Source organism: Odocoileus virginianus, chromosome 18, assembly GCF_023699985.2.
Source record: "Odocoileus virginianus isolate 20LAN1187 ecotype Illinois chromosome 18, Ovbor_1.2, whole genome shotgun sequence".
NCBI lineage: Eukaryota > Metazoa > Chordata > Mammalia > Artiodactyla > Cervidae > Odocoileus > Odocoileus virginianus.
Genome location: NC_069691.1, coordinates 47,570,230 through 47,691,325, shown reverse-complemented (window position 1 = coordinate 47,691,325; position 121,096 = coordinate 47,570,230). Strand labels below are relative to the sequence as shown.

General features: G+C 47.3%; 3 protein-coding genes and 3 long non-coding RNA genes across 18 annotated transcripts; 2 read left to right on the top strand and 4 right to left on the bottom strand.

Moving 5' to 3' along the window:
- Positions 1 to 14,025: 14,025 nt before the first annotated feature.
- LOC110127111 (uncharacterized) lies at positions 14,026 to 51,322 on the bottom strand. Of its 10 annotated transcripts, XR_011492852.1 has the most exons (6): positions 51,101 to 51,322; positions 49,396 to 50,161; positions 44,882 to 47,356; positions 34,647 to 34,727; positions 14,369 to 16,169; positions 14,026 to 14,267 (listed from the first exon to the last, which is right to left on the bottom strand). It is a non-coding gene; the product is annotated as an uncharacterized lncRNA (long non-coding RNA). The 10 variants fall into 10 exon arrangements; XR_011492853.1 differs by lacking the exon at positions 14,026 to 14,267 and having other exon boundaries at positions 16,087 to 16,169; positions 44,886 to 47,356; XR_011492854.1 differs by lacking the exons at positions 14,026 to 14,267; positions 14,369 to 16,169; positions 34,647 to 34,727 and adding an exon at positions 39,694 to 40,658 and having other exon boundaries at positions 44,886 to 47,356.
- Positions 51,323 to 51,400: 78 nt separating this feature from the next.
- On the top strand, positions 51,401 to 72,365 carry CTSB (cathepsin B). 2 transcript variants are annotated; one of them, XM_020877178.2, is made up of 10 exons: positions 51,401 to 51,505; positions 63,725 to 63,875; positions 64,516 to 64,601; positions 65,510 to 65,624; positions 67,428 to 67,546; positions 68,361 to 68,446; positions 68,744 to 68,887; positions 69,277 to 69,393; positions 70,503 to 70,631; positions 71,244 to 72,365. In XM_020877178.2, exons 2-10 carry the CDS (start codon positions 63,750 to 63,752, stop codon positions 71,327 to 71,329), a joined length of 1,008 nt encoding a protein of 335 aa, XP_020732837.1. In that variant the 5' UTR covers positions 51,401 to 51,505; positions 63,725 to 63,749; the 3' UTR covers positions 71,330 to 72,365. The 2 variants fall into 2 exon arrangements, with proteins under 2 accessions (XP_020732837.1, XP_020732838.1); XM_020877179.2 differs by lacking the exons at positions 51,401 to 51,505; positions 63,725 to 63,875; positions 64,516 to 64,601; positions 67,428 to 67,546 and having other exon boundaries at positions 65,551 to 65,624.
- Positions 72,366 to 76,690: 4,325 nt separating this feature from the next.
- Positions 76,691 to 100,013, bottom strand: FDFT1 (farnesyl-diphosphate farnesyltransferase 1). 2 transcript variants are annotated; one of them, XM_020877177.2, is made up of 8 exons: positions 99,757 to 100,013; positions 90,225 to 90,322; positions 89,030 to 89,213; positions 85,231 to 85,359; positions 84,279 to 84,470; positions 82,262 to 82,438; positions 80,804 to 80,956; positions 76,691 to 77,593 (listed from the first exon to the last, which is right to left on the bottom strand). In XM_020877177.2, exons 1-8 carry the CDS (start codon positions 99,853 to 99,855, stop codon positions 77,372 to 77,374), a joined length of 1,254 nt encoding a protein of 417 aa, XP_020732836.1. In that variant the 5' UTR covers positions 99,856 to 100,013; the 3' UTR covers positions 76,691 to 77,371. The 2 variants fall into 2 exon arrangements, with proteins under 2 accessions (XP_020732836.1, XP_020732835.1); XM_020877176.2 differs by lacking the exon at positions 99,757 to 100,013 and having other exon boundaries at positions 90,225 to 90,604.
- LOC139039525 (uncharacterized) lies at positions 95,138 to 99,750 on the bottom strand. Its single transcript, XR_011492847.1, has 2 exons — positions 98,682 to 99,750; positions 95,138 to 98,061 (listed from the first exon to the last, which is right to left on the bottom strand). It is a non-coding gene; the product is annotated as an uncharacterized lncRNA (long non-coding RNA).
- Positions 100,014 to 100,057: 44 nt separating the features above from the next.
- LOC139039524 (uncharacterized) lies at positions 100,058 to 103,683 on the top strand. The gene is made up of 2 exons (XR_011492846.1): positions 100,058 to 100,580; positions 102,496 to 103,683. It is a non-coding gene; the product is annotated as an uncharacterized lncRNA (long non-coding RNA).
- Positions 103,684 to 108,007: 4,324 nt separating this feature from the next.
- Positions 108,008 to 118,024, bottom strand: NEIL2 (nei like DNA glycosylase 2). Of its 2 annotated transcripts, none has more exons than XM_020877198.2 (5): positions 117,838 to 118,024; positions 115,586 to 115,725; positions 113,093 to 113,430; positions 110,751 to 110,950; positions 108,008 to 109,064 (listed from the first exon to the last, which is right to left on the bottom strand). In XM_020877198.2, the coding sequence occupies exons 2-5, from the start codon at positions 115,721 to 115,723 to the stop codon at positions 108,751 to 108,753; spliced, it is 990 nt and encodes a 329-aa protein (XP_020732857.1). In that variant the 5' UTR covers positions 115,724 to 115,725; positions 117,838 to 118,024; the 3' UTR covers positions 108,008 to 108,750. The 2 variants fall into 2 exon arrangements, with proteins under 2 accessions (XP_020732857.1, XP_020732856.1); XM_020877197.2 differs by having other exon boundaries at positions 117,886 to 118,024.
- Positions 118,025 to 121,096: the final 3,072 nt, after the last annotated feature.

Genomic DNA, 121,096 nt, shown 5'->3' with positions numbered 1-121,096 from the left:
GCAGTCCATGGGGTCGCTAAGAGTCAGACACGACTGAGCGACTTCACTTTCACTTTTCACTTTCACACATTGGAGAAGGAAATGGCAACCCACTCCAGTGTTCTTACCTGGAGAATCCCAGGGACGGGGGAGCCTGGTGGGCTGCCATCTGTGGGGTCACATGGAGTCAGACATGATTGAAGTGACTTAGCAGCAGCAACATGCCTTCACTTAACAGAAGTAAAGACTCAAAATGAGTATCACGAGCTGCTAGCTCAGTGGCATCAAGACCGTGAACATCAAACACAGCAGTGAGGCGCGTGGGACGGGGAAACGTGGTCGAGGATGATAATATGGTTGTAGTACCAGCGGGATCATTTCCAGGCCAGGAGGTCCTTGAGGGCTGAAGTGGGTCCTTACTGTGTTTCATATCCTTTAGGATGGGCAGAGTCCCTGGCACTCACCTGTGGTAGAAGCCAGGGAATAAAGGCCAAGAGGTGTGGGAAAGGAAGGAACATTGAACGGTGATGGTGGAGGGAGTCTTTTTTTTTTTTTAATTTATTTTTTAATTGGAGGAAAATTGCTTTACAATGTGGTGTTGGTTTCTGACATACGAGAGTGTGAATCAGCTCTATGTATACATAAATCCCTTCCCTCCTGAGACTCCCTGCCCACCCACCCCCCGACACCCACCGCTCTAGGTCATCACAGAGCCTATGGAGCCGAGTTCCACGTGCTGTAGAGTGACTTCCCGCTAGCTCTCTCGGTTACACATGGCAGTGTGTATATGTCAGTGCGACGTTCTCAGTTCATCCCAGCTCTCCTTCCCCCGCTGTGTCCACAACTGACAAAGGATTAATCGCCAAAATATTTAATCAGCTCACACAGCTCAATACCAGAAAAACAACCCAATTTAAAAAAATGGACAGAAGACCTAAACAGACATTTCTCCAAAGAAGACATACAGATGGCCAATAAACACATGGAAAGATGCTCACATCGCTCATTATTCAGTTCAGTCGTTCAGTCGTGTCCAACTCTTTTCGACCCCATGGACTGCAGCACACCAGGCTTCCCTGTCCATCACCAACTCCCGGAGTCTACTCAAACTCATGTCCATCTATCTCATCCTCTGTCGTCCCCTTCTCCTCCTGCCTTCAATCTTTCCCAGCATCAGAGTCAGTTCTTCGCATCAGGTGGCCAAAGTATTGGAGTTTCAGCTTCAGCATGAGTCCTCCCAATGAACACCCAGGACTGATCTCCTTTAGGATGGATTGGCTGGATCTCCTTGCAGTCCAAGGGACTCTCAAGAGTCTTCTCCAACACCACAGTTCAAAAGCATCAATTCTTTGGCGCTCAGCTTTCCTCATAGTCCAACTCTCACATCCATACATGACCACTGGAAAAACCATAGCTTTGACTAGACGGACCTTTGTTGGCAAAGTAACCTCTCCACTTTTGAATATACTGTCTAAGTTGGTCATAGTTTTTCTTCCAAGGAGCAAGCGTCTTTTATTTATTTTTTTTTTTTAATTTTTTTTTTTAAATTTTTATTAGTTGGAGGCTAATTACTTTACATCATTACAGTAGTTTTTGTTATACATTGATATGAATTAGCCATGGATTTACATGTACTCCCCATCCCAGTCCCCCCTCCCACCTCCCTCTCCACCCGATCCCTCTGGGTCTTCCCAGTGCACCAGGCCCGAGCACTTGTCTCATGTACCCAACCTGAGCTGGTTATCCGTTTCACCCTAGATAATATACATGTTTCAATGCTGTTCTCCTGAAACATCCCACCCTCGCCTTCTCCCAGAGTCCACAAGTCTGTTCCATACATCTGAGTCTCTTTTTCTGTTTTGCATATAGGGTTATTGTTACCATCTTTCTAAAGTCCATATATATGTGTTAGTATACTGTAATGGTCTTTATCTTTCTGGCTTACTTCACTCTGTATAATGGGCTCCAGTTTCATCCATCTCATTAGAACTGATTCAAATGAATTCTTTTTAATGGCTGAGTAATATTCCATGGTGTATATGTACCACAGCTTCCTCATCCATTCGTCTGCTGATGGGCATCTGGGTTGCTTCCATGTCCTGGCTATTATAAACAGTGCTGCGATGAACATTGGGGTGCATGTGTCTCTTTCAGATCTGGTTTCCTTGGTGTGTATGCCCAGAAGTGGGATTGCTGGTTCATACGGCAGTTCTATTTCCAGCTTTTTAAGAAATCTCCACACTGTTTTCCATAGTGGCTGTACTAATTTGCATTCCCACCAACAGTGTAAGAGGGTTCCCTTTTCTCCACACCCTCTCCAGCATTTATTGCTTGTAGACTTTTGGATAGCAGCCATCCTGACTGGCGTATAATGGTACCTCATTGTGGTTTTGATTTGCATTTCTCTGATAATGAGTGATGTTGAGCATCTTTTCATGTGTTTGTTAGCCATCTGTATGTCTTCCTTGGAGAAATGTCTGTTGAGTTCTTTGGCCCATTTTTTGATTGGGTCATTTATTTTTCTGGAGTTGAGCTGGAGGAGTTGCTTGTATATTTTTGAGATTAATCCTTTGTCTGTTGCTTCGTTTGCTATTATTTTCTCCCAATCTGAGGGCTGTCTTTTCACCTTGCTTATAGTTTCCTTTGTTTTGCAAAAGCTTTTAAGTTTCATTAGGTCCCATTTGTTTATTTTTGCTTTTATTTCTGAAATTCTGGGATGTGGGTCATAGAGGATCCTGCTGTGATTTATGTCGGAGAGTGTTTTGCCTATGTTCTCCTCTAGGAGTTTGATAGTTTCTGGTCTTACATTTAGATCTTTAATCCATTTTGAGTTTATTTTTGTGTATGGTGTTAGAAAGTGTTCTAGTTTCATTCTTTTACAGGTGGTTGACCAGTTTTCCCAGCACCACTTGTTAAAGAGGTTATCTTTTTTCCATTGTATATCCTTGCCTCCTTTGTCGAAGATAAGGTGACCATAGGTTCGTGGACTTATCTCTGGGCTTTCTATTCTGTTCCATTGATCTATATTTCTGTCTTTGTGCCAGTACCATACTGTCTTGATGACTGTGGCTTTGTAGTAGAGTCTGAAGTCAGGCAGATTGATTCCTCCAGTTCCATTCTTCTTTCTCAGGATTACTTTGGCTATTCGAGGTTTTTTGTATTTCCATACAAATTGTGAAATTATTTGTTCTAGTTCTGTGAAAAATACCGTTGGTAGTTTGATAGGGATTGCATTGAATCTATAGATTACTTTGGGTAGTATAGCCATTTTGACAATATTGATTCTTCCAATCCATGAACACGGTATATTTCTCCATCTGCTTGTGTCCTCTTTGATTTCTTTCATCAGTGTTTTATAGTTTTCTATGTATAGGTCTTTTGTTTCTTTAGGTAGGTATACTCCTAAGTATTTTATTCTTTTTGTTGCAATGGTGAATGGTATTGTTTCCTTAATTTCTCTTTCTGTTTTCTCATTGTTAGCGTATAGGAATGCAAGAGATTTCTGTGTGTTAATTTTATATCCTGCAACTTGACTGTATTCGTTGATTAGCTCTAGTAATTTTCTGGTAGAGTCTTTAGGGTTTTCTATGTAGAGGATCATGTCATCTGCAAACAGCGAGAGTTTCACTTCTTCATTTCCTATCTGGATTCCTTTTACTTCTTTTTCTGCCCTGATTGCTGTGGCCAACACTTCCAAAACTATGTTGAATAGTAGTGGTGAGAGTGGGCACCCTTGTCTTGTTCCTGATTTCAGGGGAAAGAGCAAGCGTCTTTTAAATTTCACGGCTGCAGTCACCATCTGCAGTGATTCATTATTAGAGAAAGGCAAATCGAAACTATAATGGGGCAACACCTCACACAGGTCAGAGGGAGTTGTTTTATCAAGACTGCCCTGCCCAGAGTACCTGGGGATGGTAGACGGAGCAAAGGGAAGTTTACGCACCTGTTAGACATGCCCCCTCAAGCTTGGCCACTTTGCACCCTCACTTCCTGGCCACAGTGATGATCTGGGCCCCCCAGTGGCTCCGATCCTTACTCTGATTGGCTGCCCCCATTCCCAGGTGAGGCCGGCACCCGCACATCAGCGGCCACGCCCGTCACGGCTGTGGTCCCTCCTCCTGGGTCCTGCTCGCCGTCTGCGGTCCACCGGCTCAGAGCTGCTGGCCTGACCCCGCCCCGGCACAGCCGTGACCATGGTGACTTCTGGGGAGGTGGGGGAGGCGGAGGGCGGCGAAGCTGTCAGTCAGCGTGTTATTGTCCAGATCTGGGAGGCCGCTTATCTGGGACGCCCACACGGGGAAATGAGATAGTTTGGCAGCACTTTTCCCACCAATGTCTTATCTTAGCTGGAAAGAAGACAGTTTGTGTGTGAAGACGTGTGTGTGTGCGCGTGCGTGTGTGTGCGCGCCTGCGCGCAATTTTACAAACTCCGTGGATGGCTGTTTGAGTGAGGTTCACTGCATGACTTCTGACCATATGGATTATGTCCGTGTGATTTTATGACTTGAGTACGAAGTGTGAGTCTCTGAAGTGTCTGTGTGTGGTGTGTCAGAAAAGAACTTGATGGCACAAAGGAAGAGAAGGGGGAGATTGGTGAGACACAGCACTGGAGGAAACAGTAAAAAGATGAAAACAGGGTTTTCGTTGGTGGTACAGTGATTAAGAATCTGCCTTTCAGTTCAGGGGACCCAGGTTCAATCCCTGGTCGGGGAACTAAGATCCTGCATGCCTCTGAGCAAGGAGTCCTCAACTCTTGAGCCCACGAGCTCTGAATCCTGTAGACCACAACTAAAGAGTCGATGGGTCTCAGTGAAAAATCATGCATGACACAAGGAAGACGCCACGTGCTGCAACTAAGACCCAAGGAGGCCAAATAATGTTTTTCAAAGAAAGAGGAAAACAACCAGTTTTGGTGAAAGGAGGAAGAAATAGGCACTGTTATCATTTTAAAAATTGATATATAGTTGATACACAGTAAAATGTTGGTTTTGATATTTACATACATCCTCAAATGATCACCATGAGTCTGGTAAGCCTCTATCCTTGTACAAAGTTATTACAGTATTATTGCCCATATTCCTTATGCTGGATGTTAGCATCCCCATGACTTATTTATTATGTCATGTAAGATTTGTATCTCTTATTCCCCTACACCTATGTCACACACACCCCACCACCCTCTCTGCTGGCAACCACGTGTTTACTTTCTGTGTCTATAAGTCTTTTCATTCTGTTGCTTTTTGTGTTTTTTAGATTCTATATGTAAGTGAAATAGTGTGGTATTTGCTCTTCTCTGCCTGATTTACTTCACTGAGCATCCTACCTTCTGGATTCATCCATGTTGTTACAAATGGCAAGATTTCATTTTTTATGACTTGAGTGTGTGTGTGTACATTTATGATTCCACTGTGTGGGTGTGTGTACATTGTTCTTTCTGTGTTATTCTCTATCATTGTAGGCAGTTTTCCTATGTTTTGTAACTTATTACTATGAAACTATTTTCAGTGAAAATTCACCCTAGCCCACCCACTGTCTCTTACTCTATTGGGGGAACCAATACACTCTAGGAAGAGGATTGTTTTCTCCAAGGGGTATTTTATTTGATTCTGCCAAACCCTCCAGGGATGCCATAAACTTGGGACCAATTTTTTCATTGTGGTGAAATATACATAAAATTTATCATTTAACCATTTTTGAGTGTACAGTGTCGTGGCAGTAAGTACATTCCCTTTGTTATGCAACCACCACCACCATCCATTCCTAGAACTTTTTCATCATCCCAAATTGAAGCTCTGTCGCCGTTCAACACCGACTCCCTACTCCCCGTTCCCCCTTGCCCCAGGCAGACACCTTTCCGTTAGTGTGACTCTGTTTCTCTGAACTTGACTGCTCTGGGTACCTCGTATTAGTGGGATGACACAGTATCTGTCTTTTTGTGACTGGCTTTTTTCACTCAATGTAGTGTCTTCAAGGTTTATCCACGTTGTATCATGTGTCAGAATTTCATTCCTTGTAGAGGAATTATTAGGGATTTAGGAATTTTTAGATATCACTCTAAAATTAATACAATGTTATATGTTATTATATCTCCATTTTTTAAATAAAGATAATTTCATTTCTTTTTAAGGCTGGCTAATATTCCACTGTATGTATACACCTCATTTTGTTTATCCATTCATCCATGGATGGACATTTGAGTTGTTTGGGGCTGATTTTTAAGTGAACTTCTCAGCTGGGGTTAGGGTTATCCTGGGAGATGTTTTCCCACTGGAGGCCCCAGACACACAAAGTCTCCCCGACCAGCGGGTAGGGGGTTTCTAGTCCCCACCTTCCCTGAACAGGGGTCTCAGGTGCAGCTTCCCCTTTTCACAGGCCTGGCCCTGTGAGGGACAAGCATCTAACCAGTCAGATCCATTTCCTGATTAGAATCCACCCAGTCAGACCCCAGGCCCACGACCTCAGCTTTCACACCAACTCTGTGGCTTTCAATTCCCTCGTCACCCGCAAAACTCAAGGTTTCCCTTTCTTGCTTTGGAGAAGTGGTTTTCAACCTTGGCTTACATGAGAATCAACTGGGGACATTTTTAAAATCCCAGCACACAACCTAAACCAATCACATTCAAATCTCTGGTAGTCAAAAGTGAGTTTACTTAAAATTGTGCTATGTAAATAAACTACAAGAAGTACCTGACTATGCAAAAAATTATGGAGGTGAACCCAAATTATCAAATTATGGTGACCCCTGCTGTAGTCCTGATGGCTTTGTTAGGCAGCTTTTGAGTTATAGTCCCAACTGTGAGAAGCTGTGGTCTGTGATCATACCTAGGCTGTAACATTCTTCTGGAGAGAATATTGACTATGGATTTAAACTACCCACCTTCAGCCTCCTACATGAGATTAACACTTTGTGGTTCCACACCACTTCTTCCTATGGGGAAGGGACCATTTTTCAACAAAACAAATGAGTCTGTCCAGTGTCAAACTATTAATAGCAAATGTATGTATCATCTTCATCTTGTCACTTCTACTGAAGAGTGCTGCTTCTTTTTAGCCTGTGCATGACTCTTTGCTTACTATTCAATTATTTGCAGCAACTCCAGTAAACCTATTAATCATAACAATAGCAGCCAGCCAATATTAACACCTTGCCACTTAAGCTGCACTGCTGCCATCAGGGCCCAAAACCTGGACCCCAAATTTTACATTCTTATTTTGTATTGTGTTTACATATATGTAACTTACATCATGAATATATAACTCATACCATATAATACAGTACAATAAATATATATAACATAGATACATATTGAACTATATACAATATTTATTATATATTTATTGCACTATATTTTATAGTTTATTTTGTAGTATGTATTTTAAATATATACATTTATATACTAAAATATATAAATATAATAATCATTACTATTATTAAAAACTCTTAAACAAAGAGATAAGTGCAGAAAAAGGCTCCAAATATTACCACCTCCAGGATTTAATAGATGGACCTTGTCATATTGGCTTCAGATTTCTTTAATGGAAAAAAAAAATTCTATATCTCTCCCCTCCCCAGAGGTAACTTCTATCTTGAAGCTATGTTTGTCATTTGCGAGCATATTTTGTACTTTTCTGCATGTACTTATATTCGTAAACACATGTGAATTGCATGCGTTTAAATTTTTAACACGGTAAAATGTGTTAGACTCGAAGGATGATTCGTTGTCCGGGGCGCCTGCAGTTCCTAGATTGGCCGCTAGATGTCGCTAGGACTCCACTCGTGCAGATCCGGTTTCTCTCTCCTTGACCTGCTTGGGATTTCTGTCTGTGCAAGTTTTAACTTAAGTTTTAACTGCAAGTTTGCAGTTCGAGGCTGTCTACAGGCAAGATACCGGAGTGGCAGCACCGTAAGCAGTGATGCCTCCGATGATTTATTTGAGTTCTTTCCCTAGAGGAAAGACCTGTGAGCCCTGGGGTACAGAGGATGCGTTCAGCTGCGCCAACCTGGGCAGGCAGGTTTCGATCCCGGTCCTGGGTGTCCGGTCCTCTCACTCCAACCCAAGCTTTCCCCCAAGAGAATCACAGGTAGCAAATCGCTGCATCTCATGGAGGCACTCTGGTCCTTTGATGGCAGCTCCCTGGAAGCTACTCTGGGCAGAGAAAGGAAAGCTTCCCTAAATCCACAAGGACAGAGGGGAACCCATGCAGCCTGATGTTTGCCATCCCCGGAGGAGACCGAGCTCCGGGGTCCTCCCGGCTCTAATCCACCTCCCACACTCCCCAGGTGCTGTAGAGCAGCCCCCGGAGACTCGCAGGCCTGGGCTATGACTATCTCCCATCGTAGTTACACAGGTGTCATTCTATCATTGAAGCAATTGTGGCTTAAGTCCCAGGATAGCTTGGCTGAGATGAAGCCTCCTCAGGTGGCCGATTTAGGGTCAGAGCACAGAGGCTGATCAAACCAGTCAATCCTAAAGGAGATCAGTCCTGGGTGTTCATTGGAAGGACTGATGCTAAGGCTGAAGCTCCAATACTTTGGCCATCTGATGTGAAGAGTTGACTCATTGGAAAAGACCCTGATGCTGGGAAAGACCGAGGGCAGGAAAAGAAGGGGACGACAGAGGATGAGATGGTTGGATGGCATCACCGACTCGATGGACATGAGTTTGAGCAAGCTCTGGGAGATGGTGAAGGACAGGGAAGACTGACATGCTACAGTCCATGGGGTCACAGAGAGTCGGACACGACTGAGTGGCTGAACAACAGGGACTGAGAAACTGTTTGAACCATGGTCAGATCTTGGCTTTCCCTGAAACCACGGCGCCGATTAACCCCGTGTCCTCCCCACCCTCCGCCCCATCCACAGCAGGGCCCCAAATGCACTAGTTTACTTCCCCACACACTAAAGCCTGCCAACAGACACAGCGAATGGTGATGAAACAAGAAAAAGTCCAGGGAAGAGAGTGCTGCCAGTTTGACATCTTTCCAGGAGTTATGTGGCCAGTGGTCTTCCCAGCAGACATCCGTTTTTCCTAACAACGATTTGGCCTAGAGACAGGGTCATGGACCAAGGGTAGGGCTCTAAGCCCCAAGAGGCCTGGGCCCCGGTGGCATTGCCCAGGTCTCAGGCTCCATCTGGCTGGCCCCTCCCAGACCTGCCCCCTCTCTGGCCCCAGGGGCCCTGGGGGAAGCCTGTCCAGGCCGTGGGAGTTTGGCTACCATTATCTGGCCCTTATCTGGGCCCACTTAGTTCAATGACTAGGAGCCGACCTGAGGGTCACGCCTGTCTCCAGAGAGTCCGTGCTATCTCAGTGACCTGCCGAAACCCTGGCATGAGCTCATGTTTTCTGACGACAGAGAGGACCCTGCCGTATCGTGGCCCTGCACCCCCGCCCCCAGCGTCTGGCCAGAGCCTGGTGGAGGCTCCATGGCTACTCACTGAAATAGCAACGCTGATAACTGGGGCAGACAGAAACGCATTGATGAATTTCCATTGAGAAAAGTGCCCCCTCCCCCCTGCCCTCCCCTCTGTGCTCACGTGGTCCCACTTTGAGGAACATTCAGGTCACAGGCTGGGCCTTTCTCAGACACGGCCTCAAACCTGTCCCCACCCCATGACTGATCCATGTTGATATATGGCAGAAACCAACACAATGTTGTAATTACTCTTCAATTAAAAATAAGTAAATTTTAAAAACTGTCTCCACCCCTGGGAAGTCTTGCTGTGACTACAAACCCCTAGAAAAAGAATGCATCCAAGAATTTGTCCTAAAACATAGTTGCTCCTCATTGAGGAAAATACTGTAAGGGTAGAAACCTTGCTTTTTACTCTTCTGTATGTTCCAGAATCTGATGCCACCCAGCACACAGTGGGCTGCTCAGTAGAGAGGGACTGGGTTTGATTGGACTGGGGAGGGCTGGAAGAACACAGCCCACCCTCCACCTCCCCAACTTGCTGGGAACTTGGGCAGGTTAATTACCTCTCTCTGATTCACACAGAGTCACTTTACACAGTCTTAAACCTTTGTTAAAAAGAAACATTTTTACATCTAATGTGATTACTTCACATCCACGTTGACATCCGTCACCTCTTTTGTGATTCCCTTTTGTCTTGGTTCCTCTATGTTTGTTTTTCTCTCTCTTCTTGGCATCACTTGATCTTGATTAATTTTATCATCCCTTTTTTTTAATCCCTCTACCACCTTGGAAGTTATAAGCCCTATTTTTATCATGATTACCTTGGAGATCACAGCATGCATAATTAACTTTGTTTATCCCACTTTCAGGGAGTCTAACAACCTCTAACACTTCAATTCCACTTATCCCTCCAGCTGGGTTGCTACTGCTGTGTGTGTCTGTTTTTCCAGTTCTTCTTTCAAAGACCATGAATAATTATGGATATTGCTTTATACAGTGTATATTCATTCACATTTACTCACATATTCACTCACTTGCTTGGATCTCTGTCCTTTTTTTAAAAAAAAATTTGTTTATTTGGCTGCATTGGATCTTTAGTTGCAGCCTGAAAACTCAATTGTGACATATGGGTTCTAGTTCCCTGGAGAGGGATCGAACCTGGGTCCTCTGCATTGGGAGTGCAGAGTCAGCATCACTGAACCACCAGGGAAGCCCCTCTATTTATTCTTGTGTCTCAGTCATGCCCCAACTAACAGCCGGCACAGCCAAGTGAATGAGTACATTAAAAGAAAGAAAATTGGGACGAGACTTGAATTTGACTAGCAGTTTCCATGTAGTCCCAGGAGGGTTGTGCCTGCTGCCTGGGTTAGCAGGGAGGAGCTGGGGAACAGTGGGAAAGAACCCACCTGCCAATGCAGGAGATGTAAGGGACACAGGTTCTATTCCTGGGTGGGGAGATCCCCTGGAGGAGGGCACGGCAGCCCGCTGCAGTATTCTTATCTGGGAAATCCCGTGGACAGAGGAGCCTGGCAGGCTACAGTCCCTGGGGTCGCAAGAGACAGATATGATTGAGCAACTAACCAACAATAATAACTTATCTGTGTAAATACCCGCAACTGAGACGAGGTCAAGCAACCCCTGAGTCTTTCCTTCCTCGGCCCCAGCCTTCCCCGGCCCCGGCCACCCCTCTCTCAGCCCTGTGTCTGCAGCCACATCCGACACCGGGTGTCCCCAAGGATAGGCAGACATGTGGGGAGACCTTTGGGAGATCAAGGGCATGGGTGGGAGAGGAAAACAGGAAAGTGGGGTGATAAGGACAGAGTCTTGAGAGAACTAGGGGAAAACAAACAAACAAAAAACTTAAAAACAGCAGGTTTGGAGAAATCCTGGCCTGAAGAGTAGCTGTTGCTGGTAACCGACAGGGAGAGCAGAGCTGGCCCAGGAACTCTGGGCAGCGAAGGCAGACCCTAGCCCTTCACTTACTCAATATGACATTTATGGGGCATCCCTGGTGGTCCAGTGGTCAGGACTCTGTGCTCCCACTGAGAGGGTGTGGCTTCAATCCCTGGTCAGGGAACTAAGATCCCACATGCCATGCACCGTGGCAAAAAACAAAACAAAAAGAAAGACATTTATGCCTGTTACATTTTGCACAGACACAAAAGGGGCAGGTCCCCGTGGACTGAAGTGACTTTTTCCAAACATGCCAGGCACACACCTGCCACAGGGCCTCTGCACTTGCTTTTTCCTCTGTCTGGAATTCTCTCCACCTCTCATCATGCCTTCCCTTATCTTCCTCGGGTCTTCAGTAAAATGTCACCTTCTCCGTGATGCCTTCTGATCTAAAATTGCAGTGGTGCACTGCCACTCCCCCCCCACAAACACACCTAAAGGTCCTCTCCTTTCTTCTGGGCCTGCCCCTCACATCTGTAGAGTCTGAAAGTGAAGGTGTTAATTACTCAGTCGTGTCTGACTCTTTGTGACCCCGTGGACTGTAGCCCACCAGGCTCCTCTGTCGAGGGGATTCTCCAGGCAAGAATACTGGAGTAGGTAGCCATTCTCTCCTCCAGAGAGGAGAGATAGAACCCAGAGATGGAACCAGGGTCTCCTGCATTGCAGGCAGATTCTTTACCAACTGAGTCCCCAGGGAAGTTAGAACAGAGTAAAATGGTGGTCCCCAAAATATAGCCCCTTTTTTCTCCTCCCACACCCATTTCCACCCAGCCCCTCAAAAGCTTCACACACTCACGTGAGTATCCAACTGTGTCCCCAGCAAGTGGCCTCTGATCACACTGCAGGCTTAGGGGTACACACACCTGTCTTCCATTCTGCCTGCTAAGGTCAGACTTCAGGGAAATCCCTGCAAGTCCTGGACATGGACACTGCACCATTTGGGCAGGAACTTTTGAGGTTCTTGGTAACCAGAGTGTAGTCTGAAACTGGGGTTCAGGCTCCTAGAGGTGCATGCCCTTGGCCTGGCAAACTCCTCTGCCTGGAGGAGGCAGGGCTGGCCTCTAAGGTGTGGGGCTGAGGGCAAGGTCCCTTTTGCTCCTAGGGATGTGATTGTGTCTTCCTTGCTTAGTTTTCCTGTGTGGTATGACACAGTGCGGGCGCAGTCACTCAGCTCAGTTCAGTCCAGTCGCTCGGTCGTGTCCGACTCTTTGCGACCCCATGAACCGCAGCACGCCAGGCCTCCCTGTCCATCACCAACTCCCGGAGTCCACCCAAACCCATGTCCATCGAGTTGGTGATGCCATCCAACCATCTCATCCTCTGTTGTCCCCTTCTCCTCCTGCCCCCAATCCCTCCCAGCATCAAGGTCTTTTCCAATGAGTCAGTTCTTCACATGAGGTGGCCAAAGTATTGGAGTTTCAGCTTCAGCATCAGTCCTTCCAATGAACACCCAGGACTGATCTCCTTTAGGATGGACTGGTTGGATCTCCTTGCAGTCCAAGGGACTCTCAAGAGTCTTCTGCAACACCACAGTTCAAGAGCATTACTTCTTCTGCACTCAGCTTTCTTTATAGTCCAACTCTCACATCCATACATGACCACTGGAAAAACCATAGCCTTGACTAGATGGACCTTTGTTGACAAAGTAAATGTCTCTGCTTTTTAATATGCTGTCTAGGTTGCTCAGTCACTCAGTCATGTCCAACTCTTTGAGACCCCATGGACTGTAGCCCACCAGGGTCCTCTGTCCATGGGATTTCCCAGGTAAGAATACTGGATTGGGTTGCCATTTCCTCCTCCAGGGAATCTTCCTGACCCAGGTATCAAACCCGCATCTCCTGGGTTTGCAGGCAGATTCTTTACCACTTATCCACCAGGGAAGCCCCTAGATGTAGTATATATTTTACTTACTTATTTGGCATATTATTTGGTTCCCTTCAGTAAAGTGTGAACCCCAAAGAAGGCAGGGATCTGTTTTGATCAGTTATATTCTCTACTTTCAATGGTATCTGTCACATAGTAAGTGCTCAATAAATGTTTTTTGACTAAATAATGGATTTGGGGAATATGAGATATCAGAATAGAAGCCAGACTGGGGGTTCCTTGTCTTCATAAAGCTCCTCTGTTCTACAGAAGGCTTGCCAAACTCCTATTTTCAAGTTTACAGACTCTAGAGAGGAAATTATGAGTTTTGCTCTTTTAGAGGACAGCTTAAAAGATGCAGAGGCTTAATTATACGTATGCTATTGACTTCAATACATGCAAACTCAATGGATGTGTTTTGTGACCGAGACTCTCTCCTTGACCAAACTTTATAGTCAGGATCCTCTGAGCCCTCCTCCCAACTGGGTCTCCACCTTGACCCCCATCCTGTCCTCAGTTGAGCAAGAATCCCCCCATTTTTGATAATTGAGCACCCTGATATCTTATCACCACGAGTGTCTGATCAAGTTCCTCATGCCCCACCCTTGCTATCTAAGTCCCTGTCTATATTTTGCAAGAATCCTATTATGTCAGTTTAGCAAGAATCCCCCTAACCTTGATGTCTCCTCTTGGTCATTTTCCATTGATGACCCCCACCCTGCTCCTTGGGTAGAAATCCCCTTGTCCCTGTTGTCGTAGGAATTGAGCATCATCTCTCTCTCCTGCTGCCACCGTCATGGCCCCCTTTTGCAAGTCTTTTTTTAAATATAATTTATTTATTTTTGACTTTCCTGGGTCTTCATTGCTACACGGGCTTTTGTCTAGCTGAAGGCAGCAGGGGCAGCTCTCTGGTTGTAATGTGCTGGGTGCCGGCCTCTCTTTTCGTGGAGCACAGTCTTAGCTGTTCTGCAGTATGCGGATCTTCTGAAACCAGGGATGGAACATATGTTTCCTGCATTAACAGGCGGATTCTTTACCACTGAGCCACCAGGGAAGCCCTGCAATAGTTTTGAATAAAGTGTTTCATACCATATTTTTCATTTTCGTTTTTTAAAATTGAAGTATAGTTGATTTACAATGTTGGGTTAGTTTTTCTTACCTCATTTTCAAAAATTAAAGTCAAGACAGCAGAAGCAGTGGAGGTGGCTCTAGCTGGCTTGTGTGTCGCCCTCAGACCTCCATGTGGGGAGGCCCCCCCGGCCAGCCTGGGGTGGTTTGCCACCTGATCCATCCGATCCGGACCCAAGCGGGGCGCTCCCAGCCTCTCCACACCCAGAACATCCTTCCCTTTCTCCAGGTAGTGGCGACTGTTCCCAGGGGGGCCGCTGGGTGGCGCCGTCGGCATTAATGGAGGGCGCCTTTCCAAAGGCTGGAAAGGAGGCTTGGGGCTGGGCGAGAATCCTGGAGCGACGCATGTTTTCATTATTTCGATTAATGTACCGGTTTTCATGGTGCATATTCATAAGTAAAAATTTATCAGAGTGTATACCTTAAAAACATGCAGTTTATAGTGTGCCAATTATAGCTCGATAAAAGAAGTTGTTTAACTTTTTAAAAAGAGCAAAGTATGGATACACATAATAACACGGGTAATTTTCAAAATCATTATGTTGAATGAAAGCAGCCAGACATAAAAGAGAATGCACTGTATGGCGCTTAAAAATGGAAACTAATTCTCAGTAACAGCACATCAGTGTTTAACTGGGGACAAGTGTGAAAGCAAAGATGAATTACAAGGGGGCATAAGGAAACGTTTGGGGGAATGGAGGTATTCACTGGAAGGACTGATGCTGAAGCTGAAGCTCCAGTACTCTGGCCACCTAATGGAAATAACCGACTCACTGGAAAAGACCCTGATGCTGGGAAAGATTGAGGGCAGGAGAAGGGGTCGACAGAGGATAAGATGGTTGGATGGCATCACTGACTCATTGGACATGAGTTTGAGCAAGCTCTGGGAAATAGTGAAGCCTGAAGTTCTGCAGTCCATGGGGTCACAAAGAGACACTACTGAGAGGTGAGGAAGCTGCCAAAGAAAAGCGAAGCTAGCAGAAGTTGGTTCATAAGGCTCAAGGAAAGAAGATAAATTTTTACCCATGAATATGCACCATGAAAATCGGTACATTAATCAAAATAATGAAAACATGTGTCGCTCCAGGACTCTCGTCCAGCCCCAAGCCGCCTTTCCAGCCGCTGGAAAGTGCAAAGTGAAGCAGCCCATGCTGATGTGGAAGCTGCAGCAAGTCACCCAGGAGATCCAGTTAAGATCATTCATGAAGATGGCTTCATATCAATAATAAGGAAGAACGTTGCTTTTCTGTTACAAGTTAATCACTGAAGGAATGCTGCCTATAAGCTTAAATGATACATAATGGACCATCTCTGAAACCCTGCCTCCCAGACAGTGAGTATTAAGCTAAATAACCTTGTTTGGCTCACAGAAGCACCCTGATCAGGCATACCCATGGATGCCTACAGGAAGGAAGAAATTAACCCATCCCCTCTGAAGGCTGGCTGGAACCAGGGCTTTACCCCTTCCCCTTTGAGTACAGAGGAAGTCTGAACTCTAGCTTTCGGAAGATGGCTCCTTAGGGCACAAGTCGCTCACCTTCTGAAACCAACCAGGAGTCTTGCTGCTCGTGGCCAGAGGCCCCCAGACTGGGGAATTGTCCAGCAAGCCCTGAGCAACTGCTGGGACCACGTGTCCTCAGAATCTTCCCTTCAGAATTCCCTGAAGCAGCACTGGCTGCAGCTTGGCAATTAGAGCAAGGAACTGACATCTGGGAGCCAGCCGACAGGCTCAATAAAGTCAGTCTAGTGTACAGCCAGAAACTTTATTTCCCCTCTGTTTGGGGCTTTTTCTCCAGAATAAGCCAGTTTGCTTTGTATTTGTGTGGGCTATCCTGTTGGAGAGAAGAATGAGTTATTGGCATTTTGCTTGATTTGTGAACCAGTTCATTGTTTCTTTGCATGATGGCATGCATGATTATATCTATGAACCCATGACGGAGATGAAGATATTTTATTCTAACAATATGTGGCCACAGTACCTGTTAGGATCTCTGCAAGGGGTTTAGGCAGGGTTATCTTGGGACCCAGTGCACTGTGTACTGGCATCCCTTCTGTGTTAATTACATCGTTTGCATCTACTATGTCATTGACCTGGCCAAGGACTCACATTGCATGGGGGCTGAGTGGATGGTTCTTGGGGTAGATAGAACCCCAAGACCAAACTTGAGGGTTTACTTAGGGCTTCCTGTTTGTTCTTTGGGTTTCTCATTTCATTTTTTTTAATTAAAGATTTCTTTCCTGTGGACCATTTTTAAAGTTATTGAATTTGTTACAACACTGCCTCTGTTTTATATTTTGGTTTTTCGGCTGCAAGGCATGTGGGATCTTACCTCCTTGAACAGGGATAGAACCCACATCCCCTGCATGGGAAGGCTAAGTTATAACCACTGGACCAGCAGGGAAGTCCCTCTTTCATTCTGTTTCAGTACCATTTCTCCGTTTACAGACTGATGTCAAATGGAAGAAAGGAAGAAAACAAACAAACAAACAAAAAACCTTGTCTGCTCCTGTCCTAAAGTGGAGCATTTCCTGGGAGAAGAGAACGCTTCCACTTGGTTCCTAAAATCACCAAAAGCCCATCACAGAATCCAGCCCAGTTGGTTGATGCCAAGGCAAAAAGGCATCCTTTTATTGGTTAGATATAATCAGTTGCTATTGATCATTTTATGGTGGTCTTTGAATGGCTCTATAGCTATTCTGTGAAGAAGGATGAAAAATGATGCAATCCTCTATATGAAAGCATTTGTGCCATTACATCAGGGTGGGGAGAAGTTTGACAGCTGTCACCTTATGCTACAAAGAAACCTGAGGGAAAATCTGTGACGTAGGCAGACAGAGGAACAAGGGTGAGAATACGTTGCTCCAACTTCTGGCCAAGCTAGCTGTCCCAGCTGCTCCAGCCATCATGCCGGAACACCCACTCCTCCACCCCTCCAGTTACCATCTGGCCTCAGTTCCCAGACACCGGGGCTCGGGAAGCTTTGGACCGGCTCGCCCTCCTTACATGAATCAGTTAGAAAGTCCTGTGTTAGTTCCCAGGATAGAAGGACCTGGTCTCGTATCACCATCTAAGACAGGCCCAGTCTGCGCCAGGAGCCACTACTGTGTGTGCATGCTAAGTCTCTGGAGTCGTGTCCGACTCTCTGACCCCATGGACTGTAGCCCGCCAGGCTTCTCTGTCCGCGGGATTCTCCAGGCAAGAACACTGGAGTGGGCTGCCATGCCCTCCTCTAGGCATCTTCCTGACCCAGGGATCCAACCTATGTCTCTCATGTCTCCTGCACTAGCAGGCAGATTCTTTTCCACTGTGCCACCCGGGAAGCCCATACAGAAGTAGAATTTCTTTTTTATTTTATCTAACTTTTTAGTTTTAAATTGGAGTATAGTTGATTAACAATGTGATAGTTTCAGATGCACAGCTGAGCGACACAGCCACACATACATATGCATCCACTCTCCCACAAATTCCCTCCTATCCCAGCTGCCACATAACATTGAGCAGAGTTCCCCATGCTCTACAGTAGGACCTTGCTGTTTATCCATTTTAAATACAGCAGTGTGTACACCTTGATCCCAAACTCCCTAACGATCCCTTCCTCATACGCCCCCTCTCTGCCAGCTATCATAATTTCCTTCTTTAAGTTGGTGAGGCTGTTTCTGTTTTGTATATAAGTTCGTTTGTATAATTTCTTTTTAGATTCACATATAAGGGATGCCATACAACATTAGCCTTTATCTGTCTGACTTGCTTCACTCAGGATGGCAATCTAGTTTATGTGAAGGGTCAGGCATGTACAAAGCACCAGTGCAGGGTGAGACCCAGGGAAGAGACTTTTAAAAAATGCCAGCATCTTCTCTAACCACATTTTCCCCCACCCTATTGTCCCACTTAGCAATGGACCATCCTCTCCACCAAATGCACTTGAAGGGTCTTCCCCTAGGGTTGCTGCAGAAGTCAGATGGGAGTGTATCTGGAGAGGCTTTGTCAGCTAAGGCATCACGTGGGTGCTGTCCTAGCGGGTCAGGGCCCATCTCGGGACAATGTGCAGTGTGGCTTCCTGTAGGGAGGGTCAAATCGGGGCGCCCTAGGACTCAACCCACTCACATGGACAGATGGCGAGCAGCTGAAAGCCTTGTCCCCACTGCTGACGTCACCCCTGCCTTACCTATTGCCAAAGCTAAGGATTTTAAAAAGCTCAAACTTCAAAGAAGAGAAAAGCATGTGATTCCACAGTCAGGAGATGCTGAGGTCATTTCATGGGCCAAAGATGCAGAGAGGAAGCAAAAATGCCACACACACAAAAAATCCTTCCTGACCACTTCTGAAGAAAACAGTGGCATTTCACTAGGCTAGGTTCTATTCCCTGCCTGGAGTGATCCAGGGGCTCTGCCCTCCACCCCCATCCTGCCCTCGGGTCCTGCTGAAATGGCCTGGGGGGCTCGGGGATGGTAAACAAGCAACCCTCTTAAATCACATTCCAGCAGCAGACAAGGAAATGCATGAACCAGAGAGGGAAAGAGGAAAGAAAATAACCATGATTTGGCCAAATCATACCACAAGTCTTATTTTTAAAAATTTAACTCTCTGAAAATTTTGCCTCAAAATCTGAATTTCCTCCCCCCACCCCCATTCCTGTATTCCAAAATACCTGGACAAAGCCCTGAATGAACGCATTTTAAAAGCAAGGCTACCATCAGCGATGGGCTTTCCCGGTGGCTCAGTCGATAATCTGCCTGCAGTGTGGGAGACCTGGGTTCGATCCCTGGGTTGGGAAGATCCCCTGGAGAAAGGCATGGCAACACACTCCAGGATTCTTGCCTGGAGAAGCCCATGGACAGAGGAGCCTGGTGGCCTACAGTCCATGGGATCGCAAAGAGTCGGACACAACTGAGCAGCTAAGCCCAATATCCATCAAAGAAACTGAATGAAGGACAGCTATAGAAACGAATATCGATGAATGTTAGCTGTGTGATATTGAATCAAAAAAGCATGTCACAAAACTAGTATGTACAACCACTCTAATAAACCTCATAATAAGTAGAACCAAATAATCACCATTTATTGATTTGTAATTCACAGTACTATTTTTTTTAAAGGCCAAATACTGATACATGTTCAATTCTTTAAAGATTTCCTTTGATGTGATCCCTGGTGGCTCAGAGGTTAAAGCGTCTGCCTGAAATGCGGGAGACCCAGGTCCGATCCCTGGGTTGGGAATATCCCCTGGAGAGGAAATGGCAACCCACTCCAGTATTCTTGCCTGGAGAATCCCATGGAGGGAGGAGACTGGTGGGCTACAATCCACGGGGTTGAAAAGAGTCGGACACAACTGAGCTACTTCACTTTTCACTTTTGATGTGGGCCATTTTTATAGTCTTTATTGAATTTGTTACCATATTGCTTCTATTTGATGTTTTGGGTTTTTGGCCACAAGGCATGTGGGATCTTGGCTCCCTGACCAGGGATGGAACGTGTATCCACTGCATTGGAAGGGGAAGTCTTAACCACTGGACCATCAGGGAAGTCCTAATATAAGTTTTCTGTTGAGTGTTTATTCCCTCTGGGAGGTAGGAGATAGAGAAAAAAGTATACGGGTGATGCACGCACATTCATGCCAACAGTGTTGTTACTGACATGGGTAGTGGTGTCACAAATTCATTTCACTAGTATGTTTCACAGTCTCTCTTAAAATCTGAATTCCTTTTATGCAGTCTCCTATAATATTTTTCATAGAAGTGAGTATAAACACATCAAAGAATTCTGAGAAATTAAAAGGGAGAAAATCCGCTGCAGTCCTGCCATTTATTTGTATTTCAGCTTTCCGTCTACAGTGGGTCTTTTTCTACTAAATCACAGTCACACTCTACATACGTCTGCTTTCTGTTCTTAATCTAGAAAACTGTTTATGACATTATCTAAAATCTTCAAAGTCATCCTTCTTCATGGCTGCATAGTGACATATTTATACTTCATGGGAATCCAAGAATCGCAATGACTTCTGTATAATATTTGCTTGTTGTTCAGTCGTGTCTGACTCTTTGCATCCCCACAGACTGCAGCACCCCAGGCTCCCGTCCTTCACGATCTCCTGGAGGTTGCTCAGATTCTTGTGGGTTGAGTCAGTGATGCTCTCTAACCATCTCATCCTCTGCTGTGCCCTTCTCCTTTTGCCTTCAGTCTCTCCCAGCATCGGGATCTTTTCCAGCGAGTCAGCTCTTCACATCAGGTGGTTAAAGTATTGGAGCTTCAGCATCAAGCCTTCCAATGAATATCTGAGGTTCTAGATGGACATGAATTTGGGGAGACAGTATTTGACACTCTGGCTGCTGTCTGCAAAATTCTGAACTCAAACACTGCTTTAAAAAAAAAAAAAACTTTTTTTTAATTCATTTATTTTTAGCTGTGCTGGGTCTTCACTGCTCTTCGGGCGTTTCCCTAGTTGTGATGAGCAGGCTTCTCATTGCTGTGACTTTTGTTGCACAGCACAGGCTCCAGGGCACTCGGGCTTCAGTAGCTGCAGTTCGTGGGCTCAATAGTTTGGATTCCCCAGCTCCAGAGCAGACTCAGCCACTGTGATGCACGGGTTTAGTTGCTCCTTGGCACATGGGATCTTCCCAGACCAGGGATCTAACCCGTGTCTCCCGCATTGGCAAGTGGATTCTCTACCACTGAACCACCTGGGAAGCGCCTCAAACACTGCTTTTTAAATGAAGCATCAGTGGGCTGCCGTAAGCCAGCCAACCCAGGTGTGCTGGCTGTGAGCTCTTAATCGTGTTATAGAAAGTTGGCACCAAAAGAGACCTTGGAGATCTGTCCAAACTTCTCAGCTCATTAGTGGGGAGTTTGAGAGTAGGTGAGGATGTGATTCATCCAAGGAGCCTCAAGTTTTCCAGGTACAGTTGAGGAGTCTGCCTCAGGCCAGTGCTGACTGGGCCAAGGATTAGCTCTGGTCTCCACCTCAAAGAGCTTTTTTCAGGACTGAACTAATTATTTACTGCTGAGTAACATTAGCACACAGCACTTTGAAACACCTCTATCATCAGTCAGCTTCTGTGAGCCAGGAATCTGGATACAACTTTGCTATCCTCTGCTCAGGGTCTCTCACAAGGCTGTACTCAGCCAAGGCAAAGGTCTTATCGGAAGGCTCAGTTCAGGGAGGGTCCACTTCCAAAGTCAATCACGGGATTGTCAGCAGGATTCAGTTCCTGTGGAGCTGCTAGACTGAGGGCCTAGTTCCTAGCTAGCTTTTGGCTGGAAGCCACCCTCAGTTTCTTTCCATGTGGGCCTCCCCACACACTGGGTGACTTGGACAACAGAAATTCATTTTAGACAATAGAAATTAATTTTCTCACAATTCTGGACCCTAGAAGTCTGAGATCAAGGTGTCAGAAACCTTGGTCTTTTTGAGACCTCTCTCCTTGGCTTACAGATGGTTACTAAATTAGGTTTCTGAACCCAGTTTTAATGGGGGCTGGGTATTCCCCCACGCCAACAGATAATCCTCAGACACCAGCAAGGTACCTTACAATTCAACTCTGTTCTGACACTGTCTACCCAGAGAGGGCACACACAGGGTAAGGGTAAGGGTAAGGGTAAGGGTAAGGGTTTGGTCCTACAAAACTGTCCCTCCTTGCCACTCCAGATGCTGTCGGTTTGCTAGGGCAGCTCTCAGAATTCAGAGAAACATTTTACTTACTAGATGACTGGTTTACTACAAAAGGATGTAACGCAAGTAACAGTCAGGTGGAGGAGACGCACAGGGCAAAGAAGGTGCCCTCTTTAAGCATACTGCTCTCCCTGAATTTCCACGTGATCACAAACCTGGAAGCTTTCCAAACGCCACCCTTTTGGGTTTGGGGGGTGTCTCATTATATAGGTATGACTGACCAAATCATTGGCTGATAGAACTTGATCCCACCTCCAGCCCAGAGGCCTGGGGTGGGACTGAAAACTTCCAAACCTCCAGTCCCTTGGTTGGTCTCCAAGGCAACCAGTCCCCATCCAAAAGTCACCACATTAACGTTTGTCACTCTCACTTAGGAAATTCCAAGGCTTTGGGGAGCTTTTAGCCAGGAACTGTGGACAGAGACCAACTATACATGAGGGGCTTCCCAGGTGGCACAGTGGTGAAGAATCTGCCTGCCAGCGCAGGAGATGCTAGAGACACAGGTTTGATTCCTGGGCTAGGAAGACCCCCTGGAGTAGGAAATGGTACCCCACTCCAGTATTCTTGCCTGGAAAATTCCATGGACAGAGGAGCCTGGCGGGCTACAGTCCACGGGGTGCAAAGAGTGAGACATGATATATATGAGATATATATTTTGGTCATCTGCATGAACAAATTTTTTTCTTATAAATCACGTTATCGCAGTCACCTTCTCACCACATCCTCATGTGCCTTCCACATGGTCTCTACAGTTCTTCTTTTATAAGGACACTGACCAGACTGGATGAAGGCCCACCCTAAAGCCCTCCACAATTAAAGCAGCACAAGGATCCTTTTAAAACCTATGAATAATCATGTCATCCTCCAGATGGCTTCCACCTTACTTAAAATAAAAATGCATGTCCTGAGACTTCCTAGGTGGTCCAGTGACTAAGACTCTGCACTCCCAATGCAGGGGGCCGGGGTTCAATCCCTGGTCAGGGAACTAGATCCCACATGCGGCAGCTAAGACTCAGCAGAGGAAAACTAATTAATTAATTTTTTTAAAAAAAGCTCAGTCACCTCTTTGAAGACCTTATCTCCAAATACAGTCACACTCTGAGATACTGGGGCTTCAACATATGAATCTAGAAAGGAACATGTGCATTCAAGCAAAGTTGCTTCAGTTGTGTCTGACTTTTTAGGACCCCATGGACAGTAGCCCGTGAGTCCCCTCCGTCCCTGGGATTCTCCAGGCAAGAATACTGGGGTGGGTTGCCATGCCCTCCTCCAGAGCATCTTCCTGACCCAGGGATCAAACCCACGTCTCCTGCACTGGCAGGCACAGTTTTTATTGTCCAAGCCACCTGGGAAGCCTGTACTTCAATAAAGTAGATTTTTAAAAGAAAAGAAACTATGGAGTCAAGGCAAGAAAGGTGGTACCATCTTAAGAGGAAAATCCTGCAGTTCCTGCCTGAAAGAGTGTCCCCATCACCTGAGGTATAGAACCTCTGACGACAGTTTTCTTTCTCTGTGAGGAAGGTGAAAATTACTCAGGCTTATGCCAAGGTTTATTCCAGAACTGAGTAGAAGTTATCCCTTTCTTTAAGGCTTACACGCTCTGTTTCTCCCTATTCCTCACCACCCTCTTCGTTTCTCTCCAACACAGAGGCCAAGTATTAATCACCACTGCTCATAATCCCTGAGCTGTTTTTTTCTTAAAATAGAGAAATGATTCTCTAATGGTTCTTCCCCAAAACGGGAAAAGAACCTCAGAGCCACCAACTCTAGGAAGTCTCTCATGGACTCCAATATGGCAAAGACAGGATATGAAATGCAGAAAGGGGCCCATGAGGCTATTGTGGACCTGTGTGCCATTCACCTCCTCATTTCTGCGAATGGTGCCCCCTGGGCTTGTGCTGTGAACAACCTGCACAACTGTTCAGTGCATTCTAAAGGCACAAGAAAGATCCAGATGCAGCAGGCAGACGACGGCCCCCAAATGGGACTGGGGAAGTGCACTAAGGCTGACAAAGGAGGTCTTTCAGCTGTTCGAGAAGAAAGAAGAGGAACAGGAGGGCTCGGGATCCCTTGTGATGGCAAAGCAGGAAACAAAGACTTTTAACTGCTTTCAGCTTTAGTCTACACCAAAGCACGTGACCCTCAGAGGGGTGGGAGCAAAGCAAACATCAGGAAGCCTCTGACATCCAAGATGAGCAATGTGCACCTTGCACTTGCCAGAGCAGTGGCTGGACTGGGGTCTCGGAGGGGAGACCTGCTATCCATGCCTGCTGTCACAGTGAGAGGCGCGAAGAGACAGAGGCCAAATGGTTTTGTGTTCCCTTCACTTCCTGACCTCCGGGCCCTCCCTGGGCCACAGGGTGAGGTGTGACGGGTGCCCGGGCCCTGTGGTCAAGCTCTGGGGCAGCCGCCAGAGAGTAGCCTGGACCTGCTCTGTCCTGCCCCGGGACAGGAAGGGGCCCCCTGAGATGCCCTGCATCGGTAATCATGGAGGGCAGGAGTCCTGGGTGTGAGCTGTCCAGCTGAAACAATCGACTGCCAGCATCTTTTGCAGACCCTGAGAGGCTTCCCCAAGAGTTCCCCCGCAGGAGGTGTGGCCTTCCCCTTCTCTGCCTGGCACATCTTCTGGGAAAGGGGAACACAGACCCTGGGTGGGGGGATTGGTCAGGACTCGACGAGGGTCACAGTTTAGCGCCATCTGTCCCCCAGAGAAGAGAAGCTGAGTGCACGGTGAGTGTTGAGGCCTCCTGGGGTCCTGGGGAGCAGCCAGGGACTCCCAGGGCAAGTCTATGGACTAATTCAGAGGAATGGCTGGGATGACCACCACGGCAGGGCCAGAAACAGGGTCTGAAAAAGGACAGAGGTGAGAAGGGCACCATCCCTCCCTTGGGGAGCTCCCAGGGCACTGATCATGAGTGACCACAAGGCATCAGCTCCAGCACTGGGGGCGGAGAGGGCAAGGTCTCTCCTGCCACAGGTCAATAAATGCTCAGGGAAGAGATGCATTTACTCTTAGCCTGGAGCTTAAGTGGAGATGAAGAGCTGGAGGGCTTGGGAAGCGGAGGGCACTGCAAAGACAAACCCCAAACTCCAAAGGCATGGCTGGCTGGCCGGGCTAGAGCCTTTGGGAGGCCTCGAAACTGAAGCCTCACTGGGTCTCCTGGTTACCCAGTCCTTCCTCTGCTCCCCCAGGGCAGAGGGAAGCCTCATTCCTGCCCTTGCCCAGAGGGATCTAGGGCCTCAGCTCCCCCGCCACCCCATGCTCCTCCTCCTACTGACTCTTTCTAAGTCTCATTCAGAGGTCTCTCTGGGTAAAGCCTTCCCAGGTTCTCCTAATCACAGTACGAGTTCTGTCCCTCTCCCCTTCTGTTCCAAAAGGCATGTGTGTGGGGGGTGGTGATGCTGGTGTGTGTTTGTGGTGTGCGTGGCATGTGAGTGTGGTATGTGTGGTGTGTGTGTGGTGTGTGTGTGGCATGTGATGTATGTACAGTGTATGTGTGTGTGTGGTATGTGTGTGTGGTGAGGATGTGTGTGGTTTGTGATATGTGTGTGTGTGTGTGTGTGGCGTGTGATGTATGTACAGTGTGTGTGTGTGTGGTGTGGATGTGTGTGTGTGTGGTTTGTGATGTGTGTGTGTGTGTGTGTGGCGTGTGATGTATGTACAGTGTGTGTGTGTGTGGTGTGGATGTGTGTGTGGTATGTGTGTGTGTGTGGTTTGTGATGTGTGTGTGTGTGTGGCGTGTGATGTATGTACAGTGTGTGTGTGTGTGTGGTATGTGTGTGTGGTGAGGATGTGTGTGTGGTATGTGTGTGTGTGGCGTGTGATGTATGTACAGTGTGTGTGTGTGTGTGGTATGTGTGTGTGGTGAGGATGTGTGTGTGGTATGTGTGTGTGTGGCGTGTGATGTATGTACAGTGTGTGTGTGTGTGGTATGTGTGTGTGTGTGTGCGTGTGATGTATGTACAGTGTGTATGTGTGTGTGGTATGTGTGTGTGTGGTTTGTGATGTGTGTGTGTGTGTGTGGCGTGTGATGTATGTACAGTGTGTGTGTGTGTGTGTGTGTGTGTGTGGCGTGTGATGTATGTACAGTGTGTGTGTGTGTGTGGTATGTGTGTGTGGTGAGGATGTGTGTGTGGTATGTGTGTGTGTGGTATGTGTGTGTGGTGAGGATGTGTGTGTGGTATGTGTGTGTGTGGCGTGTGATGTATGTACAGTGTGTGTGTGTGTGGTGAGGATGTGTGTGTGGTTTGTGATGTGTGTATGTGTGGCGTGTGATGTATGTACAGTGTATGTGTGTGTGTGGTATGTGTGTGTGGTGAGGATGTGTGCGTGGTATGTGTGGTGTGTGTCTGCTGTGTGTGTGGTTTGTGATGTGTGTATGTGGGGGGGTGTGTGTGGTATGTGGTTGTGTGTGGCGTGTATATGGGGGTGTGGCTGTGTGTGGAGTGTGTGTGTTGTGTATGACATGTGTGTTTGTGCTGTGTGTGTACACATATGTATTTGTGTGTGTTGCAATGCAGCTCATCCAGCTCCTCAGTAAAATACCAGCCCTGGTTGGCTAGGCCCTGGGGCTCCTCTGCTTTCTGCTGATTTCATTCTCCCAGCACCTGGCTCTAAGAGAATTCGGCTTTGGTCACTGCTCCTGACTGATTTGCTGAACTGCAGCCAGATGAGCTGAGTTCATGCCCCAGCTTCAGTGCTGACCAGCTGTGGGTCCCTGACAGATTACCTCACTACCCTACTTCAGTTTCCCCAGCTGTTAAAAGATCTTACAGGGTGGATGTAAAGACTGAATGATATTGTGCAATGAAAATGCATGGAACAAATATTATAGCTTTTTATTTTTTTTATTTTTGGCAAAGCCAAAAGGAATGAGGGACTTTATTTCCCATCTAGGGATTAAATCTGGGCCCTCAGCAGTGAAAGACTGAAGTCCTAAGCACTGGACCACCAGGGAATTCCTTTTTATTAATATTTGTATTTACTTGTTAAATATGTATAACATACATTTTTAAATCTGTCTTTGAGAATTCCAAAGTCCATTTCACTGGGATGCAGTGATAGGAATCTGCTTCAGTGACTGCAGTTGAGCAAAGGGCATTGGCCTGGGGCCCACAGCGACCTGGGGCTGTTCTGGAAAGATAAAGGCATTCCTGTCATCCTCTTTGCAGCTCAAACCACAGATCAGGCTTTTAGAACCCCATAAAATATTTAAGGCACACTTTGGTACACCAGACTTTCCATAGCTGGCCAACATTACTATAAATAAATGAATATTATCATAGATAACAACAAAAGGGGTGAGAGGCATGATTCCATTCTGTTGTCCTACCCCTGACCCCAAACTTAATGCAGCGCAGGGAGAAATCAAGTGGCTTCATGTACAGTCTGAACATTAGAAACCTGAGAAAAAAGACTCTTGCCTTTAGAAAAACCAGCCATGACCCACTGCTTCTGGAGGAAATGGCACTTGGGTCTCGGTGGGGAGGAATGTTCCCCACTGCCACCCCAGGCACTGCTCTGCTCTCCGTGGGGTCCTCTCCAGAGGCCATGCTTTCAGGAAGAGAGTGGCAGACAGGAAGAAGCCCAGCCAGGCAGGGGGAGGTCAGGTCTGGGAGCTGAACCCCAAGAGCATGAGCTGGTGGAATGCAGGCCTTCGGCCCAAATCGAGGGATGTGACAGCCTCATGTGGGCAGAAAGTGATATTTGAACCGTAGGCTGGGACAGGGAGCGCAGAGAGCTCACTCTGCATTCGGACGTCAGGGTGCCTGGTGCAGTGGCCAGTGGCCAGGAGCCCTCTCTCTAGGACTGCGGCCAGAGACCACGAGCCGGGGTTCCCATTACAGACACAAAGTGCTACTGTCTTGTCACCTTCGGCGGTGGGTGTTCGGGACACTGGAGAGGTTGGCCTCCTGGAGAGCAAAGAGCCTGGCAAGGCCTTCTCTGTGTCAACTAAAAAGCATGCACAACTTGACAGCTGTCAGTTAAGTTTTATGTGGGGCAGAACGAGGACTGCAGCCCAGGAAGACCTCACCAGTCAGCTCTGAGAGACGGCTCCTAGAATGGAGGAGGGCAGTCAGCTGTGTACAAGCGCACAACAGAGGGAGCAGGCAGTCTGAACGTCAAAGATCAGGTATCAATATTCGTGGTATGCGAAGATGCGAGACTCTGGACTCACTGAATTCATTCCTTTCATATGCACCTCAGTGATCTGCAGCCAATCCAGTTTCCTGGTTGACCTTAAGCAGTGGCAGAAGGCTGCTTCTTGCATTCCCCCAGTTCCTCTACAATCACCTTGGGCCGTGGCGGCATCTGCTAGATGGCAATCTGGGGAGGCCTCATTCACATTTGGAGGCCAGAAACCACTGATGGCTGTGACATTTCTTGTTTATTGATATGGCAGAAGACATTTTCATTTCACATCGGTATCCTCAACACCCAGAACAGCGCCCAGCCTTATAAGGCCCTCCATCATGTTTAGCTGCCTTTCAATTTTAAGATTACTTAGACTCTTTCAGCACTATAAAAAGAAATAATAATGCAAGACTTCCCTGGAGGTCCAGTGGTTAAGACTCTGAGCTTCCAAAGCAGGAGATGAGGGTTTGATCCCTGGTCAGGGAGCTAAGATGCCACATGCCAACATGAGCATGTGTGCGTGGTCTGACTCTTTGTGATCCTCGGGACCACAGCCCACCACGCTCTTCTGTCCGTGGGATTCTCTAGGCAAGACTACCGGAGTGGGTTGCTGGACTGGGTTGCTTCCTAACCCAGGGATTGAACCAGCATCTCTTACATCTCCTGCACTGGCAGGTGGGTCCTTTTACCACTAGCACCATCTGGGAAGCCCCCACATGCCAATAGGTGTGATCAAAAAACATGTTTTTTTAAATAATAATAATAAGATTCCTGAGAAAAAACTTCTCACCACAAAAGCTCCCCTAATATTGATATATAAATATCCACTCAACACCCTTTCTTCATTTATGCAGCAAACAACCCATCACAAAAGGCACAATAGGTGAGCTGTAATTATAGCATGTTTTTGACTTGCATCAGCAATGCATCTTCCACAGATTCAGAGCCAGCAGACTATGTCTCAGTAAGACTAGCCCAAGGGAAGTCCCTGAGGATAGACTGTTGGTAAAGCAATGCTGAGCAGGCTTTTCACTGTTTCCAGTCCATCCTAAAGGAGATCAATCCTGAATATTCACTGGAAGGACTGATGCTGAAGCTGAAGCTCCAATACTTCGGCCACCTGGTGCAAAGAGCTGACTCACAGGAAAAGACCCTAATGGTGGGAAAGATTGAAGGCAAAAGGAGAGGAAGTGGCAGAGGATGAAATGGTTAGATGGCATCACCTACTCAGTTCAGTTTAGTTCAGTTCAGTCGCTCAGCTGTGTCCAACTCTTTGCAACCCCACGGAGAGCAGCACACCAGGCCTTCCTGTCCATCACCAACTCCCAGAGTTTACTCAAACTCATGTCCACTGAGTCGGTGATGCCATCCAACCATCTCATCCTCTATTGTCCCCTTCTCCTTCCGCCTTCAATCTTTCCCAGCATCAGGGTCTTTTCCAATGAGTCGGTTCTTCACATCAAGTGGCCAAAGTATTTGAGTTTCAGCTTCAGCATCAGTCCTTCCAATGAATATTCAGGACTGATCTCCTTTAGGATGAACTGGTTGGATCTCCTTGCTGTCCAAGGGACTCTCAAGAGTCTTCTCCAACACCACAGTTCAAAAGCATTAATTCTTCAGCGCTCAGCTTTCTTTATAGTTCAACTCTCACATCCATACATGACTACTGGAAAAACCATAGCTTTGACTAGATGGACCTTTGTTGGCAAAGTAATGTCTCTGCTTTTTAATATGCTGTCTAGGTTGGTCATAGCTTTTCTTCCGAGAAGAAAGCATTTTTAATTTCATGGCTGCAGTCACCATCTGCAGTGATTCTGGAGCCCAAGAAAATAAAGTCTCTCACTGTTTCCATTCAGGTATGACCTAAGCCAAATCCCTCACAATTATGCAGTGGAAGTGACAAGTAGATTCAAGGGATTAGATCTGATCGACAGAATGCCTGAAGAACTATGGATGGAGGTTCGTGACATTGTACAGCAGGCAGTGATCAAGACCATCCCCAAGAAAAAGAAATGCAAAAAGGCTGAATGGTTGTCTGAGGAGGCCTTACAAATAGCTGTGAAAAGAAGAAAAGCTAAAGGCAAAGGAGAAAAGGAAAGATATACCCATTTGAATGCAGAGTTCCAAAGAATACCAAGAAGAGATAAGAAAGCCTTCCTCAGTGATCAATGCAAAGAAATAGAGGAAAACAATAGAATGAGAAAGACTAGAGATCTCTTCAAGAAAATTGGAGACACCAAGGGAACATTTCATGCAAAGATGGGCTCAATAAAGGACAGAAATGGTATGGACCTAATAGAAGCAGAAGATATTAAGAAGAGGTGCAAGAATATACAGAAGAGCTATACAAAAAAGATCTTCATGACCCAGATAACCATGATGGTGTGATCACTCACCTAGAGTCAGACATCCTGGAATGCGAAGTCAAGTGGGCCTTAGGAAGCAGCACTATGAACAAAGTTAGTGGAGGTGACGGAATTCCAGTTGAGCTATTTCAAATCCTCAAAGATAATGCTGTGAAAGTGCTGCACTCAATTTTCTCCCAAATTTGGAAAACTCCGCAGTGGCCACAGGACTGGAAAATGTGAGTTTTCATCCCAATCCCAAAGAAAGGCAATGTCAAAAAATGCTCAAACTACCTCACAATTGCACTCCTCTCACACACTAGCAAAAGTAATGCTCAAAATTCTCCAAGCCAGGCTTCAACAGTATGTGAACTGTGAACTTCCAGATTTTCAAGCTGGCTTTAGAAAAGGCAGAGGAACCAAAGATCAAATTGCCAACATTTACTGGATCATCAAAAGAGCAAGAGAGTTCCAGAAAAACATCTACTTCTGCTTTATTGATTATGCCAAAGCCTTTGACTCCGTGGATTACAACAAACTGTGGAAAATTCTTCAAGAGATGGGAATACTCAGACCACCTGACCTGTGAAACCTGTATGCAGGTCAGGAAGCAACAGTTAGAACTGGACATGGAACAACAGACTGGTTCCAAATAGGAAAAGGAGTACATCAAGGCTGTCTATTGTCACCCTGCTTATTTAACTTATATGCAGAGTACATCATGTGAAATGCTGGGCTGGATGAAGCACAAACTGGAATCAAGATTGCCAAGAGAAATATCAATAACCTCAGATATGCAAATGACACCACCCTTACGGCAGAAAGCAAAGAAGAACTAAAGAGCCTCTTGATGTAAGTGAAAGAAAAAAGTGAAAAAGTTGGCTTAAAACTCAATATTCAGAGAACTAAGATCATGGCATCCAGTCCCGTCACTTCATGGCAAATAGATGGGGAGATAATGGAATCACCCACTCAGTGGACATGAATTTGAGCAAACTCTGGGACATAGTGAAGGACAGGGAAGCCTGGCGTGCTGCAGTCATGGAAGTTGGACATGACTGAGTGACTGAACAACCTCTTGTCCTTCCATTAATTAGCTTTCACTATCAATTCTGTGAAAAATACTGCTATTATCCCAGCATAATTATCAGCTCCCAAACCAGGGAAACATTCTAGAATGAGGAGCAGGGAGAAAGAAGCGGGGGAAAGAAATGGCAGGGTTTCATAATAATGAGGGAGATTTCCCTGGTGGTCCAGTGGTTAAGACTCTGTGCTGCCAATGCAGGGTACATGGGTTCGACCCCTGGTTAGGGAACTAAGATCCCACACGCTCCCATGTGCCAAGTGGCCTGCCCAAAAATAAAGTGATGATATAGAATAATGAGGATCTATGGAGGCCACTACTTGGCTAGAAGTTTTACTTAGTGTCATGGGCTGAATGTGTGTGCATGCAAACTCAGTCGTGCCTGACTCTGTGACCTCATGAGTTATAGCCCGCCAGGTTTCTCTATCTATGGAATTTTCCAGGCAGGAATACTGGAGCAATATACTGCCATTTCTTGCTCCAGAGGATCTCCCCAACCCAGAGATCAATCCTTGTGTCTCCTGCACTGGCAGGGGGGTTCTTTACCAGCTGAGCTACCAGGAAAGCCCTATGGGCTGAATTTCCACCCCACCCCCACCCCCAACATTCATATGTCAAAACCCTAAGCCCCATGCCCTCTGAATGTGACTGTGTTTGGAGACAGAGCCTTTAAAGATGTGATGAAGTTAAAATGAAGTCAGGCCTCCAGAATGAGCCTTAATCCAATCTGACCTGTGTAAAGAAGGTGGAATTTGAACACAGAGAGACTGCAGTGGTGCCCAAGCAGAGAGGAGAAAGCATGTTGGGGCAGGGAGAGAGGGCAACCACCTGCAAGCCAAGGAGAGCAGTATCAGAAGAAATGAACCCTGCTGATGCCTTGAGTCAGACGTCCAGCAAATACCATCCCCATTATTCAGATGACACAGAGGATAAAACCAAGGCTCATCAAAGCCCAGTGACTTCACACACCGACTAAAGGCCAGGAGCAAATTCCAGCGCCCAAAGCCTAAGCCTGTCTTTCCTCTACATTGCCTGGCCTCAGCCCGAGGAAGGTCAAGGGCCACACAGGGACGTCTCTGCACCTCACAGAGCTGCTCCTGGGACCCCTGGGGAGACCCCTCACCCCAGAAGCCACTGAAGCACCTTCAGTGCAGGGACCACTACAAGAGCCAGAGACTCCAGGGGGGCCACCCCCATTACCCACCTGTTCACAATAGGTGCCCAGAGATGTCCCTTGTGGTCCAGTGGCTAAGACTCTGTGGTTCCAATGCAGGGGGCCCAGGTTCAAGACCTGATCAGGGAACTAGATCCCCCTTCAAACTAAGAGTTCACGTGCCACAACTAAAGATCCTGCATGCCCCCAACTAAGACCCCGCACAGCCAAGTAAATTTTTTAATTAGTCAATCAGTTTAAAAGGGGGGGACCAGCTGGGAAGAGACCAAAGGCAGCTTACAGATAGTTCATTCCTGCCCAGCTGTCTCCCCGGCTCCTAGCAAATTGTTTCTCTTAGCCCCACACTCCAACCTGAAGCCAGGGGCTTGGGGAAGCAGCCATCAGCACATTATCAGCTTGGCATTTGCTAACTCTGGCCCTGGAAACACCAGCGTGACGATGAGCCCCCTCAGGCGATGCCTGCATCACCTTTGTCGGCACCTGCAACAAGTGGTGATGTCAGTCCTGTGGGTCCCGGAGGGGCGGGCGTCACAGGCGGTGGGTCCAGGTCTGTGGTGCTTATGGAACTCAGGCTCCAATCAGCTCCAGTCCAGATGAGCTCACATCCGTGCTATTTCTCCTCACCCTCCTCTACTCCCCACTAATGGGTTCAGCCATATCATCTCTGAAGATCATTAAAGACCAGCATTTTGGATTCCATTTGCTGGATTTCATCTCTAGCCTGGAGTGAGTGTACAGCTCACATAATCACTGGGGTTCTCCGGAGAATAAACCAAGAGGTGTACATATGAACAGAGAGGGAGAGAGGAGGGGAGATTTATTCTAGGAACTGGCTCTCGTGGTAACAGAGGTCAGGAAGTCTCATAGTCTGATGTCTGCAAGCTAGAGAACTAGGAAACCCTGTGGTGTAATTTAGCTCAGGTCCAAAGCCCTAAAACCAGGAGCCTGCAGACTATCCAGCACCGCCAAAAAAAATAATAAAAAAAAAATGTAAAAAGAACTAAAGAAACCTTCAGGACAATCTTGGGAGGAGTGTCTAGGACATGTTTCCTGAGCTGGGAGGGCTTCTGCCGCACCAGCACCTCCACTGTGCCGAGGGCCAAGAAGCCGTCTCCACCTCCCACTAGCTGCAGGGCTCCCCAGGGGTGCACCCCCACTCTCCCCAGGTGCACCCAGAACTGGGAGGCCAGGATGATCCCACAGTGGTCCTCCTCTGACTCCCTTATATCAGCCGAGCAAGGTTGGGATTTCCAAATGGAACCTCTCTGGAGAAATGAAATTAAAAAGAGAAAGAATACAACTGAACCCAGAATTCCAACCAATACAGGAAGGATCTTGAGTTAGGTCAGGCTGGGGCATGTGAGACCTTGTGGGATGAATGAATGTCAGCAAGGACCCCAACATCAGAGCAGGGGGGAGGCTGCTGTCCTGCCACTGAAAGGGAAGGAGAGACAGGTGCGAAAGAGGAGGGAGAGGTCGGGGTCGACATGAAGTCCAGCATGGTGGGGTCGGCAAAGAACATCTTCTGGAAGAAGAAACCCTATGTTCTGGGTGAGTTTCTGCAAAGCAGAGCCCTCCTTCACCTTGTGGCTTCTCCACCAGCCTCACTGTCTATTCCTAAACCTGCAGGTGGGTTTACTAAACTCACCAGGTTTAGTGGGAGCTTCAAAAATCAACAAGGGTGGCAGGACTTCCCTGGTTGTCCAATGGTTAGGACTCTGTTCAACTGCAGGGGGTGCAGGTTCAATCCCTGGTCGGGGAACTGAGATCCCACATGCCATACAGTATGGCCAAATAAATAAATAAATAAATAAAAATAATAACAGTCAAGAAATCAAACAATGGCAGAGCTTTATGTCTTCAGAAAGCAAGCACAACCTTTTCCCCCAGCATCCTCCTTTACCTGGGAATTTGTAACATCTAGGGACACCTTTAACATCCAAAGATCGTCACAGTGGAAGGTTTCCATCCATTTTACCTGCATCTAAAGGGAAAAGAAGCCCCGATTGAAAATCTAAAGTGCAAAAGAATGACCAAGTATAAAAGGGACAAGTTAACAGAGCACAATATTTTTGCCTTGATTAACTCACACTTGTCTCAGACACAAGGACCCTGGTTCTTCTTCCACCCTGGCTTTTTTTTTTTTTTTTTTCAATTTTAGCTGTGCTGGGTCTTCGTTGCAGAGCTCAGGCTTCTCTAGTTGTGCTATACAGGCTTAGTTGCCCCATGGCATATGAGATCTTCGTTCCCCAACCAGGGATCAAACCTTCGTCCCCTGCATTGGAAGGTGAATTCTTAACCACTGGACCTCCAGGAAAGTCCCTGTCCCTGGTGTTGAGCTGATGTGCTGGTTCACAGTGACAGCAGGCCCCAGGCTTAAGCTCAACCCGTCCTCCTGCCCTCGATTTCCTGACCGACATCTGGCCCAATGCTATCAGCAGACTGATGGCAGCCAGAACCCTGCCTCCCACAGGTTCTGCTCCCTCTGTTGGCAGGAGGCACCACGCTTTCATGGGTTCAGGAGCCCACTACCCCAGCCAGTCTTCCATGAATCTCCTGCTCCTGGACTGAAAGCCACTCCTGGCTGTGCTTATGCGTGCTTAGTTGCTCGGTCACGTCCAAGTCTTTTGCAACCCCATGAAGTGTAGCTCTCCGGGCTTTTCTGTTCATGGGATTTCCCAGGCAACAATACTGGAGTGGACTGTTGTTTCTGATAGGGTCCACATGGGGTCTCACTGATAAGATGGCTCGTTATGTTGACCTCGCAAACAGAGAATAAATCACAGTGATCCTTGAGACTGACCAAATTGTCCAAATGGGATCCTGTTATCTCACTGGTGCCTATCTTCTCAAAGCTGAGAGACCACCAGATTCCAGACCTCCAGCGAATCCCTTCAGAGAATTTTTCATTGGTGGGGTATAAGAAGGACTCCATCAGAAAAGGAGGACACTGATTCTCTTTAAGAGCCAGTCACCCTCTCTTTTCCCCCTAATAAGTTTCCCTTTTCTTGTCTTACTGCGGGGCTTGCTATCTTTGGCTCTGCACTCGCCTTGCACTCTGGTGCCGAAACCCTGGAGAGAAGATCACCGCACCTGGGTGGGCTCCTCTCCCGAGCCCGCCTCCTGTGGTCCCCTCCCTGGGACCCTGCGACGGGTCCCTGAGACGAGATCCAGGACAGGACTCTCCACTTGCCTTGCTGGACTGACATCCACACCCCGGCCCACTTTTCATCCATCAGTTACAAGGATGAGTGAAATCCCATTCCCTCGGACACTCTCTCTCTCTCGCTTCCCAAGTCCTAGCGCTGGCGGGAGGATCCCCACGGCCCTCGGCCTTGTACCCTGTCTGACTTTGAAATAGGGGGACGCCCATTTCAAAGCAGACTATTATTACTCTCTGAGAAAGTCCTGAGAACAGGGATGCCTTTTCTCTCGGACCTTTCTCCTCACTTTCTCTTGCCCATGTCTAACCATCCTGCTGCTGCTGCTAAGTCGCTTCAATCGTGTCTGACTCTGTGCTACCCCATAGATGGCAGCCCACCAGGCTCCCTCGTCCCTGGGATTCTCCAGGCAAGAACACTGGAATGGTTTGCAATTTCCTTCTCCAATGCATGAAGGTGAAAGTGAAGTCGCTCAGTCGTGTCCGACTCTGACCTCCCTATTCGGCCACAAAGGGAAATACTCTATCCCAGCCCTCAAAATCTACTCTTCTAGGATGCCTTCTCCAAAACCTGAAAGCTTCAGACTTCCAAGGGGAGATAAGACCAAAATGACTTATTTACTATTCTAACACTGTCTGGTCACAATACAGACTTGGTAACAGGTTCCAATGGCTTCCAATGGCCAGAAAACAGAACTCTTGATTATACTACTCTACAGGACCTCGATAACTTCTGCCACCACAGTGGCAAGGGGTTAGAAATCCCTTATGTTCAGGTTTTCTTTGCTCTTCGCTCTCTGTGAATCCTGTTCTACTTCTTAAATACTCTTAGCCCTCTCTGGGCCACATCCTCCTAATACAATGTCTCCTGATCCCTGTTGAGACTTTTCTTCTTCCTTCCATCCTTCCGACCACAGCCCACCCCCTATCGCTCCCAATCCCCTTGCAGCTGCTCCAGATCCAGTTCCACAACCTCCGCCTTACATGCCCTCCCCCTTCCCTCCCTCCTTCTCAAGAGCAGGCCTCCCCCGCCCCAGCTCCCAAACCCCTTCCCCAACCTGTGCCTGAGATAAGCTCTGAGACCTCAGCCCCATCCTCTACCCCGACCTCCCTAGATCCCCTCGCCGAGGGTCCTAAACAAGTTTAAAACAGGAAACTTCACCGCAGGGCCCCGCCCCTGCCCCTGCCCCTCTCCTCCCTTCAGGGGAAGTAACTGGAGCAGAAGGCATTGTTCGGGTTCATGTCCCATTCTCCCTCACCGATCTGTCTGAGGCCAAAAAGCATCTTGGCTCCTTCTCCTCAGACCTTGATAACTATCTAAAAGAATTCAAGTATCTTACCCAGTCTTACGATTTACATCATCCTCTCCAAGACTCTTCTCCCGGAAGAGAAGGAACGAGTGTGGCAAGCCGCTCAGGCGCCTGCTGCTGAGATGCTCAGGACGGAGGACACGAAGGCGTAGGGGCCACGGTTGTCCCCAAGAGACCCCAGCTGGGGTGATCAGGCAGGGAGGCCTGGACGAGCAGCTGGTAATCACATGGTTGCTTGCCTCATTGTGGGCCGTCAAAAGGCAGGGCATAAAGCCATCAACACGATAAGCTCCAGGAAATAACCCAAAGACCAGATGAAAACCCAGCACAATTTCTAGCCAGGTTAACGGAAGCCCTACAAAAATATACGAAATTAGACCCCACTTCAGCAGAGGGCACCATTGTTCTTAACACCCATTTTATCTCCCAGTCATCCCCAGATATCCAAAAGAAACTAAAAAAGGCAGAAGAAAGCCCTCAAACCCCTCAACGAGACCTTTTCAAGTTAGCCTTTAAGATTTTCAATAACTGGGACTAACAGGCAAAACTAGAGAAGGCCCAGTGAGATCAAGCCAAGTACCACTTTTATCCACTGCCCTACATGGCTCCAAGCCTCCATCAGCCAACAAAGAAAGGAAGCCGCCTGGGCCCTGCTTCCTTCCAAAGAAGGCCCCTGGGCTGCTCATGCCTAAACCAAGGCCCCTCCAGGTCCGCGTCCCAGCTGTGGCAGAAAGGGACATTGGAAGGTCGACTGCCCAAAACCCCCTCCAGGGATCCGGACACCCCCTCCTGGTCCCCAGCAGGAGTCCTCCGACCCAGCTCTGCCCAGCCTCCTCAGACTCGCCGCTGAAGACTGAAGGTGCCCAGGGCCCCAGGCCCCGACTCATCACCGCTACAGAGCCCAGGGTAACTCTTACAGTGCCAAGTAAGCCGACCTCCTTTCTCATTGACACGGGGGCCACTTGCTCTGCTATGCCTGCCTACTCCAGAAAAACCAAGGTCTCCCAGGTCTCTGTTATGGGGGTTGACGGTTTAATATCTACATCACAAATAACCGAACCTCTACCTTGCACACTTCAAGACACTCCATTTTCCCATTCTTTTCTCATACTCCCAAAATGCCCCACTCCTATTCTTGGGAGAGACCTTCTCTCAAAATTCAAAGCTTCTATTACTATCCCAAGACCACCCTCCAAATCTAGCCTGGTTATTGCTCCCTAACACCCACCACTTCTGACGTTCGTCTACAACAACAGGCTTCTTTCTGTTTTTCCAGACAAAACTCCATCAACAATTCTTACCCCCAACTAGGAACTATACCGCCACACCTCTGTAATCACACTTCACATCTCTCCTTCCCTTCAGGCCGATCTGTCTATCATGTCTCAGGAACTTTATTAGTTGGAGGCTAATTACTTTACATCATTACAGTAGTTTTTGTCATACATTGAAATGAATTAGCCATGGATTTACATGCATTCCCCATCCCGGTCCCCCCTCCCACCTCCCTCTCCACCCGATCCCTCTGGGTCTTCCCAGTGCACCAGGCCCGAGCACTTGTCTCATGCACCCAACCTGGGCTGGTGATCTGTTTCACCCTAGATAATATACATGTTTCAATGCTGTTCTCTTGAAACATCCCACCCTCGCCTTCTCCCAGAGTCCACAAGTCTGTTCTATACATCTGAGTCTCTTTTTCTGTTTTGCATATAGGGTTATCATTACCATCTTTCTAAATTCCATATATATGTGTTAGTATACTGTATTGGTCTTTATCTTTCTGGCTTACTTCACTCTGTATAATGGGCTCCAGTTTCATCCATCTCATTAGAACTGATTCAAATCAATTCTTTTTAATAGCTGAGTAATATTCCATGGTGTATATGTACCGCAGCTTCCTCATCCATTCATCTGCTGATGGGCATCTGGGTTGCTTCCATGTCCTGGCTATTATAAACAGTGCTGCGATGAACATTGGGGTGCACGTGTCTCTTTCAGATCTGGTTTCCTTGGTGTGTATGCCCAGAAGTGGGATTGCTGGGTCATATGGCAGTTCTATTTCCAGCTTTTTAAGAAATCTCCACACTGTTTTCCATAGTGGCTGTACTACTTTGCATTCCCACCAGCAGTGTAAGAGGGTTCCCTTTTCTCCACACCCTCTCCAGCATTTATTGCTTGTAGACTTTTGGATAGCAGCCATCCTGACTGGCGTGTAATGGTACCTCATTGTGGTTTTGATTTGCATTTCTCTGATAATGAGTGATGTTGAGCATCTTTTCATGTGTTTGTTAGCCATCTGTATGTCTTCCTTGGAGAAATGTCTGTTTAGTTCTTTGGCCCATTTTTTGATTGGGTCATTTATTTTTCTGGAGTTGAGCTGGAGGAGTTGCTTGTATATTTTTGAGATTAATCCTTTGTCTGTTGCTTCGTTTGCTATTATTTTCTCCCAATCTGAGGGCTGTCTTTTCACCTTGCTTATAGTTTCCTTTGTTGTGCAAAAGCTTTTAAGTTTCATTAGGTCCCATTTGTTTATTTTTGCTTTTATTTCTAAAATTCTAGGATGTGGGTCATAGAGGATCCTGCTGTGATTTATGTCGGAGAGTGTTTTGCCTATGTTCTCCTCTAGGAGTTTTATAGTTTCTGGTCTTACATTTAGATCTTTAATCCATTTTGAGTTTATTTTTGTGTATGGTGTTAGAAAGTGTTCTAGTTTCATTCTTTTACAGGTGGTTGACCAGTTTTCCCAGCACCACTTGTTAAAGAGGTTATCTTTTTTCCATTGTATATCCTTGCCTCTTTTGTTGAAGATAAGGTGACCATAGGTTCATGGATTTATCTCTGGGCTTTCTATTCTGTTCCATTGATCTATATTTCTGTCTTTGTGCCAGTACCATACTGTCTTGATGACTGTGGCTTTGTAGTAGAGTCTGAAGTCAGGCAGGTTGATTCCTCCAGTTCCATTCTTCTTTCTCAGGATTACTTTGGCTATTCGAGGTTTTTTGTATTTCCATACAAATTGTGAAATTATTTGTTCTAGTTCTGTGAAAAATACCGTTGGTAGTTTGATAGGGATTGCATTGAATCTATAGATTGCTTTGGGTAGTATAGCCATTTTGACAATATTGATTCTTCCAATCCATGACCACGGTATATTTCTCCATCTGTTTGTGTCCTCTTTGATTTCTTTCATCAGTGTTTTATAGTTTTCTATGTATAGGTCTTTTGTTTCTTTAGGTAGATATACTCCTAAGTATTTTATTCTTTTTGTTGCAATGGTGAATGGTATTCTTTCCTTGTCTTTCTGTTTTCTCATTGTTAGTGTATAGGAATGCAAGAGATTTCTGTGTGTTAATTTTATATCCTGCAACTTTACTGTATTCATTGATTAGCTCTAGTAATTTTCTAGTAGAGTCTTTAGGGTTTTCTATGTAGAGGATCATGTCATCTGCAAACAGAGAAAGTTTCACTTCTTCTTTTCCTATCTGGATTCCTTTTACTTCTTTTTCTGTCCTGATTGCTGTGGCCAAAACTTCCACAACTATGTTGAATAGTAGTGGTGAGAGTGGGCACCCTTGTCTTGTTCCTGATTTCAGGGGAAATGCTTTCAATTTTTCACCAATACTCCTCTTGTAGGGGCTACACTGGTGACCTCACTGTCAGTTTCAGAGACTACTAACAAGTTCCCAGAAAGACTTCTATTTGCTTTTGATTTCAGCTGTTGCCTTCTTACTCCTGGAATATTTTTCTCATGTGGAACCACTACTTATTTATGTCTTCCCACTAACTGGGCAGGAACATGTGCCCTGGTATATCTGCTCCCAGATATTTATATTGCTCCTAACAGTCAGACCCTTCCTATCCACTAACTCATAACTGACCCAGATGGGCAATTCAATTCATCCCTCTATTAATCAGTTAGGAAGAGCTGCTGGGATTGGGACAAGGACCACAGGACTCACAACCTCTTTAAATTACTATAAAAGCCTTTCTAAAGACCTCAATGACAGTCTAGAAGAAATAGCTAATAGCCTTATCACTATCCTAAACCAGCTAGATTCCCTGGCAGCCGTGGTCCTCCAAAACTGAAGAGGATTAGACCTCCTCACAGCAGAAAAAGGAGGCCTATGCCTAGTTTTGGAGGAAGCCTGCTGTTTCTATGCCAATAAATCAGGCGTTCCAGAGGAAGCAGCAAGAAATCTGACAAACAGGGCCTCAAGAATACCCCACAACCTCGGTAATTCATGGGAAAACTGGTTAAGCAATTGGAATTCGATGCCCTGGGTCCTATCTTTTCTAGGCCCTCTCCTTCTACCTACCCTTATTCTAACTTTCAGTCCATGTTTAATGTGTCTTTTTTCAAAATTTCTTCAGGATCGCTTACAACCCTTCACCAACTGAACTATCCACAAGCTACTTCTAACTCACTCAGATTATCAAAAACTTTGACCCCACACAAACCCCCTTGACCCACATTCCAGTCTTTTCTTATCTCACCCCCATGATACCCCTGTTCCGCAGGAAGCAGTTACAGAAGATTGACCTTCAGCCTTTATCCTAAATCAAAAAGGCTGGAATGATAGGGTCCACATGGGGTCTCACTGATAAGATGGCTCATTATGTCGACCTTGCAAATAAAGAATAAATCACAGTGATCCTTGAGACTGACCAAATTGCCCAAATGGCATCCTGTTATCTCACTGGTGCCTATCTTCTCAAAGCTGCGAGACCACCAGATTTCAGACCTTCGGCTACGTGACCATCCCTTCAGAGAATCTTTCATTGGTGGGCTATAAAAAGGACTCCGTCAGAAATGGAGGGTGCCGGTCCTCTTTAAGAGCCAGTCACCCTCTCTTTTCCCTCTAATAAATTTCCCTTTTCTTGTCTGACTGCGCAGCTCGCTCTCTTTTTCTCTGCACTTGACTTACAGTTTCCTTCTCCAAGGGATCTTCCTGACCCAGGGATGGAATCCCATCTCCTGTGTCTCTTGCATTGCAAGTGGGTTCTTTACCCACTAAGCCATCAAGGAAGACTTGCTCCTGGCTGAATGGAAGGCAGAAAACTGAGAGGGGACTTGGGCTATATATCCTGCCCCCAACAAATGTTCAAGCCCTTCTCAGCTCTTGTTGCAAATTCACAAAATTTGCAAAATCCTCCCTGATGACTGATCACTATTTCCCTTCACACACACACACACAAATTAGATGATTAACAATCAAAAGATACTTTATTCATCCAGTCACACACACATATGCCAATTAGAGGAGGTTTTCTCACCTACACAGAAGCCAAGATAAACAGAAGTTGGAGAGCTCACACAGGTCAACATCTGGAGGAAACAAAGGACTATTTCTCGCCGTGGATTTCTAGTATCTGAAGACATTCTCAAGCAAAAGAATAATTCATGAGAAATTAAAGATCTTCATGGGGACTTCCCTGGTGGTCTAGTGGCTAAGATGCCATGCTCCCAATGCAGAGAGCTTGAGTTTGATCCCTGGTCAGGGAACTAGATCCCACATGTCATAACTGAAGATCCTGCATGCCACAACTAAGACCTGGTGCAGCCAAATGAACAAAATATTTTTTTTTTTTAAAGATCTTCTTGGAAGATTAGCTGATTTTTGAAAAGTACTTATTGGGCATCTACAGCAAGCAAGCCTTCTGTAATCCATAGAAAAATTAGACCATCCTCCATGGTGATCTCACTGGTCTCTAACACCAGCCAGGGCAATGACTCTGCATTTATATGGGAACAGTTTACTCTTTACTTCCTCTTAGCAAAAACAATCTCATACTCAGAAACGATTTCTGCTGGCGTATGGAAATAAAACTCTTCTCCCATTTGACCCAAATGATGGAGAACCCTAAACTTGGGTACTTCCCTGTGGTCACTCTTCTTGATGACTGCACTGACTATATGTTCCATATTGACTGCTGACGGCATGGTGTTGCTTTTTCACAGAGAGTGAAGTCAACTGATTTATCTCTAGGGGAAACTTAGTACCGAGGACAGAAACAGTCTGACGCAGTCCAGGAGACCCCCAAGTATGGGACCCCAAGCAGACTCGTCACTTCTAACTTAGACCTCTCTGTGAGCTTCTCAGCAGCCTTGGAGTGAGTCCAGGGGGCACACTGTACTAAAGGTGGTGCCGGTGACCTCAGAAAAAGAGACAGGAAACGCGTGGGCTGAGTCAGGAGGCTTAACTGCTTAAGTGCATGTGACTTTGGCAAATCGCCCAGCCTCTCCTTGGCTTTCTCATCTGGAAAAAGACTACTTCACAGGGTTGCTAAAAGGCCCCCAGTGGAAGAGTTTTGAGGGTGAGGATGTGCTGTGAACCGTAAGGAGTTGTCTGAGTACAAACACACGTGCGTTGTCAGCACTTTTGAATTCGATCATGTTTCTGGTGCTGGGTGCTTAGTGTCTTCCATGTACTAACTCCTGCCGTGGACTGAATCGTGTCACCCCAGATCTCACAAGCTGAAGCTCTAACCCCCAGTGGGATGGTATGTGGGATGGGATCCTTGGGAAGTAGTCCGGTTTAGATGAGGTCATGATGATGCCTTTATCATAAAAGAAACCAGGAGGCTTCCCTGCTGGTGCAGCGGATAAGAATTCACCTGCCAATGCAGGGTTCAACCCCTGGTCCAGGAAGATTTCACACGCCATGGAGCAACTAAGCCCAAGCACCTCAACTACGGAGCCCGAGGTCTAGAGCCTGTGGGTCGCAACTACTGAAGATTGTGTACCTAGAGCCTGTGATCCGCAACAAGAGAAGCCACAGCAATGAGAAGCCCGAGGACTGCAATGAAGAGAAGCCCCCCTCTCCACAACTAGAGAAAGCCCACACAAAACAGTTAAGACGAGCACAGCCAAATATAAAATACATTAATTTTTTAAAAATTTTTTAAAGAAGAGAAGCCAGAGAGCTTGCTTCCCCTCTCTCCACCTACCTGTGTGGAGGAGAGACCACAAGAGGACACAGAAAGAAGGGGCATATGCAACCCTGGTGGCTCAGCTGGTAAAGAAGCTGCCTGCAATGCCAGAGACCCCGGTTCGATTCCTGGGTCGGGAAGATCCCCTGGAGAAGGGATAGGCTGCCCACTCCAGTGTTCTTGGGCTTCCCTTGTAGCTCAGCTAGTAAAGAATCCGCCTGCAATGCAGGAGACCTGGGTTCTATCCCTGGGTTGGGAAGATCCCCTGAAGAAGGATAAGGCAACCCACTCCAGTATTCTGGCCTGGAGAATTCCATGGACAGTCCATGGAGTTGCAAAGAGTCAGACACGACTGAGCGACTTTCACTTCACTATTTGCAACCCAAGGAGAGCACTTCACCAGATGTCAGCCCCGCAGGCACCTTGAGTTTAGACTTCCAGCCTCCAGAACAGGGAGAAATAAAGTCATTTTATTTAAGCCTCCCTATCTATGGTATTGGGCTTTGCTGGTGGCTCAGTGGTAAACAATGCACCTGCCAGTGCAGGAGATGCCAGAGATGAGGGTTCCATCCCAGGGTTGGGAAGATCCCCTGAAGGATGAATAGCAACCCACCCCAATATTCTTGCCTGGAAAATCCTATGGACAGAGGAACCTGGCAGGCTACAGTCCATGGGGTCGCAAGGAGTCAGACACACTTAGCAACTAAACACACATATATAAATAAAATGTATTAATACCTACAATGATGAAGTGTACAAATGTGAAGTGTATATTCTTCAAGTGTTGAGAAGGCAGGTCGTAAGTAGATACATTAGGGGCTCCTGGAGAAAGAGAAACAGGAATGGCCTTTCTGACATAAGAGAACCCATTTTGGTCTAAGTCATTTTGTGATCTAAGCCTGGCCACAATGCTTGCTTTTGAACAGGTCTCAATAATTACTTCTAAGGGCAAAAAAGGAATCCAGGAACAGAGAAATGGCAGTCAAACAACAGTGCAAGGTAAAGCAGAGTCCTAGTTCCTCCTCAAAGGACACATAACAATACAATGTGTTAACTATAATCAGTAAGTATACATAGTGATATAGTATATGAATAATAAGCAATGCACAATAATAAATCTTTGAGTTCTACAGGAACTAAGGCCTCCACTAAGTAGGGGTGGAATGGTAATGTTGATCCTCCTCCTGACTTCAATCTGCTAAGACCTGGACTCTGTCAGCTTTGCTCTGATTCTACACTAATTTACCTGGGCTCAAGCCCCTTCATTAATATGCATGTACCAGTTTTGCTGCTCTGGGAGACACCACTTTGGGAAAGATCCCTTGTGTTCACCTTTGACTCAAGTAATAACACATCCTTCTCTTGATCTTTGGCTTGGTTGTATCTATTGGCTCAACATCCATCAGGAGGCGAACCTAGTTTTCATGTAACAAGATCTCTGTGCAGGAGACTATCGTCAACACTTCCCATCAGTCAGGGCCCTCTGGGAAGCTCAAAAGATTCTGGTTCGTGGTAGAATCCAGTGCTTCTGCACTGTAGGTTTGGATGAATTGGAAACAGGGCCTAAGTGGGGAAAAGAAATCCTCCTTCAAACCCTTCCTTCTACTTGCTAGAGGTTTCAGGAGATTAACCTTTCAGGCTCACAAAAGCCCTAGAGGAAGAACTTATCTGTGCTGTCAGCCTCCCAGGAAAGGGACCTCTGGAGCTAAGGATGCTGGTTGCAACACAAATTCCAATTACAGTTCTGCTTGGCTTAAATAATATGGGCTTTTTGACCCAGTGGGAGCTAATTTGCCCATTGGGAGCACCCAGATTTATTTGAGGGGTTGCATGGGGTTTGGGATGTAAATCCTAAGGGAATGAATGGAGCCCCACTCACCTAGTCCTCACAATTATATGCAGTAAATACAACCATCTTACTCGCCAAAGAGGAACCTGAAGAACAGAGGGTTTGAGTCAGTTAATCAAGTAAAACAATAAGGAAGAAGCTTTGTATTCTGTTATATTACAAGTTAATCACTAAAGGGATGTTGCCTATAAGCTTAAATTATAATAGCACTTCTCTGGAACCCTTCCTCCCAGGTAATGAGCATTAAGCTAAAAATAACTTTCTTTAGCTCCCAGGACACATCTTGACCAGACCCACCAGTGAACTGCTGCAGGAAGAAATTTAACACATTTAACGCATCCTCTCGGGAGGCCCTCCAGAACCAGGGCTTTACCATCTCCCCTTTTAGTATAAAAGAAACCTGATTTCCAACTCGCAGAGGATGGGTCTTTGGGACTCTAATCCACCATCTTCGGGGCCTGCAGGTTTTCTGGATAAAATTCCTATTTCTTGCCCCAATAACTCAGCTCTTGACTTGTTGAATTATTGGCTTGTTGTGCAAGTAGAACGAGCTTGGACTCGGCTGCACGTGACAGGCTCCACACTCTATCTCCTCCCAGTCAGAAACACTGACGCAGGGGCGCCATGATCACAGGCTCAGAGCGGCCATGCTGAGTGCTCTCCCACCCAGATGGGAGACCCTCACGCCAAGACAACTTTCTCAACAAGCCAACCTGAGCATCAACCATACCCACTCTGTGTCAAGTTGCCGCCTCTGAGACAAATGCCGAAGCTCTTGGATCTGAGAAAAGACAGAAACTTCCAAGCAGTCTGGGGAGGGATGAGAGCCTGAAGTAGAAGAGCTGTTCTGCAAAAGGACACTTGACAAACTTCAGAGCTACAGCAGACTGATAGGAATTGTCTGTGGCTTGGGCTACTTCTCCAGGTGGTCTATTTGCATTTTAACTGCAATCTCCTGAAGACAAAATGCCTTAAGCAGAAAAAAGCCACTCTTCCTTTCTAAAACCCCACCACAGATGTGAGTTACGGTGCCTCCTATTGCCTGAGGAAGGAGGAGGGACCAGGGCTTCAGGGTCACACTACTGTTGTCCTGTTAAAACTGCTGCTCGGCCCTTAATAAGCCAGGGTAACATAGGATGTATCAGGACTTCTCTGAGTTCCTTCTTTTTTTTTTTTTTTTCTGAGTTCCTTCTTCATGGAAGAAACTCTTCTGTATCACAAGGCTGTTGAGAATTTTCTTTAAAAGGTGTGTATTACATAATGGGTGATCCAGGGGTTTCTCTGGTGGCCCAGTGGTTAGGTCTCACCTTCCAATGCAGCAGTGTGGATTCCACCCCTGGTTGGGGAGTTAAGGTCCCACATGCCTGGAAGACAAAAAGCCAATATGTGTATATATATTTTTTAAAAAGCAATATTGTAACAATTTCGACAAAGACTTAATTTTTTTTAAATAGATGATTGATCATCCATTTTTTCGTTCCCCTTCCAACCTGAAAAAGGTGAAAGCTAGTTGCACAGTCGTGTCCAACTCTGCAATACCATGAATAATAGCCCTCCAGGCTCCCCTGTCCGTGGAATTCTCCAGGCAAGAATTCTTCAGGCAAGAGTGGGTTGCCATTCCCTTCTCCAGTCAGCTACTAAAGAACCCAGTAAATATCAACAGAACATCCATTAAAAATCTCTCCACCACCAGCCTAACCTTCTGGATTTAGAAGCTGGCAGAAAGACATCCGAGAAAAACAAAATTTACTACTGTTTACAAATAAAGGGGGGAAGATCAGGCATTTCTTTAGAAATGGGACTTTTTTTAAAGGATAGCCAAAAAAAGTAGGGGCAAAAAGGATTGGTCTTTTGCAGTACTTCCCTAATCAACCCTCTTTAAAATTTTTTTTGTAATAGGTTTATTGAGATATAACTGACATACCATAATATTTATCCATGTTAAGTGAACAATTTTTTTTTTTTCCCCTATGTGTAAAAGATACATAGAAATGTATCTTGGGGCTTCCCTGGTGGCTCAGCTGGTAAAGAATCTGCCCACAATACATGAGACCTGGGTTCTATCCCTGGGTTGGGAAGATCCCCTGGAGAAGAGAAAGGCTACCCACTCCAGTATTCTGGCCTGGAGAAGTCCATGGACTGTATAGTCCATGGGGTGGCAAAGAGTCTGACATGACTGAGCGACTTTCACTTTCTCAAGATACATTCCTGGAGAATCCCCATGGACAGAGCATCCTGGTGGGCTACAGGGGTCGCAAAGAATCAGACAGCACTGAGCAACTGTGTACAGCACAGCACACTATATATCCATCACCAGAGTCAATTTTATAGCACTTTTGTAACTCAAGAAATCTCATACTTTTTTTTAAAGATTTTTTTTTGGTGTGGACCATGTTTAAAGTCTTTATTGAATTTGTTACAATATTGCTTCTGTTTCATGTTTCAGTCTTTTGGCCTCCAAGCTTCTGGGCTCTTAGCTCCCACACCCCCTACATTGGAAGGTGAGGTCTTAACTCTTTGACCTCCAGGGAAGTCTTTTCCATATCTTTCGGCTACCACCTCCCAAATCTTCCATCTCCCTGTCTGTGCCCCCAAGCTAAGGCACTCACTAATCAACTTTCTATCTCTACAGACTTGCCTGTTCTGGACACTTCATGTAAGCGGGATCATGCAACATGTAGTACTCCTCACTGGCTTCTTTCACTTATCATAAATGTTTTCAAGATTTTTTCCATGCTGTAACATGCACTGGTATTTCATTCCTTTTTATAAACGAGTAACATGTACCAGTATTTTGTTCCTTTTTATAAACGAGTAACAGTTCATTGTATGGGCACATGGCCTATTGTGTATCAATCTGCCGCACTGGCTTTATGGACACTGGGTCATTCTATTTTTCGGTTATTGTGAATAATGCTTCAATGAACATCTGAATCTGAGCTTTTGTGAGGACATGTTTACATCTCTTCTGGTGTGACCCTAGCCTCTTTTCCAGAAACTCAGAAGTCAAATAGCTTCTGCACATACAGGCCAAGGCCCTCTCTAAGTTCTGAGGGCTCTACCCTGGACCCAGACCTGGCAAGTTAAGCCAAAATTCTCCTAATCCTTCTATTATTCATTCATTTACGAATTCACTCACTGAACACATGTATATCCTCTGTTACATGAGCTATGATGTATTACACAAGCACACTGCTATGTGCACAGGATGGTGAGGGAACAACACAGGCTAACTCCTTGTCCTCATGGAGCTTAACAGCCAGTGAGAGCAAAGAGCAAAGTAAAATAAATTCTGTGGTGTATTTCTCCAAGAAGCACTCTTGGATCTCCCAGGAAGGGTTCAAGTCTACTCTTGCAGCACTTGTTTATTTTTCTTTTGTTCTATTTCAAAAGGAATTTCTACCTCTTAATGAGAGAGATGTATCACCATCATGTGCGTGTCCTCCCTATTCATGCCTCCTCTTACGAGCACTTCTATGGAATTCAAGAAGGACTGATGTCATACGAATGTGATTTGGCAAAACACTGACTTGCAGTCTGGAGCCCAAGGCTGGAGCTTCCTCACCCCCCCTGTTGCCACTAAGTTCCTTGGATACTCCACGCACTTGCGGGTGTACCAACCATGGGTTCATTTCCGTTCAATCGCTCAGTCGTGTCTCTTTGCGACTCCATGAACCGCAGCATGCCAGGCCTCCCTGTCCATCACCAACTCCCGGAGTCTACCCAAACCCATGTCCATTGAGTCAGTGATGCCATCCAGCCATCTCATCCTCTGTTGTCCCCTTCTCCTCCTGCCCTCAATCTTTCCCAGCATCAGGGTCTTTTCAAATGAGTCAGTTCTTTACATCAGGTGGCCAAAGTATTGGAGTTTCAACTTCAACTTCAGTCCTTCCAATGAACACCCAGGACTGATCTCCTTTAGGATGGACTGGATCTCCTTGCAGTCCAAGAGTCTCTCAAGAGTCTTCTCCAACACCACAGTTCAAAAGCATCAATTCTTCGGCGCTCAGCTTTCTTTATAGTCCAACTCTCACATCCATAGATGAGTCTTTTCTCCTTCCCCTCTTATCCTTAACTGGGACCAAACAGATGAGAGCACATGTGTCCACAAAGCTGTCTGAAGGTCCCTGGAAGGCACAGGGACAGTGTCACAGCTTATGGCCAGGCATCTGCAAGACACAGCAGCCAGTCAAGGCCTCTTGGATTTGGTCAGACCTATAGCTCTCTTACTAAAGGAGCAGGAGGATAAAATGTCAGACTTTCCCGGAGTCCCTTGAACAAAACTGGGATGATACCAACCTGGCAAGGTTGTCATCCGCATTAGAAACATCTGTGGATTCATGGAGCAGGGTGGGACTTGACCCCTCCCCTCAAACGTCTCCATCAGCCTCTGCACGCACCCCCATCCGGAAGTAAACTCCAAATATAACATTGTGCTTGCTATGTACATCTTCTTCGGGACAGGCCACCTGGCACCCCTTTTTCAAAACAGATTTTTGCCTGTCATGCCTTTATAGAAATTCTGATGCAGCTCTTAAAATTAGTACTCGGTGGTAATAACTCAGGCTTCCCTGGTAAAGAATCCATCTGCAGTGCAGGAGACCCCAGCTGGATTCCTGAGTAAGATCCCCTGGAGAAGGGATATGCTACCCACTCCAGTATTCTTGGGCTTCTCTGGGGGCTCAGGCGGTAAACAAGAATCCACCTGTAATGTGAGACACCTGGGTTCGATCCCTGGGTTGGAAAGATCCCCTGGAGGAGGGCGTGGCAACCCACACCAGTGTTCTTGTTGGGCTTCCCTGAAGGCTCAGATGGTGAAGAACCCCAATGCGGGGCACATGGGTGTGATCCCAGGGTTGGGAAGATCCCCTGGAGAAGGGAACCAGCTACCCACTCCGATACTCTTGCCTGTAGAATTCCATGGACAGAGGACTACTTTAAAAAAAAATTCTTACATATCTGATAGGGACATTCTATTAAAACTAACAGCCTTTTAAGGCTCTTCTGGGAAGCCTGATGTTTCGATGCCCCCATCTCTGGCAGTGGTTTCTAGATCAATGAAATAAGGAAAACTATCCTCTCCCAAGTAGGGATCGAGGCTTTGATACCTGCGTCCCGTCCAGGGCGGCCCCGGGGAATTTCGCGAGGCGAGGTGAGGCCCTGAGGGCCGCCTGCAGCCCCCTTCTTCTCTGCAAGGGTCCCAGTGCGCCGGGGATAGGCAGGGGGTACTCAGAAACCCTGCTCCCGGGCCCTGCGATGAGCCGGTGCCTGCAGGGCGCCGGATCAAAGCAGAACCCCTGCGAAGCTGGGTGCTGGAGGCCACGTGACGCTCCAGGGCTGGGGGTGGGGGGGAGCGCGGGTGGTCACGTGGTGAGTCAGCCGGTCACGGGGCGGGGCCCGGCGCTGTACTTAGCGCAGGGGCGGCTGCGGGAAGCTACGGCGGCTGCCCGGACACTCAGGCTGCAGGCCCAGGCCCTCGGAGGCGGCGGCGGCGGCGGCGGCGGCGGAGCGTGGTGAGTGCGGGCGGGCGAGGGGATGAGGAACGTCCCAGGCCGTTGGAAGCGAGGACCCTCGGGGAGTCGCAGCCCGGCGAGCCGAGCGGCATCGCGCCCCCCCCGGACGTGCTTGTGATGAGAAAAGCAAGCTCTGCGCGCGGGCGGCCGGAATGCACTGCCAGTCTGGCCGGGAGGCCCGTGCCCCTTCTCGGGCGCTGTTCGGACCCCTGGCCGGGTCATCCGACCCCACTGTCCGCCGTCTCCAGAGCCGGAGGCGGGGAGTTTGCCGGCGCTCCCGAGGGAGGAGTCTGCGCGGAAGAGCTTGGCCTGGATCCCTGCTGGCTTTCGACCTCAGGCTCCCCAGCCCTTTGTGAGCTTCAGATCACTGAGTTGATAGTAAATACTATCAACATCTGTCTTACTTGTTTTCTTTTTGTCGATGATTTTCCTGGGCAACTTTCTGCACACCGCCATACAATTTCAGGGACCCCAGAAGACAGAAACTGGAAAACCGGAATCTGGAACTGGGTGGAGCAGGGTGGGACCCACAGGAAGAGTTAAATCCACAGAGGAGAAGCTAAGTAGAAGGGAGGACAGGGGACTTTAGGGCCCGGGGTGCCAGCCCATTCCCTGGGAGTGTGAGGGGAGTGGAATGCGGGCCCCAACCCTGCACTGCTGAGGAAGGGAGTCAGGCTTGGGCACAGGGTGCTGTGGGAGCGGAGAGGCAGGGCAGAGCCCCTGGGGCATCGCCTGCCCCTCAGCTGATGACTCTGGAGGTCTGGAAGAGGGAGCATTGTGGGGTGACTGTATTTGGGAGTCAGCCAGCCTGTTCTGGTAGATATGAATTGGATTTGCTTTCTTTATGGGCCTTGGTCAACCCCTTCCCCAGGCAGTGAGGAAGCCAGTAGGCAGGCACTGGGGAAGGAGAGGCTCCGTATCCTCTACCTGACTGAGACTCATACCAGTTGGAGGGGCATGGGGTTCAAAGGGAGACCGAGCACCTTTGGTTGCCTTGGAAAAACTGCCTGTCAGGCGTTTTCACTAGGGGCATATCTGCCAATGTACCTTCATCTAGTTGAATCTTTAGGTGATGCAAGGTGATAAGACAAAGAGCCTTAGTGGTGTGTCGGTTTGGTTGAAGGCTACTTTCCTTTTCTTCTTTCATAACATTGTTAACTTCATGGAAGATTGTTTCCTGTTGGCACTGGTAGTGGTGACCCGTAAGCTTTGTGGAGAAAGAGTTTGGGCCGCCCCACCCTGTGTGGCCTTCCCAAAGAGAGTTGAAGGTGCCCTGGGTTCACTCAGACCTCTTAGGGGCATCTGTCCTAGAGCTGGGGTACTGCCCAGTGGAAAGGTGCAGATCCCTCATCTGGGGGCATCACAGGCCCAGGGGGAGGCAACTCGGACCAGACAAGAGCTCTGACTCCAATTACCTCCGCTGCCACAGCGTCAGGACAGCCCTTTTTCTGAACTGGGCAGGTAGTGAGGGTGGAAGCCCTTTGTCTCCAGGAGGCACTCAGCAGCTTGAGCCGAGGCCCTCCTTGTGGCCTGGCTCTTTCCCCAGCTGCTGGCCCTGAGAGTTGGGAGTAGGAAGTTGCATGCGTTTTAGGGCTTAAGATTTTTTTTGTTACCACTGGCAGTTGCATTGGGGAGTGAAGGAAGAGTGCTTTCAGGTGAGCCTTGGAATGTCAGTTGGGTGCTTTTCTTAAATGTGGTGATGAGTTGTGATTGTGTTGAATATCCATCGCTGTCCTTGGGAGAGAAGGACTGAAATGTTTCAGGATGAAAACCCACAATGTCTGCTGTTTGTTTTTGACAGTTTGGCAGAAGGAAAGTATTGGAAATATGAGAGGTTGAACTGTATGAAATGGTAATTTTTGTAGGTCAAGGAGCATTGAGATACAGTTCAGTCTTGTGTGTAGGGTGGTTGGGGTCGACAGTAGGTTGGTGGATCTACTTTAGCCACATGCAGGTGTGTGTTGGACTCACTGGGTATTAGGAGGCAGTTGTCACTCTGCCCCTGGTCCTGGGTCTTTAGTTTTTTAGGTTTACACTCAGTGCCCTGGATCTGCATTTTTCTTGGGTAACACTCAGGGCTGCTTAAGCCAGCTGTTTGAGAAATGACTCCTGAGTCCCTCCATGGCTGGTATGTTCACCTTCCACCCTAGTTTGGGTAGGAGGGGGATCTAGGGATCAAACACCATTAAATATTTAGACTTCAGTTCCTTTTCAAAGCCCGAGCCTCATCCCCACCTGCTTTCTGCAGCACCCACAGCTTCCTTGTCTCAGCCTTGTGTGTCTGGGTAGGAAGGAGGGTGGGTGGTGGAGTCAGAGCCTTCCCTTCTGGTCACAGCCCCCCCTCTGCAGGCAGCAACTTTCAGCTTCTTTTCTGCAAGTCTGTGTCTAGTTCCTAACGGACATTGTAACTCCTGTCTGCTTTCTCTCCTCTCTTTCTCTCTCTTTTTTTTTTTCTTTTGATGTGAACGGTTTTTAAAGTCTTTATTGAATTTGTTACAACATTGTTTCTGTCTTATGCTTTGGCTTTTGGGCCACTTAGGTATGTGGGATCTTAGCTCCCCAACCAACCAAGGATCTCAAATCCCTACCTCCTTGCATTGGAAGGCAAAGTCTTAACCACTGGACTGCCAGGGATGTCCCAGCTCTTCTCTTTCTAATTTTCCTGCATGATTTTTTTTTAATCCCCTTATTGTTCTTTTAATCCTTGTATCTGTATCAATTTATGAATAATGTTATTGAAATGCACATGACTTTAATTATATTGCATGTATCCTTTTCCACTGGTGTCTGTGAAATTGGTTTACATTGATACGTACAGATCCAGTTCATTCACTTTAAATGCACAGTGTATTCCTCTCCTGGGGGACAGTTAGGTGGGTTTTGCTTTTCACTGTCCTCACAAGGCTACAGTATCCTGTCTCTCAGACAGTTGCAAGGGTTTCTCTGGGGGAGAAGCAGAAGTCGGGAAGGTGCTCGGTCCTAAGGTGTGTGCACCATCCATTTTATAGATGTCAGTGCTGTCCACTGAGGTTTTACCAACATATTCTCAGGGCCATGAGGGTTCTTGTTCCTTATATTTACCAGCACTAGGTATTACCAGACTTTAATTTCTGCCCATCTGATGTGTTTGAAAAGCTGTCCTTGTTTTAATTTGCATGGTTGGGAATTCCAGTTTAATTCTCTGCCCTAGGAAATTGATGATGAAGTTTTTCTATTTTTGTTGTTGATCAGTGGTAATTTGTGGGTTTTAGTATGTTTGTCAACAGCTGAAACTTAAGGTTTCTTTTGATCCTAACCTAGGCATCTGGACTCGTCTTCAATTAGATAATATTCTCTGGTTTTTTTAACTTTGAGGACGTATGTGGGTTTGGCGTACTGGCAGTCTGAATCTTCTGAGAAAACTGAGGCATCCGCAGGTTTGTGACGTGATGGGGGGGGGTGGGTCACCCAGATGATGGTGGAGAAATCTCTGCAATTCCATTTCCTGGCAGTTCTGTCCCTATCCAGGTACACTATCCAGAGCTTGCCCTTGGTCTTTTCTCAAGCTCCAGGTCCCCTCACCTGGGAAACAAAAGCCTTAATCAGGCCAGGGGTCCTTTTCCAGCGTTACTATGCTATGAATGCTGGGTGCTAGGAGGGATGTACCTGCAGCCTGACTGTGGTTATGTGTCTCTTACCTGGCCGGTAAGTCACTCAGTGTGGCCATCAGGATAACCTAGAATTACCAGCAAGGGTATGGGAAGGAGAATGGGACAAATATCTAGATAGTGAAAGGACTCCGTATAGAGCACAGTGAGAACAGCTATTCTGCCAAGAGACCCAGCGAGGCTGGGCTTCTCCATGACCTGCTGACCTGGAGTTGGGCAAGATGTGTTCATTGGAACAAACTAGTCCCATGGCTTCTGGGCTTATGTAAGACCTGGGAAGGCGATATCAGCCTAGAGGTTGCTCCAGGGTTGAGGCCTTGTCACACATCCTCTGGGAGCCTTCAGCCCCCACCTGTTCTGCATCTACTTAACTCTGCAGATATTTAGGGGGTGCTGTGTTCTGGTGGTTAAGAGCAAAATAAACCATCATTTGGGCTTACCTGGTGGTGCAGTTGTAAAGAATCCACTCGTCAGTGCAGGAGACACTGGTTTGTTCCCTGGGTCAGGAAGATCTCCTGGAGGAGGAAATGGCAACCCACTCCAGTGTTCTTGCCTGGAGAATCCCATGGACAGAGGAGCCGGGTGGGCTTCAGTCCACGGGGACACAGAGTCGAGCACAGTTGAGCGACTGAGCATGCAGGCACACGCAAACCATCATTTGAGGAAGATCTTGATCCCCCCCACCACCCACTGGGGTGCGCTTGAGGACAGAAGGAATTACCCTGGGGAGGGAGGAGGTAACCGGCGTGTGCACAGGGAGATGTGTTCCATGAGGAACTGTCCTCACGGGGCCCCCAGGGAACTGTCTTCCTGGGTGGCTCTAAGGCCGTCTGCTCCGAGCCAGGCAGCACCCTGCTGAGGGGCATGTATCTTCTTAGGGCCGCGGGTAAGGAAAGCAGGCCCACGTAAGAGAGGTGAGGCCCTTCTGCCGCCCAGCCAGCAGGGAGATGTCGTCTGGCCGCGAATTAAATTAGGGAGCTGCTGCTTTCCTGCGGGCTGGAGAGGCTTGGAACTCTAATCTCGTTTGCATCTTCAAGGATTTCTGAAAGCTTTTATAAAGTAGCCTCAAGGTCCTTGAGAATGCAGGCAGCATGCCCGTTTCAGTAACTGAGACCAAGTGGGGATGGAGTGACCCCTTCAGCATCTCAGAAAGTCAGCGTCTGAATCTGGGAGCAAGCTGGCAAGCAGAAGCTGCTACAGCTTTCCAGAACCTTGCCCGAATGGTCTTGCTTTTCAAAAACACATTTTTTGACTGCCAAGGACCTTCCTGGGGGTCCATTTTTTTAGGCCTGTTGGTTAGTGGCTCAGTCCTGTCCAGACTCTTTGCAACACCATGGACTATAGCCCACCAGGCCCCTCTGTCCATAGGATTTCCCAGGCAAAAATAATGGGTTGGGTTGCCATTTCCTCCTCCAGAGGATCTTCCTAACCCAGGAATCGAACCTGCGTCTCCTGCATTGGCGGGTGGATTCTTTAACACTGAGCCACCTGGAAAGCCCTTTTTAGCCCTAGACTAGTATTTTTCTTCTCTTTGTAGGGTATGAGCTGCTGTGACTGATCTTAACACATTATTGACTGGGAAATTTTTGCAGAAACTGATGCCTGTGACCGTAATACATCTTTGGTCAATGGTGTGTTAAGTGATGTTCCGTTTGTGGGCACTGCAGTCATACGGTTTCCAGGCACCAGGGGAGAGCAGCTTGAGAAAGCCACACCATGGAACTTGGTGGGTATTAGTCACTCATTCTGAGCAGACGATTGGCAAATGGGGAGCAGAGAGAGTCCCCATGAGTGTCCTAAAGAGTTTAGGTGGGTGATGGTGGTGGGATCCCTCTCATGGCTCCTGGATCCCGTGGAGCCTGCAGTAATGTGATAGATGCCTTTTCTGGGTCTCACAGCACTTGCTTTTAAGGGCATTCAGCTGCAGGGGGCCTGACTCTAGGGGCCAGATAACCAGCTCGTGTCTGGCTATCTGTCTCTTTAACGCTGTGAAGGTGAAGACTGGCAGCCCTTTCTGCTTGCTTTTTTTTTTTTTTTTAATGTATTTCTTTTTAATTGAAGGATGATCGCTTTACAGTATTGTGCTGGTTTCTGTCAAACATCAGCATGAGTCAGCCATGGGTTTACCCATGCCCCTTCCCACTTGACCCTCCATCTCACCCTTCTAGGGTGTTACGGAGCTCCAGTTTGAATTCAAAGCAGCTAAGCGCATTTCCGTTAGGAACCAAGACATCAAACAGAAAGACCACATCAAGGCTGTTATTCAGATTCAAAGAGGAGGGGTCCCCGGTGTCCTTCAGTTGAGTCAGAGCCCCTTTGAAGTCAAGGCGCTTGTGCTGCTCCAGCATGGAGGTGTCGGTGAGCAGCTGACATCCAGGGGCCACGAAGGGGTGCCTGGTTTTGTGTGGGTGCCCTGAAATGGCCCCAGCTTCAAGGGCACAAGTGCTCATGGCGACAGCGAGAAGCAAGAGAAGCTTTGTGGGAGAGAAAGAAACACAAGTTCTAACATGGTCCCACTGAATGTTCACAGCCCTCCAAACCTTCCATCTTACCCCTACCTAGAGGCACTCAGCTGCAAAAGAAACAGCCTCAATTTGTAGCTGTTGGCAGAATGTAGGCACTCAGTTCTTTTGAGCCAACTGTGAAAGCCAGCTGCAACAGTATTTGAGTGGCAGCAATGGATAGGGGGCTTCCCTGGTGGCTCAGTGGTAAAGAATCCGCCTGCTAATGGAGGAGACAGGGGTTCAATCCCTGGGTTGGGAAGATCCCCTGGAGAAGGAAATGGCAACCCACTCCAGTATTCTTGCCTGGGAAATCCTGTGGACAGAGAAGCCTGGCGGGCTACAGTCCTTGGGTTTGCAAAGAGTCAGACATGACTCAGACGAAACAACAGCAGTGGATAAGGAGGAACACAGGACCGGATGAAAGACTGGTTGGACGTGCATCCATCTTTTTCTGGATTAGCCAGTGGATTGCAGGTGGCCAGTTTGGAAATTTCAGGTATTATATGTCCTGTCTCCTTAGGATTTAGAATCCAGTCTGCAGAGGGCTCTTAACCACATAAGAAAACTGTTTAAAAAATCAAGCTTGGGCTCTTGTCCTAAAGGCCTGTGTTCTATCAGCATTTTTGTGCGCTTCCAACTCCACCAGCTCCATTCTCATGGAGGCACCCAGGGCAGAGGGTGCGTCTGTAAACCCTGGGAGGGCTGTTTGCCCAGCTGTTTGCACAGCTGTACTCATAAATAAATGACTCCATACATTTCAACACCAACAAAAATAAAGCTAAATTAAAAAATAAATAAAAGATCAGGCTTGGCTGCATGTCCCTGGGATGTCTGGACTCCCGTGTGCAGTCCCTTCCTTCCTGAGTCCCGGTCCCTGGAGCCCACAGCTGGTTGCAGGGAGGTGTGGCAGGCAGCTGTGCTCTCGGGAGGCTGGACACAGAAGTGCTCTGGGGTCTGGAGCCGAAAGACATGAGACAGCCCGTATTTTTAAATGCTAGAGATTAGCTTGGAAAAGGGCCAGAGGGCATAGAGGAGCCCATGCCCTGGCTTCCCAGGAAGTCAGCTGACCGAGGGCTGGAACGCTCGTCTGCCCACAGCTGCTCCTACTCCGTCCACACCCTGACGGGGTCTGGTGACTTGCAGGTGTTGTAATCCTGTGTGGGGCCTCTCCCTCACTGAAAGGACTTTCTGTTCTTTCTCCCTGGTTTTTAAGGGGGAAAAATACCCCCACAGAATGAGAAAAGGGAAATGTTTGCCCGAAAGAAGGGAAGTGAAAACTGACTGTGTTGTGTGCTGAGGCGGTGACCCTGGCTAACAGCACAGCTTGGGCCTCCAGCTGTTTGCGCATCGTTTGCCCCATGTTCACGATGCCCATGGAGGTCGGCACCCCCAGGGATGCAGTTGCCAGTGCCCTGGACATCGGTCTGTCCCCTTGGGAGGAGAAACTTGACTCCATATTCTCTGGGATCTCAGTAGCTTCCGGACCCTCAGAAAGGGGGGCCCATTGGGAGGTCAGCTGGAGTTAACACCTGTTTTAATTTCGGGCTCTTTGTGACGTGGCGGTAGGTAGGTGGTTTGTGCAGACTGGGCTTGTCTGGCATGGGCTGTGAATGGGGAAAGGAGAGAAGAAAAGAGGGAGAAGACTTTGTTGACTTCTGACTGTGGCAGGCACCCTCCTCTCACTCTGGACTTCCACTGGGGGACACGAGTGGTCATTAGCCCCATTTTACAGGTGGTGAGACTGAGGCTTAGTGAAAGCAGGTACACAGGAAGTAAGTGGAATCCAGGTCTTCGGACTACACGCCTGGAGCTCATCCTTGAACCGCAACCCAGATGCTGTCATGTGATACTGCAGCCCCAGTGGGCGAGATGGGGCAGTGGTTTGTGCATTGCTGTAATCCCCAGGTTCGTGTGTCTGGTTCTCACTGAGGCCAGGGTTGAGCTGGGAGAACAGTTGATAGGAGCCATGCAGTAGGACCCACAGAGCAGGAAAGCGGGGTGGGGTCCCGGGCTCAGGCTGGGAGCTGCCCGCGTTTCCTGCCACCAGGAAACCAGAGAAATCTTAGGTGTGGTCAGGTTGCATGGAAGCACCCCATTCTGCGCATCAGGCAGCCGGCTAGGCCCACAGGGGTCCCGGGGACACTCCAGTTTGACACACAGGGAGCATTCACGAGGATGGCGTCTGCTTTCCTGGGGACCCAGCTGTGTTCCTGGGACGCGGACAGGCTGTGCTGAGGGCCGAGGGTGGCGACCCTTCCAGCTATGCTTCTGATGGGCCTGTCGGCCCGGCCTCCAGCTGCAGGGGTGGGTCTGTATGCAGGGAGCACACCCGTCTTCTCAGGGCAGTGTTGAGATGGCAAGTGTCAGTCAGGGCATCGGTAGGAACCCTCCTCTTCTCTGCTCAGAAGCCTTTTTAAAAGAAGCCCTGGAGAACCCCTTTGTCCCTTCCTGGCACATGCGTGTCCAGTGCAATATTTCCTGACAGTTTGGAGGCTCCCCGTCTCGGGGTCATGTGAGCAGCAGCCTTCCTATGAGTCACTGAACATGGGAAGGGTAAGCGTTTTGAGCGGAAAGTCACTCAAGAGGCGGCCTCTGACTGGAAATGCATCTCGGGCCTCCTCAGAACATGTTCTTTCAGTTGGGTGGCTTTCGGTCTTTGGTAGCACCAGTATTATTCTTCCTACAGAAACAAAACTTAGAATATAGCATATTCACTCAAGAAAAATTAATAGAAAAAAAGAGGGAAGGCTATATAGTGAACGTGGGCTTCCTCGGTGGCTCAGTGGTAAAGAATCTACCTGCCAGTGCTGAAGACTTGGGAGCCGTGGGTTTGATCCCTGGGTTGGGAAGAGCCCCTGGAGGAGGAAATGGCAACAGGCTCCAGTATTCTTGCCTGAAGAGTCCCATGGACAGAGGAGCCTGGCAGGCTGCAGTCTGTGAGGTCTCAGAGGTGGACGCGACTGAGCACGCACACGTATAGCGGTCGTAAGCAGTTACATGTGACTTGTGTACGGTTTTCTTGACGTTTTGCGTGTAGTGACAGGAATAAACGTGTACGCGGGTTGAGTGCCCACACTTGCCATGACTCACCTGTTCCTTTGCTTTCTTTCACTTACTGTATGTATACACACACACACACACACATACACACACATATATGTTACTGTCAGTTCACTTCCACAAGTTCATTTCTTAATGGCTGCTTTTGTATTTCATTATTTAACCATTTGCAACTTAACAGTTACTATTATAGATGCTTTCTTTCTGGTCTTTTGTGAACACCAAGACTGTTTAGTGTACCCGTGTCTGCGTTTTGAGGCTTGTGGGATACATGTCAAAAGGTCAGATTGCTGAGTCAAAGGGTGTGTGGATTAAAGAGCTGATAGAGGCTGGGCGGTACCTACTGATGGGTAGACAGCAGCAGCAGCGCCTGATTCCCCACCTCTAACCCCATGGAAACTGATCAAACCCTACAGCTCCTGGCAGTGTGGTGGAAGATAAATACCTCTTTGATGAGCAACTCTAAATATCTATTGGCCCTCTGTAGCTCTTTTTCTGTACATGTACTGTGTATATCCTTTGGTTGTTTTTCTGTTATGCTGTTTCTCTTCTGATTTTGGGTCCTTTGCCTACTAGGGAAACAAAGCCTTAAGTATGTGTAAAGGCTGTTTTTTGTCTGTCACTTTGCATTTTGTGTTTTCTAAAGGGAGGCTTTACTTTCATGTAATCAAACATTTTCCGCTTAAGGGCTCTGTTTGATGTCAGTCTTAGGCCTTCCTCACTCCAGTATTATGTTTGTTTGTTTTAATAATCTTAAAGATTATTTTATTTTTGGCTCTGCTGGGTCTTTGCTGCGCGCGGGCTTTCTCGTGTTTGGCAGGCCATGTGTCTAGGTGTGGCACATGGGGTCAGTATTTGCAGCTCCCGGGCTCTAGAGCGAAGGCTCAGTAGCTGTGGCTCACGGGCTTGGTTGCTCTGCGGCATATGGGATCCTCCCAGCTCAGGGATTGAACCTGCGTCTCCTGCATTGGCAGGCGGATTCTTTATCCCTGAGCCACCAGGATAGTCTGAATACGACTTTTTTTTAAGTGTGCTTATTTTCTCATACAACTTCTGTGTTTTTATGCAAGATGTTTGTTCCGTGTAGCATTTGTGTGTGTGTGTGTGTGTGTGTAAGAACTTGAGGGTAAAGATTCAGTCTTATTTTTTTTCCTTTTTCTGAATGCACAACCAGTTGTGCAAACCCCATCCACCGAGATGTGCGTTTCCTCCCCCGCCTCTGCCACACGTAGGCTCTGCCTCCAAGTGGCCTGTTGTGTGGATGGACCCCTTCCTGAGCTGGCATTACTCGCAGTTCTTCATACCTTTCCACTCCAGGGGTTCAGGCCTCCGTCACTGCTGTTTTCCAGAACTGCCTGGCTAGCCTCACACATGGATTCTTCCCAGTGGCTTGTTGCTTAAGCAACAGATAAATTTAGATTTGTTTTGCTTAAATATAATTCGCTGTGTGGGAGGCAGCCTGTTCAGTGCTGTGAGCCACCTCATCTTCCTGTTCCACTCACGGCAACCTGTGATCTGAGGAGGTGACGCAGGGACCAGCTCCTGAGGTTGGGGACAGGAGGGCCCCCAGTGCACACACGCGCGTGCACACACACGCATAGACACACTCACTGAGAGGGCATCTCCCCAGGCCTGGTGGTGCTGTGGCACCTGGGTCATATTTCTTGCTTTCATCAGAGCCTCTCGCCTGAGAATGTGACTCAGAGGCCTAGCTAGAACTCGCCTGTCTCCTGAGCTGTAGGCCAGTCTAGGATCCAAGGCCGTAGTGGTAATGGGATGGCTCACCTTCTCGGGAGCCCCGTCTCTGAAGCAGAGTCCTTGTCTGACTGGAAAAACCACAGACAGTCCCAGGAGACCTGTGCCACCGGCCAAACCAGCTCTGGTTCCCGGCTCTTGAGAAAGGCATGCGGAGCTGGAGGTGGACTTGTGTTTGCTTGTCTGGTGTTCAAAACGTGGCTTGTGAGATATATCTTCGGTTTCATTTTTTCTCTCTGACTGGGCTTCCAGTTGAGACGTGATCGCGGGGAAAGGTGTTCACTCTTTGGGAGCTCAGACTTGAGAAAAGCCCCAAACTTGTTCCAGAAGTGCATGGAGAAGCAGGGGCAGCAGGGGCAGTGGACTTGACTTTGCATGAAGATTTGGTTTCATCTGTTTGTTTGGGATGGACTTGTTGGCACCGCTTGTCACCTGGACCCTGGGTGGGTTCTGACAGACAGCAGGCTGCCTTTGCACCAGCCTCATAGTTCAAGAGATGGTTGGTCCACAGACCATGCAGTGACCAGCACCATTTCAAACTGTGATCCCTTAGCTGGCCCTGCAGCAGCTTTGGAGATTAAGTGACACGGTGCCCTGCCCACGTCAGGGGGCCTTACGTGCGTGGCACAGCCCTTCTTGGCTCTCTGTCTCGTGTTCCTGGACGGCACGGTCTCTCTTAGCCATCCAGACAGCTGCAGCAGAGTGTCACAGGCAGTGGCTTCCAAACAGACTCACTGCTCTCAGTTCTGGAGACTGGGAGTCCAAGATCAGGGGCCAGTGTGGTCCACCCTGCCTGGTCAGACTGCCCTTTGTCCTCACGTGGAGGAAGAGGCAAGGGAGCTCTGTGGGGTCTTTTTTATAATCAGGGCACTAATCCCACTCATAGGGGTTCCACCCTCATGATGTCATCATTCCCCCAAAGGCCCCACCTCCTGACACCATCACCTTCTGGGGTAGGATTGCTGCTTGAATTTGTGGGTGGGGGACGCACATTCAGTCCATCATGCAGTCCTGTGTGCTGTGGGCACGGGCTGGGACTCTGAGACAAGGCATTAGAGCTCATGGGTGCCGGGGTCAATGCAGGCACTCTGCCGACACCCTGGCTCCGGAAGGGGAGCATGAGGGGGCAGGTGGCGGAGAGAGGATGGGACGAGGCCCCCAGAACAGTGCATCCTGAGGTGACACCTTGTGTGTGACGAGCACTTGAACCGAAAGAAGAAACATACTGATGTCTTGTGTCCTTTCCTCTCCAGGTGAATCTCTAATCCAGTTTCCAAAATGTGGCAGCTCTTGGCCACCCTCAGCTGCCTGCTGGTGCTGACCAGTGCCCGGAGCAATGTGCATTTCCCTCCTCTGTCTGATGAACTGGTCAACTTTGTTAACAAGCAAAACACCACTTGGAAGGTGGGCTGGGGGCCCCTTCTGTGCGTTCTGACTCCTGAGGGAGGGGCTGCAGCTGTGGCCCACGGGCTGGTGTGTCCTGGACAGCTGATCTGATTCATGGTCCTGGCTTGCTTAGGCCCATGCCCACTGCCCTGGCCCTTCCGCGCGTGCGTGTGTGTGTCAGTGAGAGTATGAGTACGGGCACGTGCAGGTGCAGGGGGGGTAAACCAGCTCCCGCGGAGTTCACAGCTGGGCTGATGCTGAGAGCCCACCGTGATTAGGGTGCTAGCGTGGCCAGGTTCTGGTGGGGGTCCTTTTCCAGGTGGCAAGTGGTGACTTCTTGTGTCCTTACCTGGCCTGAGGGGCAGGCTTGGTCTCTGGGGTCTCCTTACAGAAGGGCACTAGTCCCATTCTTGAGGGCTGCACCCTCATGACCTGACCATCTCTAAAGGCCCCCACTGTGTAACAGCATCACGGTGGGGTTAGGTTTCAACATGAACTGGGGGGGAGACTCCATTCTGTAGCAGTGCCCCAGCACCCTTGCTCTCTGGGGCTGAGGGGCCCCCTGGCCTTGTCAGGCCCTGTGTGGGTGGTGTGCACATTCCACACCCCCAGCCCCCCAGGTTGGTGAGTGACTGCCCTGGGTGGGGCTCTTTTCCAGGCCGGACACAACTTCTACAACGTGGACCTGAGCTACGTGAAGAAGCTGTGTGGCACCATCCTGGGTGGGCCTAAGCTGCCCCAGAGGTGGGTACCCGCTCCCAGGTGGGGCGCCCGGCTGCACCAGCATCGCTGCCATGTGAGCAGAGGTTCTGCCTGGCACAGGGGAAAGGGGGAGACAGGAAGGCTTCCCTGGCATCCAGAGGCCTCACCGCCCCACCCCCCCACCAGGCTGCAGGGACCCTGCCCGAGGTGCAGGGCCAGCTCCCAGTGCCAGAGTTTCCTCCTCTGCTTCTCAGGTGTCCCAGCTGCAGCGGGAGAGGCCCCAGGTCTGAATGGTCTTGAATAAGGAAAATCTGAAAAAAGTCATGTGATCTGCCATTAATGTTTTATCTTTCTTCATTTTATTGTTAATGTTGCATTTTTCACATAGATACTTCCCTTGAAGGAAGCATTAGAAAAGTCTGTGAGGCTGGGATAGTTAAGTGATGGGACCATTACACAGTTGTGAAGATGTTTAAAAAAAGATGAACATCTGGCAGATGTTTGATTCGGGGTAGCATGGGGAAAGCAAGAGGTGTAATTATCTGGACCCTGAGGTTAAAACTCTTAAAAAATAAGCATAAAATAAGTTTAGGCAGAAGTATACAGAATGGTAAGTTATTTGGAGGAGTAGAACCCAGTTTTGTTTTTATCAAGCTCCAAGTGGGAAGTTCCCTGGCAGTGCAGAGGTTAGGACTGCATGCTGTCACTGCTGAGGGCATGATTTTAATTCCTGGTTGGGGAACCAACATCCTGCATGCTGCTTGGCGCAGCAAAAAAAAAAAAAAAATTTCTAATAAAATTCCAAGGGGACGTCCTTGCACATGGTCCTTGCACATGGCCTCCTCCGCACATCATCATGCCTCTCCCTGCAAAGTGACAGCCGAGGCCACAGGGGTTGGGGGCGCGGACTGTAGGGTGACGGCTTGTGATGGAGACCTTTCTTTTTTCAGAGATGCATTTGCTGCAGATGTGGTTCTGCCTGAAAGCTTCGATGCCCGGGAACAGTGGCCAAACTGCCCGACCATCAAAGAGATCAGAGACCAGGGATCCTGTGGCTCCTGCTGGGTGAGGCCCTGCTGGCCAGAAGGGAGGGTTGGGGCGAGGGGCTGGGTAAGGGCGGGATCAACCAGGGATCTAAGGTTAGACAGGTTGAGTTTAGGCAAGTCACATAAACTTCTGGAGGCTCAGTCTCCCCTAATGTAAAAGACAGATGCCTGGCGGTTGTGAATCACTGCAGGACCGGGTGGAAGAATTGACAGGCAGAGTGTCCTGTACAAGGCATGTCCCACATACGGGTTGTGAAGCAGTTTTGATTTCTGTTGAACACCCTGTCCTGGGCCATCCGCAGACACCATTAGCTTTGACCCCTGCTCTGCCTAGCTACAGTCCAAGGGTCGCACAGAGTTGGACACAACTGAAGCGACTTGGCATGCCCGCACTGCTTCATGAAGTAGCAGTGCATCTGTATCAGTGAGCTGTCTTGACTGTGTTTGTGTGGGTAAAATACGTGATATAAAAGTAACTATCTTAGTCATTCATGTGCCAGCCAGTGGCATTGGGTTCATTCCCCTTGCTGTGCAACCATCACCACCTGTGTCCACAGAACCCGTCACCTTGGAGAGCTGAGACTCCATCCCCACAAAACACAAACTCCTGCTCGCCTCCACCAGTCCCAGCGGCCACTCTTCTCCTTTCTGTCTCTCTGACTTTTTTTCGTTTCTTTTAATTTTTGTTGGAGTGATGGCACAGACAATAAAGAATCTGCCTGCAGTGTGGGAGAGCCAGGTTCGATCCCTGGGTCGGGAAGCTCCGCTAGAGAAGGGAATGGCTACCCGCTCCAGTATTCTTGCCTAGAGAATCCCAGGATAGAGGAGCCTGGTGGGCTACAGTCTGTGGGGTCACAAGCAGTTGGACACGACTGAACACACATACACATACTTGCTTTACAATACTGTGTTGGTTTCTCTTGTACAGCAAAGTGAGTCAGCTACATGTATCCCCCAATTTTTTTATTTCCTTCTGATTTAGGTCACCACAGAGCACTTAGTAAAGTTCCCTGTACTATGATTTTTCTGTTTTTTTGTTTGTTTAAATCAGCAAATCAGTTTATTACAGGGTGCGTCACAGGGTAGGATCAGGATGGGGATGTGAGTGGGGACAAGAGTCCGGAACCATTTGCAGCTGTACGCCACACCACTGAGGAGCCTCTGCATTTTTACAGCTAATCTAGGGTATGGGAAGGGGCAGTTAGGAGCTTGAAAATGGGAAGTACATTCTTAAGTCAAGATTCATGAATGGGTAACTAGGCATTATGTCAGTGAAGGCTTTCATCATTGTTTGGGGACTAACAGAACATAGAGGCTACATGGTCCTAATGATTATGAAACAAAGTCTGTTAAATACTAAAGCCTTTGATGACATAGAAGTGATTCACTGCATCATGCAGTCGAGGTATATCAGCAAAAGGATGGGAGAAGCTCTAGGGACCCAAGGTGGCGTCATTTATGCTAACAGTCATACACTCCACCCCTGACTTTGTTATTTTGGGTGGGGGAGCTCTTATAATACTGACTAGTCTGGGTGTCTCATATAAGTGGAATCATAACAGTATTTGTCCTTTGTGCAAGCTATACTTTTATGTTAAAAATCCAAAAACTGCATGTTTCAGAAATAAACCAAATGCCCAGGTAGAGGTCTGGGGTGAACTGGTCTCTTGCTTTAAAGCCCAGTGTGAGCCCCGGGACCCCCAGCTGCCTTGAGAGAAACAAGCCACCAGGAGGCCTGAGGTGTCAGCTGTGGTCTCCTGGGTGTGGGCTGGAGGGACCGCAGCATGGAGCGGGGCTTATCTCCTGGGGCTTGTTCCTGCAGGCGTTTGGGGCTGTGGAAGCCATTTCTGACCGGATCTGCATCCACAGCAATGGGCGTGTTAACGTGGAGGTGTCTGCTGAGGACATGCTGACCTGCTGTGGTCTCGAGTGTGGAGAAGGGTGAGTCAGAGCCCCCGGGAGCTGCCCCAGGAGACCTGTAGGTGGACTGGACCGGAGGGCTCCCTGTAGGGGGCAGGTGTGATACTCCCTCGGGCAGGACGATGTCTCCACTGAGACACAATAGGTCCCCAGGCATCTGGAAGCAGGCCCTGGGAGATGCTGCTTTTAGGAGGCTCCTGAAACCAGGCTGGCCCCCCACAGGGCTGGATTGGGGGTTGGTCAGGGGGGGGAAAACAGATGTTCCCGGTTTAGTTTCTGGGTTTTATTGTGCTGCTTCTCCTTTCCTGTTCCTTGGGGAACAGCTTGGGGCCTGTCTCCTCTGTAATTGAGGTTGATGGGTTCCCAGATAAGCCACATTAGGAACACAGCTCCCTGTTTTCCTCCAGTTCTGGCCTTGGTTTTGCAACAGTGGTTCTCAGATGTGGCTGCAGGTTTGAAAAATCTGGGGGGTGAAAAGAAAGTAAAAAGGGAGTGCCTAGGTCTCAGCCCACAGCAGTGAAATCCCTAGAACTGGTACTTGTAACATAGCCCAGGGATTCCCATGTGCTGCCCTTTGAAAACCCCTGTCCAGACAGAAGAGACAGCCTCCTGGTGAGCACTTGATTATGAAAGTACTTCTGACTGTGAAAGTACTTGGTGGGCAGGCCTGGGAGATTCCCGGCAGGAAGTGACCATCAGGAGAAGAGTTGGGGACTTTTGGGGATCTGGGAGAACTGATGGGCCAGTTGCTGAAGGCGGTGATGGTACACTGGGTGGTGGTCTGGGAGCAGCCAGGACAACTCTCACACTGTTTAATGAGTGGCTCTTTTCTCAGCTGTAACGGCGGCTTCCCCTCTGGAGCCTGGAACTTCTGGACAAAGAAAGGCTTAGTGTCCGGGGGCCTCTATAACTCCCATGTAGGTGAGTGTCTGCCTTTAGCTCCCATCCAGCCAGATGGATTTTATAAGCAGGAATAATAGTGGTCTCATTTTCCCCTATAAAGTGAAGATCAGGGTTGAGGGTACATTGAACGCTGGGCTGAAAACTCAGGTAGGAGACAGGGCAGCCCTGTGTACACAGAGGCAGCAACTGGAAGAGGGCAGTGTTGGCGCCACAGACTCTGGGTGACTTCTGTGCTCATGAGCTAGCGCCCTGATTCTTCTCTCAGGCCTCTGAGGGGCTTCCTGCTGACACCCACCTTTCTCCTTGGCCCCTCAGGCTGCAGACCGTACTCCATCCCTCCTTGTGAGCACCACGTGAATGGCTCCCGGCCCCCGTGCACCGGTGAGGGGGACACCCCCAAGTGCAGCAAGACCTGTGAGCCCGGCTATAGCACGTCCTACAAAGAAGACAAGCATTTTGGTAAGCGGGGTGGGCGACCCCTGCCCCTGGGCCCAGGGAAGCTGAGGGAGGAGGCCAGGGCGCTGGAGTCACAGGTCAGGAGAAGCGCTGCGGTTAATGCCTCTGATGGGAGGGAGCAGCACACTGTTCTCTGCGCGTCTCCACCCTGACACCAGTGGGATTGGAGCCTTAGACCCTCAGACTCGGAAGGAAGAGACCAAACCCCTCAGTCATGGGGAGTAATCTGGCCTAGGAGCCTTCTGCTCCTTCCCTGCTTCTAGGGCCTCATGCTTACTAGCGCACGTGCGCACACGCACACGGCAAGGTCCCGCCTGCTGCATCCCCACGAATCAGGAGGTGGCTGGCCCCCTGCAGGAGGCGCCCGCCCCACTCGACTGGTTTCTTTGCAGGATGCAGTTCCTACAGTGTCTCCAGCAGCGAGAAGGAGATCATGGCAGAGATCTACAAGAATGGCCCAGTCGAGGGGGCCTTCTCTGTGTACTCGGACTTCCTGCTCTACAAGTCTGGTGTGCATCCCCCCGACCCCACCGACGGCCCCCGGGGAGGGACGTGTGGGTTCCTGGCTGGCAGGACGTCCCGGGCGGGCGCTGGGCCTCCAGCAGCGCCGCCCACCGCTGCCCACTCTCTCGGCTCCTCGCCCGCCCCGTCCGTGGCCAACTCCCGCTCCTCCCAAGCGTCTCCTCCCTTCTGCTCCTTCTGGAGCCGCCGGCCCCATCTCTCCACCTCCATCACTTTCCCATCACGTCCGCAAGTAACTGTAGGTTTCCCGTGCTGCACCAAGTGACCTCCTCCATCATCTTAGTCTTGTTAAAGTCTTAGCCTTGTGCCCGCCCCCAGTGGGTGAGGAAACAGGGAGCACGTTCCTATGGGGACTCAAAGGGGGAAGGGGGCAGGATGGCCCCCACCCAAGAGCTGTCTTAGAAATCCCCCATCCCAGACGAACGGTCTGTGCTGAGGACTTCTGTCTCATTTTGTATTCTGCTTGTTCGAAAACTCAAAGCTCTCCAGTCATTTAAAAAAAAAAGACCAAGTTGCCTGGTGAGAAAAAAATTATAAACCCGGCAGTTCTTAACTTCTACCAGTGTTATGTAAGAGAACACATTTCCGATTGGACAGTCATTCATCAGTAACCTGGTGGTCCTCTGAGCACCTCAGCGGGAGTCTCTTCCCGTCAGTCAGCCTTGCAGCTGCCAACCCAGTCCTCTCCCATAGCGCACAGCCAGCACGGTGGGCCCCAGAGTAGCACTTTAAAACTCTTAAGCCACAGAATGCCTTTGACAAGTCATTGCAGGGAGTCCCAGTATGGAAAAACAAATGATCGTTGATGTTTTAATGTATCAGAGTTTCTAACTTAAGAGGCAGGCAACAAGCACATTGCATTGCACTCCATCTTAGTATTTATCCCCCGTGTTCGAGTGTGCTGGGCTTTCAAAAATATATTTAAATAATTCCCGGATGTTATGGGAATCCCTGGAGTCTTCCCATGAAACACCCAGGGCCCATCCTTTCCTCTGGCTCCATCTGTCCTGTGTGGAGTTGGCCAGCTGAGCGGATGGGCTGCTGTGGGAGACCAGCGGTGCCCAGGCTGAGCCTGAAGGGCCTTGTCGTCCCCCAGGGGTGTACCAGCACGTCACCGGAGAGATGATGGGAGGCCACGCCATCCGCATTCTGGGCTGGGGAGTGGAGGACGGCACCCCCTACTGGCTGGTCGGCAACTCCTGGAACACTGATTGGGGTGACAATGGTGAGCTCCGTCCCCGCTCAGAGGGCGCCCACGCCAGGGCACAGTGGGCATCATGTCCACCCGCTGTGCTGGGGAGCTGAGGTTTCCGCTTGCCACAAGGGCAGCCTCTGATCCCAAGAGGGGGTGTGGGTGGGGGCATGGCCTCGAGCCACATGTGCTCATCCTGGTTCCTCAGGGCAACAGGTGCAGGGGGCGGGGGGCCATACCATCCAGAAGTCTGATACAGGGCTGGGTTGGAGGGTAAGTGGAAGCCCACCGAGCACCTTGTGTGCTGATTGGTGACAGCTTTGGGGCTGGTTTGTGACTTCCACTCCCCCGTCTTTCAGAGGTGGGTCTGTGGTTTCCCAGGTGGCTCAGTGGTAAAGAATTCGCCTGCTGGTGCAGGAGACACAGGAGATGTGGGTTGGATCCCTGGGTCGGGAAGATCCCTTGGAGAAGGGAATGACAACCCACTCCAGTATTCTTGCCTGGGAAATCTCATGCACAGATGAGCCTGGCAGGCTATAGTCCATGGGATCACAAAGAATCAGACATGACTGAGCATGCACGCTGGCTATGTCGGCAAAGGTCAGAATCCAAGCAGACTAAATGCGTGTTACTTCTGCTCTCCAGGCTTCTTCAAAATCCTCAGAGGACAGGACCACTGTGGAATCGAGTCGGAAATCGTGGCTGGAATGCCGTGTACTCATCGGTACTAGAAGATCTGATCTGCGTGGGGGCCTGTCTGCTGGCCCAGGGCCAGTTTTCCCCTAAATACAGCCACTTAGACTGGGGATGAGGTGGGGGGTGGGGTAGGGATGTCTTTTATTTTTTGAATTATGATAATATATAAGGGTTTTTAGACAGGGTCTGAAGAAGACTGGGTTGGGCCAAGCTGCGTGTCTGCCATCAGGTCTGTCTTCCAAGGACACACAGCCAGGCCTGCCCAGGGCAGTCTGTCCCAACACGAACGTGTAGACACACAAGCCACTGCCGAAGCAGAGCGAACCGTTCCCCGTAGGCGAGCTGTGTGGTGCCTGCTGCCTCTGCTTCCTGACCACTTCTGCACTGCCCCCCGCCCCCAACGCCCCACCCAGCCCCGCCTCTGCATCACCAGGGAGCAAGACCTTAAAGGGTTTGTAGATTTCTGAGAGTGGAAAGCTGTTCCTAGTTAGATCCCTGCACAAGCAGGCAGCTTTCCAGATCTGGAGTAGGCTGAGAAGAGACGGTGGGGAAGCCCTTTGGAGAAAGCCCTGTTCTCCCAGGTCCCCTGCATCTGTCGAGCTCTGCAGCTTGGCTCACCCTCTCTCGTCCCGTCCTTGCTGTGACCCTCTAAGTTTTCTTTTTGTGCACCTTGGCTAATCATGTGAACGAGCGTCTGCTACTTGGAAGAGCTGTGCTACTTTACGGATTGTCTCCTTCAAACTAGGCGGTTGTGACTTGACTGACCTCACTGCCCTCTAATCCACAGAGAAACTAGTTTGGCAGGAAGCCAACTTTTACCTTTTACAATCACTGCTTCACCCTGTTAAACACAAGGGATGGCTGCCAATAAAAAGCCTCTCCTTCAGTGTGAAGTCTGCGTTCTGGTGGCATCTCCAAGACTGTGTGTCACTGTCTAGACTTCTAGCTGCTGTCTCTCCTTATCCCCCAGAAAGAATCATGTTCCCATGGATCTGGGTGCCCTCGAACCTCTAACCAGGGATGTCTTGCCTCAGTTGAGTGGAACAAAATAAATACCTAATTTTAACTACATTGATGCTGCTGTACTTTCAAACCATGGTGCCTCATCTCTTATTTTCCTGTCATTCTCATCAGCCCTTTTCTGTTGATTAAGCAGCTCTGTCCCTGTTATGTTAAGGTAAGAACTCTTACCTCTTTTTTAGCAACCATACACCAGCAGTGACCTGAGGAGTCCTGAAGGCATGGTGTACTGGTGGTATAACCAGTCCTAGAAGGACTGGGGCCCTCCAGTGTTGGATCTGGGAGAGACCAGAGTCCATGTGTGGTTTTATGAGCTCCTGGTCTCTTGGATTTACATTACTGGTTAAGAATTACTTATTTCTGGGAGTTCCCTGGTGGCCCAGTGACTAAGATTGCATTCCCAATGCAGGGGACCAATTCAATCCCTGGTCAGGGAACTAGATCCCACATGCTGCAGCTAAGATCCAGTGCAGCCAAATAAATTTTTTTGAAAATTACATGTTCCTTTGTATTCTTGTTTTTTTTTTTTTTTTTTTTTACCGTACGAATGACCTTTTATTGTTTGCAGTGGGAAGTGGAAGAGGGGATATGGCAGCTCCAGCTCTTGGGGTGGCTCCACAGACCACGCCACACTCCCTCAGTCGCCACCCTTGGATGTTCCTTTGTATTCTTTTGCATTGTCCTAGATAGTACACAGTAACAGTTCAGTTCAGTCGCGCAGTCATTTCCGACTCTGTGACCCCATGAACCGCAGCACACCAGGCCTCCCTGTCCATCACCGACTCCCGGAGTCCACTCAAACTCATGTCCATTGAGTCAGTGATACCATCCTACCATCTCATCCTCTGTCATCTCCTTCTCCTCCCACCCTCAATCTTTCCCAACATCATGGGAACATACATACACGAAGGACACCAGTTCTTGAGGGATCAGGAGGCCATTAGAATTGGCAACATCCACTCCTCCCGCCATCACCGCCATCACTGTCCTGTTGATACCACAGATCACTTCCCTTCCACGACTGGGAGCTGGACCACTGCTCTTCTGAGAAGCAGGGAGGTTGGACTTTGGATGTGCCTCAGAAGTTAGGATCGGAACTACCTCATACAAGCTCTTAAACTTCTGGTTAACATGTAGGAAAAACTGGTGGAACCCAGTACTTACGGAATGTTTACTGAGGTTTAAAGCTGTAAATATGGCTTTACATTGTTTGTACAATTTCAACTGGGAAACATGCATAACCTTGGCTCTAACATTTTCTGCCCACTCCCAAGCTGCGTTGAGTAATTCCATTTCCTACTTTCTCCCATCCATGCTATGTACCCACCGGCATCTCCATCCTCACCCGGAAGCTAGCAGAGATGCACTAAGTGGACCAAAATGGACTTTGGGGCATCTCTATGTTTGGCCTAAGGAATCATTGCTAGGAAACAAAAAGAATTTACGACTGGGACTGATGTCACTACTTCAGTAAGAAATTTGCCACACTGATACCACCTTGTCACCTCGGCTCATTTTTTCTTGGGTGGCTCCAAGCAAGGGGACGGACGGTTGGAAGTGACGGTGCCTTTTTGTTCTTTAAGTGGAGGAGGGCATATTTTTGTTAGAAGTGGGAACAAATGTTGATCAGCTTGTCCCACTCAGAGCATGCATCAGAACACTACACTTAAGAGCCCTGCTACTCAGGACTGGCCCATGGGCCCACAGCATTGGCATCGCCAAGGTTATAAGAAATGCAGAATTTGGGACCAGATCTGAGTCTGCAGTTAAAGAAGACTGCCAGGGGACCTGTTAAAATGCAGGTTTTGAGGCACCTCCCCAGAACTCCTGAGAAAGCATCAGTTCAGTTCAGTCACTCAGTCGTGTCCAACTCTGTGACCCCATGGACTGCAGCACGCCAGGCTTCCCTGTCCATCACCAACTCCTGGATCTTGCTCAAACTCTTGTCCACTGAGTTGGTGATGCCAGCCAACCATCTCATCCTCTATCATCCCCTTCTCTTGCCTTCAATCTTTCCAAGCATCAGGGTCTTTTCCAGTGAGTCAGTTCTTCACATCAGGTGGCCAAAGTACTGGGAGTTTCAGCTTCAGCATCAGTCTTTCCAATGAATATTCAGGATTGATTTTTTAGGGTTTATTGGTTTGATCTCCTTGCAGTCCAAGGGACTCGCTAGAGTCTTCTCCAACACCACAGTTCAAAAGCATCAATTCTTTGGCGCTCAGCCTTCTTTATGGTCCAACTCTCGCATCCATACATGACTAGGAAAAACCTGAGAAAGCATGGTCCTAGTAATCTGGAACTTCAGGCAGTTCACTGAAGTTTAAGAATCAGCCTTAGAGCTCTGTTCCCAAAACTAAGAACCTAGAGTGCCGGTTAATTAACAAACATCCAGCCACTCCTCCTGCTACACCCCCAGCTCCAGAGAAGGGGCCCAGTAAATAGAAGAGGGGGGCTTTGAAGCAGTTTCCAAGGGAAGGGTGGGTGTGTTTGTGGGTGCAGGTCTTAGTTACAACTCCAGAAACTGCCCAAATGGGGTTGGGCTCTGTGAGCTTCTTGAATTAAAGCCCTAGATTCAGATTTGTCAGAAACTCCTATGAGGACAACTTAAAATTTCTCACTGGAAGTAGGAGCCAAGTAGACTATACCAAGGACATATAATCACAGTACAGAGAAGAGGGCAGGGCAGGCAGAATTAGACTGAAGATACAGGATGCTCAATTTGAATTCAGAAGTCCTTTTAAACAAATCATTTATTTTTTGGCAGATGCTATGCATGTGCTTTCTCTAGTTGCAGTGAGTGAGGGCTACTCTTCTTTGAGGTGCATAGGCTTAGTTGCTCCGAGTATGTGGGATCTTCCCAGACCAGGGATTGAACCCGTGTTCTCTACACTGGCAGGCAGATTTTTTTTTTTCCCTATGTACAATAGATTTAAAGTTTTATTAGACTGCAGAGTGTTGTTTCATGGAAATTAAGATAAACATGTTTCACACAAGGTATTTTGCCATAAAGTGAAATGAAGTGACTCAGTCATGTCTGATTCTTTGCAACCCCATGGACTGTAGCCTACTAAGTGCCTTGGTCCATGGGATTTTCCAGGCAAGAGTACTGGAGTGGGTTGCCATTTCCTTCTCCATGGCAGGCAGATTCTTAACCACTGAACCATTAGGGAAGTCCCAGAACTCCTTTTTAAAGTATAAACATGTCCTGTGTGATATTTGGGATATAATTATACTAGAAAAAAGTTTATCTGGAATTCAAGTTTAACTGGACATCCTGTGTTTACCTGGGAATTACATCAATAGTAGATAAACATTTAGAAGGGAAATGTTCTTCCAAAGAGCTTAGGAGCATGTACCAGAGCCAAGACCCCCATAGCTTTACAGTTGGGAGGGACCCACACCGCCCAGAGGTTCAGAAAGCCCCACAGCCCACGGCTGAGCGAGGAGAGAATCTTCCAGTGCATCCTCAGACCAAGGTTGTTGCCACCAGCTTGTCCCATGTCCTATGTGAACTTTAGCAGAACTAATAGGTTTCAACATACAATTCCTAACAACCTACCTTGGAATATCGAGACTAAGTTTTGATGCTTAAATTACACATACTTGGAAAATCTGTTGAGTCTGGCTTAGAGCCGTGGTCCCAAGTGGCAAGTAACTCTGGGTCAGTGTGATGACTGGTTTTAGTCTCAAGTGAACTGAGGACCTGCAGCCTCCATGAACCCCAAGTCTATTATCAAACTAACCATCAGTGTATCATCAGACGGCCAGCAGCGGCCACATGACCAGAATCAGTGTGGGTATGTGTGGAGCAGTGCGAACCCAATTATTGCTGGAACAAACCTCTTTTGGCGACTCACTATATAAAGAGCCAAAGCAAAATAGGACTGTGCACTGTATACACCAAAAGCCTGGCTTCTGGAAAGTTCTATCATGCCCTCCAACAGGGATTCTCAGGCTCTGTGTTGAGACTCAGGGAGTCACTGGATGGGCACGGCCCAAACTTCAGCAATGCCTGGGGGAAAAGGGAGACAGACTGTTGTGCTGGGGGAACGGGGCTAACTGCCAGTCGGCTTTCGTGCCAGTCACCAGAAAAACATCTGCCTTTCTTGAGAAACAAGAAAAGCCCAAAGCTGAAAATAACATCTGAATTCAATAAAATGTCTGAACACAGCTAACAGAACTGGCCAGAAGCACAGCAGGCCAGTGAAGGGGACGCCTTTGCTCCCTTCCTGGCAGGAACAGTGTGGGGCTGGGCAGCCGGGTGTTTCCAGTTTTCTGGGGGCAGCAGCCTGCCACCGTCCCTCAACCACCAACTCCATACCTGAAGTCCCACACCTGCCATGCCTGTCCAGGCTTCAAGTGAACTACCCTTGAGAAACGCTGAATAATTCAATTCTTTATTATAAAAATCTCAAAAACGTTAGCTTTGACTGGAAACCCACCTGCTATGAAGGGACCAACGGCAATCCTGGAACCTAAACTCCCTTTAAACAAGGAAATGATGCCAACTTCACCAGAAGTTGCCTCCTAGGCTTCATGTGCAGCAGACAGACTGCATTCTTAGGAATATTTCCTAGAACTCTACAAATATTCACACCTGCTACATTCAAGTCCACTGGAGGAAACAAAATGATGAAAAAAACAAGAACCAAATGGAAAGAAAACTCACTTCACTTTCTACTGCGATAGGTATTCAAAAGTTGTTTCGAATTAAATACATTTAATTGTAACTCTAGCCTGTATTCACACTAAGTATGATCTCCTCTGCAGGCCCGGATGCAGCCACTTCCCTGATGGCAGCCGTGAACGTCCAGTCCGGCGTCAGTCACCCCGCACAGGTGAGTACAGGTGGCTGAGGTGTCCTTTCCCTTTAATCCTATCTTTTTCTCCACCACAGGTCACAGTTTCTAAAGGTCCAGGCCCACAGAACTCTTTGAGGGATTAAAACAGGAGGGGAGAAAAGAGGAGGAGCCCACATCCATCCCTGAAGAGAAGGTCAGTCTGTTTCCCAGATGGGGGCTGGGGAGGAGGGGCGCTCAGTCTCCAGACCGAGCCAGTCAGTGCTCCCCGGTCTGAACGTAGTCCTCCGTGACCTGGGACATGGTGCTCAGGTACTGCCAGCTCAGGGCCGCCAGGAGCATGACGAATGACAGGTAGATGGGTGAGTAGTGGCTCCGTGAGACCAGCTGACAGTTGGGGAGATTCTGTGTCCTGATGGTGGAGATGATCTGCCGAGTTTTAGTGGAACAGGGATCAGAGTTGGGAATTCTGTGATAAATCTGTGGAAGAAAGAGGAAAACATAATAAATCCTAGAAACCTTATAAACATCTGTGCTCACTTCTTGCAACAATCTGCAACAGCTAGGCATTTTATGCCCATTTGACCAATGAGAAAACTGAGGCTTGGAGAATACAAAAGTAACAATCCCAAACCACTCCCCAGTAAGGCAGGATATCAGCCTAGCCTGTGTGACCCTCTAGCCCTTCCCAGGGCAGCAGGGCTGTCCCATTGGGCTCTATCCCAGCACCTCGAAGAGCCAGTGGCATCCACATTCTTTGTTGACGCTGAAGCAGAGTGACGTGGTGCAGGGAAATGCTACTGCGATGCCGCTCCTGTTCCCCTCCTTATTCACACCATTCCCTCTGCCCAGGAACGCTGCTTCCATATTCTGTCCCCAGTCTGAGCCCCACCTCCTGCCCAAGTCTTGGCTTAAGTTTTTCTAGAACACCCACCCCGAACGCCCAGGTCTGGCCAAGGACCTCCTCGGGTACCTTCTCAGCCATCACCCTTGCTGGGGTGGAGTAGCCAGGGAGGAGGGCGGGAGGGAAGGAGCGCAAGCGTGAGGGTTGGGATGAGAGTTCAGACGTCCAATCCCCTGCCTGCCCTTCAAACTGTGCTCACAGGCGCCACCTGGGCATCCTGCGATAGACACATTCTGACTCAAGAAGGAAAATGCTAGCCCACTCGCAGAAGACATGGATGGGGGGCACAGGACCACGCTCTGAGTCGAGAGGATCCACAGGGTTTGAAGAGCACAGACCACAGCCAAAAGGAAGCTCCACCTGCTAGAAAAAGCTGGTCCTTGCCAAGGAATCATCTTTAGCAGAGAAGGAAGTAAAGTTGCTGGCTGTTTGCCTAAGCATTTGCTTTTGTCCCAAAATAGCTGGTGGAGCTTCTCACCAGCTGCCAGGTAGCCAGACTGCCTTCCAGTGGAGGCAGCTCCAGAGGACGAGGCCCTGAGGAGCAGCTGCCCCGCTCAGGGGGTCTGGGCTTCACTCCACCTCGTCCTTCACACTTCAAACTTGCGAGCCCTGGATTCCCTGCACGTGCACTGCTGCTGCGACCAGGGGCCTCAGGAGTAAACGTCTTCCCGTCTTTCGTGCTCAGCGAGCAGAGACAGGATGCGAGCTAACATCCGGCCACCAGCAAAACGCCCAACAACTTGTGGACTTCATACTAAAAGTCTTCACTTGAAACTTTATTGACAAAATGTCCTTAAGGCTGACATTAAGACCATTTCACATTCCATTCCTTGAGACTCAGAAATCTTCAGTTTTTTAAGTCAAATAAATTTATGGCTATTAATATTTCCTCTAAAATACCTTAAGTTTCACTAGAGTGATTTTAAATAAAATAATCGATGCCCTGGATGAAAGGTTTGCAAATTTTTTATCTTTTTTATATTTATTTATTTGACTGCAACAGGTCTTAGTTGTGACAAGTCAACAGGCCAACATGTGGGATCTAGTTCCCTGACCAGGGATCAAATCTGGGCCCCCTGCATGGGGAGCACAGAGTCTTAGCCCCTGGACCACCAGGGACGTCCCTGCAAACTTTTCTTAAAGGGCCTAAAAAAGTATTTTCAGCATTGTGGGCCCTGTCTGTTATAGCTGCTCAGCCCTGCTGCTCAGCAGCCCTGGGAGCCACAAACAATAACAGGAACAAATGGATGGGGCTGTGTCCTAATATCAAGTCATTTATGAGATCAGGGGGTCAGCCAGCTGCGTGCGGCCAGCCCTGCTCTGCCCTAAGTCAAACTATGAATCCCAACTAGGCTTTAAATCCAGCAGTGATGGAAAATATCTAATAAAATATGAATTCTAATACAGCAATGGAACTGCCTACAACATTTTAAAAACATGATTTTCTAAAATCAATGATCAGAATAAAATTATAAAACTATTCTCTGAACTATAAACTACATAGCATGTTTCTAATTTATATAAAATGGGAACAGTACCTAAAATGTCACTATTTAGAATTAGGGCCTCAAATTTCCTTGATACTAATAGCACCCACCTATTTGGCTGCTATGCCAATTACAGAGTAAGTCCCAAGTAAGTGCTGGCTAAACAGTGAACCCCAATGTCCCAAGTCTCATCAGTAGGTATTTTTTGATCAATGGCTGGACATGTTCATCTAGTCAGTAAAAGAATTTGGGATTTTTAAAAAAACCTGATCTCTTATACCTTCTATAAGTGCCTCACACAGAAATGCAGAGATCTAAACTTGGCAGATTGGAAGACAGAGAAGAAATACAAGGAAAATGTGTAATACGCAATAGAAATCAGAGGAAATCATTTAGAATTTTTAGATAAAACTGCTCTTATAAATCTTATCCCTATCAAAACATAACTCAGGGACTGGAAGGATCAGAAAACTAGGGGCAGTGGTGACCTGTGGGGAGGGAGGTCTTACGTTTTCATCTACTTCTGCAGTAGTTCAGCCTTCAACAAGAACAAACCGAAGCCTCTCGGGTCTCTACGCAGAGGAAGGCGGTAGCCACCCACACCCCCTGTGACAATCAAAAATGCCTCCAGACGCTAGTAAATGTCCTTAGAAGAGGAGGAAACTGAATCACCTCACTTGAGAAGTAATGCTCAGGGACTGACAAGTAGAGAGCCCCAGCCTCTAAGAAAAAGTTCTTTTGAACCAATTCATATATTACACCCTCCAATGCTGGGAGATTTGCCTAGAACAGGCATGCTCTGTTTTATGGGATGCATTCTGGCATATGAAATGAGATCAACATTACAAAATTCAGAAATAGGTGCAGCCTGATGGTTTTCCTTTGTCAAAATCCCCCAGGACGGCTTCTCCACTGAGGTCCTTGCTGTAACATGAAGTACTGGAAGGGGTGTCAGGAAGTGCGGCCTGCAATCCTGGATCCCCTCAGAAGCTATGTCATCAGCCACAGGCCTGACTTCACATGCCTCTGCCGTAAGAGGAGAAGCCTGGTTGGCCTCTAACTTCATCTTCCAGCTCAAATATGATTCTCCTAGGAGCTCCATCGTTAAGACCTGGTTTCCTTTATCCCCTCTGACCAGGGTACCAGGAAGCCCCCAACAGTCAGCTCCCTGTGCATATCCTTCTGGAATAAAGGCCACCAACCTGTGTCTTTATGCCGTAACGTTGCGAGCTTTTAAGATCGTCTACCACCCCTCTGTGAAGGAAGGCTTAAGCAGCAACATGACTGCACGGAACCCACCTCCTCCATGTACTGCTGTATGATGGCTTTCACGGCTGGCATGTTGGTGGCGTCCATCATCAGCGTGACCGCCTGCCCTTTGCGAATCTTCACCACCCCCTTGAACACCTGCTGATTATTGTAACAGGCAGCCAGAGTAGCAATGGCCATGACCTACAGATAATGAGACACAGAAAACACATTCATCTCATTTCACGAAAACATGTGAGAAACGGCACTGTAGCCAGTCATCCCGAGACGGAAAAGAGAACATGGGCAGAGAGCACCAAAGGGCCAAGATGCAGCTAACCAAGAGAAAACACCCATAAAGAAAGCACATCAAGACAACCCCGGCTCCCACACCTCCATTTCTCAGCAACACACAGAATCAAGCACCCTTTGCAGTCCTGAATAATTCTATAATTTAGTCACAAAAGTTCCTTTCTATTTGAAAAAAACACACAATCCAATGTAACATTTTCCATGCTAAGGCAATGAATTATTAGATCTTAAAAACATATATTCCAAAATAGTATCTGAAAAATTTTCACTATTTTTTCTTTTTCCTACAATGAACATCATCATTATACATTAAAAAAAAAAGTACAGGGGGTTGTGGGGGACAAAAGTAGGGTGGGAGGGGGTATGGTCTCCTATACATAAAGGTAAATTATTTCTAGGATAGATGGAAACCTAAGTCCAGCATATGGTTTCCCATGTGGCACAGTGGTAAAGAATCAACTTGCAATGCAGGAAACCCTGTTCGATCCCTGGGTTGGGAAGATCCCCTGGAGAAGGAAATGACAACCCATTCTGTTATTCTTGCCTGGGAAATCCAATGGACAGAGAAGCCTGGCAGGCTATAGTCCATAGGGTCGCAAAGTGTTGGACACGATTAAGCACACACACATATATAAGTCCAGCATAGAGATTTCAGTTCCATCAACTGGGCAAGACTGGTCATTAGAATAAGACTAAACCCAGTTTCCAAATCAGTTAAATCCTGTAACTTTCAGTTAAAAACTGAAATAATTGGTGAAGGGATTTAAAAATTAAGTTTCTAGGTTTCACAGGCTCAGGTTTCATGTTCTGTTATCCCAAGATCTAGGAAAAGGACAGCAAAAGTTAAGTGCTTAATTATGACTTTTTAATAACAGCTTCATCTGTGTTTCACCCAGCACTCCTCATAAAATCTGGAGTTGAAGCCCTCAATTTAAATCGTGAGGATAAGAATCAAAGTAACTAGTTTAGAGTAGCTGACAGGAAAATAGGTTCTAGAAGGTTCCGGAAAAGCACAGACTAAATTAATCTCAAGGCTGAGCTGGGTGTGGCCGCTGTGGGGCAAAGAAAGAAAATACACTAGAGTCATCTTTTAAGGAACTCTCCGTTCCTAAATACACAGACCAAAACAGTAAATGCCTTCCATTATCCCCACCCCTGGCATCCCACCCTCTCCTCATCAGCCTCCTCGCTCCATACCTGTGGAATAGCACAGAAGTTAAATATACTCTGGTTCCTAAGGCGGGACAGGTAGGTGATGACGTCGGGGATGTGGTGCAGTGTGTTGGTGATGAGTTCGTTCAGACACTGCACAGCCAAGTCGATGTTCTCTGGCTTAGCAAAGTCACCCAGCTTCTTCACATACTTGCTCCAAGTCTGGACATATAAGCAGATTAAAGACAAGTCAGCATATGCATAAGGGAACAATGTGCAAGCCACATGAAAGGACCTGTGCGATTAAGAACTATGATATACAAAGTCCATCTTGCCACTGCCTCACCTTTCATCAAGACCGAATCTGTTTTAACCACCACATAATAGCGATTATAACTACACTCAAAAGTCTAACCACAACCAAGAGTAAGTTAAGTGTTTGGGAAAGTGTCACTTTGAGACAATTAGTGCAGCACAGATGGAGCAATACTTTGATGACCTCAGGCCAAAAAGACCTCCTGATTTTCGCAAGGCAATTGTCTACTTCTGAAAAAATAACCAGCTATGACAAAATCAGCTACAACTGCATTGTAAGATAAACGTTAAACATTCTCAAGGCGGCCAGGCCTCAAAATAATTAATGATTAACGTTATGTTCCCAATTCTGATAAGAATATGACTGAACAAGCATATCTCGGGGAAACGAGCCAAGTGTCTACTATAACAACATTACCCTCCTTGATCTTAGTAACTTGAAAGTGAAATAACAGCCTCAACTTGAACAAAAGGATTGGTTTGATGATCTTTAATGATATTATTTAGAGGGTTCTCTGAAGCTAGCAAATACTTTTATTCTTAGGTATTCTTAAGCTTCCTAAAGAATAACACTTATTGTAACTTTATACACTCCCCAAAAGAAATGACTGGGCCTAAAAGGACTAACAGATTTAATGGAAAGTCAAATTTGTTTTCCATTCTTAAACTTGCACCTAAACTCACTCAGATTGATGGTATTCAACTGTCCTGCAGAACGTGGAGAAAAAGGTTAATGAGCACCTATGTAACCATTCGCCAGCTTCAACAGTTACTGACACTTGGCTTCCACCACCCCAGCCCCCAAATTATTTTAAAATCCCGATAATCATTGTATTTATCATTTTATCCTGATATGTTATCATTTAATACTTTATTATGAATTTCTAAAAGACCAGGAACCTTTCTTGCACATATATCTTATCACAACTAAAAGTTAACTAAAGATAAATGTTTAATACAGATTATCCAGTTAGCAGCCATACTGGCCCACTGTCTGACTTTTTCCCACTTAGTTTCTTCCAGTAAGGATCTTAAACAAACAAGGTCCATGCGTTATATCTGGCTGATGTCACTTAGGTCTCTCTTAGGCCTAGCTGCTCAGTTTTTATTTCACTCCTCAATGTGGCCCAATCCGGGAAGAGAACCCTGGCTGGTCAGTGTCCAAGTCCAGTTCAAGGGGGCCAGTCCACTCCAGCTCCTCCAGGCTTGGCCACGGCCCTCGTGGACTCACACACAGTCTGACCAGGAACACCTGTTTGATCTGAGCTCTGGCTTTGTGCTTCACAGATTCTGCCAGTTTCATTTGTGGAGTTGGTGTTTTGTCTGCACCCATTTGTGTTTTGGAGTTCCTGGGGATGTTCTGTCACTTGTGCTTTTGGACACGTTATCCATGAGCTAGGTTTTGGGTACAACTTGAGTTTTTCATCTTTTTTTTTTTTTCCTTTGGTGAGAATCTGGGAAAATCCAAAAACTATGACATAGGAATGAAGCCTCTGAGTGAGTCACGGGACGCTATACCCACCATGGAGAAAGCCTGTCCAAGAGAAAGGGGACACAGCCTGAACCCCTAGATGGATGCAGCCAATCTCCCCGAAGCAAACTAAATCCTACCCTAGTCTACACATTCTCCTGTGTTGTCTAACGGACCTTGATTTGTGTTTCTGTCACTTGCAACCAACAGGATTTAATGGTTTGTTGTCAGAGAGCGTTCAAAATTCTTTCTCCCCAAAGGCCCTGAAGCTGTTACCTCTTGAGGCCAAAACTCTCTTCCTTCTCGCTGGTCTTCCAGATAATCACGGATGATGTTTGTTTTCTGCAGGAAAAGGCCCATAGAGTTGGCTCGCTCTGTGTCTTCGCCAATTAAGGGGTCTTCTAACTCTGAGGCCGAGAAGAGACGGGACAGGCCAATTCCCACCAGCCCAGCAACATAGTGACAGTACTGAAAGAGAGTTTGTAGAGTGCTGTAATAGTGAAGCTTTCACTGAACTGGGATACTAGAAATCGTTAGCTGTGAAAAAAAACCAGCTTCCAAAGAGACTGTAGAAGACCTCATTTTGCTGTAAACACACACACACACATTATATACCATGTACATGTAAGGAGTAAAAGACATTCCAAGAAGGATGAACACAAAAGATTTAACAAAAATGATCTCTGGCTCATCAGAGATCTGTGATCTCTAGCTCATGTGATATTTCTTCTTTTTTTTAACTATATTTTCTATATCTTTATATATATATATATATATATATATGTACAATGCACATGCACTGCTTCTAGAATAAAAGGTTATTGGAAAAATAAGAGAGTACAGTAAACTTTCTGACATCTGAAATTGGGAGTGAAGGCCCTGAGGGAATAAGGAATATTCTAACAGAAAGTAGAATACTAAGTAGAGTTTAATCTTGAAGACATTTTAAGATCTTGCAGTGTCTCAAAACCTTCATTTTGTAAAAGAATGTCATGGTAGTACTTGTTTTCTGGCTTTTCTTTTTTAATATAATGGGGATATGTTTTAAGCTCTGTGTATTAAGTCCTCAGAAACAACCCCGTGGTAACATAAGACTGTGCAGTGTTTATGAGGAGACAGTACCACTGGGTTGTAAAACCACCACTTCTTCTTCATCCTAAACACCATGGTGGGCACTGCGAGCTCACTGGTGCCACCCACACCAACAATGCTCCACAGGGACACGAACCTTGTCCCACTCCCGTTCAGACGTCACGCGCTTATCCAGAAACTCCGCCATCCCAAAGCCCATCTTCTGGCAAACGTCGACAATCACTGTTTGATATTTCTCAGCCAGATTTCGAAACTCCAGGGAGATCTGAAATGGAGGTCATAGAAAAACAGAAAATATGAAACACGTAGTAAAACTGGGAACCAACATGGTACCTACGGATCGTAAAGCAAAGCTGTAATAGAACTTGTTAGTGAAGACTCCCAAATGATCCTGCTATAAGCCTACATCTATGTTATGTTTCTACATACTGAATAATAAGCCCAGCAAACTTCACAAATGTTAAAATAGAAGGGTATAAAAATGCTAGTTTCTAGACTCAAAGGAAGATGCAAAGTCTTATTATAGGCTCATCTTCCCCATTAATGAGAAATGAGATGCTTCAACATAAAACTGGACCTAAGTGTAAGAATTTTAGGAAGAACACCTCATTTTCAGACAAGCCTCATTATAATGAAGATTCGTTTGTGCAGTCTTGGGTGCTCCCTATGCAACAAGCACTTGTGGGTACTGGGGTGCACAGTCGGCAGGTGACGTGCCCTAAGAGCTTATATTCCCCTGAGGAGACCAGACAACCATTTTCCATCATCAGTTTCTGAATTCATGCCATGAAGCTATAGTGTCTTCCCCATTATAAAGGCTACACTTTCTAATTTCTTAAACAACTCAGTTTAGTTCAATCTGAGGCAGGCTATCAAATGTTGGTTTTTTTTTCCCATAGCCCAAGCTTTAATATCAAAAAGTATTATTGATGCTTTTAAAATTCATCACTACTGCATAAGTATCTAGCTTAAGTTCAAAGAAGTGCTTGTAGGTTGTCAAAATACAAAATACCATGACACTTCTCAAATAATATACTATCCACAAAATATGAAAAGTAGTGAACAGACTTTGCTAAGGATCTGAAGAGTGAGAAATACTTGGTCTACATTTACAGAAAGGTTAGAAAAACTCCCTCAGGAAACACCTAAATTTAAGGACCTGAGGGAAACTCAGCTGGTTGCAGGGCACTGAAAGAGCTCAGAAGCCTAAGATACTAAGGATTATTCTGTTAAACCCCTAAAATCTGTAAAATCAATCCCATCTCTCCAGAACTGTTCTTTCCAGAACAGCTGTTCCAAGACAAAGCCCAAAGGCAATTCCCACGTGGACTGAAGCAAACCAGCGACTCTACCAAAGGTCATCTGAATCCCTGAATCTCGGGAGGACCTGGTCTTTCAACAGCTAACTGGGCTGGGTCAGTTCTATTTATAAAAGGGGCAAGGACAGCCAGCTGGGGGAGGGGCAGCTTAGGCTTGAAAACAAACCCTCCGAGATAAACACTTCACTGCTGAATGTGAACCAATTTCAGCTCTTTGGTACTTACTACCTCGTTGTATAGAACATGAAAACAAATGTCTGGGAAGGAGTGACAATGCAGAGCTCTCCATTTTCCCAGAAATCTGAGGGAGGGACCTCTGCCCAGCGAGGTCAGCCAGGAGGTGCTTTCTCTTGTCCCTCCAGGTGATTCTGTTTCCCACCCATAGTACACTTTTTGGTCCCCAGGTCACTCTCTAGTGATGCTAAGTATGAGAAAAGAAGACACCAAAGAGAGCCCACTGTTATCATGGAGAAAGGCCAGATCCCCAGCAGGGGTAACAGGAGCATGTAAACAGAACCCTCCCTAATAATAAACCTTGGGATGTTATGATAAAAACACTTCACCTATATGCAAAGTTTTACTTTCTTTAAAATTTTATTTTTAGTTGGAGGATAATTACTTCACAATGTTGTCATGGTTTCTGCCATACATCAACACGAATCAGCCATAGGTATACATATGTCCCCTCCCTCTTGAACTTCCCTCCCCAGCCTACCCCTCTAGGTTGTCACAGAGCATTGGCTTTGGATTCCCCGCATCATACAGCAAATTCCCACTGGCCATCCATTTTATATATGGTAATGTATATGTTTCAATGCTACTATCTCAAATCACAAAATTTTCCTTTTAACCATCTTTTAAAGGGACAGTAAAGTGTACCAGGAATTGAGTATGAGGGTTCTGGAGGCAGCCCTTCTGGATTTGAATCCTGGTCCTGCCACTTAACTTCACAGGTAATTTCAGGCAAGGGGCTTAAAACTAAAACTGTGCCTCAGTTTCTTCATCTATACAAAACATGGGGAACAGTGTATCATAGACATTACATGTTAAACTCCATTAATATAAAATAAAGAAGATGATGAATTGATAATGAAATGCATTTCATAATTCATAGCTCAATAAATGAATGCTATTGTTGCTATTATCATTTAAAAGTAAGGCTTTGTTATTCCTCAAGCTATGATTGGAGGTAGATCTCTAAGACTACAAGTCTCCACTAGCACCAGGTGAAAAAGATGCACTGTAACTTAACCCATCACACACAATGGTTGTTCTAGAAAGCCTCTGCTGCTCATCCTCAGTCACTCAATCGTGTCTGAGTCTCTGCGACCCCATGGACTGTAGCCGACCAGACTCTTCTTTCTGGAAGATTTCCCAAACAAGAATACTGAGGTGGGTTGCCATTTCTTTCTCCAGGGGATCTTCTGGAGCCAGGGATCAAACCCTGCAACTCCTGCATTGGTAGGTGGATTCTCTACCACTGAGCCACCTGGGAAGCCCTAGGGAACACTGAGATGTTGCCAAATCAAACCTTTATTTGTAAGGTATGGAAGAATCGCTTATTTATGTCATAAGATATGCAAATCCTAGAAAAGTAGGATCTAGGCACATGCATAAAAGAAATCTGTGGAATTTTCTAAAGCTCAAGATTTTAATTAGTACCCACTTTACTCCAACAGAATGGACTACATACCTAATATTTACAGAACACTCAGTATGTACCAGACACTACTCTAAGTACTTTACATGTATAAACTCAATCAGGCCTCACAGCTCTCACTTTACAGAGGAGGAAACTCAGGCATGAGGAAGTTAATGAGCGCATCCAAGCTCACACAGCTGCGGATGACAGAGGTCATCCTGCTTCAGTGCTCACTCAGTCCAGGTGCAAACAGCCCACTCCCTACTCCACAGCCGCCACCCATTGTGAGCCGTACGGTTTACCACCAGACTCAGGGTGCTCCAGGGGCCAGCAGTGTGGCACACCCGGGCTGCATTCGTGCATGCACAGACTGGACAACGCATCTTTCAGGACACCGGCATTTGAGAGCTCTCTCCACAGGAAGAAACGCTGGACTACCAACATCATCCTGGTAACCATAGCAGCAAATAACATCTGCCTAAGAGTTCCACCTTCATTAACTCTTTCCATCCTCGAAAACATACTAGGAGACAGGGGCTTTTAATCTACTTTATAGATGAAGAAATGGAATCACAGGCAGACTATGTGATGCTGCACCAGGTAGTGAGCAAGAGTGTGAGGCCGCCAATCCAGAAAGTCTGGCTTGACGCACCATCGCCACGTTATGCTATGCTGTCCTGAGACTGCTGGTGTGCAGTCCCTGCAGGCTCACAGCTCAGTGGTAAAGAATACACCTACCAGTGCAGAAGACACAGGTCTGATCCCTGGTTTGGGAAGATCCCCTGGAGGAGGAAATGGCCACCCACTCCAGCATTCTTGCCTGGAGAATCCCATGGACAGAGGAGCCTGGTGGGCTACAGTCCACGGGGTCGCAAAAGCAACTTAGCAAGTAAACAGTGACAACCAGGCACACAAGCTGGCTGACAGCCACCCCACCAATCATGCACACGACTGCACCCCACTAGTCCTACTACCGTTGGAAAGTCCTCCAGGACTTGTCGGTCCTTTTCCTGGCTCTCCGTGAACCGCCAGTCAGGCTCATAAAGGTATGAGTGGAAGTTGTGTAGCAGTGGCACTTTTCTTTCTATACTGATAGTCATGTCATCTTCCAGCGTGTCCAAAGCTCGGAGAACCAGATAAAATATGCATACTGCATGGCTGTAAGAAAGGAATAACTACTAATACACTGGAACAAACATTCAAAGACACTGTTTCAAAATCCCATTTCATTTTTGCCAGGCCATTTTGAAAACCCTCCTACACTCTTAACTCTAGAGACCACTGAAAGGATATCCAAAGCTTTTCCTAATTAATGCAACTTCTTAGCTTTCCTTTCTTAGATGGGAGCAATGGACTTCTGTAATTTATAAAAATAAAAAATGTCACTGGATGTCACTACTACTCCCAGAATGAGTTACATTTAACTAATGAAGAACTGTAGAAAGACCAAATGTGTAGACAGAACTATTATTCTGCAGATAAAATAAACTCAAAAGACATAATAACATCTCAAGTCTAAATACTATCATGTATGGCTGGCTGGCTCAGTAGTGTCTGACTCTCTGCAGCCTCATGGACTCCAGGCTCCTCTGCCCATGGAATTTTCCGGGCAAGAATACTGAAGTGGGTTGCCATTTCCTTCTCCAGGGGATCTTCCCCACCCAGGGACTGAACCTGAGTCTCTTGGATTCTTTACCACTAGCACCACCTGGGAAGCCCAAATACTATCATACAATTGGTTTAAGTCATGTATATAATCTGCACAGAGGCAACTTCAGAATAATTAACCCAATATACTAGAAATGCAAAGTAGCCTAAGTGAAACCAAGGAAAATACATGACTGAGCCGCTCAGAGATAGGTCCAGCGGCCAGGACTAAAAAAAGTTAATAAACATCACCCCCCCCCCACCCCCGCCCCCACCCTCCCCACCGCAAACAACTGGGCAGGGACACGATGAGATGGCCAGGTGCCTGGAAGGGCCCAAAGTAAACACAGGCGCGTTTCAACCGCCAACATTTCCTTCACCCACTGGGGCACGTTCTGGCAAAGCCACAGCACCAAGACTGCAACGCTAGGAGTTGTGTCAAAAAGTAGCTTCGAATGACTCTGCAGGCCTCTGGCAAAGTTTTCCTCCCCCAAGTAAAAAACTGCAGCCTCCGCCACTCACCGCATTTCCCCATCCAGCGCCTGGATAACAGCTGCGAAACTGCGACTGGTCTGATTCAGGTACTTGTAGCAAGTTTTCAAGCTGCTGCTGAGCGAGTCCTGCGGGCAGAGGAGACACAGGGCGGTGGGAGACGCGGAGGTGCTGGAGTGGGGCTGGGGCGAGCGGCCGGCTGCCGCGGGGCTCCGTAGCCGGCCGCACACGCCCTCTCCCCGAGGCCGGTCCTTGGACGGCCAGGCGGCGGGAGGCAAGGGGCAGCCGCGCGAGGGGGTGCCCGCGCCCCTGGGTGCCGCGCCGGGACTCAGCACCAAGGTCCTCTTGAAGAGGGACATGGCCTTGGTGCTGCAGGCGACTGCGGCCATGGGAATCGCAGGGCCAGCGCAGTTTTTCCTCCATAGACCCGAGCCGAGCGAAGAGGCGCCCACCGCGGGGCGGGACGGGCTCTCCCTCCCCCGCAGTAGGCATGGGGCTCCCCAGCACCGAGCAGGCGCCTGCCGCCCGCCCCCTGCGGGCCCCGCCCACCCCGCGGCCAGCCCCTCTCACCCCACAACCCCGCCCGCAGCCGGCCCAGATGTAAGCCCCGCCCCGCGGCCTCCGGCTGAAAACTGCCACCTCGCGCCTTCCTGAGTTCCCCTTCTCCCCAGAACCCATAGGCTGTTTAAGGGAACCCAGTCCTCTTTTAAGAAGTTTGCTCTTTCTCCTGCAACGGAGTCTCCCCTCGGTCAAACTTTAGCCAGGCTCCCCTGAATCCTCAACCTTTGTACTTCGGTGCTTATCTTTGCATCGCTCAGCTCTAGCAAGAACGCGGTTAAATTCGTTTAGCCAGAATCCCCCATAACCCATATATGATCACCCTCACTATCTGGCCGGGTTCCTCTTCCCCCACTTATCCTAGCGCCCCGGCCTGCCCCCAGTAAAAATCGATAGGTAGTTCAGGCAGAATGCTCTTTACCCCATAGGTTTCCTCTTAGTAATTTTCCATCCACCCGCCCCTACACTCTGTTCGGAACTGAGCCCAGTTCTATCCTGAAGTCTCTTCCTCTACTGCAAACGCTTTTCTGAATAAAATCTTTTCTGACCTCTTTAACTACTGTCCTGTTCTGGTTTTACTTTAACACCTGTTAAACCTCTATTAGGGGCTTCCCAGGTGGCTTAGTGGTAAAAACTCTTGCCTGCTAATGCAGGAGACAAAAGAAACGGGTTTAATTCCTGGGTCGGGAAGATCCCCTGGAGGAGGAAATGACAACCCACTCCAGTATTATACTGTTATATTCCAGTATATTATATATTACTTATATATAATTATGTATTATAATTATAATATAGTATAGTATATATTATAGTATATATTATGTATATTATACATTGTATAATATATATTATATACTACTTATTATAATACATATTATATTCCAGTATACTGGAAAACTCCATGGACAGAGGAGGTTGGCAGGGTACTAGTTCAAAGGGTCGCAAAGAGTTGGACATGACTGAGCACGCACGCACGCAGGCACACACACAAACCTCTATTATCCTCTGGAAAGCTAATTATTCCTTTTATAAAGATTTCTAATCATCTTTCCCTTTCAAATCAATGAACTGTAAAGATCTTTATGAACTTTATATTTACTCTTCCCCCATGGCATCACTGACTTGATGGACATGAGTTTGAGTCAACTCCGGGAGTTGGTGATGGACAAGGAGGCCTGGCGTGCTGCAATTCATAGGGTCATGGGGTCGCAAAGAGTCAGACATGACTGAACAACTGAACTGAACTGAAGGAAGACAAAAACTGTTTCTTAAAAAAAAAAAAAGCCATATTTTAATATGCAACCATATCAGAAAGAATTGCTGTTTTGTATTTATTTTTACGGAGACTATATTTTAGAGCAGTTTTAGGTTCAGAGAGAATTGAGTTCCCATATACCACCCCCTCCAACCAGTCTCCCTGCACTCTCTTTTTAAGAGAGAAACAGGAAATAATTTGCAATATCTAACAACAAGGGGATTGTTTAAAAAGAATATGTGTGTGTGTGTGTGTGTATATATATATATATATATATATATATATATGTAAATCCCATAGTTACTTTGGAATGTTAACAGTGAAACTTGGGGCCTTGCTGGGGTCCAGGTAAACTATGTTCTTTTCATTTGTGTGTATTTCCTAAATTTACAAACATGGATACATATTCTTTTGTCAAGAGAATAAAGCTTTTTTTTTAAATCATAAGAATTTCACCTTATTGTGAAATTCAATTTAAAATTATTATTAAAAATTAGCATTTACTAAGCACCATATATTAGTAAAATCATTTTGGACATACAGTCTGGCATATAAAAATACTCAGTGAAGGGCTGATGAGTAAATTAATTAATTCAGAGAGTATTTTAAGAGCAATTCATCAACTCCTCTCTCAAAATGTGGAGAGGAAAGACTTCACAATAAATAAAAGGAACAGCTCTTTTCTGAGCTCTGAGCCAGCTCTTCACAAACAACTTGATTCCTTTCCCTGCTCTGCCAAATGCTTCCATCCTCAGCTACACTTAAGGGTTTGGGGGCTGATGTCAAAGTTAGATTGCACTCCTTCTGAAGAGCAACACTCTATAAGAACATGCCCCTCCTTTCCAAAAACGCCCTCTCCTGTTTTAAAAGCGACCCAGGTCACTAAATCACTTCTCATCTTCTGCCATCAGTCTTTTTCTTGGCACCTATTTGTTTCAATACATCTGTAACAATTTCCTCAAATTACCAAGAAGATACAGGGAAGATATAACTAAAAAACACACTATGGAAAAAGTCACTGTTACAAACATTTCCACTGCTTGCTTCCTGTGAGCTAAGGGGGGCTGGGGGAGGGAGCGGGAAGCTGTCCCTTGAGCCTCCTGCTGTTCTCCTTTGCCGAGATGAGCCTGCTCCCAAGAACTCTCCAGGGAGAGAGAAGAGGGATGAAGGGCATTGAGGGGAAGAGTGTGCAGCGGTGAGAAGTACAGGACTGTCCTCCCAGGACACAAGTGGACGGTGACCAACCTTCCCCACAGCCTTCCGTTCAGACTTCATGCAACAGAGGTTTCCTCAGAAGGGAGGGAAAACCCCACAAACTTGAGAACTGAAGTTACGAAACAAGTGTCATAACTACCACTTATTGGGCGGTAACTATATGCCAAGCACAATACAAACAAAATCCTTGATCCTTACACAATCCTTTAAAGAAGATATCATACAGACCTGCAGTCTACCCAAGGACTTCAAGGCCAGATGTGTAGCAGAACTCAGAATCTGTAGTGTTTTAGAAGACAGGGAATAAAATGCATACATATCCTGTCTGTGGAGTGGCTCCCTGTAACTGGGATTATGAACATTTTTTCAACAGTGAATATTTATCCTAAGTGGGATGACTTTAAATCAAAGCACATTATACCACCAAAAGACTTTGAGCCAGACTTATTAAAAACCCGTTTTTAGACAGTTTTGGAGTTGGGAAATTGTGACTGAGAGATTGTGAGCCACTATGTCTATTTTATGGATGAAGAAACTGTTGCTGAAAGTTAAGTGACCACAAGTAATACAGTCAGGATTTGATTTAATAGAGAAGATGTTAGTCTAAATAATAGTATTTAGACTTGATGGAAGCCAGAACTTCATGATTAGAAAACACTTTTTCCATTTTGTGCTAAGTGACGTCACACAGCATGCAGCTGGCAGTATGCCTCCAGATTTATTGATGTGCTTCTAAAAATTCAGGATAAATCAAGTTTAGGGAACCCTGAACTCTAACAGCCAAATCTTTCTATGATTGAAATAATCTCAGCCCTCCAGGTCTGCTAAGTATTCATCTTTCTCTCCAGCATCTTTGTTACCTAAGAGAGAAACTAAGACAATATTTAGTGAAGAAGTCGTATGTGGCCCTTTTCTGAAATTATTTGCAAATATTTTGTTATTAATTTTATGGGCTTCCCTGAGAGCTCAACTGGTAAAGAATCTGCCTGCAGTGCAGGAGACCCTGGCTCGATTCCTGGGTCGGGAAGATCCCCTGGAGAATGGACAGGCTACCCCCTCCAGTATTAATGGGCCTCCTTGGTGACTCAAAGGGTAAAGAATCTGCCTGCAATTCGGGAGACCTGGGTTAGATCCCTGGGTTGGGAAGATCCCCCGGAGGAGGGCATGGCAACCCACTCCAATATTCTTGCCTGAGAATCCCCATGGACAGAGGGGCCTGGTGGGCTAGAGTCTATGGGGTTGCAAAGTGTCGGACATGACTGAGCGCACACACGTTATTATATATTTGTATTTTGAGGGGGGAGAAAAATTCTGTTCCCTATTATCAGATGCTGCCAGGCATCTGTGACCCAAAACACAAAAACAGTCACTGCTTTACAATCCAAGATATACAGTTTCTGGAACACCTCCCAGGACAGGTAATTCACTACCTCTGGAGACTGCCCACCTCAGTTTGGTTTTTCACTGTCCCATAGGTATTCCTGTTTTCTCTGAGGTACATTCAGCCATTTAAAAAAATGCTTCATACAGATTAAAACTGGCTCAGAAAACCTACAACTAACAAAATAATCCCTGGAGAAGGAAATGGCAACTCACTCCAGTAATCGTGCCATCACTCCAGTAATCCCATGAACAGAGAAGCCTGCTGGGCTACAGTTCATGGGGCCGCAAAGAGTCGGGCACAACTGAGCCACTGAGCACAGTAAAATATCGTGCTCTGTGCTCACCAGACCTTAGAGCTAGGAGAGGCAACAGTCCGGATCTCACTTTTCAAAAAGTTAAAAAGATGCAAGGTAAGTGTCTGGACCCAAATCATAACCTTATAAATGATGTCCCCTGACTCCAAACATTCAGCTCCCTTGTCCTGCTATCATTTCTTCTTTGTAGTACTTCTCTCCACGTGAAATACTATATATTTGCTTTTTTTTTTTTTCATTCTGTCTCTTCTACAAGAATGTAAGGTTTGTAAAAGCAAGGTCTTCACCTATTTTGTTCACTTTAATCTCAAGCTCCTAGAACAGTATCAAGCATGCAACCAGTGGTCCCATGTCTGTTAGATGAATATAGGAAAGAAGGAAGGGAGTAAGGGAGGGAGGGACTATACAGCAGAATTGCAAAGAATTGGAAAGGGAAGAAACCAGAAATTGTTGTGTGCCTGTGATGTGTCCGGAGCACACATGACAGTGTTGGGATGTGATCTGCTGTCTGGGGCCAGTCCAGACCTGTGCTCTTTATCCCGGGGTGACCTTCAGAGTGGAAGCAGGAAGGTCTTCAAAATTCAACCACTTTATGTCACAGTTTTATAACCTGTAAAATGGTAGTACCAATAGCTCTTATGTCTTTAGGGTTGTTGTCAAGATCAACTAAGTGTGGTAAATTACAAAATGGTCATAAAGTTTGTGGCTCTTTCCATCAGAAGGAGTCTTTCTCTACCTCTTTGCATGTGGGCTCCCCTTTTTTTGGCCAATAAGACAGCAGGAACTGTGAGTCAAGCATAAAGCTCAAGAGTGTGTGCACACTAGGGTTTGCACAATTCCAATCAAGAGCAGAGAGTTCCCAGGCCAACAGGCTGCATGTGACACAGAGTCCCCAGCCTATGTCTGTAAATCACACATGGTCCAGCCACATGCCAACTGGCCAACTGAGCAAACCCGGTAGAAATCAACCCCAAGTTGGAACAGACCAGAAGCCCCCAGCTCTCCTAGAGAACTGTGAACTAAATAACAGGTGTTATTTTAAGTCACTGAATTTGGTTTTTTAAATTATAGTGAAATACATTGTTGTTTAGTCACTAAGTCGTTTCCAACTCTTTTGCGACTCCATGGACTGTTGTCCACCAGGCTCCTCTGTCCATGGGATCTTTCAGGCGAGAACACTGGAGTGGGTTACCATTTCCTTCTCCAAGGGATGGTCTAGACCCAGGGATCTAACCTATGTCTCCCACACTGGCAAGTGGATTCTTTACCACTAAGCCATCAGGCAAGTCGTGGTGAAATATACATAACATGAACTTGACCATCTTGACCATTTGTAAGCAGGCACTTCAACAGTGTTAAGTAGTCATACTATTGTGCAACCAGACTCCAGAATTAGGTAACCCTGTTTTGGGGTGGCTACCCAGTGAAAGCTAACTGATAATAGACTTCAAGTCTAGCACATAGAAAAACTCAAATGCTGTCTATTATTAATTTGATTAGTTTAACTCACAGTATAATCCCCTAATCCCATTCACCTGCCAAATTACTGTTCCCAAAATACTGCTTTCATCATGTCACGGGTGCATTTGACCACTGCCTGCTTCCACTAACACAGCTCAGCTCCAGGATTCCCACATGCACCCACTGCACTTCATACTTCTTTTTTTTTTTTAAAGTTAATTTATATTGGAGTACAGTTGCTTTACAATGTACCTCTTTTTTTTTTAACAATTTTTTCTAAATCCCTTTATCTATTTATTTTTTAAAGCATTTATTTATTAACTTAGCTGTGCCTGGTCTTAGCTGCAGTACATGGGATCTTTGGACCTTAATTGCGGCATGTGGGATCCAGTTCCTTGTCCAGGGTTGGAACCTGGGACCCCTGCATTGGGAGCAAGGAGTCTTAGCCACTGGACCGACACCCTTTACAATGTACTTCTAACTTGGACTCCTCAGCCCCACACACTGTGCACAGTCTTACCAAATGACATGGCTCATACTGGCTTTACACACGGATGATCCTCACCACTAATCTAAATCTAATACTTCTTCAAGGCCCTACACATTACAAAGCATTTTTTCAGAAAACTTTTTGCTGTAAAATGGTTCTACTTCACTAAAATTTCCTGAAATCTCAATGAACTTAAGATGACTTGGCATTTCCTAGGTTAACTTTTTTTTTTTTTTTGGCCAAACTGCACGTGTGCCTGGGATCCCAGTTCCCCAACCAGGATCAAACTCTCGCCCCCTGCACTGGAACCTAGGGAAGTTCCCTAGGTTAAGCTTTGTACACCTGTACATCAGGGATGAACTGAGGGTACACAGTTTCCTGTCTGTGTCCATCACACAAAGTGTGTTCAGCTTTCAGCTGAATCTGCACCACCCTTTGCTTAATGTGAATCTGTTGCTCATCACCTTAATGACTGTCAGTATGATGGAATCAAAAACAGTTTGTTACAGTATTTTCAGTTTTTCTCTCTTCACTTAAAATATTTTAGGGACTTCCCTGGCAGTCCAGTGGTTAAGACTTCAGGCTCCTAATGCAGGGGGCATGGGTCTGCTCCCTGGTTGGGGAACAAAGATCTCACAGGCTGCAGAGCATGCTCTAAAAAAATAAATAAAATAAAAACATTTTATAAATAAAGTATATTTTTAAAAATTAAAGCAATTATGAGTTATGTTAATTAGAAATACAGCATCAATAAGAAAGGAATTGAAAGTTCTGAAATAACCAGATCACACCTAAGGAATATTGTTCAGTTTTGAATACTAGACTTTAAAGTGAGAGAGACCAGGTTGGCTAATGACCTGGAAAAAGTAACATATAATGAATAACTACAGGCAGAACACAGAACATTTGGCTTGTTTATCAGTATTCTTGGAGAGAATGAGACTTGCCTTAAAATACTCAAATGGCATATTACAAAACAAGGATTAGACTCTCTTGACTCCAGAGGGTGAACCAAGAGTAAAAGTTCAACTCTTGTTAAGAAACACTTTGTAAAAACCAGAACTGTCTGGACGGGGCCAGTCTCCAGAGGTAGTGAATTACCTGTCCCAGGAAGTATCCAGGAAACTGTACATCTTGGATTATAAAGCAGTGGCTATTTTTCTGTTTTGGGTCACAGATCCCTGGCAGCATCTGATAACAGGGAACAGAATTTTTCTACCCCCTCAAAACACACAAATATACAATAAAATAAATATTTCCAAACAATTTCAGGAAAGGACCACCTACGAGCTCTTAGCCAGAATCTCCTAATTAAACAAGTATCAACCAAGGCATACGGGCAATTTAAGGCGGTATTTCCTTTAGGCATCCCTTAAAAAATTAACCCCCATCCCAATCAGAGGTGACTTTTCCCTTCTGTAAATTTCTTTAGGGCATGTACTATATATATTCTGCCATAGTTACTTGAGTTTCTTTTGTTTTCAAAGCTAGCGGTCTCTTGAGGGCACTGCATCAAGGTACATCAAACAAGACTCCTGTTCTCAAACAGCTTAAAATCTGGAATCAAACAGACTCTTAACTCTGAAAGGGACTTTGGAAACATAAACCTATCCACAAATAACCAGGATAAAAGACTATGGGGCTGATACAAGATTAAACAGTGCTAGAGAAAATGGTTGAGGGAGGGTCAGAGGTAACATGAAAAGGCATCTCATTATGGTGCCTGCCTAAGTTTTCTATGAACAGTTTTATCGACCCGACAAAACAATGAGCTCTTTGGGTGTCTAATTTGTCTACAAATGTTATCCTACCCTTCTGCCCCCAGCATAAAGCCTAAAAGAGAATAGATGTTTAATAAATATCTACTGAGTGGTCAACAGAGGTAGCATTCACAGAAGCTAGACTATGAAGGAGAAGGATTCTGAGTTACATCACAAAGGGAAAATTTTTCTGATGGAAAATTACAGTATTTAAGGACAACTAAGAGTAGATTTAAACAAAGGACAGTATTTGTGATGTTTCCATTGGGGAAAAGAATTTATAACTTTTGATATAACCCCACTAATTCAGTTGAATGTGTCTATTCATTTAAAAATCACTTAATGAGTTTCTTGTTGGAATAAATACCGTATTTATTCATTGTAAATTCACTGAACAAAGGGTACAGGAGTGAGGCAGATGAAATATAAACAAAACCAAGTCTGGCCTTCAAAGAGCCAACAGTGTAGCTAATCAACAGACAGACAGACAGAAAACTAATTAGAACTTGCAAGAGTAGATAAATGTTCTAAAAAAACTGAGGGAGCACAGAGGACGAAGGGACTGCTCAGACTGCAGGAAAGGCGGGGGAGAAGCGTATGGAGGTGGTGCAACTGAAAACTGTAAGAATGAGTAAGGTTTCATTCCAGAAAAGGTATTCCTGACGATATTTGCACAGTTCATTATGTTCACAAAATTCTTTCACACGTCCTCTCCCATTTAATCTACCCATGTAGTCTCGGTTGTGTAACCCACGTATTAAAACACATAAAAAAATCAATCTCAGGGACAGAACGGAATGTGAAGCCAAACTACTTGAAAACCAATGTCTTGAACGAATACACACATTTTAAGCAGCAAGACAACTTGGGGGTTGGGGGAATGCCTAGGAGACTAAGGGCAGCCGAGCCAAATATTGGGGTAACGGAAGGTGTACCAAACTTGGCAGGTGGGGCCGCCTGACGTGATAGGGGTCTGCTCCCCGGAGGGAAGGAGGGAGTTCGAGGGGTCTGGCACTCGCTGGCCGCAACCTCTGCGCTCGATTCTGGGCCCTGCGGGTCAGACCCAGAAGTCAGCGGTCGCGCACAGCCTCCCCACTCCGCGGGGATGCAGGGATGCTCAGCCCACCTGGTCCATTTTGGGTATCACCTTCCGCCGGCCCCCCATCTGGAAGCGCAGAAGGTTGTAGAACTCCTCGGGGTGCCCCAAGCACTTCACGAACTCCATGCTGGCGGCAGCGGACGGTCGGATCCCTGAGCTCACCTCGTCGATACCTCAGCCCGGCCCCTTCCCGCACTCAAGGAAGGATTAGGCTGCGGAGGTGCGGTGAGAAGGCGGGGCGGGGCGGGGCGGACGCGGACCCAAACCCAACGCGGCGCCGGCGCCACGCCCATTCCCCCACCAACTACAACGGGCCTCCAGCTCTCGCGCCGCTCCCGGTGGGCGCGCGGGGTGGACTGACGGGTGTCGATTGGCTAGGGCCGCTCGCACCAGTAAGACGCTGGCCAATCGGTGGCGGCATGAGTCTGGCGTGAGGACCACATCCTAGAGGCTAAATGGAGGGTGAGAAAGGGGCGGGAGAGCGGGATTGGCGCTCGTAATGGAGGCGGGCCTTTGTTTTCCTCTACTTGCCCTGCGCGGATCTGGGGCAGTGAACCCTCGCTTTGCGAAACCCCGAGGCGGAGCTCATGGCGTTGGAGACCGGCACCGGCCTGACTTCATCTTAAAGCCCAGCGGGTGGGAGTCCAATATGATTGTCAATAAGCCCTCCACATGTTCGTCTGCCGACCAGATTTGCTCTTCCCGGACGCACTCGGCGCAGCCGCACCTAGCTGGATGGGATCAGCCTGAGGCTGCCGAGCACACTTAAATTTAGTCCCAGAAAAGGATTTTAAGAATCTCTACACCGTATCCAAAGATGATATGGAAAGTGCTCTCAAAAGCCCTACAAGGTACTTGCTATCCCAGCCCCCAACCCCCGTATCTATTTTAACAGCAATGATCCTTTTAAAATGTTAAGGCAGATCAGATCACTGCCTAAAAACCTGCAGTGTCTCTCCATTACATTCATAAAAGCCAAAGTTCCTATGAGAGTCTAAAAGCTTTATGTATGAGTAGCGCCCCATCCTCATTACCTCTCTCACCTTTATTTTCTGCCCCTCCCTCCTGTTGTCTACAGTTCATTTTTCCTGCAGTATTTACTCCCACCCCCAGATATGCAGTTGGCTAACTCCTTCAAGTCTTTGCTAATTCATTTAGGCCCACACTGATCACCCTGTTTTACAGGGCAGCTTGCCCCGATTCCTCCCCCACCACTGCTGATGCCCCATTCTGCTCTAGTTTTTCCCTTGGACTCTTTAGATAGAAATTGATAAGAGGCCAGAGCAGGAACTCAGGCAAGGCTTTACTGGGACACCAGGGGAAGAAAACTAGTAGTAGGTTCCCTAGTTCATTCTCTGTAGGGGGCCGAGCTTGTTCCTTAAATGGGGTGAGGGCAGATCGGTGGGTGGTGAGTGGAAGCGGAGGGCGTGGCTTAGGTGGTTGGCTCACCCTTCTGATGGTGCTGTGTGCAAGGATCATGTAGTACCTGCTTTTGTTCTTGGCACCTCAGAAGTGCTAGTTGGGTTTTGGTCTTATTGTATCTTATTGTTCATGTGGAGCCCTGTACCAAGGTCACAGGATAAAAATCTCTGGAAGTGACCAAACCCCATAGCAACTGTTGCCCTCAGCCTCCAGATCTACACCAGCCAGTTTTCTGACCCCACATTACGTAAAGTGCCCACCCTACTCTCCACCCTATAGCATCCTAACCAATCACCTAATGCCACCATTCCGGTAGGAATTTTCTGTCTTGAGGCTATAAAAATTGGCTGCTAACCTGCAAAGGGTTCGGTTCTCCCTTGAGCCAGCCCACTGTTCTAACAGCATCTCCCACTCTAATAAACTTTATTCTCCTCTCATTCTGCCTCCTATCTGGAAATTCTTTTCCAACCCACGCATGGACCACAACAGTTCATAATTTGCCCAAACTGCCCAAACATGCAGTTATGTTTAGTCCCTTCTAGTCTCTCTGCATTCTGCTGCTTGGGGAGACATCTGTCCAGGTCTAAGCACTACAGTTAAGGGTCCAGGTCCTGGCCTATCTCAGTACTGATTACATTCTGATATATAATATATCATTTACTTATGTTTAGTGTCTGTTCCTCCTCGCTAAACTGTAAGTTCAACAATGACAGACCTTTGTTTCGTTCACTAACATAGCCTCAAGTCTTACAGTGCAATTCTTTGATGTCCCCTGAACACTGCAAACTTAACATTGCCCCTAACTGGAATCTCTCGCATGTTGAAACTCCTCCTTCTCCACTAACAGCCTCCCGGTTGCCTAATTACAAAATCCACAAGTCATCCCTAAGTCCTCCTTGCTCTCCCTACACCCAGTCATTCATCAAGTCTCTGGAGTCCAAGAAACACACATCTCTTATCTTAATCTCTGCTCTATCAAGGTTCAAGCCCCATCTTCTCTCTCCAACTATTTTGAGGACAGTTTCCCATATCGCTCTCTCCATCCAATCCCATGTGACAGTTTGGGTAATGCATCTAAAACATATATTTGATTATATTACTCTCTTGCCTACCATCTTTCCATTTCATTTTATAAGGTATTATGATTTTAATTAGCTTAAGGTGAGACCCTGTGGGCTTTTAGACTTTGGTTCCATGAATTAGTCTGGCAACACAGAAAAACGAACTGAAGGGAGTTTTCACAGAGAACTCATGTATCCACAGTTTAGTTTCATCTTACCTGATGTTTGGTCCTGCTTGAAACTCTTGTCCTAAAGGAAATCAACCCTGAATATTTATTGGCAGGGTTGATGTTGAAGCTGAAGTTCCAATACGTTGGCCAGCTGATGCAAAGAGCCAACTCATTAGAAAAGACCCTGATGCTGGGAAAGATTGAAGGCAGGAGGAACGGGATGACAGAGGATGAGATGGTTGGATGGCATCACCAACTCAATGAACATGAGTTTGAGCCAACTCCGGAAGATGGTGAAGGACAACAGGGAAGCGTGGCGTGCTGCAGCCCATGGGGTCACAGAGTCGGCCACAAGAGTGACTGAACAAGAGTAACAAAAACTCCTGTCAACTTGTAACTTTATATCTCTACTTGCATACTGCTTTTGGCCAGAAAACACAAAGCTAAGAGTTTTAGCACTCCCTCGCTTCCCTGTTACAAGGATCCTGTAGGAAACATTCCCTTCTTTCAATTTTAAATTCCACAAAGGAAATGTTTTCAAGAGAAAAATCGAGGATTCTGGCATAGAATAAAAATTCCCTCATCATTTGGCACCTAAATTCCCCTTGAATTTCAGCCTCCTATTCAGTCACTGGACTACTCTGAAACCTTTTTTGAAGCTTTTTTGAAGCTCCCTGGCCTCTCCTTTGTCTGTTCTTCAGATTTACCAAGCATCCATTGAACACCAACAACATGGGAGACACTGGGAATAATGATAAGGTGGATGAGGTTCTGCCCCAAAGAGGGAGAGGCAGAAGTCCAGTCCAGAGTAAGAGACAGATGTGTCTGACGTGGTGATGTTGCTGTTCACTAGAGACATACCTGGAGCCTCATCCAGTTCCCCGTCTGATCCAGGTGCCCAACCAGAAACTGAGTATGGACAAAGGGACAATGGCCAGAGCAAATAAGATAAAAGAATTCTTACCCATAACCTCTGCACCAGTCAGCCTGGAATGGTCAGGACTTGATCAACTACTTCTCTATTTTTTGTCCCTGCTTCCAACTCAGGACCAACCACAGAAAGCCAAATATATTCCCCAAACCAGTCACATAAGACACCCCCACTTCTAGTTAGCTTGCTTCCAGCATCCCATTGCCAACCTCCTCCCATCAGAGCAAAATGATGGTTTTTTTTTTTTTTTTTTGGACTATAAAGCCTTCCCACTCCCTGCCTGCCTGAGTTTCAGCCACATGCCAGTGATGGGGGCTGAGGCCCTTGCTGTAGCACACTCTGAATAAAAAGCCTCATTTGCTTGTTCTTATTCCAGTGGACTTTTCTATTTCCACAGACCTCATTACTTCAATCATGTTTACTGGTTACTCTCATCCTGAACTTTCTGTATGCTAAGTATCCTTTGTCTGACTCTTCACCTCACCTGGAACCCCTCGGGGTCAGGGACTGTGTCTAACAGGGCACCTGGCACAGTACTAGCCGCATCACAAGTCTCCACTACTTTTTATCGAGTACCAAGGCTTGAAATAAGAGACTGTATTGGAACTTTTACACCATGGATAGGCACTCACCTGGCCCCCACCCTGACACATAAAGCACTTTTTCGTAACCTACTAAAATGCTTCCAACACTCTGTTGTAACAAGCTGGCCTCCTCCTACTAGCATAGAAGTTTTCTTGTCTTGTTTATCATTGTATTTCCAGACCTAGCATTTAGGAGGCATTTACGAAATAATAACTGGGAACTCTCTATCCCTTCTCAGTGTCTATCCTGAGAGATTTGTACTTTCCTTCTCTTTAATAAATCCTATTCACTTGCTATCATGAGTTTCTGCATGTTCATGAAGTTCATTCTTCAGCTCTGTGAACAAGAACTCGGATTTTCATTTCATCTTTTGGGGGCTCATCCGGGATCCTTCAACACCTATGTACGATCTGAAAAGTCAAGCTGAGGCAATGGCTGATTCCACTCCTCCTTTGGGGACCACCTTATGGAAAGGGGTATCAACTTCCACCTGGTGGAAACCCCTAGTCCTGAATGGAAGTCTTATTTTGCTCATATTGTTTTTTGGCCCTTGTATTCTAAATTGTCTCTCTCGCTTTGTAATGTCTCATGTTGAAGCTATCAAGCTTCAAATGGTTATGGAAATAAAGCCTAAGATGACATACCAAGGTTCACTAGATCATCCTAGTGGTGAAGATGTAACTGCCATCCTTCATGATGCCCCTACACAGCTTGGAGAACCCATATTGGTCATTGCCCCTTTCCCCATAATGGCATTTAGAGTCTCCATCTCTAGAGGTGGGGATTGAGGTAGAAACTGCAAGGCAGTCAGTGTAGGACTCTGAGACCTTGGTCTTGTTTTCAATAACCATCTCACCCCATTAGCCTAAAGCTATACCCTCTGTCCTGAGTTCTTGGAATGCGTCCTTTTGTTGTTCAGTCGTTCAGTTGTGTCTGACTCTTTACGACCCCATGGACTGCAGCACTCCAGGCTTCCCTGTCCTTCACCATCTCCCATAGTTTGTTCAAACTCATGTCTGTTGAGTTGGTGATGCCATCCAACCATCTTGTCCTCTGTCATTCCCTTCTCCTCCTGCCTTCAGGGTCTTTTTCAGTGAGTTGGTTCTTTGCATCAGGTGGCCAAAGTACTGGATCTTCAGCTTCAGCATCAGCCCTTCCTAAATAAATATTTAGGGTTGATTTCCCTTAGGATTGGCTGGTTTGATCTCCTAGCTGTCCAAGAGACTCTCAAGAGTCTTCTCCAGCACCACAGTTCAAAGGCATCAATTCTTCGGAACTCGGCCTTTTTTATTGTCTAGCTCTCACTTCTGTACATGACTATTGGAAAGACCATAGCTTTGACTATATGGACCTTTGTAGTAATTTCTCTGCTTTTTAATATGCTGCCTATGGTTGTCATTGCTTTTCAATGTGTCTTTGGTCTGATAAATTATCAGCAATCAGATCCAGGGAAGCAACCAAAAATGTAATTAATACTAATAAAGATATAAAACTGCTATAATCCCCAACTTTGGGGGGACTCTTTACCACCCTCAGTGTCCATGCTGAGAGCTTTGTACTTTCTTTCTCTTTAATAAATCCTATTCACTTGCCAAATTTTTTTTTTTTAAAAAAGAAATAATTGTTGAATGGCTAGGGTCACTGAGAAGAGACTCTTGAGAGTCCCTTGGACTGCAAGGAGATCCAACCAGTCAATGCTAAAGCAAATCTGTCCTAAATATTCATTGGAAGGACTGATGCTGAAGCTGAAACTCCCAATACCTTGGCCACCTGATATGAAGAACTGACTCACTGGAAAAGACTGTGATGCTGGGAGAGATTGAAGGCAGGAGGAGAAGGGGACAACAGAGGATGAGATGGTTGGATGGCATCATGGACTCAAAGAACATGAGTTTGAGCAAGCTCCAGGAGTTGGTGATGGACAGGGAAGCCTGGTGAGCTGCAGTCCATGGGGTCACAAAGAGTCAGACACGACTGAGTCACTGAATTGAACTGAAGGCCACTGAAGCCTCACATTTAAATTCCAAGATTTTTACAATGTCAAGCATCATGAAACTCCAGCTCTTAAGTAAATCTTTTCTCTAACACCTACGGAGTCCAAATATCTCACCTCTTACTTCTAAGTGAAACCTGGACTCCCCACCCCTCACCTGCAGCCTGTCAAGCAAAGCCTTTCCTCCCATCCAACAGGCAAACAGGCCACAGGAGTCATTCCCACTGTTGACCCCACCCTAGCCCTGCAGGTTCTGTAACACCATCTTCTCTCATCCTCATTCAGCCTGCCTCTACTGGCTCTTCCTTTCCTCCTCGCAGAACTAACCTCAGACTTTCGGCCAAGAACCTCCTGCCGGATGGCTAATGATGATGGTGCCGGATGGAGGATGAATGATATCTCAGAGAGGGCATGGCAGCCACATTTTCTGTGCTTCTGTTTCTTTCATGTTTCTGCTTCCCTGTCACCTCCACGTGGAACCCAGTCCATGCAGTTCTGCTGCAGAACTGACAATGTAGTCATCAACCTTCACAACTAGGTGCTACTATTTTCCTCATTACAGACTGAAGTCAGAGAAATGATGTCAGTTCCTGAGAGGACAGAGTAGACTGAGGATTCTTCTCCCATGTTCTGCTCTATAAACTTTTATATGACTTGAATTTTAACAACTTAAATGATAAAATAAGGAATCTCCTCTGCCCTCTTGTCTTTCTACCATTCATACCCTGAACAACCTTCCACTGTGGGTTCATCCAGCATAGCTCTTCTTTTTGACCCTAAGCTACTGGAGACTGCTGGATAAGGTCGGGAAATGGAGCGACTACTCTGGTCTCCAGCATGGTTCTACGACCTTCCCTTGAGCTCTAACTTCCACTCACAGCTGTTACAAAAGCTCCCTAACTCCTACTCTGTGCCTCAAAAGACCTCACCTCCAGCTGATTTTCTCTGTGTCTATTTCTCTTTTCCTACTCGAGCCCAGGCTTCTCTACATGCTGGCACTGGTATTTCTCTTCCTCCCGTTTTCCCCCTCACCTGATCATACACACATCCTCACATCATTTCCGCCTGTGACCCTCTTTCTCATTCCCTTCAAGGACCACCTTCTTGAAGAGCGGGGCTCCCTCACGGCTCACTGGGCTCCCACCCAGTCCTTAGCCCCTACAGACTGGCTGCCATTCTGCACAATTGGCTCTTGAAGGTCATGACCTCAAATTTGCCCTACTGTCAAATTCAGAGGCCTCTTCTCTAGTGTGTGCACCACTGGCTGCCCACAGTTCTCTCCTCCTGTTCCATCTGATCTCCAGCTGGCTTCTGTCATCTCTTGCTTCTTATGCAAAAGATCTTAAGGCTGTCCTGTGACCTCCATCCTTCTCATGTGCACAAGTACCCTTGTTAACCTTCTCGAACTGACCCTCAGCTCTAAGGAAAGCTCCCAAATCCATGTCTGCAAGCCTGCACTAGCAGGGAGCTTCCTGGCTGTTGTCCCCCTGCTTAGGTACAGGTACCCAAGCTCAGCACACAAGGTCTGTCTCCTCATGGAACCTGCTCAGTTTCCCTGACTTTCTATCTCAAGGGCAAGGTGGGGGTGGCTTCCTCTGGCTCTCAGCTGCCAGGCCTGAGCTATCCTCAGCTCGACACCAGCCTTGTTTCCATGTCCAGTCAGCTGACATCCATCACCACGGTGACCTCCCATCTCTCCTCCTTTCCACTTCCACTGCTGTTTCTAGTTCTGTGGCTTCTTTTCTCAACAACTGCCAACAGCATTTTCCCTTTTCTATTAATCTCACTGAGTGTCTACTCACATGCAGGCTGTGATGTCTGCCCAGCCCAGCCCTTCTTGTACTCCAGCCCCTCACAGACACTGACTTACAGGAAATGGCCTGTGTGGGTACCACCTTGGCCCCCAGCCAATGCCTGCCATCAGGTGGCTTTCCCCACCCCACCGAGGGCAGCTCAACAACTTCAGACAGGCAAGAGTGAAGAGTGCATGGCTGCCCTTCTCCCAGCCCCGCTCCTTGTAAGTAGACCCATCTGGCCAACTCAACACGTCTCACACGGTGGGCTCACAAAGAGCTCAGTTACGTATGGTGAAAGAATCTTTCCTGCCAGATAAAGATGACAGCACAAAGTAATGAACAGCTTTATTTTCGTGTCCTGGTTTCTTCGAGGTTTCACTAACAACTCTGATCCCTGTACTGGTGAGCCTGTCAACAGTCACAAATACATCGCCTTGAGGAGGAAACAAGCAGGTTTGTTTTGTTTTTTTTTCTATAACCCACTGGACACACCAGGAAGGTGGCCAGCTCCCTGATCCTGTCTCTCACCTCCTGGGGTCTCTGTCCCACAGGAAGGGTCCAATCGGGAGGCTAAATTTGAGCACTACTCTCCTGTTACTTCCTCCTCAGCCCTGGATCCCTCTTGGGGGAAAAAGGAAGATAATAATTCCCTTTTCCTGGTTCTCAAATGGAGGATCTTAACTCCAGCCAGTGTTTCAAAACCAAAACCAAACCAAATAAAACATCTGCAAAGCAGTGCTGGGCCGGGCTGTCTCCTACTGGCTCTCATTTTCTCTGCCACTGTCATTTTGGGAGGTCTCCCCTAAAGTGCCATTGTGACTTGTCTCATCTTTCACAATGGGGATCAAATAGGAAGAATTAACCAAAACCAGCAGAAAACAAAATCGAACTCCGTGAAAACTGCCTTAGACTGAACTCCAGTGAGATGGACATCAACAGTACTCACATCCCAACCACCCAATTCCTGTGCCCAGTCCCAACCTCTGCCCACACCTCTGTCTGCAGTGCTCAGGCATCACAGTCCTTTCAGGGCAAAGCTCCATGTAGAAGGAGGCTGGACGCTCTAGGAGGGCTGCACCTGCTTGGGCTCACCCGCTGACAGCCTGGGCTGGCACTGGGGGCACCACCACGTGAGCCTCTGGAAGCCCCCGGGGGGCCCCAGGGCCTCTCTCACCACCGGGTGCCCAGAAGGGCACTGCTCCTTCTGGTAGATCTGCGTGTGCTGCCGTGTGCCTTGGAATTTGCCCAGCAGCCAGTCCGCACTGAAGGCCGCCACGTGGTCCACCAGGGCCTCGAGGCGCGGAAGACCCAGCAGGGAGCCTGGAGAAAGCGGGTGGATCCCGGCTCTGAACAGGGCCTCGTTCTTGATGATGTTCCCTAGAAGGGGGGGAGGGGACGAGGGAAGGCAAAAGTCCATAAGAAAAGCTGGCCACAAAATTAATAAAACAGAGCAGAGCTAGCGTAGGGGCACCTCAGGAGCAACCATGCGTCCTTGGGAATCTCAAGGGAGTCACTGCACTGAGTCGGTCACCCCATCTGCGAAGGATTTGCTAACACCCGTCCGGTGGATTACAGTCCGTAGAGTTGCAGAGTTGGACACAGCTGAGGCGACTTAGCATGCACACACCCCAGAGGTGGTTGTAAAGATGAAATGACATAAAACTCACACGTGGCCCACGTAATAGCAAAGAGATTAACAAAAGGGGCTTGGATCTGAGTGCCTGCCTGTGAATCCTGGCCCAACCAGGCCCAGCTACCTGACCCTAGTGAGTTTCCTGCCATCCTTCAGCTTCTGTCTCCTTCTCTCTAAAACGGGGGTGGGTTACCTGGCTTTCGTGGGCAGTAAATGAGAATTCTCACACATACATACAAATGTTGAGCACTATGCTGGTATGTGGAGAGTAATAATAAATACTAGCTGCTATTATTATTTAAAATGTCAAGCTTAATGCCTGAAATATAGAAAGTGTTCAGAAGGTGTTATTTTTTGCATTTTAATTTTTTAAAATATTTACTTATTTTTAATCGATTGCTTTACAATACTGGTTTGATGAGAAGGTGTTATTTTATTATTCTTCTACTCCTGTCTCATTTGCTGTGAAGTCAACCTTGACCTCTCCTTTCAGAATCAATAAGTTTCTTCAAAATGTCCCAACAGTGCATTTTCTTTAACCTCCACTAGGCATTTATCACAGTCTATCTTAAGTTCCGGGAAGTTGGGTCCAAGTCTGCTGGGTTATTAACACTCTCCTCCAGGAGAGAAAGTGGGTTTGGTGGCAGGCAGGCCTTTAGTATGTGTGGAGCAATGGATGGGTGAAAAGACTGCTCTTTCCAATCACTTCAGACAAAATTTCTCTCTAATTCACTGGTGGACTACCTGATTCATATCTCAGCTGTGCCCTTAGAGCAAAGGGTCTTTTGCTTCAATTTTTTCATCTGAATGAAGAAAAAACTGGTAAGTGGCCATCCTGCAGAAGAGCAGTAAGGATGGAACCGTGTGCCTGGCAAGGTGGAGTCAGTCACCTGAAAAACGTCAGCTGTTATGATTATTGTTCGTAATAGCAGCTAGTTATAGAGCATTTCTCTTGCTAATTTACCCCAAAGGCTGCTCCTAGAAACCTGTGCTCCTCTGGGTGCAGGATCTGCCATGATCCTACTATATACTACAATTAAAAAAAAAAAAAAGGATGGCGGGATGTGATCCCTGCTCTCTAGATGGTCATGCTCCAGGAGGCTGTCAGGCCAACTATGACTAACAATATAATCAGGGTAGGAGAGAGGTCAGAAATGCCTGATCAACTCCCTCATTTTAAAAACAGGGAAGGGACTTTCTGTGGTGGTCCAGTGGTTAAGACGCTGCGCTTCCAATGCAGGGGGCATGGTTTGTCTTTAATCCCTGGTCGGAGAACTAAGACCCCACATGCCACAAGGCAAAAAGAAAAAAAGAGGGAAGTAGAGCCCAGGAGCCCTGACACCTGCGGTGGGTCCCAGTGTCCCACCTCCCAGACAAGGGACTTTCTCACTAGGTCCGTCACGGGGACCACCCTCTGCCATCAGCCGTACCTAAGCCTGAGAAGTATCGCTGGTCCAACAGTGTATAGCAGACGGGCTGCTCCCGGCCCAGAGCCTCCAGGGCCTGTCCTCGGTGAAACTTTTCTGACAAGATGTCAGAGGCGGGACTGAACACAGGCGAAGAGATGCGCCATGTCATCTGACAGTTATAGAAGGCCAGGAAGCCGCTCCCGCTGAAATGTAGGACCAGCCTGGGAAGAGAGGAGAGGCCACAGTCCTCAGGGTTATGCCAGCGGCATCTGGTCCTACGTGCACACACGGCTCCCACTCCACGCAGGACAAACCTGCAGAAGCTCAGGTCCCAGAGGACAAACGGGACAGCTCTGCCACAACTGTCGAACTCTCACCGCCAGATGGATTAATTCAAAGAAAACATATACACTCTCCTTTTTCCTGATCATAACAATACATAGAAGACAACTTGGGACATACAGAAGAGTCTCAAGTTCAGGAGGTGTGGCTACGGCACAAAGCAGGGCTTGTTAGGAAGGAGGGCAGAGAGCCAATGCTAAGGAGACACCTCTCCCATCCTGGGCAAGATCACACTCGCTCCCCTGGGCTTCCTGAACCGCAGACACAGAGAAGAAACCTCCATGAACCCCGATAAGTGACAGGGGGTCACTCTGTGAGGGGAGAGAGGCTGCAGCTGGACTCCCAAGACTCATGCACCTTATGTGAAAGTTAAGGGGCAATTTGAGAGGAACAGGACTCAGAAAAACACCTCTGCATGGCATCTGAGGTGACTACTCAAGGAAAAATACATCCCAAATGGGAATGAAAGCAGCAGGATCTCAAGGTGGGGGGAGATGGAAAGGATGGATGAAGAGGTCAGCACAGGACCCTGTGACTCCACTGTGCAATCTGAGGTCTACAGTCATAGCAGAGCTCCTGAGAATGTAAACCAAGTATGAGGGAAGCAGGCTCCTAACAAAGGACACCCTTCATATGTTTTTAATACCACTTAATTTAATTATACATAACTAACAATTTAGTTAATTAGCAATCTGGAACTAAAATTCTAAACTAGCTCAGCAGACACAGAAGATGGGGTAGAAGTGACAGAAAAGTATAGAAGTAGAAATACTAATATTTTAAAAGTCTCAGCTTGGAGAGAGGGTGGCAGAAGAGTGAGTGAAACACCAGTGTTAATAATACAGGAGAAGATTATTAATTTAATGCTATCAAAAAATTGATAGTTATTAACCTGGGGGGGGGACAGATATCATTTAAGGATAAGATTATTACCAACAGGATGAAGATGAATAGCAGTACTTCCAAATTAACAGGGGTTTGAAAAAAAAAGGAAGAAAAGAAACGTGATAAATCCTGATAAGTCCAACAGAAGAAAACAAGTGACAGTAAGACTGCAAATGAAAGAAAATCCAAATAGCCTAGTTACCCAATTTCAAAACAAGGAGCTTCAGTTTGAGTTTAAAGAGATACAGAAGCCTGCTATTTACTGTTGATAACAAACATACCTAAAAAAAGTGAAAAAAAAAAAAAAAATGAACCTATAACCAAGTGGAAAAAAAGTCCAGGAAGTGAGCCAACCAAACATGGAACAGCACTGTTAATGTCAAGAGAAACAGAATTAGGTCTAAAGGCAGACAGAGGGCACAGGATTATTTAATAATGTAGCTGCAACGAAACTGTGAGTCAGGGACCCTGATGCCCGCGACCCAGGGCAGCAAAACAAAGCCACTAAAGTGCTTAGAGAGACAAAGAGAAGCTATAAAAACACAACTACTGTGGGGCATTTCAATGCTCCTCTTCCCAAGTTTGGCATATTAAATAAACAAAAAATAAGCAAGAATGGAGAAAATCTGAGCGATCAAAACAACTACCTGTTCTTAACATTTACAGAGTGTTTTACTTTTTTTGGTTGTTGGTTTTTATCAGAATGTTTTACTTTTGATGAACATTTTATCTTCATTTATGTATATAAAATGTAAGCAAAGATCAATTATGTGTTTGGCTGCAAACTTTGATGCCAAAAGTAGAAAATGTACAGGCTGTTGTCCTGATCATAATCCAATTAAAAACTTAATGACCCCAAACACTCAAAGAAAGTAGATAAAACTCGGGCCACGTTCGTTGGGGAAATTATCCCCGCTCTCCAAGCTACCAGGTGGTTCCCACCCCTCTCCTGGTGTAGACCACAGTCTCCCTGCCATCACGGTGGCCAGGGTAGTGGGTTCTCTCTCCAAGAAGTGGGCTGCCAGAGCACAGGTGGAGACCACCAAGCATGCCTGCAGAGTCTGGCCCAGGCAAACCGCTAGACCCTGCACAGCCGCAGAGAGTCACAGCCCATGGCCTACTCAATCATGCCTCACCTGGGAATAGGGTCCCTCCAGTCACCCCTCTTGTTTGCCTTCTTCGCTCTGGAGAACTCGTTCACCCAAATGCTGCCAAACAAACCAAAGCGGACCTGCAGCCACCTCTCAGCCCCTCCTGCAGGACTGTCTCCTCCCAAACACTGCAGACCATCGTCTCCACTGGGGACAGCGCTGTCTCCTCCAGGGGACCGGGAGGACTGGTCAGAGGCTTCCTGGTGGTGCCTGGCCTTGTCCTTCTGCTCTCCTTTTCGTAGAGGCTCTGACAGTGGGGAATTGCCCAGGGACACAGTTTCTTCATCTGGATCAAATCTAAGGAATAATTTCTTTCCATGGACCTAGAAAAAGATTAACATGATCTAAGGCTTGGTATAGAATTACTTGTGTCTTCCCAAAATTCATATGTTGAAATCTACCCTCAATATGATGGTGTCTGGAGACGGAGCCTTCAGGAGGTGATCAGTTCATGGGGATGGAGCCCTCATACATGGGATTAGTGCCCTTATAAAAGAGACTGCAGAGGGCTCCCCACCCTTCCTCCACATGAGGACACAGCAAGAAGACAGTGGTCTACAAACCAGGAAGTTGGTCCTCACTAGACACTGAATCAGCTGGCACCTTGACCTTGGACTTCCCATGCTCCAGACTGTGAGAAATTTCTGTTGCTTATAAGCCAACTAGTGTGAGGTGTTCTGCAACTGCAGTCCACAAAGACTGAGCCTTTTAGACCCAGAAAGGGGAAGACTGGCAGAGGTGCATCCAGCCATTTATCCTAATATAAATGTCTCCCCTCCTGCCTCTTCTATGAAGCTTTCCCAACTTGAGTATTCGGGACTTGCCTTTTGCTTTTTGCTCCAGTCATATGAGCACTTAGTATACAGTTTTCAAAATGATTAGAAGCAAGTGGAACAATCATATCAGCAGTGAAAGAGATGCACGCTGGATGCAGGGCCACTCTAGAATGCCCAAGAGGAATGGCTTCCAATTTTTTCATGGATTAGCCAGCCTTCTGAGTCTGTTATAAAAAATTATTTTCTACAAGCCAGCTCTGTGACAGTAGGTGCTAAGATGCAGCAGGCCTCTGGGATCCAGAGACAAAGGGACATTAATCCTGTGTCCTGCAAACTTTGCAGGACAGTGTGGACAAAGAGTGCGGGTGCCCTCGTGCAGACCTGGAGGTCAGAGGGCGTGGGCTCCAGTCTCTGCCCGTTGCCAGCCTATGTCAGCTTGGGCTAACCACTCTCCCTTCCCTGAGCCCCTCCTTCAAATGCAGAAAACACATGTGAAGGTCCAGCAGACCTCTCACAGACATCTTTCAGTTCTAACTGAGGTTTTATAGCCTGGGATGTATGTGTGAGACAGAAAGGAAAGAGAGATACAAGGGCACAGTGGAAGACAGAGAACTAGTATTTACTGAGTGCCTATTATGTGCCAGGTATAAAGTCTACTTAATTCAATTTTAACTGGTAGGTGGTTTACCCCATTTTACAACTCAAGCAGACACTAGAGCTGAGAGGTTTATTAACGTGCTTAGGAGCACACAGCTAAGCAGTAGCAGAGCTCGTTAATTTCTCGACCACCAATTACTATAAGTCTCCTAAGTACCAGACACTCAAGTTAAGTGCCAGGAATACAATAATGCTGAGGTCACAGCCCCTGTCCTGTTTATTTGTCTCCTCCAATCAAAAGGCAGGACAAATTCAGGAATGAGGGGCCAATAGGAGGACATATAAGGTGTCCTGGAAGCACAGCTGGGTCTGTCCCCAAGCCCAGTGCAGGCAGAACAGGCTTCTCAAAGGATGTGATGGCAAGGCTGAATCCAAAGGAGACTAGGAATTATCATGGTAACATGAAGGTACAAGAATAGGGGTGGAGAAGGGAGAAAAAGGAAGATCAGCATGTCAAACCATGAGCAAGAAGGGCTGTGAGAGGAGCTCCAAATAGTTCAACATGACTGGGGAGAGATCCAGGGCAGGGTGAGCTGCAGGCCAGAGGGGGAGGCATGAATCAGACTGGCAAGCGGCTATGTGAGCCCTTTAGGGAATACTGACTGACGTTCAGGGCAAAGATGAGCCAGGCTGAAACCCAGAACCAAAGGCTATGCTCAATTTCCCACCAATGAAAAAGTAAATTAAAAATTTTTTTTTAAAGACAATGCTCTTTCCTCATCTCCCTGCTGGCCTCAGAGAATTAAATACTGTTCCCAACCAAAGGTGCACAATGGACGCAGCTAGAGTCACCAGAATCACTTCAGACCCTGAATGTGAATATCCAGCTCATACACAGTTCCACGGGCCACTGTGCTGCTGACCTGAGGCTGAGAAATGTCAGAGGAGGAGTTGCATGGATTCTCAGCGTGGCTACCCTCAGGGACAAGGGGCTAACAGCAGGAAAAGTCTTGAGAGAAACCGAGGGGAGAGACAGGCTGTGTTGATGGAGCTGGCCCACTGGGGTGAGGTGTGGAAGGAACCTGCTGGAAGTCGGTGAACTCACCTGGGTGTCCTGCAGCCAGAGGGACTGGAAGCTCGTGGGGTTTAGCTTCTTGCTGCTGCCTCCTGTCTTGACCACCTGCTGCCCCACAAAGGGGGAGACCAGATGGTGAAACTTCCTCACAGACGGCCCCTCTGGCATCCCTGCAGGCAGAAACAGGGAAAGAGGCTGCTGACTTAGCTGGTTTCTCTAGCATTTCTGGTGGGTTCCAAACTTTCAAGTAGCCACTGTTTTTGCCATCAACTTTAAGAGCATATACAGCCAAAAAGGGAATGTGGCTGGGGAGGGAGGTGGTCAGTTCAAAGAGAAACACCAGGAATTCCCTGGTGGTGCAGTGGATAAGAATCCCCCTGCCAATGCAGGGGACATGGGTTTGATCCCTGGTCTGGGAGGATCCCATATGCCACGAAGCAACTAATCTCGTGAATCACAACTACTGAGCCTGAGGGTTGCAACTACTAATGTATGAGTGCCTAGAGCCTGTGCTCTGTAACAAGAGAAGCCCGGGCTCACTGCAAATAGAGAAAGCCCATGCAGAGCAAGGACCCAGCACAGCCAAAAAAATAATAAATAAAATGCCCCCCAAAATTTTTAAAAAAGAAAGTCCAGCTACAGCAGGGTGTAAGCCAGTTTCCCAAGGATGGTTGCCTCATCCAGACCCTCACCTTTCTCCAAGCAACACCAACAACATGCCAGGCATCACACCACAAGCACCCTCCACTGTGACCCTGCAGCCTGAACAGGAGCCATCCCCTGTTAACTTTTTCCCTGGACTGTGGCCCTAACACATCTCCATGCTTTCTCTGTCCTCCTCTGCCTGCCTTCCCAAATCATCCCAGCCCACTGCTGGTACTTTATCTCCCCTCTTTCAGTGGAGAGATGGTTGGGACAGAGAAAGCTGTAAGGGACACAGATGCTGATTTAGCCTGCCAGGACCATCCTGTTAGCAGGAGCACTCTGTAAGCAACAACCACGCAGAGCTCAGGACCATGACAAGTCACGGGGTCATGTCAGGTCAGATCAGGGAGAGGCCATATCCAGCTTAACTAGAGAAAATTACCCCTGATAACTGAGAAACTGCTAGGGTTTCATTTTAACCCTGATGTAGGTCACCTGGGACACCCATCTCTTCCGCCCCAAATCATCGCAGTCCACTGGGGTCTTGTGAGGGGGGAATTCACGTTTGAGTTTTAAGTGCTCAGCACCCCACGCTTATATTTCTTATCCACCGATTTCCTCAACTGCAGAAGCCTACAAATGATGACGAAAACCCAAGGAACTAAGCAGCTTCCTAGCATGGTGGTAGCTACTGCATTTCAGTAATCCTGAAAACAATTTGAAAATCTCAGAAATGGAGGTGTCTCTTACAATCCATGTTTTCTCACTGTTTAATTAGCACCACATTCCATAACATTAATATGTATTTTTACTTTGATGGTGCTTTAGACTCACTAAAATGTAGTGTGGTTGCCCTTAACCAGACCTTCAAGACACTCTACAGAGTATCCTGACAAAACTGGGCGACTGCAGGGAGACCAGCCGCCGCAGTTAAGTCGACCTGAACTTCTGCCAGCTCTGCGCCCTGGTCCCCTTCCACAGAGGAAGCTTCTGGAAAAGCTTCCGTCTGAAATGCACCTGATCCTTAAGCTCTTTCGACACAAGGGCATGTGTTTTTTAGGTTTACTTATGGAGATGGAAAGCTGGGCCACGAGCTGCCTCAGTTACAGCCTTAAGAGACTAGAAGCCAAAGTGACGCCGGTTCCAAGGGGATACCCCGCCCACCCTCGAGCCCCTCCCCCGAATGGCGAACCGCGCGACGCTGGTTAAGGGGCTAGCTAGCGGACCACAAAGAAAAGAGGAGAGGAGGGGGCGTCGCCGGCGTCCCTTTCCTCTGCAGACCGACCCCCCTTCCCCACTCCTCCCCCACTCCCCAGAAGTCTAAAAAGGCTGCTTTTCCCAACGCCTCCTCCGGGTGATGTGGAGAGGCGGAGGGTGCAGAGAGGGGGCAGACGGTCACTGCAGGAGCCTGGGGGGTTGGGCGGGGCGGTAGGCTGTGGGTTAAAAAGTGGTAAACAGCCGAAAAGAAAGAAAAATTGGACCCGGGTACAGGTTTTCATGAGGGATGCTTCTAAAATGTTCGGTAACGGAGTGTTCACGCGGCTCACAGGTGATGAGGGTAAAGCTAAGAAAGCCCTGCATTTCCAACTGGGCGTGGGGGGGGCGCTACCGCCGAGGACGCGACTTCCAGCCCTCACCCGCGCAGGGCGTGCGACGCCGCTGGTGGGGCTCGCGGCTGGACTCACCGGCTCTGGGCCCGTAGAACCCGGTACCCCAAAGGCCAGCACGCAGCCTCGGGGAGAGGCAGTTGCGAGGTGAGCGACGCGGACGCGTAAGGCGACGCTCCAACCTCGGATGGGGGTCGCTCGGGACTCCGCCCCCTGGTGAGCGTAGGAGGCGGGGCGGGGGACGCGGACGCGTAGGGCGAGGCTCCGCCCTCGGGGTGGGGTCGCTCGGGGCTCCGCCCCTGTTGAGCGTAGGAGGCGGGGCTCGTGCCCCGGGCTGTAGGGGTTCCGCGCTCCTCGGTCCAAACAGGTGCAGTGAAAGAGCTGGGGGTCCTGAACCACGTCGAAGAGGTTTCATGTGTCTCCAGGGGAACTTGGAGGGCGGAGAGTGAGGCTCCGGGAGGAGGTCTCTTCCAGTTGTCCCCTTCTTTGGACTTCTGACTGTCGATAGTGAGCCATATTCCCCAGTGGACCTTCTCTCAGCGTGTCTCAATTGGAGAATTTGGAACCAAGGATTCTCCCCAGCTTCTGAAGAGAAGTTGAAAGACTTCATCTTGGAGTGGGACCTAGACCCAGGTTGTGCGGGGTTTCCAGCTCCTAGGTTTCCACTCTTTGGGAGTGGCGGGGGTGGGCTATAATAAATGTTCAGATTCTGGAGTCAGATTTGAATCCTGGTTCTGCCTGTACTAGTTCTGTACTAAGCAAGCTATTTAAAACCCTTGGGCTGAGGAATTCCAAGGCTGGCTGTCCAGTGGTTAGCACTTCATCTTCCAACTTATGGGGTGCAGGTTCGATCCCTGCTCAGGGAGCTAAGATCCCACATGCCTCGCGGCCAAAAAGCCGGAACAAAACAGAAACAATATATTGTAACACATTCAATTAAGAGTTTTTAAATGCTTCATATTAGAAGAAAAAAAAAAACCTAAGAGAGTCCATGTCTATCTTCTTCGTGTGTAAAGAGTGCTTTGAGGATTTCGGAAAACTTGAATAACTATGTACAGCTGCTAGAGTGTCTGACGTGCAGGAGTGCTCAATAAGTGGCAGGAACTTTTTAAAGTCTAATTTCTAAGCTGGTCTTGTTATGCCCGATGTCTGAATCCCCGAGCAGGAAGAGAGAAGGCCTCCAAGACAATGCAACTCGCAAAAAGGGAAGTTTTATTGCTGACTCGAGTCAGGGCTCTCTGACCCCACACCACTGCGTTGGATGCGGCAGGAGCATCCGAGTCAGCTCGGGGATTCGGACATCAGGCATAACAGTCTCAGATGGAATGTTTGAAAATCAGGCTGTTGCATACAAGAGAGAGAACGCTGGCGCCCCCTCCATGGTGAGTGTATTAACTGCAATGGCCGTATCTGACAACCTTTATGCCTAGTGAAGACTTCCTTGGCGGTTCAGATGGTAAAGCGTCTGCCTACAATGCGGAAGATGCGGGTTCGATCCCTGGGAGTAGTGAGTAGGTGCTCAGGAAGCACCCCTCTTCATGCCGGCTCTGTGACCTTGGGTGAGTTTTTTTTTATGATGAGTTTTTTATGGGTGAGTTTTTTTTTTTTTTTTTATGATGGTGGGACAAAAGGGTTTGCACCAAATGATGCCTGAGATCCCCTCATGATCTGTAAGTGCATCAGGCATGGTCTCCCAATCCAGGTATCCTGTTTCTAGATGGGTTGTTTCCCTTCCATTTGACTCTCCCTAACCAGCTACTGGGAGGAAACCTTAGCTATACTACTCCTAATATTTAGCAGCTTGTGTCTTGTAACTCCCCTGTACTCCCACAGACCCCAGACTCAAATCCTCCTGTAAGGAAGGGGCTACCAGGAATTCCTCACACTTATCCTTGTGTGATCTGGTAGTACTTGTCAGCAGAGATGAGCAGTTATGCTTTTTGTTCTTTAAAAATTGAAGTGTAATTTATATGTGGTTATGTTTTTGAGCTGAAGTGAGGAGAAGCCCAATAACTGTGCAGGCAAAATACTTTCAAAACATGGGCACTATTGCAGGGGTAGGGTGGAATGGGGAAACTAGCTGTGGTCAGGCTGGAAGCCACGTTAAGGAATTCTGCAACGATGTCATTGTGGGGAGCTGGACCAGAAGACTTCCTGAAAGTGTTTCCAGGCCACATCCCTACAGCGAAGTCTGGGAATTGTTTGGATAATGAAGCGACAACTTTACCTTTTAAAGCACATTAGCTGGCATCACTCATTGCTGTGTTCAGCAGAGAACAGCAATCCTATTTAGGATTCTGTTATTTCAGTCTTACCATTTTTGTCCCACATCCCAGCCCCAAAGTCTTAGATAATCAAGAACCCTAGAAGTAATGAAATTTTCATTTTTAAAAAAATTTTCATGAGTTGTAAAGCAAAAGGACAGAGGAACAAAAAATCTAGATGTTTCACATCTCTAATTACAACCCATTTCATTGGACTAAATCTTTTTGGGGGGGGCACTAAATCTATCTTAAAAGAGAAGCAACACAAGAGACTACAGTATCTTTGTTGTAAGAGGGGTCTATGTGTATTGTTCACTGGTATCATTTACCAGTATTGAACTTCATCTGAATGAACTCCTTGCTGTCAGAGATTCAGTGATTTGGAAACTGAAACCATCCAGTGATCTGAACTTCAGGTGCATCTGGTTAGAAACCTCTGTGGTCATGTTTATTCCTCAGGTGAAGCAGGGCCACCAGAGCTATAGGACAGAAGGCAGTCACCGCACAGCGGGGCGGGGATACACTGTGAGTGTGCTGGGGGGGCGATGATGGTTCTCATTTATCAGCCTTCACTGGAGATGCTCCCTCTTTGGGTCCTTCTGAAGACCTCCTGACACCACAGGAGGCCTAAGTCAGGGCCTAAGAGCACCAGCAGGCACCTTACAGGATTTTTCTGTTCCCACTGTTCCTGTGAACCCAGAGCACAGCTGTGTGTGGTTGCCCCTCTCTCTGTACAACTAAACCCACAATTTCCCAGGCTTCAGCCAGTGATCCAGCCATGCCCAGACCCAAAGAAAACTGGACTTTGAGAACCTAGGTCTGCTTTAGTGCCATCTTTGCTTGGCTTATTTAGCTGTCCTTGTCACTGATGTCTTTTTGCAAACTGGACTGCCGCAGCTACTGGAGGGGAGATGATAATCGCATGGGAGCCAGGCTGGCACGGAGCAGCTGTGCCCCCAGGAGGCCACAGAACAGGGGCGCAGTCACTGAACAGAAAGGAACAGTGTCCAGGGCCCAGAGCCCCC

Coding starts and splice junctions, on each gene's coding strand:
- CTSB (XM_020877178.2), top strand. CDS start 63,750: ATGTGGCAGCTCTTGGCCACCCTCAGCTGCCTGCTGGTGCTGACCAGT. Junction 64,602..65,509: donor GGGCCTAAGCTGCCCCAGAG/GTGGGTACCCGC, acceptor TTCTTTTTTCAG/AGATGCATTTGCTGCAGATG. Junction 70,632..71,243: donor CACTGATTGGGGTGACAATG/GTGAGCTCCGTC, acceptor TCTGCTCTCCAG/GCTTCTTCAAAATCCTCAGA.
- FDFT1 (XM_020877176.2), bottom strand. CDS start 90,583: ATGGCCGCAGTCGCCTGCAGCACCAAGGCCATGTCCCTCTTCAAGAGG. Junction 89,214..90,224: donor GCGCTGGATGGGGAAATGCG/GTGAGTGGCGGA, acceptor CCTTTCTTACAG/CCATGCAGTATGCATATTTT. Junction 82,439..84,278: donor GAGAGTTTTGGCCTCAAGAG/GTAACAGCTTCA, acceptor TTATATGTCCAG/ACTTGGAGCAAGTATGTGAA.
- NEIL2 (XM_020877198.2), bottom strand. CDS start 115,723: ATGCCAGAGGGGCCGTCTGTGAGGAAGTTTCACCATCTGGTCTCCCCC. Junction 113,431..115,585: donor TCTGGCTGCAGGACACCCAG/GTGAGTTCACCG, acceptor ATCTTTTTCTAG/GTCCATGGAAAGAAATTATT. Junction 109,065..110,750: donor GCGATACTTCTCAGGCTTAG/GTACGGCTGATG, acceptor CCCCCCTTCTAG/GGAACATCATCAAGAACGAG.